Source organism: Coloeus monedula, assembly GCF_965178545.1.
Source record: "Coloeus monedula genome assembly, chromosome: 9".
Taxonomy (NCBI): Eukaryota; Metazoa; Chordata; class Aves; order Passeriformes; family Corvidae; genus Coloeus; species Coloeus monedula.
In genome coordinates, this window is record NC_138789.1 from 6,444,503 (window position 1) to 6,563,696 (window position 119,194).

A 119,194-nucleotide genomic window follows, 5' to 3' on the forward strand; every position below is an offset into this window, starting at 1 on the left:
TCGTCACTCTTTTTGTGTAGGACAGGACTACTCTGAGTCAAACCCACCATTAATTTATCTAAAAGACTTATAATCAACATTCACCCTGAAAAACTAACCCTGTTTTTTTCAGAACTGCTATTTCTGGCACGTTTGTGTTGGGTGGTTGAGAATGGTACTGTGGAAAGACAAGTGTGTATGTCACTGTGCCCAACAATTCTTATGGGTTTTATGGTGTCTTGTAAGAAGAAATCTCACTTTGGTGAGTGAAACCAGGATTACCTTTGGCTGTTGTGGCACCCTGTCAAGCACACCTCTCTGACAGGATGAAGCAGGGAGATCTGCATTATGGATAAGGCTACTTATGTATTGTGGCTGTATGGCTCCCTCCTCCACACCGCCATCCCAGGTGGCTGTTCCAGCCCCTAGACTGTGACAAATTCCCACATGTCAGCTGTGAGCTGGACTAGGGAACCAATCCCACTTAAAAGAAAAGTAAGTATATTTTTCCAAATAAGAATTATTTTCCTTGGTGAAGGTTGAGTCACCTTTGTGCTATTCTTAAAACTTGGTCAGATATTTTTCAGGAGGTTGCAGTACTTCTGGGGATGTAGGGCAGCCCATTTGTATTTGGAACATTCAGTTTCCTGACTGTGTTTCTGCATTGCAGTGTACTTATACTGCAGACACCTGGAACAAACAGCTTGGAAAGAGGAAGCCTATGAACACACTGTGTGGAGGTCAGGGCAGTCAGTAGGAAGTCACCATCCCCTTGCCAGGTCCCTTTGCAACTCAGGAGGCTTGAGGCTGTCCCACACTGAGAGCCTGAGCTACCAAAGGAGAGACTAAGGTTTTGAAGCAATGCCTGTCTCTCTTTGTCCCTTGAGGGACCCCTTGTCCCACCTCCTCTGGGATGAGACAAACATATACAGCCCCCTTCATGCAGTGGCCTGAACCTGCTCTTTTCCAACCAATAAATTTTCCTTGTAAATAGGCAGTTTATCTCTTTTTGCTCTTCTGTATTTTGTTAACTAAAGCAAAAAGCTCCTATCCTTCCCTGACTTTACCATTCCTGTGTTACCTGACAGCAATTCCTTCCATTTAGTCCCTGATGATGAGGTAATCTGTCCCCTTTAAACAGGTTAAATGAACCCAGACATAGTGACTTGCCCTGTCACACACAGAGACAAAACATGATGCTTGAATCAGTTGCTTTCTCTCTTTGCTTGCTATGATCACAGTTTAGTAGGATTCACAGTTTGTGTAGAAGCACATCCATGCTCTGTCTTCTGGCTTTCGTTTTGAGTGCCCTGGACTGTAGAACTAATAGTGGGGGAGAGACACAGAAACAAAATCACCCTGCAAGATATAAGACGGACATTCTGGATAATATCTGAGTTCCTTCGAAGTGAAAGCTGAAAAGATCAGGAAAAGTGGAATTGAATTTAAGCCACTCCTTTTTGGAGTAGATATACTTTTACCCTGGCTAAGCAATTTCCTGGTGGATTTTTTTTTCCACTTTCCAGCACCTGCTTGTTTCAGAAGGCAACACTCCAGGGATAACTGTGAGCCAGTGCCAAGATCCAGCATTTCTCACTCCCCTCTCACCCGCCTCCACCCCTTGCCACACACCCCAATATAGAATGACAGCACATTGCCACAATTTAAATGACACTGCCTCTGCCTCCTCGGAAGGACAGGTCCTCCAGAGAACACCAGCCACAAGAGCTGTCCCCTTTCACCAAAAAAAATCTTCATCATGGCCTATAAAGCAGCACATTTGGCCTTTAAGTCACGCTGGCACAAGACAGACGAAGAACTCTGTCGGCACAGCATGTCCTTTGTCTTGCATAAGGCGATCCAAAATGACTTCTTTAAGTGTTACCTTTATCTGCTGGAAAAGCTTCCTCTGGGTGAGTAGCTGGGGCAGGAGTGTCCGTGTGTGTGTGTGACTGTGCTCTGGAAAGATGGATGGTGTCAGATGGCGGAGGGCAGACACATTCCTGACGGTGAGGAGAGTAGTGGTTTTGAGAAGCCCAGCTCGAGAGACTACAATGCTCCATGAAGAGTTTGGAACTATGTCTCTCAACTCCCTCTAGTTCAGTACCCTGTTGTTTCACCTAAATACTCCACAGATTCTTAGAGGAAGGAAAGGGTAAGACTGCAAGAGTGAATGAGTAGTTTGTTTTCTGGGTGACTTTTCCTTTTTTTGCCATCATTTGAGTAAAACATGCTTTGACCTGTTTGGAACTTGGAAGGACAAATGCAAAACTAGCAGAGCTGGCAGGCCATTCTTTCTTTGGCCTGATACCTGTTTTGTTGTCATTCTGGGTGTCCTTAGCTCTGGTGTTTGTATTGTTTTGGACAAGTGAAGGTAGTGATTTGAAAGGTAGTGATTGAAATTTTTTTCAAGAGTCTTTGTTACGCAGATCCCTGCAGCAGACTGTCTAACCTACTGTTTGTTCTCTGGGAGGAAAACACTTCCAAAAAAAATTTTATAGACAAATTTCAATAACAGCCTCTGGTACAAAATGGCAAGAGGGTTTGGGTTTTTTGGAGGTTTTTGTTTGTTTTTTCTCTAAGATGTAGAAAATGTTCATTTCTTATGAAAATTTGACCCTGAATAAGAAACAAAATTTCCCAGTGGTAATAAAGCCAAAAAGTAGATTTGACTTGAGTCTGTATGTCATGTTTTAAGCAGAATTATTCAGCCTACATTCCATGTCAGAACTGTAGGAATTTTAAGATGGGAAGGATTAGTCTGTGCAATCTGTTTAAGTGAATTCTTGGGGGTTCCTTTCTAATTAAATGATCCATTTAGGCAAAAGGATTATCTTACCTGTTTGTGTGAACTGTACAGATGCCAGTGATTACTCTGCTCAAAGGGTAGAATTCATGAATCCTGTAAAGAGAAAAAACATTTCCATGACATCTTAGTATTTTTAATGTGGCTTTTTAAATGCAGCAGTATCTGCAGCTATTTAAAATGAAACATGGAAGATAAATACTCCTATCTCTAGTGGTAGGTACCTGTGAACAATGGAAAGAAAGGAAAGATGGAAAGGAAGGGAAGTCAATTACAGGTTGATGGAATCTCATGAAGTCCATGAAAATGTTATTCTTTCATTTGTTTTGAAAATAAACACAACTTACTGGAAACTGAGCAGGATTTCCTACAGTGTTAACTGTTGGTGTAAGTACCACTACATCATTTTAAGGTTAGAAGGTACCATTATGACCATCTAATTTAGAATTTCATGTAAAAATTCCAGCATTGTGCTTGTAACTTTTCTGGGTCCCAGTATGTTTTTATGAACACATAAATACATTAGTTTAAGTGTTTCAAACGGCTGAGAATCCATCAGTCACCATTCAGCTGTTTCCAGGCCTAATTGCTTCACTCATAAAACTATATTTTATTTCTTGTCTGAATTTTATTTGAATTTCCATTCCTAGCCAACAGGCTTTGTAAAATATTTCTATCAGACCAAAGGTCCCCTCTGCCAGGCTTTTCATGACCTGACTCATTAAAACTTAACTAAAGAGCTTACAAGCTTATTGCCAGCTTATCCAAATTACTTTGACTCCATGGAAGATGGACTGTGAGCCCAGTCTTCATGTGAACGTGCATCATGTCTCTTACTCCATGGTTATTGTCATGAAGTAAAAGTGGGCACGAGGACAGGTGGAGTAGTTCATATGCTGTGAATACACATCCAGGGAACTTCACATCCTGCTATGATGTCAGGGTCTGGATAGGGGGACAGTCAGGTGGGCAAAAAATGTTTGGGTGATTGGCTCAGAAAGTTGTGGTCAAACCTTGAACTCAGTGGAATCCTATGAGGATCTGTCCTGGGACCTGTCCTGTTTAGAACCATAGAATGGTTTGGGCTGGAAGGGACCTTAAAGTTCATCTGGTTTCAACTCCCCTGCCATCTTTATCAATAACCAGGAGGAGCTGAAGGACTGTTTTATCATCACATTCAGAGATTGCAGCCAACTGGCAGGACTTGCCCACAAGCTTTAAGTCAGGACTGCCATCCAGAGGCACCTAAATAGACTGGAGGAAAGGGACAGTAGGAACCTAGTGCCATTCAAGTCCACTGAAATTCAAACCCAAATGCCAGGTTGTGTACCTGGATAGGAAAAACCCTTGGCAACAACACCACAGACTGATCAGTGTCTGGCCAGGGAGTGGCCCAGCTGGTGGGGTTTTGGTAGGAAGCAGCTGAATGTCCTGGAAGCAAAGGCAGCCAACAGTATCCCAGAATGGATTAACAAAAGCATAGCTAATTGACTGAGGGAAGTGATGATCCCCTTTTCTACAGCAGTCATTAGATCATATGTGTAGAGTCTTGACTCCCAGTGCAGGAAATGACATGGAATGAGTTGGAAGCCCCCCAGTGTGGTGAGGGAAATGGAGCACATGCCCTGTGAAGACAGACAAAGGGAATGGGGCATGTTCAGCCAGAAGAGAGACCAAATATCATCCTGCTAGTACCTCCAAGAAGGTAATGAATAAGATGGAGCTAAGATCTGCACAGTTGTATGAGGCATGAGGACAAAGGCCGGTGGCCATAAATCAAAACAAAAGTAGCCCAGACTGGCTATAAGGAAAAAATCTTTTTATGTGCAGTCAAGCATTGGAACAGGTTGCTCAGGGAAGTTGCACAATTCTCCATCACTGGAGGCTTTCTAAACCCAGCTGTCTAAACCCTGATGAACCTCTCTGACATCATGTCTGTCCTTGTTTTGAGCAGCAGTTTGGACCAGAGACTTCCTTAGGTGCCTTTCAACTTTCCTGTGATCCAGTGCTCTCTGTGATGGAGAGGACAGAATATGGCAGGTCTGAACACCTCTGCATAGTGACAGTTTCCAGCTCAGTTCAGAGCAGAACAGAGCAGAAATGACCTGAACTTCTCAGGCTTCAAGACTAGAGCCAGGTATCTCTGTGTAAACAGTGTTAAAGGACTAGAGCAACACTGTGACCTAGCAGGGAAGTTGAGCATGTGCTTATCCCTACTTATGAGTAATAACACTGAAACCAAGACTCACATCGAATCTTGCAGTGCTGCCCAGGGTCAGCAAGGTCCAAAGCTTCCTTCAAACTCTGCTAACTCCACACTACCCCCACTCCACTGCTGGGTTCAGTGGTGGAGCACTTCTAGGAATGTTTACTTAGGAGCTGAGCGTATCTGGTATCACAGCCTGTTAAGAGAAACATGTCACTTTTACAGACCAGGGTAACATTTATAAATAAAAGACATGAGTAACTTTAGGCCCTGATCCAAAAATGTACTTAAATGTGTGTGAGAGCCCTTAAGCCCAGTGGACTTTAATGGAGCTACTCTGATGCTGGAAATTATGCACGTGTTTACATGGGCTGTGGGATTCGGTGCCACTGGGCTGAGATCTGCAGTGGAAAACTGAGATGATCCATCCCTGGAGACAAATACTCTTGTGTGTGAGGCACGTGGCTGTAAGTAAAATCTGCTTTGGGGGTGGGATGATGTTCATCCTCTATAAAACAGAATTTACATGGTGCTCAGACCACAGTAGAGAGGTAGATTCTACCATCCACGCAGATAACTATTTTCCAGCTGATGCACAAAGCAGATGTTGCATCTAAAAGGGAGCACTCAGCCAAACTGGAATTAGTTCAGTATCTTGCAGAAAGCAATTGGAGCCACAAAATAATGTTCACAAATAAAAACTTATAAAAATTACTTGCAACATTTATTTCTGCCAGGGAAATTTAGCTGAGGAAACCCTGCAGTCAAGAACTGTAAGTCAGTGTACATCAGGTTGGGATTGCACTAGGTCTTATGTATTAAGCGGTCCATTTCTTTAGAAATTTAGATGAGATGCACTGGAAAACAACATTTTTAACTGATCCATAAGAAAATATGAGAGAGAATGTTTTGAACTTTGCAGGGCAAAAGGCTCAGGTGGATAGTTTGTCTAGTCCACATTGGTTGGCATTCAGCCATAGATCACCACTCTGCATCGAGACTGTGTTTGCAGTGACTGAAAATTATTAATGTCCCATGACTGGAGTGACCTTTAGGGTGTCCGTTTGTGCCCTCAGCCTGCTTGAGCAGTGGGTTTGCTTCAACCATCTCTGCTTGGGGACTTGCCAGCAGATTCAGCTGAGGGACAAGTGTGCCATGAAAAAGTTTCTTCTTTACTGGAAGCACATTTCTGACCTTTAATCTTGCAAGTTACCTGCCCTAACACTGAAAACCTCATGTGTTAGACAGCTGCCTGCCCTGTGATATCTGAGGAACTTGCAGCCTGCGTCATCCTATCCTGCTTATGCCCTGCTTCACGAAGTTCATTGAAGGCAGGCTGTGTACCCATAGCAGGCCCCACAAGTATTTCATTTCCTGATGCATGAGATAGTCCCACACGGGTCATGGAAAGGGAGATGCCTCTGGCTATAGGCAGGTCCTGGATGAAGGGGAGGCACGGCTGCAACACTGACAGCCACCAAGGACATGTGGCGCTTCTCTTTTGGGGTACATTCTTGCAAGCTGGCAAACAAAAAAAGGAACAGAAACGAGCCTGCACCTTTTTCTAATTCAGATTTAGTTTGTTAAAGCCTGTCCTCTCTTGAGATGCAGAACCCTGAGGTTCTGCTGCTGGAGCCTGCATGCCAGGTACAGCTGCGAGGCAGATCAGAGGTGAGGTTGATTGGCTGTGTCTAGAAAACTGGGTTGTACATTGGGAGAGTTGGCAGTGCTGCAAATTCCTGAGAGGGAGGAGCAACACTGAGGGAGCAAGAGATGGAAATCATCCCTCTAGATCTGACACTTGTACGAGTGAGGCTATGGGTCCACAGGAGAAAACTTTGGGTACAGCGCCATTCTTTGCATTGGCCCGTGTCTTTGCGTGCCCTGGGGTGGGAGACATGCATAAAAACATCTTTGCGCAGTTTAATGCATAGAGAAGTCCCTGTGGATGCTCACCCAGAGCTGGTTTCGGATATCAGCATGTAGGGCAGAGCTCTGGGGCCCCGGATGGCCCAGGAGGAGCTGCAATCAGCTGGTGTGTGCATGCAAGTCCTGGCAGGAATTCTGCAAGCCTGATACTGGTTCTGAGCAAGAAATGTGAGAGCACACACACCAGATCTGGTATTCTGAACAGCATATCGTCCCCATGTGTTGCCTCAGGTCAGGGTTATGTTTTGAGTAGAAGGACTCTGAATATTTGTTTTTCATGCTGTCCTGGTGTGCAGACAGCCTGTAAATGCCTTTCCTTTCAATCTAGCAAAATGGGATAAATCACTGTCCCTTGAGAGGTCTGTTAAACAACCCCTGGAATCATCACTGGATTCTTATATAGAGGATCTCGCAAAGCCAACATGCAGGGATTCAGTTCTGTTCAGCAGACAGGCTGACCTCTGAAATGGAGCTAAAGGAGATGCAGAGAAGACAAGATGGTGCCACTTCTGGAGAAGGATAGAGATCCCTTACTGGAAAAATCACAGCCACTGATGGAGTCTTTTTCCCAGGCTCTGAGAGCCACCCTGACCAAACTGTGCTGCGGATTGGTTGCTGCCCCCTTCATATTAATTTCTTCAGCTAAATGGTTTCTTCTGAGTATGTGAATATAATCAGTGGAGTGTGTAAAACTCCCAGGTTTGACCCTTGCTGGGCTCAGTGCTTCTTGTGGTATAAATTTCTCAGGCATAACATAAATGTGTAATGGATTAAAGCTTTAATAGTATCCGTTCAGCAGTTGACTTAAGCAGGTGATGACAAGAAGGGCTGGTAATGCTGCTTTTGTTGGATGAGGGATATGCTGGGCATGCTGCTTATATGTAACCCAATAGCACTATTCTGTTCCGAGTGGTCCTTGGTGGTAGTTATTCCCCGTCCTATTTCCTTTGTCCCCTCCCCCCCCGCCCCCCCCGCATTAGCCTCCAAAATGTCACTCTCCTGCTGAGGATGGGCTGGCACACACTTATCATTCCCTGCTGAGCTTGCTTGCCCTCAATTAAGTACATTCCAGGCTTATATTCAGGGCCTTTGGTCTTACTGTCATCCTCTGTGTGGAGGGCATAATTCCTGTTCCCCAGCCTGCATAAGCAAGGCATGGCCTATTCAGCCCCTTCCCAGCAGCAGCTGGCAGTGCTTCCGTTGAAGTTTAAAGATGCTGTGACAAAGCACTGCCCCCTGGTCTTTCTGTGCATGCAGCTGCCAGGGAGCTCTCCCTCACTTCTGTTATGAACTCAAAAGGTGTTTGCTGCTGGATCATTTCCAGTGCCTTGAGCGCGCTGGGAACCTGCAGCAGAGAGCTGGTCTCACACTGCAAGGCAGTGCTTGCAAAGGCTTGCTCCTAGTGTGACTCTGTCCTTCCTCTTTGCTTGGCTTTCACTGTCAGGCTTGGAGTTGTGTTTTTGGTGGAGGGTCTGTCATACACACAGGAGAATGCCTGGACACTTGTATGCACACATGAGGCACTCAGGGGTGATGATTTCCAAGCAATATTTACAGCCTGCCTGAATCCAAACTTTTGAGCTGCAAAACAACTACTTTTGATATGCTGATGCACATCATGTACAGAAAAACCCAGGATGTGGAGGATAGATGTCAGTTTTTAAAGAACAGGGCAAAATAGCCCTTTATTCAGCAAAACTCACAGGTTTTAATAAAACAGCTTCAAACTACTGACTGCTGTATGTTACCAGCAATGTAGCCAAGAAATGAAAAGAAACATCCAAGCCTCTGGCACACAGGAACCTTTCAGTATATCACCCACTGATTACCTTGCCCCTTGACCTGTGACAATTTAGGACTGTCTCTTCTAAATTGTGTCCCCTCTGTGTACCCATTTAGGCTTGAGACTACCATCTGCTCCTTGGTTCAGCTTACTTGCATTGCCACAAACCATACAGTATCACTAAAAATAAACCAGAGCAAGTGCCTCATTCATCCACTCTCTTCCTGGTGCACTCTTCATGCAGCTGTCAATAGCTGGAAAGCTTATCTGGAAATCTGCACAACAGTTAGGTCAGTGATAGTAGAAATGATGACCCTGCATAGTAGTAAATGCTGCCCACAGCTTTTCCAGGAAAAATCAGACCCCTTGCTGTCCTTGGCATGCGTGTTCAACTCAAACCTGAAGTGATTTTTCACTGACATGAAAATGTAGTGTGATGATTGAAAATGACTTCTGAACCTGGAAAGCACCGAATTTGCCTGAGGGCTGGATCCCTTCAAGGTCTTGTAGGATTTAATCCAACACCTTTCGTTCCACCTTTGCTTTAGAAACAGATTTGGTGTTTTGAAGGCTCAACTGAAGTTCATAGATCTTCGTCATCGTGCCTCCAGAGCAATTAACTAAGCCAGAAATACCTGTCAGTAACAATAAAATAGTGATTTATCTGCTTGCAGTGAAACTTTACGCTCTGACAAGTCAAGTCATCAATGGGGAGATGCAGTTCTATGCCAGGGCCAAACACTTCTACCGGGACGTGCCTGCCACAGAAGAAGGAATGATGGGAGACTACATCGAGCTCTCCAACACAGATGTTGAATCCTCACGGGAATTTCTCAGGAAGTTTGTTGGGGTGAGTCATTTAATCTCATCTTCTGCAAGAAGTAGTGGATGTGTCAAAAATTATGTGCACGGTGTCCAGCCACATCTAATTTAAGTGGCACCATGTGTCACATTTGATTCGCAGTCACAGGTCACCACTGTTGTTGGGTCTATTTGTGCTCTCCCAGGTCATGCATCAGCATGAATGCACATTTTGCCTGTTCTTACATCATTACTTACCTGTTTTACTTCCTTTCATAACTCTCCAAAGCTGCAATGAGGATTGTGCAAGGAGTTCTTGTAGCTGGGTCTGGGTGAGGGATTAATTCTCAGTGCAGGACTGGGACCTTTCATGATAAAATCTTTGTTGGCTTCAGTGGCAGATTCGTCTGTGAAAATGCCTGCAGTCCATTTGGGAAACTAGATGAGACTGAATGCCCAGTTTCTGGTTTGCCTATTCATAGACATTTCTGAGAATGTTGCAACAAACCCCCCCATATCCCACACACTGGAATTATATAGAATAAGTTACACACTAGGCATAATATTTTTCCTTAAATATTCCAGTGTCACTGAACACCTTTTCAGGCAGATTACTAAAGGTCTGTAAACATCTTCAAAGGTCTGCTTTGACCTGAATTGCGAGGAGATGCCAAGTGGGATTTTAAGAGCAGTATCACTTTGGTCCTTAGGTTTCTGAAAATCCTGTTGAGTCCTAAATGCATCTTTGGAAATCTGAAAATCTTTAGAAGCGTGGTCTGATGGTTTTCTGACTGCCCTTCCCTCCTCCCAGGGAAAGAGGCCACTAAACAGCTCGATAACAGTATTAAATGTTAAAGAATCCACAAAACTACAGCAAAACAAATTTGTTAAGTTCTCCTGCTGACAAAATGACTAGTTCTATATAATGCTACCATAGATCTTTAATTTCCTTCTCAAATGTACAAATTTGGGATAGCCAGATGACCTTTTTTTAGCCTTAATGATCCACTGTGGGAAGAAAGCTCAATAGGTTAATTAGATGTTGTGGATGGAAATAAAAAAGGCACAGTTTAAATGGACTGGGTTGGAAAATGAGTGTGGCTTGACAACAGATAGAAATCATGCAGAGCAGTGAAGGCCAAGTGATGGCAAAGTTTGCTGTACCTGATAGAGGGAGACTTTGGGGCTGTGAGCCAGCAAAACACAAGTGAATGGCTGCATTTTTTAGTATCAACAGTCATTTGTATTAATGCTGATGCAAAAAAGGCTTCTCAGAGCCTCACTGTATCATGCTGTCAACAAACACAAAATGTGAAAATAAAAGAGGAGGTTCAGTAAGGAGATGAATGACATTTCTGAAAATGGCATTTTCAGAAAAAAATGAAATGCAGTCGAGGCACATTCCCTAAATTTTATTTAAGTCTTGTTTTAAGGACATTTGGGGAATTCAAGTGGTACATAAGTGTGTATTCAGGGGAAGATTTCACCCTGCCTAGACATCACATAGATGCAGTTTCCTGCAGCAGGTTTGTGTCACACTGTTACACCTTCTCCTCTCCAAGACCCAAAAAAGAAAGAAGTACAGTCTGTAAGAGAGTTTCACATGTGAAAGAGGAATCATACCCAATGCATCAGGTGTGATGACAGATACAAAATACTCCAGAGCAGAACTCCTACTCCTATAATTAGCCAGGGATAGAAAGGATACTCTGAATGGCCAAGATCAAACAAGAAAAAAAATAAAAAAGGAACACAAAGGAGTCTGCACTTTTTGCTAATTCTGATTTAGTTTGTTAAAGCCTCTCTTGAGATGCAGTCAATTGATTATGCTATTTGTGGTTTATTTTACTTTCTTATGACTGAAATTGGAATCCTGCTCAACCAGATACAAATATTTAGTGTCTTTCTGCAGCAGTGACTTTATAATAAAGCTAATGAATTGTCTTTCCAAGTTTATGGCTCTATGAATATTTTTTTTAACCAATAGGGTGATCAAGATAGAAAAAACCAATTACTCTAATATACTTTCTCTTTTTTTAAGAGAAGTTTAACAAAATTGGAAACTAGGAAAATTAGTTTCAGATCAACTGAACAATTTTTTATTGTTTCACCCTCTGAAAAACTTCTCCCTTTGTTTTCAAGAGTTCAAGTTAGCTCCAAAATAAAAAATGCTCTTTAGAAATGAAAAGTTGACAAGTTTGGTTTCTTTTTTCCTTGAAAGTTATGAAAAAAAGAAGTACTTTGACATTTTCAACATTCTTTCCCATGTTTTTTTGGCTAAAACTATTCTCTAGATTTGAAATACCAATTTCACAGAGAGTTTTATTCATCTAAAACTTTATATTCTGGCAAAACCAGTGTTCCCTAAAAAAAACCTAGTTGCCTGGTTCCACTCAAATTACTCCTCTTGAGTTAGTTTGGCTGGCATGGAAATGCCACACAGTGACATTTCCCTTACATGACTGATGTTGCATACCTTCAGGTATGGCATTTCTTAGCATGATTCTTAGCACCACTGTAAACTGAGCTACAGATTTCTTTACCATTGGAGAATTTATCTTGCCTGGGGACATGGAAGGAATTACAGAAAGGACTAAGGACTTTACTTATATTTTAGCCTGTCTCCTTCCCAGGCAAGTCAAACAGAGTTGAAAGTGCCACTGTGTTCGAGTTAAGAGGTTTTATGTGTGTGTGGGCAGAACTCAAACCAAGAGCAACATGGCTTGAGCCAACAGTGCTATGCAGACAAGCTCAAGGCTGTCTCAGGTACAGCCATGGGGAAGGGTTATCAGCAGAGCTACAGCCCTGCATATTTATGGCAGTGTGCTAATGCCTTGATGTCCACACAGACACTGTGTTTCCAAGCGCCTAATCTGGAGGTAGCAAGTAAAAAGAAAATTAAAAAAAACAAAGAAAGCATTAATTCAGGATCAGTTGTGAGCTGTAGGTGTGTAAAATAATACAGATGGAGATTATATTGACTTTATAGCTCCCTCTCTGTCCTAAATGCTTTCTCCCTTTCTTGCCCCCAACTCACCTGCATGATTGGTCACTTGCTGAATGAAAACATCTTGAAAGTGATTTTTCTCCTGTTTGGTCAGGGTGATAGAAGACATGTTGTTGAAAACATGCTCTTTTAAAATTTATTTAGAAGGAAAACCACTGTGATTTTTATCTGTTTCTTGAACTCTGATTCCTTTTTTTGTCCTGCTTAGCTTCACTGCCTTCCTGCTCTTCCAAGACCTGAAGTAGCCCCAGGAACATATCCCACAGCTCTTTTATTCCGAATGAGATTTATGAGTGCCCTATTCAGCTTTACAGAACAATCTTGGGGTGTATATGTGTCCTAAAGGACAGTGATTCTGAGTAATGGGAAGCAAATAGTCAGAGGAGCAGTCAGTCTTAAATTTTGAAGCCTGTTCTGGCTTACAGTTTTCACTTATACTGTTTTTTTAAATAAGGAGTCTGATTTTCAACTCAATTAGACTTTTGGGAAAATGTTTGCCTTCCAAAGAAAATGTTAATACTCCGTCAAAGCCCTGAGCACTTCCAAACTGAAAATATATTAGCTGAACATGGAATTATGTCAACATTTTCATTACAAATGGAGCTGTGGTGTTTCACAGGGGTTCTCAACTGACTGCCCGAAGCTCTCGCTCCTTTTCAGCCAGCGAAGTGTGGGATCGAACTTCATCTCCCATGACTGTTCCCTTTCCTTCTTCTCAATGGCACATGGAGATGTGTCATTGGAGGTCCTTGCTGTGATGTATCATGGGAGATGAATTCCCTGTTTTGAGCAAGGTCCTGTGGCGGTCGATTCTGTGAAACACAAATGTTGGAGGAGATACCTGGCTTTTTGTCGAATTCTGTTGATGGTTTTGGTAAATCATCCTGATTTTCTCACCGGCTTTCTCAAAGATTTTTAGTTAATCCCATCAGTGTAGACCTGTATGTATGTGCCAGCCAGCAATGTGGAAATCCACCTTGTAAAGATCCAAGACACAGTTCCTTCGCCTTTCCTGAACTCCTTGTTACTTCTTAGTCTGGTCCTCAGTAAAAGCCATGTGCTCCTAAGTGCAGCCTGTGGATGAGGAATGGCTCCCATTTTCCAGCTAACTACAAACAGGTAGTCTCCAGAGTCCAATAGGGTTGAAGGTTTGTGGACTCTTGCACACATCAGGAGATTAATCTTCCTGGGTATACAAATTGGGAGCAGCAGCCCTGGAGACTGGTGAGAGCCCTTGAGGGCCGTGTGCTCTTTCTACAGTTACTCCGTGTAATCAGATGCTCGGCTGGGCTATTCATAGTCATGTCATTGACAGTACTGTCCTTTGACCTTAATAATCTACTGAATTACCCACTGAAGCCAGGCCAAAAAAGTGTGAGTTACATGATTTATGCTTGGTTCATTACAAAGGGGGGGTCTCCCAATAAGCAGGAAGAGCAAGACCCTTCCTAGGCTTATTTCCTTTGAGAGCACTGAAGTTGCCGCAGGGACTTTGGCCCATAGCTTTCACTTCAACACTCAGTTCCAGGGGACAGGGAAAAGGTGTTTACATTTGCTTTTAAGATATTTGTTTAACAGATAACTTTGGCCAGGGGAGCTCCTATCCCACAGTCAGTGCATTTGTAGACTTGGAATTTCTGTTTTACAGAACAGCAGCAGGCTCTTAAGAGCCTTTTTATAGTTAGAATGGAAGCTTTAGGGGTGAAATACAGCTTTCATTATAAAGCTTCTTTTACAGCCCCTCATTATTTTCTCATAGTCACAGCCTTTGTGCCATGTTTTTTTGTGTCTGATCTCTGTCCAAAGATGACATTTATGAAGAAAAAAGGAACAGTTAAGCAAAATCTAGTCAATCATCTTTCTTGTCTCTATGCCTAAAAGAGAAATTCTGTATATGCTCCAGCCCAAACTTCTTGAGTTGTCATAAGTTACCTACCACTCCAAGATCTTTGTTCAAACACAATTTGTTTTGAGAACTGCACTTTGATCCCAGGGATTCTATGTATCTACAGAAATGCCCATGGGCACCTTGGGAGTTCTGTGCTGCAGAAGTTACTGCCTGAATGCAGTATTTGGTGTATGCTTCCTTTTTTATTAGGCCTTCACAGGGTGCAGAATGAGGCTTATCTAGCCATGTAGTTGCCTTTGAGGTGTGAATATTTGAAGTTGCAAGGACTTTACAAAGAGCTGTGGATCTTCTGAGAAAGCTAGGAGCTTGTGAAAGACTCTGTCTCTTCTTACACCAAGCAAAAACTTACTGCACAGCAGTAAATGCAGTAAGAAGTCCCAGCAGCAGCAGCCTGGGAATGTGACAGCCCAGCTCAGCTCAGACAATGGTACCCAAAGCCGTGCTGATTCTTATCAATCTTGCAACAGCCCTGTACAGATAAGGAGAGAAGACACTAGGCTGGCTGGACTAAAGGCTGTAGTGGGTAACACGGTTACTGTGATTTTTCAGGTGGTATTTTTCAGATTTCAGATGGTTTTCTTGTATCCCACAGGGGGTGGGGAAAGCTGGCACCAACCGCGCCCTGGACTGTGGCTCTGGGATAGGTCGGATCAGCAAGCACGTCCTGTTGCCGGTTTTCAAGAGTGTGGAACTGGTGGATATGATGGAGAATTTCCTGGCTGAGGTCCCAAACTACCTGCAGGGCAAGGAGGACAGAGTGGAGATGTATTACTGCAAAAGCCTCCAGGAATTCACACCAGCCCCACAAAGATACGATGTCATCTGGATTCAGTGGGTTTCAGGTTAGCTCTGTGTGATTCTTCTAGCCTGACATCTCACAGAATAGACAGCCTGTGGTCAAAGGAAGTTCTCAAATCTTTGGGACTGCTTCCTAAAACATCACAAGAGACTTCTGAGAGTTCCCCCAAGCCACATGCACAGTGGGTACAAATCAAGTTGTTTTTGTCAGGTCATGTGTTGGAGAAAAGTACCAGTTCCTGGAGAGCAGCCTGCATGCAAAGGTGCAGCTGAGGAGGAGGCTTTACATGTGGATTTTCTTGAGCAGGAATACTCTTTCTTAGTTACCAGTGGTGCAGAGAGAAACGCGGGGCTGGCCTCACTTGTGAACAATGGTTTCTGAGTCAGCTGATTATCCAGACTTGGAGGTATTTCAGGAAACAATCAGGAAAAAAGCCATAGTGGAATCGCCATTACCTGTAAATTAGATCATGTCTTATTACATGCACTGATGTTTATCAAACAGGTTGCCTTAGCTATGTCCCACAGTAGCCCCTCCTATAAGGAATATCTGCTTCTTCTCCTGCGGCCACCCCAGTGAATACCCTGCAGCATTTACAGCAACAGACTGGCAATCAGATAATGCAGGTTACGTACCTTACCAAAAAAAAAAAAAAAAAAAAAAATCTGCTGCAGTGGAAAGAAGGTTTTCTCCTAATCTGTGAACCAAAGTGTCCATGGTGCACTTTCAGAAGGCAGAAGGAATTATTTAAGAGGCGGTCTAAACAAATTGCTTTAGACCAGCATAATTTTCCTTTGTATTTTCGCTTTTCTTTAATAATGAGTCATTGCAGTAAACGTAACTCCTGCCTCAGCTTTTGAGCAAATCCAAGTCAAAATGAGGATGAATGAGCTCAGACATGTGTAAGGCTGTGTTGGTCAGATATGTGGCTCCTAATTAAGGGAACACATCCTCTTCTCAGCATAGACACAGATCTGAATCTTCTTTCTCCATCGATATCAAGGAAATAGGGAGTGATCTTAATAAGTAATCAAACTTCTACCCCATCTTGAATTTGGCTGAAATATGCTAACAAGTTCATTTGATAGAGCGAGGGCAGGACTGTCTGCTAGAGAGCAACACCATGAAGATCTCATTTTCTTAGGAAACTACACTAAAAGCCAAGAGAAAAATAAGTTCCAAATAAGGTGTTCAAAAGCTTCAGTGAATCTTACCAATGAAATCTTGATATGTCTTATGCATGCATAAGTATGTGAACCCTGGCAGTCATTTTGTAAAAAAAATAAAAGTGCAATCTTACATTTCATATAGAAATTACCATTTTCCTTCATCTTGAAAGGTATTCAGCTTTAGGTTTTGGGGATTTTTTATTTTTAGGGTTTTTTGTTAGGAGTGGTTAAAGAAACTTGACATGCTATGTCAGAATGTGGTTTTGAAATGACAACTTCCATTTCTAGAAGTTTAAATCTTCCATCAAGAAAACGAAATATTTTGAGTAGAAAATACAAATGATGATTTTTTTCCAAGTTTTTCATTCAGTTTCTGATCACCTGTCCTTGTTAATTCATGTTAGATGTTTCACACGTGGGAGTTCTCATTTTGCTCTTCTCTGAGCTCTACACCACTGTTCTTAACATAACAGAAGTCCTGATCTTCGAGAAGGAAGGATAAGAAATGGAATCTCAATAACATATTGACAAAAGTACTATTTTGAAATATAAACATACCTGCAAAAATCCCATGGGGTATGGAGTAACACAAGGAGTTTAACTGGCATTGTGGAAGGTCTAGCACTCTTTGCTGGATCTTTGATCCAGAACTCCTTTGATGGGTACATAGTGCTACACAAAGTTACAGAGATTTTTAGCAATAAAAGACAGAGGGGACTGTGATTATCTAGTTTGACCTACTCTATATCACAAGCTCTTCTATTCATTCCTCTACCCTTATGCTAAGCCTGTGGTTTGTGTTCAATTAAAACATATCTTGAGAGATTCAACCACACTTGGTTCGAGAACTTCAAGAGGTGGTAAACCCCACTGTTGGTAGTTTCCAATGGGTAATTGCTTACCCTGTTAAACAGTTGTCACTTATTCCCAATATGAATTTGTTTGGCTCCAGCTTCCTGCCACTGATTCTTATTATGACTTAAACCACCAGATTAAAGAACCCTTCAGCACCCAGTATTTTCTCCACTCTCCTCAGTGGCTTCTGTCCACATCTGTTGCTGCTACCAATATGGATCCTAAATATTGATTGGAGTTTGTATTTATTGATCTTGTTGATTTGCCCAAGATTTCATAGTTAAATCTGGCAGGACTAGAACTTCTGCAGTGAACAGGGTATGGAGACTCAGATCAAGGCACTGTTCTGACATGTACAGAGGGAGTCTGAATAGTTAATAGTGATCTATTTTCCATCTTTTCATCTGTAGGCTATCTGACAGATAAAGATCTCCTGGAGTTTCTCATCCGGTGCCAGGATGGCTTGAAGGATAATGGTGTTATCATTCTGAAGGACAATGTGGCCAGGGAGGGCTGTACCCTGGACTGTCTGGACAGCAGTGTGATCCGAGACCTGAACATCCTGCACAGCCTTATTGAAATGAGCGGACTCACCGTCCTTCGAGAGGAGAGGCAGGAGGGGTTCCCTGAGCAATGTGTCCCTGTCTGGATGCTAGCCATGCAGAAAGGCCCTGCCCATTCCTGATTGCCCAATGACACTGCAGAGACTAGACTATGGATGAACCATGGGACCGGGAAGGAGAAAAGCGCCCACTGGAATCCTCCTCACCATGCACCGGTCTAGGGCAGCAACTCCTAAAGGGTCAAGAGAGAATGGCAATGGAGCCAGCTCCTCCCAGGAATAGTCTGCTTCTAAATCCTGCCTGCTCCATCACTCTTTCCATTTTTAAAAGCTTTCCTAACCTCCTTGTCGGATCTCTCTTTCATTAAGGAGTCAATACTGGACAAAACTCATCTAATAGAAGATAATTAGGTCTGAAGTTTCTGTAGTAGTTAATTCATTTTGGAGTGTTCTGTATGAAGTGTTAACAAACGAGCCTGGTTTTTACTATGGCACTTAAATCTTCTTGGAATTCAAAAATGATCTGTCAGATCATTGAAGCAGGAAATCCAAGTAACTTCTGGAAAACTTCACCCAAATTTTGACTGTCCTCTCTACCTGTACTTTAAAATATTTGAACCAAGAATATAAGGAAAGTTTTATCTTTTTATTGGCATCAGCTATGCAGTTTGGTTTTTGTTTGTTTGCGTGTTTTGTTGGTTTTTTTTTTTTGCATTTCTGTCAATTTGGACAATAAAGCAACCTGGTTAATTTTCCATTTTTAGGAGCTACTTAATCTTCCTGATGTTTCTGCCATAGAACAATAGTGGTACATAAGGGATTTCACACTCTGGGGGAAAACTTGGCTGACAAATATCTGCATGTTTGCATTGAAATTTTGTGAAAAGCTTGCCCCACATATTACATTCTGGAAAATATTTTTTTTCAGAATGTTCACAGTGGAAACCACTTGAAAGCCTCTCTTTATTATTCATACCACTGTACATTTCTTTCTTTCCCACATTCAGAACAAGTCTGGCACCATATGCAGAGCTAATGGGATTTCACGGAGCGTTAATAGTAAGACTGTAAAAAGAACTAATACAGTATTGTATTAATTAACAACTGTGCTAAACTGCAGAGAGTGTTAGTGTAACCCAAAAGCTGTGATTTATATTCAAAGAGCAGCTGTATAAGCCTGGATTTGAAAATACTAACATGCAGCCCATCTCCTTAAGGCTCACAGAAATTATACATTAAGCTTCTTGCCCTCTTGGTTGAGGCACAGAAAGTGCTGTGGAAGGACAGAAGTTCATTTTGCAAACAAATTCAGAATTTGAAATTCTGCTTCATTCTAAATGAAGATGTAAAGGGGGAATTTTGAAATTTGTTATGAGGGAAAGCCGCACAACCACAGTTTTCCAAATTGCTTAAAATTTTTTATCTAGACAAAATCAAATGTTTCTTTTGAATTGAACTTTTAACATAATTTGCACTTAAAATGTTATTAAGGCTTGTTCAAACACCTAGAAATTAATGATAACATTAGAAACGTTCTGACTCTGTCAGAATTTTTATCACATCTTACTCCCCTGAAATGCAATTCTGGCAAAAGTCTTCAGACTTTGTAAAGAGTTGCACTATGACAAATCTCTGTGTGCTAGTGGAAAAGAGTTCTATAAAACATCCCTCACATGACTGGAGGCAGAACTGGCTGTGTCAAATATTGTCAGCTGTGTTAGATTAACTAAAAAAGAAGCCTGAAGATAACAAGATAAGGGAGCCTCTCAGCTGGGTTTTAGTACACATTGCTGTCCTTTGATAACAAATCTCCAATTTTAATTTTAATTGCATTACTCATCTTCTCTAGCAATATGTTTGCACATGTTGAGAATTACCAGTTTATGGCAGAAGGCTTTCTGCCATCAAATCTTATCCAGTAACTCTTCTGTTAATGTTCCATCGCTAATTGTAGCATTAAGGAAAACCACACTGGTGATTTGGTGAATATTCTGGCGTGTCTTGTAGCCTAGAAACCTATGGTTCCCATGACACAGATGCTTCTGGAATGTTTTGACTAATTCTTCCACTCCAATCAGCTGGTATTGGATGCAAATTGAGTATATAACATTGTCAGAAACCTTAGGTGTACACTTGCATTCAGGATTTTTTCCCAGAACTAAAGACTTCAAATTCCCTCCAAGCCACCTACATTGCTTTCATTCTACCGAGGCTGCTAAAAACTGATGTGGTGTTTGTGTGCACAGGAGTATGTGCAGATACCTGAAGGAGTCTTAGCATCATAGAATATCCTGAGTTGGAAGTGACCCACAAGAGTCGTCAAAATCCAAGTCCTGGCCCTGCACAGGACAGTCCCAAGAATCCTACCATGTGCCTGAGAGCATTGTCCAAATGTTTCTTGAACTCTGGCAGCCTTGGTTACTTGTTTTTTTCAGGAAACAGGCATCAGTCCTATAATTAGTAACACTGATTAGCAAAAAGAGAGGAATATTTATGTATTTTCCTTTACATGTTGTAGCGGGTTGAGTTCGAAACCGGGCAGAAACACCAATTAAATGTAGTGGTTTTGGTTCAAAATATTCATTACTTACTTATTTTCCTTCTGTGAGATAAGAATTAGGAGAAAAGCAAAGCAGGCACAAACCTTAAACAGTTGCAGTACAATGAAAGAGTTTTATTACTAATAGAATTAAAAGTAAAGAGACAATAACAAAACAAAATTAAAGCAAATCCCCCCCCCCCCCCAGCACTTCTCTCCTTTTACCAAGCTCACCCAAGGGATAACAGAACATGGGATGTTAGTCAGCGTTCCAGTTCTTGAAAAGTCTCTCTCTTATGCTTAAGGAAAAAAGGGTTTTTCCTTCAGTTGCACGTGGTTCCCAAACTGCCACCAACAGCAGATCCACCCGGAAACAAACAATCTGCTGTGTGTAGAACATCTCTCCCATGAAAAATCTCACAGTTCTTTCACACTGCAAAACATGGGCCATCACATGGGGTTATTCACCTTTTTAAGGATAAGTTCTTTTGGCCTGCACACAAAAGCTTTTTCTTCGCCACAAGTCTCTAGCAGCCTCTTACTACTTCTATATAGCCTGGCATAGGCATTCTTCCCAATCTTCACAGGCACACGAAGATACTCCATCCCCCCATGTTCTTCAAATGGATTAAAGAGACAAACAGTTTGTGGTATTACAGTTTCTTACCACGGCATGCAAGAAGGTTTCTTTTAAGCTGCCCGCCAGAATCGCGGCACCGCCCTCTTTTCTCCCGTCGCCATTTCCAGCTCCGTCCCACGGGACTCACTTCTCTTTCTCTCTGACTCTGAAGCCGCCATGCTGAAGGGTGTTTTTGTTCGGGCTTTACGGTGGGGAAAGCCTCGCTCCCTTTGTGCTGCTGGCTGCGTGGTGTCTTCTTCAGTTCAGCACGAAGTGTGCTGGCTGCAGACAGGAGGCTCTGCCGGCTCCCGTTGACTCCGCCGGCCCCGCGTGGAGAGGAGAGGGACCCGCCGGTCCCCAGAAGCCGCGCTGGATGGGCTTAGCTGTGAGCAGTCCATGGCTGGTTTTAGCTGCCTGTGGCTCTGAGGCAGTCCCCCCAGCCACCCAGGGTCCGTGCTGCGGTGTTGGGAAAGGGGGAAAGGGGCAGTGGCCCCGGCCCGGCCCGGCGGGGCCGGGAGGCTCGGAGCCCCCCCACCTTCCAGCAGGCGAGCTCCGACCAAAAGGGGAAGTCCCGCCTTTCTGTGCGGTTTAAATATGTAAATTGTGAGAAGCGTAATTGGTCTTAAAGACTGTCCATCAACTCAGGGTCAACCCAATACACATGTATTAAAAATTAATTTGACCTTCACCACTTTTTCTTCCAGCCAGAGGCATCTGCCATGGTACAGAATACTTGGGGACTACTGGAGATCCTTGTACAGTGGTGTCTGTGCCAGGCAGACCTGAGTGGTGTTGGTCACTACAATGGTGAGAGAATGGCATTGTGGAAACAGGGGAATAAAAAATTTTATACAAATCTAAACAGCTGCCACAGCTTACAGGGCACAATATATCAGCTGGCCATATATACACCAGGGTGGGTGCAGTTCAGTAATGAGAGACGTGTTTCCAAGATGGATATCAAATGCAAAGTGGTTCAAGATGAAAAATGGAATATAAATGATTGGTGTGGTTACCAGTAAAATACATTTTTCAATGTAAAAACGTTCTTCCTGTGTTTTGTATATCTTTCCTATCAGAATTTCCAGAATGTATATACATAAATATATAATGAAAATTGGTTCCCTTACCTATGTGAGAAGAGAGGAAAAGTAAAATCTTAATTTAGTAGAAAAACCCATATTTCATGGTTTCCACATTCCTGGAAATTAATGTTTCGTGGTTGTGTTGCTTCCACAGTAAAATAGTGAAGCTTTTCTGGTGACATAATGAACCTCAAGAGTAAAGAAACACAAGCCCTTCAGGAGCTTAAATGCATGAGATTGCTTCAGACTGAATAATATTTTGGTTTCCTCCCTTTCTGAGGCATATTTTCATTCAAGAACTCCCAGTCACCCAGTACAGGCCACCCTTAAATGTTCCTTAATTTGGGTAAGGGCCATTCTTGGCTTAGAAATTCAGGGCTATCTGCATTTTACCAATAGTATATAATAATAAGTAATCACAAATTTCAAACAGAAGATTTTGCTTAGAAATCATCTATGTATCAGTTGTTCTTTGGTGTTCAAAGACTGGATAGTCAATTCAATGGCTCTGCCTCAACTTCCATTTAAATGATTAATTTAAAGAAGTTTTTAGCTTCTTGGGTTGCAGAGGGGGTTTGAATCCCATTTGTTTGGTGCTCATTTAAGACTTGTTCCCAATCTTGATGTTACCAGAAATTTAATCCAAGATCAAGACCCCGTCTGCGTCAAGGCTCACAGAACATTGAGGGTCCTTCAAGCTCAAGTCCTCATTCACCACTAATCACAGGTGATTAGGGAAATACCCAACTTGCCCTTCAATCAGATCTTTCTCCCCAGCAACCACATCAAGTAAAGGCTTAGCCAAAGCACAGTAAATCCCATTTCTGCCATGCCTGGTGTCACTTGGTTTCCCTGTATCAGGTCCAGTGCTTCTATTCTGTGTGACTGAAGGTCAAGTATTACCTTTATTACATGAATGTGAGCCTCAAACCCTGACCGTAGCCTCCAAATGCCACTGCAGCCCAACAAAATGTAGGGGAACAATTGTTGCAGCATTCTGACAATCAATCCCTGCCATGCAGCTCCAGCAACCATCACAGCTCAAGCTGTTCATATTCCAAAGGCAATTCAGACATTGCAGATGTCCTTTCATTCCTAACTGGAAGAGAGCACCATAGTTTTGAAACATACAGCTGAATGAATGTGCTAAAACGCTTCATTTCAGAAGTACTAAAATGATATTAGATATTTTTAGTTTGACTTTCTTGTTTGGATGTTTATATAAGCTAGTTTGAACGGACATGTTATGTGAGATGACGATGTAATACATTATATAGTATTGAAATAGTTGAAGTGAAACATCAGTTTCCTACAGAATACACTAATAAAATCAGCACATTCCCAGTCCCTAAATTTAGTGAAACAAGTCAGCAATTTCCAGAGGAAACTGATTTCAAGAGGAACAGCCCTGTCAAGAAGCCTTTCCCCAAGCTCACTTTGTCCAAATCTATTCCATCCACTCAGGCATCTCAGTATGCCTGGTCTAGGAAGCAGCTACTGTAGGCTCTTTGACAGGTAAGAAGAAGAAGCTGACACCTCCAGAGCACTCTGACTACCTCCAAACTGGACTGGACTGAAATTAGAGCTTCCCCTCTCTCCAGGGGCTGTGCAGTGACAGTGCATCCTTGTTACAACCAATTCAGCATCCTCATTGTTAATGTCAAACAGGAGTGCAGTGTGTTCTGAGAAGCTGTGGCTGTCAAAAAGAAGGCATGGACTTGGATAACCAAACACCCACTGAAAATCAAAGTCGTGGAACCAGGATACTGCATTAAAGGGACAGTATAGCACTGCCTAATGCCAAGTGGCAAAAGCTTTGCCAGTTAGTCTGCCAAAGAACCCTGAGTACCTTTGTGCCATTCACTTGGTTTAATCCATGCTCTTAATCCAGGCTCCCCAGAGCATTTACAATGGCATATCAGACATAGGCCTGTCTAGAGAAACTTCACTCTTATGTGTGATTAAAACCATTTGTGCTGCATGCCATCCTTCTCTTCCTTTGATGCTTCTTCCAACTTGCCAAAAATTATTTGTTTTCTGGGGACATCACCACATCTCACTGAAATAAAACAGATTACCTTTGATTTTAAGAGGAGGTAATTCTGTTTGTCTGAGAGCAATAACAACATGCTGCATTTCAAACATGCAGGTTAATTCCTGTCTTTTCCAAAATAATGGCAAGTAGGCACCCCCAGACCACTGTACCATACAAAGCTCACATTCTCATCACCATAAATAATAATATTTGTATGACACTATACACTCCTAGGCCATGAAGAATGGGTTTTATTGTGTTCGGGAAAAGAAAACTGAGGCGCAAAAAGGTGATCTGGGCAGCATTACAGCTTTATCTAAGTGGTAGCTGTGAGTAGCACGTCTACAAACCAGGCCAGAATGTTTTGCAGGCGGCCATAAACTCATACTGGCTGTGCTGGGAACAAATTGAAACAGCACAGTTGTGTTAGCCTGCTTACTTGCCCAACCTGGAATGTTCTTCAAAGAGAGGGCTCAGGCCTCTGATTGCTCAGGAATAGTAACAGCTTCTTTTCCTTTCAAAGCATTGAAACAGCAACCAAGTTTCAAGTTTTTTGCCTGCAGCAAAAATAAAAACATAAAATTGGTGAAAAGTCTCTCTTCCCTGTATCTCTCTTCAAAGAAATGTTGGATTTGCAGGCATTTCAACCTGTTGTGGTATCTTCAGACTCCTGAGATTAAGATTTTTAGAGGCCTTTGAAAATGCACAAGTCTCGTAAATGCACTGTGGCTTAGCAGATACCCATTGGCGTCGTTGGATGCCTGTAAGTCTCTGAAGGATTGGCTTGTAGGAACCTCAGCTTCACACAAGACCACTACCATTTTCAGAATTTTCTAGGAGACCATGTTTGAAAGCCATTAAGTGCCTGTCAGTGGAGGCTGGCATCTAGAGATATTTCATTTAGAGGTCTTTCTAAAGCATTTGGCCAATTCAATCTGAGTTTAGCACTAGCATGTCTTTGCAAACCCCTCAGGGAGATGTAGGCATCTTAGGTACAAATAATCTCACTTGATTTAAGACATCTAAATACAGATATCTCATCTAAGGTGATTGTTTAGGCCCTCTTTGCAGTCAGTGGAGAAGAACAGGGACATGCAGGAGACCTGGCAGGCCTGTGCGTTCATCCCTTTCTAAACAGATGTATTAAAGATCCCAGTGATAGCAAAGTCCTTCTGAAAGCTCCATTCAACTGTGCCTCTTCACAGTGACTTGAACTGATTTGTAGGTACATTGTGCCTGATTGTTCCTTTCTCCCTCATCAAGTCAAAAATCACAGATCTAGGTTCAAAATCTTTGGATTATTCCCCTCTGTGGGCACAGACATGGTAACAGTTTTACCTATGCACACCCCTATACATAGAATATATGCAGTTTGTACTGGCCAAGGTGACCTGTGGTCCTGGGAATACGTGTGGCTTGCCAGCTTTTCACAAGGCATCTGCTGCAGTGGAACAGGGACTGCTGCGTGACCTGGATCCCCAGCCATGCAAAGTAATAGTCCAGAACTGTTTGCCAAGGGAACTGTTGCTGGATGAGCATGGGATGTCATCTGCTCAACCTGGCTCCATCCCAGGACTCCATGGCAAATCCCCTGGGTGAAAGCTGACATGTCTCACTTGTAAAACCCCCTCAGATCTGTCTCAGCCTCTTTGAATTAAGGCTGCTTGTATCTTAAGCCTCTCAGTCATGTGAGGATTTTGTAATGTGGGACACAGCATCAGCTAAATTGACCTGAGCACCTTGTGGCTCCCTTCCCCATGGGTGCACATGGTCACTGGGCACACCAGGGGGGAGGTGCTTCTCACCTGATTTGGACATCTAAGAGAAACTCATCTGGGGTTAAGGCAATTGTCAAGATTTCCCACAATTTTCATTGGGGAGTAATCAGCTCCTCCCAGAAAGCTGCTTCTCTCCTATGATGGCTGTCCCAAGGTTATCCCATATATGCAGCTGTAGAAGAAGCCCAGGGGACTGTCTTAGGTCCAGACAAGTAATTCTTAGGTGTCTAAGAGAGGTGAGGTGAATTTCAGCTCCAGTGTATGGAAATTCAGGGACCCTGCTGTGAGACTTCAGTGCATTCAAGTCTGTTCTTTCTCCCACAGATGCAAACTTGGATCTGTAGCCCCAGCTGTAAAAATCTTGCAACTCTGAAAGTCTCTCCAGAGGTCTGAAGTAAAGGCTGTTAGAAATTTCTCCATCTTGGACCTTTTAGCATTTTTCTTTTAGAAGGTATGGGCACAGAAACTCCTGAAAACTCAGTGGAGTACAAATCACACTGATATTTGGCTGGTACCTCCCTCAGATAGACATGATGAGTTTCCTTAGAGGTGCTTTTTGCACTCTGGATTGATCAGTTTACCAATGAACCAGGGCTGACCTTCTGTTGGGTCTTATTAAATAACACTCTAGTTTTCTTTATGGATCAGTATGTGAGTGCATTGCTAAATAAACAAATGACTTCTCCTAAAATTGGGGTACAATTGGCAAACTCTTAAAAATCCAACCCATAAAATAAACAGACTCCAGGAGTTACCTCTTACTCCCCCTGCTGCAGGAACTTCAAGGTAACAAGAAGTCAATAAACCCCCATCAACAAAATCCCCACCGGGATCCAGGCAACTGAGACTCTGAAGCAGCACTCATCAAGAGAAACTAAGTGATCCAGTAAAACCTTAGAGTTCCCAGAGGACCCATATTTGCCTTGATCTGAGGTAGTCCTGACCACTTACCAAGGGCAAGGAGGCTCCTGTTGGATGGTGTCTGTAGAGTCACTCTGCTTTCTGACGTGCTCCCTGCCTGTGATTAGTCTGTGTTTCACCCAGAACTGTCTGGATGCCAAGGCAGAGGGACCCTGAACAATGAGAGCTTTCTCACACCAAATCATTTCACTGCTCAGGTAGGATTCAGTCCCTGTTGCTCTGTTCTCCTCAGTCTTGTAGACCCTCAAGTTGATGTCTGATAACACCTTCAGTTTGTAACATGAAGCAATGCTGATTTCTATAGGCAGAGCAAACCTGGCCTTGGCCCTATTGCAGCTGAGATCAGGAACTAATTATCCTCTTTTTCTGGGCTCTTTCAGCACAGGCAGCTTCATCCTCCCTCCCCCAATAGACTGTAATCTCTACAGCAAGGAGAGAAATACCACTTCACAAAAGATGGCATAGAGCACCATGGAGATCCAAATCAGTTATACAATAGCCAGGACAGGTGTATGTACCAAACAGAAAGGATTTAGGAATCAGTGGATTACTTTCCACCACTGCCTTCTCAGGTAGGGAGATCTGCTTCCAGTCAGGCTTTTATAGCCTTCAGCATTTCAGCATTAGAGCAGGTTGTAATAATTAGGATCTTTTCCACCCCACTGTCAGGTGGGGAAGGACTAGGTAGCTTCATTGCATGTATGAGAAGCCCAAAAAGCAGAGTACATTCTTCTTGTCTTAATTCAGCTGTTTAGTCCAATGGGTTATTACAGCTGCCTAATAATCAGGGAAGCAAGGCCAGTTCCTTTGCAAGACTTGTCAGTACATCTGGTGCTATTGGACAAATCTGACATTAGGAATATCCTGTCTTTCACTGCTGATGAGTGGTTTGGTCTTCAGCTGGGACCAAATTCAACCAAATGGGTTTAATCTCATCTTGAGGGAAGAAGGGCCTGAGAGAGCTGTATGAGTTAGAGCAGGGAACAAACCTAGCTCTCCTTAGTCACAGCCATGTGCTCATGCCACTGAGCCATTTTCTCTTTATTTGTGTAAACCAAAGGGATTTGGGTTTCCAAGATGGTAAACAAGGATTTAATTACTTCCTCCCTTGTCCCAAATAACTTTCCCTGAAACTAACATGGTAAACAGAGCCCCTGTTCTCAAAAAAAGCCTTTCTGCTTGGTGTTGGTTTTGTAACTGATCTTCTGCTGGAAAACAAGCAGAAGATTCACATTTCTGCTAAAAACAACCCAAGGGAACCTTTTAATAATAACATTACAAGCAGTCTTATACCCTGCTCCACTGGGCCCGGTGACAAAAGAATGGATACCCACCCATGGATGGGTTTGCAATCCTGTGGAATAAAGAAGCTGTGGGGCAGCTGGCAGCACACAGCACTCGCTCCCCTCCTGCTTTGTGCCTTGTTTGGCAGTCAGAGTGGACAGAACAGCATCTATCTCCTGGCATTAGGAGTCAGAAAGAAAAAGTGGCCTCATGCCATGTGTGAATTGCAAATATGGTGGTGGGAAAGGAGGGGGATGTTTGATGTAGAAAGCCAGAGAGTTGACAGGCTGGAGTATTTTCATCCTCAAACACCCTATAGTAATAATGGCTTTCACATAATGACATTTTAGAAGATAATTATCTTGTGTTTTTAGTTAACACCATTTAAGGCTTAATTCCATGGTGAAGGTTAGAAAAGTGTTCTTTCAAAATGAAAATTCTTATATAACTCGAGAATGCAGAAGTGGATCCAACTGGCCTTTGCAGATTGTCCTTCCTTACTGTCCCATAACTGTGAGTGCACACAAGTAGCCTGATGTATCCATAGAAACACAGTGGCAGAAAACAAAGATCAAGACAAAATGGAGGAAAAGGCAGAGTCATAGATGAGAAAAACAGGACTGTGCTACTCCTTTAACCTGGAGAATAATGAGAAACTTCCTGTCTATCACATAGTCTAGGAATATGTTTGGAACTGTGCCTTCTAAATGTCTTTACTTAAGACTAGGCCTAAAAGCACAGAGTAGCTTACAGTGATTTCATACATAGGTCTCAAAGGTGCAGTGCAGAGAGAAGCAAAAGTAATCCCTACTGTGGAAGGGAAACTGATAGCCCAGAGCATCAGATCACTGAGCAGGCAAGTTGGGAATCCCTCCTGAATCAATCCTGCCTCCAGACAAAGCTGTTCCTTCCTTATGTGTTCAACAGGTAAGTTTTTCACAGACTAGGGCTGGGTTTTCTTTGACATACTATGCACCTTTGCTTCCCAAGGGAGCTGAAATGAGAGCACACAACCAGCCCTCGGCCAGGGCCTCACTGCTGTGGGAGGCAGAGCAGGGCCTGCAAGGAGAGTGTCTTGGTATGGTAGGACAGCAGCTCCAGCCAGGACAGCTGAGGTGAAAATCCTGCACAAATCCATATGAGACACCCTTGCACCTCAAGACACCCATCAGCTAATCCTCCCTTTGGCAATCTCCCCACTTCCATCAAAGGAGTTTGGATTACGACAGCTGCTGTCTTAATGAGTGTGATTCTGAGGAGGATGACTTCTCCAGGACAAAAATAGAGTACTTTACACTGCCTTGGTCACCTTGCCTCTTAAGAGAACCGGGCACTTAACAAACTGCTGCTGAGCCTCAGGAGGGAGGCGAGTCCTCACCCAGGGAGCTGTGCATGCAGAGGAGTTGGGACGGAGGGAAGCCAAGTGCCTGCCTCATGCTGCAAAGTAAACCTGACCTGAACTGGGCACAGAATGTGCATCTCCCGCCTTGCAGATTTTTAAGCAGTTTGTGAGGCCAAGGCCCTGGCCCAGGCCATTCACTGTCACACAAACCTAGTAGTGTTCTTACTTTGGTAGATGGACAGTGGCTAACTCCTATTTCCGGGCCACACTTAAGTTTGGCTGACTGTATTTTTACTTTCTGATATTCCTGCCCCACCCAACCAACCAGTTTGACCATTTGCTAATTCCCCTCATCACTTGTTCCTGTTGGTTGTGGAGTGGCTCCTCTTTCACCCTGGAGCTCACTGCATTGTGCTGCATAAATGACCTCAGGTTCTAAGCTTACCTACAGTGACATTCCCCGTTCCGGAGAAGCAAGTTTGCGAGATGGGTTCCCCCCATTCCTTTCCAACCCTTAGAAGTATAGCTGTCACAAGAAGGGTGGTGGAATGGGGTGGTCTCATGTTGCAGAGCTGATGTGCTTTGAGAGGGCTTTCCAGTTTCTCATTCCTTTTTTCCCTGTAACTATTGGAACAAACTGGCCATGCCCCTCTAATCAAAGAAATGTGAGGTTAGCAAGAGGCTCCAAAAACATTTCCTGGCAACAAGACAAAAGTAAGTCTACTGAGAAGTTTATGCAGAGGGAATATTTCTATTATATACAGTTGTGTCTTGTTCTCAGATGCCCATACCAAAGCAATTACTCTATGGGAGATGCCGACTGGCTGGAAGAACCTGTTCATTCTGGGTCTGTAATGGAGTCTGTGAGGAGCTCAGCTTCCTGGGGTGGAAGAAGGTAAGTGTGTGTGAGGAAGGGAGGCTGGGACATGTTTGTTTGGGAGGGTAACCTTTCTGGGCTGGGAGCCTATTTCTTAATTTATTTGGTGGTCCAGGAAAATTCGTCACATCACATTCTTCAGCTCCCATTTACACTGAGGTGATTACATCACCCCAGAGCCTTAGGTAGCTAACAGGGATACAGCCGTATAAAGAGCAGGCTGGCCCTCTCGTGATGGCAGCGATGTGGTTTGTCCCTAAGACAAACAAAGTTGCACAGGAAAGGTACAAGTCTGGACCCAGTCAAGGAACTGCAGATTCAAGGCCAACTCTGAACTTCGAGCCAGCTCACAGTTGGTATTTTTCATGTGTGCTTTTACCCCACTCATGAGCTCCTCACATGAGATTCACAGACACATTATGGCCTCTATGTTCCTGCAAGCACAAGGGCTGTCATTTCTGGGTTCTTGGAAGAAATGCCAGCACCAGTACCAAGGCTCTCCAAATGATAACGCCAATGGTCTGAGCAGCATTTAGGTGGTCTGGAGTTGCAAGGCATCTTGGCTTCTTTACAGCACTGTATTTTGCAAAACAAGAGCAAAGGATCAAGGTCCATAGGAGTTGGGGCAAAAACAGACACAGAGCTGTGGAAAAGTGCTGAGGACAGCGGAAAGGGAGAGCTCCAGAGTGTGGAGTTTCCATGGCAGAGAATCTGTGGCTCTCCCATCACATACTCCCTTTTTGGTGTCATCCTGTATACAAGTGGGAATACAGAACACTTAGTGTTCTTGGGTCACAAGCCTTTGCTTTGGCAAGCTTGGGATTGGACTCAGTGATCAAAGGGACGTTGGGGTATTTACTCATGGAGTCCCACAGCACCTCTGAGAGGTGTACAAGTATTTCACCCCTGATTTGCCCACAGCAGTGGTAAAGCAGTGCAGGGAATCGCCTTCCACAGCAGAAAGTGCAGCAGTGTCAGAGCCAGGCTGCCTGATGCTCAGCTCACTGTGTTCTCCTCCAGATCCTATGCTTCCTCTGTGGAATGCTGCATCTCTCATGTTTCTGGTCTATCTCTACACCAAATCTTAACTGCTGTTTAAAACTGGCATAATCGGTTTTGATAAAATGTACCTCCAAGATCTTCCAGGCAGGGATTCTGCGAGACATCCAAGATTTTGGATATCTCCAAAAGCTGAACCATTCCTCTTGCCACACAAAGCAACTGTACTTTCAGAGAGTTAATAAATCCATGCAAGCTCTTTAAAAGAAGAAATCAGGAGGATTTTTTTAGACATTTTTAGGCAAAGGTTCTTTTTTTTCCATGCAGCCTCCTTGGTAACCAGCTAAAACAAATTCCTCCAGACTGTAAACTAGAGATAATGGAGTGTGCCTTTAATCTCTGTCCGCTACAGATCAAGTTACCTCTTAGAAATTACTTATCCTGGCCAAGCAAATGAATTGGAATTGATGTTCTTAATTGTTTTCTAAATTGCTGTTCCCCACTCCCTTCCTCCCCTTCTCTGCACACAGCTGTTTTGCATCAGAGTCTAGTCTAATGGGTACTGTCACTCACACGAGGGGGTGAAGTCATGTGGTCATAAAAGAGAAAGATTGGGGGAAGAGAAGGAAATACCACCCAGTGCATTATCTGGCTGTGACACACACAAACTGAATAGAAATAATTCCTCCTAGGGGGCTAGTCCCAACAATGGACACAGTGCTGTCTTGGGCTAGAAAAATGTGGGGACTCACTGCGTTCTCTGATATTTGTTTCTCTCTCATAGAGAAGGAAGATGATTAAAGTGCTAGTTTGGGACACAGGAAACCTGAGTTGAAACTGCTGACTCTGCAGCAATCTCCTTTGTCTGGTTTTGTGCAAGTTGCTTTGTTTATGCCTTAGTGGCTGCAATTGTAATGCATAAATAATACAATTCCCTTCCATTCTCCTCGGGGCAACAGTGGTCTTTCATTAGCTGTATCTTACAAAACAGCTTAACCTGCTTGCCCTCTCCAAAATGTGCTCCAGTGTTTATAGATATTAGTCTCCATTTCACTCGGAACTTGCACTGCAGAGCCTTTGGGCTCTGGGAGCATCAGGCCAGGACTTAACACCAGAATCCCATTCCTCTCTATCCTCTAAAGTGGGCACAGATCTCAAGTCTTAAGCAGGACCCATCCCCTGAAGACATTTTGCTCCTATAAAATTCATTCTTGCATGTGAAATGTATGCAAACAAATTATTCCACCAACTTCCCTGTCCTGACGCTATGTTCTCTCCCAACCTATAAATGACCAATAATTCCAGTTTTGCTGCCAGCAGTTTTCCAGAACTCAGCTGTTCCCTTTTAGACCTTGTAGTTCCATGGACTAATGACTGTTTGCATGGACTGACAACTCTCTGCTCATCAGTCCATCCAGAGCAGAACCCAAAAGAACAGTGGTTGTCCACTTCTTACTGTCTCCCAGAAGGTCTTTCTTGACAAACAACAGTCTACCACTTACTCTTGTTACAATGTCAGATCAGTTTTCTGAGGGAGATCAGAGATTCAGAGAATTTGCTGCCCACATAAAGTCCTGAAGTGCCTGCTGGAAAAGCAGCAGACTCTTGGATACCGGCTTGTAATATCTGAGAACACTGTGTAGGATAGATCCGAGATAAAATGGCAGGAAAGGAGTTTTATACAGAATGAGTTAAAAATCATGCTAACTGCTGCTAATGGTGAGGAAACCTGACTATGTCAGGGTGAAGTTTCTTCCCCTCCTGTACAGTAAGGAAAACACAGATTTCTGAGCTGGTCACTGTGCTGGAAGGGAGGGATTTAAATGTGCAGGTGTTGGGTGTTGTGAGTGAGATTTTCAAAAGACTGAATATGAGTTAGGAGCACAGCTTCCAAGTTGTGTGAATCAGGTACACCTAATTGTCTAAGTGTAGGGTTCATTCAGCTGCCCCAGAGGTTAAGTGCCCGGTTCAAAGCCAGGAAGAAAAGCAGGCAAAAGGTGTTTAGAGCAATGCTCAGGAAGGGACTCTGACCTTCTCATCACAGCTTCCTCTTATCGCAGGAGGATTTTCATAGATGTTGGAGCTATAAGCTGAGCTCCTGTACTTTTTGCTTCTTATCACACTAGCAGTAATGAAGAATCTGCAATCTGCATTTCGTTGGAGAGGTGCCAGGAAGAAAGGATCCTGACGTGCTTTGTCTGTAGCAGCATGTGCTAATAGGAGAAAAAACTCGTTATGTCAATGGAGAGAACAGCTGTGAGCCTTAGATGGTGCTACCCTTGCTGACATGAGGTACTTGCTGACTCCTTGAATAGCTCCATTCAAATCAATATAACTGCTCTTGGAGTGAGGTTCTGCTCAGTGTTAATGAAGATGTCAGAATCTGGCCCACAGGGAATAAATGCATTGAGCAAGAAGGAGCTCTTTTATAACCTCTTTCCTAGAACGTGTTTGGAGGCCTACATTTGCAGCTGGTTCCTATCTCAAAGCCAGGCCAAACCAAGCTCCCCCTCACCAGAAGATGCAAGCATGCCCAGACTTTTGGAAGTTCAGCTCCAGATCTAAACATAGGCCTGATCCAAAGCTGATAGACTCCCACTGACCTAAACAGACACTTGGCCTGAGTCCCATTACTTGGGCCCATCTTGCCACAAAGCAATACACCACACACCAACACTACTGGCATATCTGGACTCATGTCTGTATGAATATGATCCCTTTTCTCTTTTTATCCCTCTTGCTTTAACATTTTTTTAGGGAAGGGATTGGTCTCAGGGAGGCATAAACTCCCTTCTTTTCCATCCCCGACAGAGTATCAAACTCCTCCACTGAGATTTCTCCATGGAGACATTGGGTTTTCCTGGCAGGCAGGGTTGCAAACTACTCAGCGGAATGTCTACAGCTCTGCAGCTCAAGAGGAGCCAGGAGGCTGGGCATCCCAGCCAAGGGAAATACTGCTGTCGTCCCAAGAACACTTTCATGGAGACTGAGGTGCATACTGGATTAGAGGCAGCTAAGCTGGGGTCTTGTGTTTTTTTCTTGGTTTCCTTTTCCCCCTTGAAAACCTAAAGCACGGGGAAGAGAAGTCCACAGACAAGAAATCTGGGCATCCTGGTAGATGTTGAAAAATGTGGTTTGTTAATGGATCTTTTTATTTCTGGTACTTCTGGCTTGTTCAACACATACACACACAAACACACATACAGAGAATAACTTGGCAAGCTCATGTTTTCGTGGCACAGCACCAGGAAATGGGAGTTCCCCTCCCAACAGAGAAGATCAGGGCAATGAGGCAAAGGTGGGGAATCAGACCCAGCCTGAGTCTCAGTGGAGCGCTGGCCCGGACAACTCTTACACAAATAATCTCCAGGAGCTCTGAACCCATGCTTCATTTTGGACACAGACAGTGCTGTAGAGAAAACAGACTGAAATTGCTTCTTTTTCGTGGCATCTGTAGTGTAAAAACAGTTTTCGTCCAAGACATTTGTGGTCGGAAAATCCTGACACCTCATAAATTATCTTAGAGGCGCAACAAAGCTTCAAAAAGATGAAACTCAATGCTGAGGTCAGCAGGAATTTTTTTTGCATCTTCTGCAGTGGAGGAGCGTTTTCAGTCTCAGGAAAACCACCACAAAAAGAGGCAGCAAGAAGCAAGAATATTTCTTGGCATGAGAGCCTCAGTGCTCAGGGGAGTCAGGCGTCTTCTAGTATTTATTTTTGGCCACCTTTGTGTTCACACATCATCAGAACATGATCCAAGCAACCAGGGGTACCCGATAGTGAGGTGGCTGCTGCAGTTAGGTGACACCTCCAGGTCCACCCAAACACTCAGGCTAATTACCTTTGCATAGTGCTGGGGGCTGCGCAGGTTGAGCACCTCCAGGATTGGTCTGACAACACTTTCTAGGTGAGGTGGGTGTGGGATCAGGCTGAAGTACTGCAAAACCACAGTCAGCTTCAGTGTGAGCTTGTAGAGAGCATGGAACAGTGTTGTGAGGAATGGTTTATGGTCCCTATCAGCTCATACCCACAAGAAGACAGCTGGCGTTTTTTAAAGCTGTTTTCCTATTCCTCCTGACTACAAATGCAACCCCACTGCTGGAGCTCTGCTGCCCTGCTGTGTGAGGTTGAACAGGCTGCTTAATCCCTCACACCTCCCCAAACTACAGCTAGTCTGAATGAGGATGACTGCCTGGCATCTTCCTTTGCTCTCTGCTTGGATATTTCTTCTTTGTTACACAGAGGAGAGTTTCCTTCTACCAGACAAGAACTAGGTGGAGAAAGATGACCCTGAGGGTGATGTTACACACAGCCTTTTTTGACACAAGAGCCTCTGCAGCTTAGTTACCACACGTGGTATTAGGGTGGCACCCAAATGTCCTCTGCAGCACATTAAACCCCAAGTTGCTCAAAACAGAGGAAAACTGAGGTGGTGTTTGAAAGAAGAACAGAAACCTGACATCCAGGATGGCCTGTGGTTCCCCTGCTGTGGTGTGTGGCAGGAAGGACCTAGCCAAAGCCAGGGAGTTCAGGAAAGAAGGGCTTTTTCTGCAGGGTGAAAAGTGGAAGAGATGTTTCTAAGAAGGCAGAGACCCTTGTCTCTGTCAGGAAGAAATCATCTGTCTTGTAGCAGGCCCTGTTGCTGCTCCCAACCGCTGCCATCCTTATCCATGCCTGGCCTTGCCCTGCAGTGCTCCTGGCAGGAGTCTGGAGTGCTGCAGGGTGCTGGAGCTGTGCCTGCAGCCTCCTGAGGGCTGCTTGGGAAAGGCAGTGCCCAGGCTGTGACAGCCAGCCCTCCTGCAGGGCCCTAGAGCAGGGGGAATGCTGCCAATGGAAAGCCAGTTTTGCAGACAGACCCAGTCCCTTCTGGGACACACAGTGGGGTTTTGGGTCATTCTTTATCCCCTCTACTGAGAAGTCATCAAAATGGCTCCATTTAATCTCTAGCATTGCTTTTATGCGTCTTAGTTTGGAGAGTGAAGTTACAAGGTAAGATATGAACTGCTCTCCACTTCTGTGGGTGGACAAAACTTTCAGATTTAAAACTTCTCTCCATCTGTTCAGCTCTCTGAGTCCCTTGCAGGATCTGACCTCCCTGCCCACTTAGTAAATCAACAGTTTCTAAGGCACGTATAACTGATTTTATGGCAGCAAGATGCATTTCACTAGATTTATGTTATTAAACTGGAGGGGGGAAGCCTCCTTTTATTTGGGGCAGTCCTTGAGTTTTACAGGCTTGTTTGAGTAAGTAATTATTTTGGTAATGCTGGGGCCTCCTTTATTGAATCGTAAATGCATCCTGAACAGCTCTTGGAATAACAAGCAGACCTTTCCCTGAAAGGCTAAGGATTGCCTTGATTAGCAAATCTGAACATTAGTAGTTTACTTCGTGATTAGCTTTGCTGCTGAGAACTGCCTTGGTTCATTTCTCTGGGACTACGCACAGGATTAAGAGTGTGTGTAAATGTTTGCAGGATCAGTGTCACAAATGAAAAAAACCCAACCCAAAAGCCGTTTCTTTGGAAACATCCTCTCTGACCATGTTAGGGAAAAGGATCAGATAATTGGGATCTTTATGCTGCTTATTATAAAAAATGCTTTGGAACTAGTTCAAGCACCAATCAGAAACCACATTGTTCCACTAAATCACTTTCAGATGCCATTTCAGATACAGAATACAATTACTCCTAGTTTAAAAATATAAATGTTCCCTTCATAAAACACACACACACACTCACACACTCACACACAACTATTTAAATTTCTTTTATTTTTATCTGTCTTGGCTGGAGTTCAGGCCTTCCACAGATGATCTATCAACACTTTTTGTGCCATTTCTTTCTGCCAGGCGTTGCGCAGAGCCCATGTACAGTGCAGAAGAGCTGTGACGTGGACTTTAGGGCTTTACAGTCAAAAGAGCTCTTGCACAAGCCGGGAAGCTGGAGGCCCAGGCTTGGATGTCTGTGTGCTTAAGAAATCATTTCAAAGCAAAACCTGGAACAAAAATTCTGCCTGAGTGTTGCATTAAAAACCCACTCGAGATGCCTGGAGGGGTTCCTGGCCTGTCACTTTTGGTTATTGGATAGCTATGGGTTTGGGGAAGCAAACTCTATGGGGTGGCTGCCGCCCACGTGCTCTCCTGGTTGTTGGGGGAGCGTGAGGCCCATCTGTGATAAGATCAAACTGGGAGTCTGGCCCTGCTGGTGATGGGGACCCACGTGCCGGCCCTGCTGCTCATGTGTGAGCACAGGCTCAAGGGGAGGTGGGAAAAAGCTGGAGAAGGAAAAGGCTGTTCCACTGGGGGCTGGATGGGCCAGGCACCCTCTGCTCGCTGGAGTCAGCACAGCATGAGCACTGCCCCAGCACAGCCCCCGGGTAAGACGTTTAGTGTTGGCAGCACACATATCTCCTTCCTTCTGAGCCAACACCCAGGCAACTCCAGAGGATTCCTCAGCCTCTCTGTAAGGTGTGACTCATTTCACAGGAGGCAGCATCCCTGCAGAGGTAGGGAGGGAGCCAGAATAACAGCTGACCCCAGTCTTGGGCAGGCAGTAGGAGGCTTGGCAAAGGTCCCAGTCTGCCCAGCAGCAGCCTTGAGGCAGGGTCCTGAGCCCCAGGCTCTCATGGTGTAGCCCAGAACTTTTTCACCTCTGCCAGCACACCATGTTGACTCTAGGCTGGGACTGTCTGGAACATGGGTAATGGAAATCTCTCATTGTTGTCAGGAAGTTATCCTTCGTCACTGCTGAAATCCTCTAGAGTGGTTCTGTTTTGGTGAGCCCAGCCGTGAGTCTGTGGGAGCGCAGCCCGCGCTCCTGGCAGACGGATGCTGTGTTTTCCAGGGCTTGGGGCCCCTGTGCTGTGTTCAGTCCTGCTGTGGGACAGGAAGCCCACAGACACCCGGGAGTGTTGCCCTAGAATCCAGACAAAACCCCCAGAGATGCCAGACCCCCAACAACCTGGCAAGAAGCCGTGGGAACCTGGGATCAAAACAAGGATAACAAGGCTTCGGGATGCTTGAGGATGCTGCCATTTTTCAGACACTCCATGGGCCGTCTTTTTTTTTTTAATTTTTCTGGGGCAAGCAGAGGGATTTCTCAGCATCAGAGCAACACGAGACTCTTGAGGGCTGAATTTTGGAAAAAGTATATGGAAACATTTTCATACTTTCCAAAACAAAAGATGCTAAGGGCTTTGCTACTAAGGGAAAATTCCTTCACTGGTTTTGCAGAGGCTGAGATTTCTGAGTTTCCTTAGCACTGCTCATGGCTTCTTTAGGAGGGCTTTAGTCTGACACTGAGAGGAATGGCCTTTGAACTCTGTGGTAGCTTAAATGCAATGAAATCCTGGCCCCACAGAAAGCAGTGGGCTCCCAATGACTAGCACCTGCAAGTGAGATCAGGAGCTCAGGCACAATGCCTTAGCTGACATTGCTGGAGCCTCATGGTGGAGTAAGGGATCTGCTCTGAGCCAAAATTTTGGCAGGCATGACCGAAGACCACTTTACTTCCATGTCTCCAATGGCTGGGAGGCACAGTTTGGATGGAGAACAAAGCCATTTCTGAGGAAGGGATGTTAAGACTGATGTATGAGTTGAAGAAGCATTTTAGAGCAGTCTGAGATAAATCCAAGAGAGGGGATTTTCAGAAGCACTGGCTGTTCTTCCTAACACCAGTGACTGATTTTATGGTGGGAGCAGAGTCAGGCTGATGTAAGGTAGCTGTGGAAATTGGACCATCAGTGCTCTGATTTTTAGTGTTTCTGACCAGAAAACTGGAGCTCTTGCTGAGATGTGATTACTTTTGTGATGTTTTGTTCTTACAAAAGGGTCATAGCCTTGTTCAAAGGCCAGAACCTCCCTGTAGCATCCCTAAAGAACATCCCATTGATTCAACTGGGCAATACCCTACCCAAGTAAAGAGCAGCCCACAATCCATTTCTATGAGTATTGTTTAATTATTACATATTAGTGTCATTAATAATTTTGGTTTTCAACAAGATGGTTGTGGCATTTGCTGCAACGTGCAGATTTCTATTTAAAAGAGATACTGCTGACAAATGTTTCCCAGCCCTTGTGTTAAGATGTGCTTCTTACCTCAGGGATAGAAGTTTGCTCTGCAAACAGGAAATATTTTTCACTGATGAGATGGAGAAATGTTACAGGTCCTGATATTGTGAACTAGAGAGGCATTAGTGATGGGACGAGTGGGAATGGATTGAAATTAAAAGAAAGTAGATTTATATTGGATGTTGGGAGGAAGTTCTTCACCCAGTGAATGCCTATGTCATGATTTTGGAAAAGGATGATCTTTGAGGTCCCTTCCAGCCCAAACCATTCTGTGACACTGATTTGATGATCAGGTTTGGGGTACTAGTCACTGGTAGTATGTGATTATTTAAACCTCTCAGGTTTTCTTTTTTCCAAGGTTATACTCCTTGCCCATCTGATTGCAGAAAAATTTCTAGAACAGTGGGACAATTGCATCTGAAAGCCTGACAAAACCTAGACACTCAATAAAAACATGCCACATTTCTTGGTCTATTCTCTCTTTTCCTTTCTTCTCTTCCTTTTCATGGCTGCCTCCTGATTCAATAGTGAGGCTTGGAGGCACAGAAAACTGCAGTGGGAAGAAAGCAAATATTGCTTGTTCAGATGGACTTAAGCTCTGGTATCAGAGGTGCAGCTCCAGCCTCGGATCCAAATATCATCAGCATTCAGTTTCCGTTCACTCTGACGGTCTTCTGCACAACAAAGAAAACTCCATTCACCTATTTGGAGATGTGGAAGCCCAAGTGTCAGTAATTATTAGCAGTGGCAAGACAAGTGACATGTTTCTAGGTATGTGCCTCTTCTGGGGCTCACTCCTCATTCCACAGCAACATTGAGAATGCCAGAGGAAGCAGAAGCAGCAGGAGCAGAGCTAATGGGCTCAGGATGGTGCCAGAATGCCACGGGTGAGTTTTCCTGCAAGCTGCCCATGGAGAGGGCCCGTCAGCCTGCACCAACAGAGCCATATTTCATTTACACATAAGAACCTGGGATTGTCCTGGGAGGCTGTGTAAGAAATGAGGCTCCATGGTTGGTGAGAAACCAATAACAAATACTACGTTGCCTCCTGCCAAGCGACTGGAGAGCAGAGGGAGGCCTGTGGCAGAGGAGAGCTGGGACAAGCACAGAGCAGCAAAGAATGTTTGTTAGTTCTTCCCTGTATCACTTATCAAGCATAACCAACCTTGCCACCATCAAAAGTGATTGTGACCATGGAATGAACCCATCTCCGGGACCCAATGGACATTTTTCATTAGGAAATTGTTTAAATAAGGTATGCTATTTTTTGTGCAAACATTTAAAAAGTACCTATTTTGAATATTTTTTCTGGGGAAAAGAAAAGCAAAGAAAACCCAGTCTTTCCCCAAAATGAAACACTTTTATAACATGAGAAAGTTCTGTTTCCACAGCTTTTGAATGTTCTGAACTTTCTTATTTTCCAATATGAAATGTATTTGATAAATTTTTCTCAATGTTTCAGAAAACCAGTGTCCAATTGAAACATGTACTCACATATCTGTCTATACAGTTTGATTATGAGAAGTTTATTTCTAAAATATTAACTTATCACCAATATAAAATGTTATTATCTGCTCTGGAAGAGCAAAGGAATTCAAAATTATGGAAAAAGCTCATGAGATGGAGGACCAGAAAGAAGAGGAAGGTAGATGGCAACGAAGAGGAGCAGAGGAAAAGACTTTAGGAAGGAAGCAGAGGCCATTCAGTGAAGAACCACCTAGGTTAAAAATGGAGAAAAGCAGGATAAAGCTGCTTGCAGAATAGATTCCCTGGTGCAGAGAAGTGCTGCATAGGGGGACAACTCTGGACAGTTCACAGGCCTTGATCCAAGTTCAAGAGATTGTGCAAGGATAATGATGACAAGGAAGATGGGGATGTGCTGAACTCTATTGCTCTGTTTGGATCTATCTTAAAGTTTCATGCAGCCTGCCATAAAAAGTAACAGTATTAAAGATTTTTGCAAAACCTGCGCGTCATGGGCTTCGCCTGTCCTGTGTCACTGGAGAGCATGAGCAAGACACAGAGGCCTGGGGGTCTGGTTTCCATGGGATGGTATCAGAGCTCCTGGGTTCAGGATGTGCAGGGAGGGCCCCCGAAGGAGGCAGCGCTGGTGGCTCAGGAAACCCAAGGAACACTGTTCCTGTGCACTGCAGGGAGCCTGGAGATCAGCCAGAATAGAGGCAGAGTCTAACTTGCAGCAGGACTTCTCCACAGCCACATACCAGACAAAGGAGGAGGATGAAGATGACATGCTTTACCCCCAGCACCTCTCTGTCGCTGGCAGGCAAACTTGTCCCCAAGGGCAGTCCTGCAGAGCCAGCTGCAGCCAACCCCTTCCACAAAACATGCTGGTGTGGGCTTTCAGACACTTGCAGGGGCTTTGAAAACCACCTCTTGGGTGTGCTCCTATCTTGAGTAAACAGTTCAAGGACACCAACGAGGTTCCCTGCCTCTCAGGCAGCATGAGCCAAAGTGATAAAAATTGAAATAAAACCCCCAAAACAAAGGCAGAGGAAAGAGGGAGAAAAAGCTGTGAGGCCCAAAGGGCTGAGGATGTGGGTACTGCTGGGCTTGATTGTCTTCTGTGCTGTGCAAGGAAGAATGTTCCTGGGACAACATTGCTGACTTTTTGGATTGTTACTGGTTGGGTTTTTTATAATTTTATTTTCTTCCCCCAAAGCCAACAGGCAAGTGACATAAAGCAACTGGAATTGCATTCTGAAGCTGGGAAAGTCAGAGATGATCCCTGGCTGGAAAATCCATATCTCGGTTTTCAACTCCCTGTGTTGCACAAGGCCATGGAGGCCTTCAGCTGGGTTAGGTCTGCCACATGCAGAGGGGGCGAGTGGCCAACTTCAGAGTCAGGTTCAGGTTTGGATTCTGAAACACACCCCCTTGCCAAAAGTCCAGGGTCGATCCCAGAGGCTTAGGAGGGAAGAGCCAATTCCAGCCCATCTCCTCTAACAATTCATCTGGGCATCTAATGAGGAAAGCTGTCTTCTTTGTGCTGACAGTTAAATACGCACTCAGGCTCATTCCTCCATCAAAAGTTTACATTATATCAGGTTTAAATTATTTTTGTGCTGTGGTTGCACCCTCATTTCACAAACCTTTCAGCCTATTGTGGTTTGGAACTTGGAGAACTTCTAAAGATCATGAATTAAAGCAGGAAGATGTCTTCTCACAACCTGTGACCTTGTTTCCATTATCAGCCGTGAATCCACACCATTGACTTGTCTGCAGGGACATGAGGGGCTGGAAACATCCAGGAAGGACACATAAAACAAAAGCTTTGAGCTCAAATAATCACAGCAAATCTGTGATTAATCCTTAGTTTGAAAGCTGGAGTTCTCCCCAAACTCATGGGCTGACTGGACCATCCATCAGATCATTGGAAAGGAAGCAGCTAGGATTTGATCAATATTTCAAACCAAATCAGTGAGGTTGATTAAAAGTGAACTCTGAACTCCGAGAGCTTTTTCACATCATGGATTCTCTTCAAAAGAGATTGCTCTGAGCTCCTCAGCCATGAGAAAGTGCTACAAGTCAGTCATGCCTCCTCATCCGCATGGCCTCCACAGGCACAGATTTGAAGGGCATTTCAAGGAGACGGCATGAAGTAACCCCAGATTCTGTGATTGACTCAGGTTGGTGAAAGGGGAGTAAAGGGAGTACAGTTACTGGGTAGGAAATAGGGTTCATGAAGCATGCAGGGATTTCAGACACTGGGATTTTTTGCAACATTTATTGGAACAGACAGGCTAAGAGCACTGAGGGATAAAGGATCCCAAATCAAACAGGCTAATTGGTCTCAAATGGAGTGACTAAGGAACTCTCTCCATTCCAAAATGGGTCAAATTGCATTTTAGAAGGAGATGTCTGAAATTTGAGTCGGAGGCCTGGATAGAAAAATGAATGGATGAACTCATAATTGACATGGATTCCATTATGGCTAATACCTGTGTCAGAGCTGCCACCGAATATGGCCTGCAAATCCAGTCTGGGGGAATTCCCTTTAGAGATATGACCCAGGTGAAGCAGACTATTTGCCATGAGCCTGTGAGGAACTGAGACTTTAATTGCAAACATATGGCTGGGTAGCTTTCCAGCAAGTGAAACCTGGGGGATAGAGAGAGACCTGCTCTGAAACAGATGATCCAGAAAGGCTTTCACTATCTCCGGCAATGGGTTTCTGTGCTCTCCTATCACTTTGTGCTGAACAGAAAATTGTAAAGAAAGGAAAATTATGCTGAAATATAACACTGGCAAAAGGAGCCCTGTGATTTTAGGAAGAATAGGGGTGAAATTAAGTTTCCCGTGAATTTACTGTGACATCATTCCCTGTTTTTGTCTTTTAAAAGGCAGCAGTCTGATCTTCGGCTTGTTCCTGTACTGGAGAAGATATAAGGTGGTTTGTGTCATGAACAGTTGTGCCTGGACTCAGTTCCAACGTGAGAAGATGGCCTAGAGGACAAGAGTGTCATCCACTTGTGATGGACAGCTTGAATTGCCTGTCTTGGTGTTCAGCAGGTAGGGAGAGTGCATCGTAGAAAGGATGTCAGCACCAGCTCCTGGATCTGATTGCATCAGGGACAGTAGGGAACACCTCACCCCCCACATCCAGGATCAAGATCAACAGGGTGTATGAGCACAGGCAAACTGACAAGACCAAGAGCCTGAGTTAAAAGGCAGCTCCCATGGGAGTTGGGGAAGAGTCCTGTAAGGGCTGCTTGATGATATTTCACGTTACTTCTCTTGGCAGTGTGATCCCAGCTCGCAGTAGCACCCTATCAGAGCTGGTCTGTAGAACAGGCAGCCAAACCCCAAGGGAAGGGGAGAGGCTGCAGAGTTTTCAGTACAGTCAGGGCCTGGGGAAAGCAGACTGTGTGGTTAATCTTGTCTATTGCTATCTCTTCAGACTGTCCCAAAGGTTTTCCGTGCTTCACAGAATACCTTTTAATACTAGGAACTCTGGGCGTGTTTGTGCTTTCCTCTGGGACCTGGAAGCATGACTTTATGCATAATGAGAGGCAAAGAACTATTGTCTGTGTGACTGGGAAAGTGAAGGGGAACGTGGGCTGGCATTGATCTCAAGAACAGGATGGATGAGCTCAAGGGAGTTTACTTTTCTGGAGGTGTTTTTGTTTGTCCCTGAGAGGACACAAACTTAACAAGGCAGAAGCTGCCCTGTGGTGGCTGGACAGGAAGGTAGCTGGGCCAGTCAAGTTTTGTAAGGTAGAACAGCACCTTCTGGGTCCTGGCCTGGGAGAGGCAGCTCCTTGGTGTCCCAGATGGCCAGTCCATGGGGAGCTTGGGCCTTTGCAGGGCTGGAGGATTTTGACTCCTGAGTGTTGGAGGTTCAAGTTCTGGACAAAATTGAGGAAGGCCTGTACTTGCTGTGGGAAAGGGATTTCTCCCTCCTGGAGCAGGCATCCAGGTGACATGAGCAACACCTCAAATGTCAGCTGGGAGGTTGGCTTTTGGAAGAGAACCAAAGATGAGTTTGAACAAACACAGCAACCTGTGAGTGCTGGTTTTGTGTCCATAACTGCACTTTTCCATGTGACCTAAACATTAAGGTTTGAGGAGGCAAAGATTGTAAGTAACTAACAGACAAATTGCTGCTTTGTGATGATGTTTAGCAGTTCACACAGACCAAAGCACCAATTTTTGGTCAGGATAATTTTTTTTAAGGCAGTGTCTGAGACATCTGTGGCAAAGGCTCTGGTTATGCCAAGGAGTTCCTGAGAATGAAACCAAGAAAAATTTGGTCTGCAAAAACTGAAGCATTTCCCAGTAAATATTCCCTTAACCAGTGACCACATGTCTGAAAAGGAAGATCTATGCAAAATGGGAAGGGAAGTCTCACAACAGCACTCTGTAATAAAATAACAACAGCAATGTATGCACACATGTACACACACAGTCGTTCCAGATAAATTCAAATATCCTGCACTCCAAAGTTGGTACACTTCTATTTATTTTTATCCTTATGACTATGAAATATATTTTTCCTTGGACTAACAGTTCCAGACAGAAGTGCTGTAGACAACTCTATCAGCTGCTGCTGCGGGTGAGCTCTCTACTTTGCCTGTATCAATGGATCTACTCCAGGTCTTTCCTGCCTGTAATCCTTCTTGCAAATCCCAGTCCTCTGCTCCCTCAAGTCCTGCCCTCTTTGCTTTATGCATCCCTTTCCAGGACACTGGAATGCATCTCCACTTAGATGTTCTGTTGCCAGTGATTTTAGCAGATAACATCGAGGCACACATTGGAGCAGAGCCATTGAAGCAATAGTGGGATCTGTTGGAAGGAAGGAAGTGCAGACAGGAGAGAGAAAAGAAGGCAAAAAGATAGAAGTAGAAGGAAGGAGAAGTGAAAAGCAGAAGGTGAAGAGAAAGAAAGGAGAGAAAAAGCAAGGATTCGAAAGAATGACAAATTACTCCTCTGGGCCATGTTATATGCTGCATAATTTACAGTAAAATGAAATACTGTTAATCCATAAAGGCTGTATTGTTCTCTCTTTCTCTTGGCCAGCTACTGCTGATGTAACCAGAAACTCTGTTCTGGGCTGAAGCAGTCAAGAGCCTTGCAAGAGAGCCTGGTGCCCAGACTGGAGCTGGAAGAGGGATTTGGCCTCTGCTATGAAGATTTTGAGGACTCAGGCTTAGAAGAACCCAGGGAATGTGAGGATGTTGAGCAAGCTTCAGGAGCTTTTAGTCAGTGTTTCTTCTACCAAAGCTAGTAAAAATCCATCTTTAAATCTTGTTCAGGAAGATGTCAGAGCTCTCCTGCAGAGTTAGTATGCCTAACACAGAGACTAGCTTAGTCATGACAGGATAAGGCATAGTCCTGCTAAGAGTTCATATATCCTGCAGGCTCACTCCATGAGACGTATAAATGTGGGTGGGTGTATATATATATATATATATATATATATATCTGTGTGTGTGTGTGTGTATCACTGTGCATAAGCTTATTCAGGTATCTGTTTTCTCCAGGATCCTGGCCAGCTGGAGCAGGAGAGGCTGCCAAGTCCGTCAGGTTGATGGAGCCAGCAGGCTGCTCCACCTGACTGTCTGGAAGCATTCTTTTGCTCTCTTGGGAGCTTCCCAGCACATCTCCATTTCCTCTGAAAGAAGGTTTGCCCATGGCTGCCAGCATCTGTGGCAGGTCTTCTTTCCATGGCTGGTGTGGCTGCAAAACCCAGAGACCCGTGGCCCTTCTTAGCACTGCTTTAGCCATCTCCCAGCTGCACAAGCCCTGAAAATTTCCAAAATGAAGTTCATGAAGCAAATGAGAAGACACAGGCTCTTTGCTGGTGCATAGCTGCTTTATAGGGATAGAGGGGATGATCTCATTAAGAATTCTGTATATGCCACAACCTGGTGAAAACAGTAATAAATCATGATTTTCTTTTCTTTTAAAGGAAAACTTCATTGTCAGCAACTGAGAAGATGCTGAAGAGTTCCAAGGTGCACGAGGAGGTAACAAGGGGACAGCTAAAATTTATATTATTGTTATGTTTCTATGCTAATATCAAGAATGACCCTACTGAGAAAGCAAATTCTTTGCTCATTAATCTGTTATACAGGTGCCTTGCAGGAGCAACGCAGAGACACAGAGAAGATTTTCACCACTTGATCTCAGCATGTGGCTCTCATCTGGTGCTGTGCTCCGTCTGCTCTACCTGGGACAGTGTCAGAACAAGTGGGGGTTTCAAAAGTGGTCTATATGAGGGAGAGCAAGAGAAGTTCTGTTTTCCTCACTGCCCAGACTAAACAGGTTGCTCCAATTACACCTCCCCTTCTGGGTCCTCTTTCCAAGGAGAGGTTCTTAACAAGACTTGGAAGCAGAGGCTTGCACAGCACTTGCATTGACAGTCTGCAGTTATGCCCTGCTCTTTCATTGTCCAACGGATGGTGGCGTCTCTTCCTGCTTCCGGCTTGTTTTATACCTGGAAGAGCCATCCCAAATGTGGGCACGGTAGTGAGGTGGAGCCCTGAAGTGAGAGAGGGACAGCAGAGAGATAGGAGAGGTGGAAAAAAGCACCAGCAACTCGCCCAGGATGTCCAGTGGATCCATAAGCAGGTACCATCACTGTGTATTTGTGAAACAAGCCAAGACGGGAGTATCCTCACTGATTCTGGCTGACTCAAGCAATGGGTCTCTTCTCCCTGTCCTGAAGTGTGAGGTGTTCACCCTGGCAAGGAATCCATCACTCTTTGTTCAACTCAGTGTAGCTTATCCCACAGAGAAAAGGCATGCAACGCCATGCTCTTTCTTTCTTCCTTAACACAGAGGTCCTCAAGCTATGACAAAGAACCCTGACAACCTTCTTTATGTCTTTTGGAGCACTTATACTTGTATTGTTCAACTTTGAATAGAGAGTTTTTAAAAATAGTTGGTTCTCCAGACCAACTACAGACTTTTATAACCTTGCCAGCCAACCACGGATCAAGGGTGGGAAGTGCTATTTTGGCAAAAAAGGTGCCAATTTTTTCTTATTTTCTCTCTGTTGGTTTGGGTTTTTTTTAAATATAACAAGAATTCAGATAAAGAAGAACTGCATGTATAAAGGAGGTGAGGATTAGTGAAGAAGCAAACAGGAGATTTTTTTTGCTTATGTGGAAGGGGAGAAAAAATAAGACAGCTTCTTGTGGAAATATGGAAGGTCTCCAGTGTAATGAATAATAATTTCAAATATATTTTCTGAGATCCGAACAGTATTTATAGGCAAATACTGTCTCAGAAGGTAGTGGGAAAAAGATAACAGTTTTCCTAACATTGGCTGGGAAACAAAATTTGCAGTTCTGGAAGACTTGCCATTTCCATAGGAACCAGATGAGATGAAGCAGAAAGACTTAACAGAGGTGATTAGAAAGTATTTTATACTGAAAACAAGCTTTCTAGCTGAATGACATAAATTACTTTTAAGGGAGCAAATGGCTTTCTAGCAAATTTTAAAAAACAAGTATCTGCCCTTTAGTAACTGTCTTAGAGAGCCTTGGAGAGCAACAAGCTCAGCTGTGGAGTACAACATTAGAGGAACCATGGGGATCTTTGGGGTGGCACATTCCGGTGCTGAAAATCTAGTTTATGCTACCAGAATTTTGGAAGTCCTATTAAAATTTAAATACATACAAAAAAACCCCTACATGCTTCATAAATCAAGAAAGGACCTTCACTATTTTGCACTGCTCTGAACAGAGATTGGAGGTGAGTGATGTGGGCAGAACAGTTCATCCCACTGTTTGGTGTTTGAGAATTTTAACAAGAGAAATAATTATGGGTGATATCCTGCCTAATTTAAGGTTTTGTATTTTGACAAAAAAGATCTGCCTACTTTTGTGTTTTGTTTTGGCTATTTTAGCAGTAATAATTTTGTGGTTTCTGTAGTCACCTTCCCAAAGAAGGCAGCCATCACAAACAAACGAGCTACTTCCTCTGCAGTGCTATTTCTGTTTTGGTTTATTAGGGAGCTAAAAAAAAGCTTTGATCTACCCTCCAGCTTGATATGTTATGAAATATTTTCATCAAACTCTGCCCTTAATTGAACTCATATTAATCTCAGCAAGATTAATGCAGATCTATATTCTTATGGGTTTCTGGACAGTCAGATGAGATCTTGCAGTTTGACCTCGCTGGTTTTGAGTTCAGTGGACACCACTGGAGGGGCAGAGATATTTCTATAGAGACTTCATTGCAGGACTGGGGATAAGGGCAAATGCGTTTGGCCTGAAGCACAATTAATGCATTGCCTAAAGCTTGCCAGTATGTGTTGGTCCTTCTCCCATTGAAGTTGATGGCAAAACTCCCATGGAATTCAGCAAAGTGGGGTGGAATCTATACAGAAATTATTTTTCCCAGAAGAGCTTTGCAATAACCAGTGGATTTGCAAACTCCTCACTCTGACACATTGAAATAATTTGGGACTTTAATTCCATTTTGCTTTAATTGGGCTTACCCTGCATCTGAGTCTTCCTAAGTGGGTTGCTGTGCCTAAAATATGTGCAGGCATGTTTGCACTCTCTGAGGGAACATGGAAGTTAAACTGGAAGGGGAGGTTATGTTAGCAAGGATATTTTATTTTATACTGCTTCCAAAGGCAATCCTGTTTTGTGCTCACCACTTTGCCTTGACTGCTCTGTGCCTCTCCATACCAAATTGTGCTGGGATTTGATGATAAAGCACATCCTCTTTCCAGAAGCCCTGCCAACCCCTACACCCTAACTCACTGGTGTTCTGGTACCTTAGGCACTTTCTGGTCAGAAGGCAGACTGTAAATGTGGGTACGTCCAAACCCTCTGGAGGAAGAGAAGAAATTTCTTACAGAGCTGCTGGTGTCCATTTAATTCCCAGTTCCTTTGTTTTAGTGTTTCTCAGGCAGTGCCAGCTGAGACAGCTCTTAGCTGGATACCAGCACTTGCAGGGCCTGATTTGGTTCATGTCTTCTATAAAAGTTTTCCATCTCTGACCAAGGTATTTCACATCAGGGTAAAAATGTGAGTAAATCAGAGCTGGCATCTATCCCAGACATATCAATTCCCTTAATTCCCTTCTTCCTGTGGCTGTGGGACAATCAAAATAGGGAAAGTTTCCATTGCTATACCTTTATGAAAGTACAATATGTGAACGCCGTATCCTGAGTGCATCCAGTGCATTTCCCTGCCTTGGTCGCTACCAGCTGCACAGCTTTCCCTGGCAATTATGTGAAACAGAGCACTGCAGTGGAGTCAGTCTCTTGGCAGGGCTTGGTTCCAGGGAAGATCAAAACCCCTAACGTGACAATTAGTGAAACAAGGAGAAAGAAGATGGAAGCTGTCACTCCCAGCCGGCCAACACTAACACAGTCTGAGGGCAACGGGAGGTGCCAAAGTGTCCGCTTGAAAAATTTGGAGAGCTGGGGGTGGGTCAGAAAGAAGGCTGCTCCGAGGCCAGTTTTCTTGGCAGGAAAAGCCATTTGCAGTAATGGAGGAGCAGTGGAGGCAACTCATCCTCTCTGAGGGGACATGCACTGTCTTTTCTAAGATCCAGGACAAGCTGGCATTATTTTGCATCCCTGGGGCAATGGTACTTTGCCATGGAGCTGAGCTGGGTGGAGTGCACACAGCATGGCATGGATCCAGGGGTATAAACTGATGGCACAGGAATTGCCAGGACAGGGTGGCATGAATGGACCTGTGCAGGGGAGGCAGCCAGTGCCCTTGGGTGGATAAGGGAGCTAAAGACAGAATGTGGAGTCTGCTGCAGCATGGGCTAGAAGGCAGAGCAGAGAGCCAGGCCTGCCTGTAACGAGCCTGTTTATCTCCAAAGCAGTTTTTCTCAGACCCTGATCCACGGGCCTTTGGTGGGCAATAAAACATCCAGCAGTGGCTCATGAAACAATACTAAACCCTCTCTCTCCCCTCCAGCAGCCACGGAAGCAAGCACACAAACAAAATGGGAGAAAATAAAAGCTACTATAGATTAGCTTTCAAATTTTAGTCTTTTGTTTATTTGACTTGATATATAAAAAATATACAAGTTGGTCTTCTGATTATTGTGCTTTTCTGAAAAAGGTTAATCCTTGGACTTGAGAAGTTTAAAAAATGTGGCTCTGAGGATGCTATTTTTGGAGCCAATTACAACAGCACTGAAATGTTGAAAGATTCCTTTTGTTTGTTGAAAGATTAGGCTGAAGCCCTTCAGTCTATAAAAGAATAATAAACCCTAGCAGGATAAAATCCTTCATTGCAACAAGTATACAAAAGCCACCTCACAGTGGTATGTGGCCTGGGTGGAGGCACAGGGCTGGCAGAGCTGGCACTGAGAATTACTAAAGTTATCAGTGCCCAGAAAAAAAGACTGTGATCTCTTGCTTCATTCATACATAACTTCATCCTCCACCTCCTGCCATCATCTTGGACAGCATCTGCAAAATGAGATGTGTTCACACAGTGTGTCCAGTCCCTTTTAGTATCCTTCAGTCTTGTACAATCCACTCTGAAATGAGTTGTTAGAATGGAAGGATTGGTAAATTCTTGCCTCCTGAAGTCCTGGAGAGAAAATGAACTCTATTGATCTTTTCTTCCTGGCAAGTATTGCCATCTGGGCTGATTGGGGTTTGGGACCAGGCACGTATATCCTACAACTGAGTAGAGTTTGCTGCTCAGATAATCCCACTTAGATGAGTGGTTTCTGGGTTATTTGTAAAACACCTTGAGAGTCATCACCAGGACAGAGGGTTATGTAGCTGTGCCTGCCACTGATTTCATGCACATTGACTACATATGCAGGAGAGTATGGCTGAGCTGAGGAGCTTTCCAAAGGAATGCTAGGTTTGAGGACAGTCCAGGGTGCAGAGATGAAATGGAAAAATAAACCTGCACATGAAGACCAGGCACGCCTTTGTCTCGTTTGCCTGAAAAAACACAAATTCAGCAGTGGGAATGGCAAAAAACACCTCGGGGCAAGGGGTGGGGGCTGTGTGTGACACAAACAGCAGGTGATAACGGTGTCCTGGGTTCTGGGCTGAGAGCCACTTGTCCCTGCAGTCACAAGGAACAAGAACTTCTCAACCACTGAACAAGCCTGAGGCCTGATGGCAGCTGTGGGTCATGTCCAACTATCTCAGTCACAGTGTTGCTTTTGGAAGTTCTGTCCAGCCCTTTCCCTCCCAAATGGAGTACCGATCCTGCCATCCCAGCCTGCTCTGCTGGGATGCTGCATTACCTGTCACTCTGGAGTATTAGTGGAGCCCTAACAGAGCCTGATGAAAATCACATGGTGCCTTTCACTGTTGCCTTAGCCAAGTTTCAGTGTGATTAATCACACTGTTCCTGCCTAAAGTTCCCCTCCATCACCAAGATTTTAATTCCTTTCATTTAATTTCTGGCTGGTGTGTTACATGGAGCAGCACTGTTCTCATCTGTTAAATGCCTCAGTTTCACCCCAGAAAGTGCCCCTACTCCATAGCAAGTGAGGTGATTCCCCTGTGTCTCTTATTTCTTCCCAGGACTGTGGTGAGGATTAATAAGCAGGTATTTGCAAAGCACTGTGTGATCCTCTCAGTAAAGGGTTTATACAGGGGGTGAGGTGTTGCCCTTAACAGAGGTGGTGTGTGTAACCAGGTCAGCCCAAAGCTGAATGTGCCTTTGGGGCTGTCAGCAGGCACTGTGTGTCATGAGCACAGAAAGGAGAAGCTGTCTTCATTCCCCAACCACGACCCATTTATATCTCACGTATCCCTGGCATGGAAACTTGGCTGATGGGGATGAATATCTCTCAACACCCCAGGAGGGTGACATACAGCTGGGGTCCATGGCACGTTCAGGTCTTACAAAATCAGCTGCACTGGGGGTTTGCGAGGTGAAAGGAAATCCGCCTACACTTGGGTCTGCAAATTTGTCATCAGAGTGGAAGGGTTTTGGGGCAATGGGGGAGAAAAATAAACTCTTAAGAAACTGCTTTCTACCCCAGGTAGTAATTCCAGCAGAAAGGGAAAACAAGCCTAATCAGAAAGATCCCTCAAAGCAAAAAACCTGAAGCTCCTGCTCATGTGGTGTTTCTGCCTAATGTTTGGAAGGCTGTTTTGGACAGTTGTTCTCTACTGATGTAACCATCCTCATCCATTTCTCACCAGCGGGCTGATGGTGAGCTAAGGCTAAGTGTATGATGTTTGGATGGCTGCAGTTTTGTGGACAGGTCATACTTTTATCAGGATGTAGGGGTGGTGCTCCGGGGGCAGCCAGGAGTCACATGTCTAACTCTGACCTTTCAGATTTAGAGGATTTGGGATTTCAAAGCAGTCTGATGAATCAGAACAGACTGTAACTTCCTGCCACGTCTCCTCCTGGTGCCAGCTCAGCACATGGAAACACACATACAGACGTGGAGATGCAAATCTGGGGCTGTTTGATCGACCCTCTTGAAGACTGCAAAGCACAGCCCTTCCTGGGTGACAGAGTCAATCACCTCGGCAAGGAGGGGCCATGGCCACAGAGATGCAGGATGAGTCAGACACTTTGCCAGGGCCTGGGAAATCAGAGCGGAAGGCAGGGGTTTCCAGGACTCAGATTAATTGCCGGGAGGGGGTTTTCATGGAAGAAGGAGAGGTCAGTTACACTGGATAATGCTTTGGCTTCAACTTTTCTAGGAAGCTGCAGCCCAGAAGATGTCTTTTCCCTGCCAAACAAGGGCCAGTACAATGACACCCTTCCCCCAGGACTCCACCCACTGTAATGTAATCATTGAAAAGGAAGATTATTTCTTCTGTGCCACACATTAACACTGGAGCTGCCAGAGCAGCGTTCCCGTGCTGGATCTGTGCTGCCATGGCACACTGGCAGTGCCAAGGGGGAATGCACTGCAGCCTTAGGCCTGCTCCCAGCTCCAGGAATGCAGGGGTCAGTGAACGGGGCAGTACCATGTTGGCCCCCAAAAACTGCTGTGCTGGAGACAGTATCAAAGGGTGGGAGCTGCCTCTCTGCAGCTCACATCTCTATCCCCTTAGCTCATAGTCATTGAGCTCTGCCTTTTCCGCTGTGCTCTTTCCTCCCCTGTTGCCTTCCCTGCCCTTTTTATCACTCCAGTGGGTCCAGGCTGCAGAGATCAGATGGGCAATCTGCTCAGAATTAACAGCACCCCATGGAGGCTGCAGCTCAACCCCTGGCAGAGTCAGGCTTGCAGGGCAGTGAGGTTTTTCTCTCCTATGTGACTTCCAAAGATGCAAGCCAAGCCCAGCTCCTCATAACCATCTGAGGGGTCCTGACAGAAGATAGAAGATCCACCCACAAGGACTGAAGCCTGGCAGGGGGCTCTTTGGAGAAGGCCGCTCTCCTCCTGCCTGTGGGGGATGCAGAGAGCCACGGGAGAAGGTGCCTCTCAGGCACCAGAGAATCATCACCTGGTGACACCACGTCTTTAATTTCCCCACTCTGTCCCAGCACTCTTTTTAGGGAGCTGAGAAGAGGTGAACGCCTGGGTGGCTGCTACTGTCCCCTCAAAGAGCAGCTGATCCCTATGTTTCATTTCAAAGCAAGGTCCTCTCCAGGGCACTCTGTGGGTACATGAAAATACCCTAAAGCCTTTGCAATGGCAAAGCACTACATGGCTACTGTGCAAAGCAATGAGATTCACCCCTGACAGCTGCCCCCATGGAGAGCTCCTCAAAACATTGTCAGGCTTGCACCAGTACCTCTGAGGGGAAGCAGCTGCAATTTTTCTCTCTGTGCTCAGAGGTGCCCAGGCAGCAGCCATGCAGCCCAAGTGCTGCCCATTTTGTCATGTGCCATCCATCACACTGGAGGGATGGGCAGTAATGTCATTGTGGACACCCCTGGTGTGTCACAGCCACTGGGACTCCTTCCATGCAGTTCCTTGGGACCCACTGCAGGACGGGCAAGGGTGGAAGCTGACTCCGCAGCTGCTTGTGGCAAGTGATGCTTTCATCATCAAAGCATGATCTCTGGCAGCATTTGTGGGGATTAGCAACAGATCCTGTGCTTGAACCAGCAGCTTCAAGTTCTCCCAGCTCCATTCTGTCACCTTCTTCAGCTGTGTGTGCCTGAACTGAGCTGCCGCTTCCCTGGAATGAAGCAGGATCACTGCAAGCTTCCTGGGCCCGGCCACCCAAACACACGCAGGGATGAGGACTCCATTCCCCATCTCCAAGTGGGACAAGGCAGCAGTGCGAAAGGGTTAAGCCGTGTTGTTGATTGTCACATGGTGCTGGGAATGCAAAGGGAGCGAGAGAGGCAGCAGCACATCTTGAGTGCACATGTGGCCTCTACCACAAACACTTCAAAGTGCTTCCCTCAGACTGACGGAACAGCCTGACGCCGACTGTAAATGCCCTTGACACGCAGAGTGGAAAATATCAAACGCTCTGGCGTTCCCCCCGAAACGCGGCCTGTTCTCGCTGGGGAAGGCCTTAATGAACCTGCGCGGGAGAGGAGGCGGGAGGACAGGAGGTGTTACGGGTGGTTCTCATTTAGACCATGTATGGGTACATGCCAGCCCGGGCAACTGGACTTAATCTGAGGCAAATCCAAGTGCTCAAGGACATTTTAAAAGAGGCTGGGACATCAGCTTGAGGCAGCTCCATGTCAAGATCCCACCACACCTTCCCCCTGCCTTGTTGCCTGCCCCAAATCGTGCCAGGAGGAGCAAAAGGGTTTCCAGACTGGAGGTTTGTCCTTTTCCCCAAGGAACCTCCATCTCTTCTCAACCCAGTGCTAACTCCACTCCACCAGCCCCAGCCCTGAAATGCCCTCCCTGATCAGGTGCTTTTGTGACACTGGAATCTTCCCCAGCCTTGGCACAGAGCAAATGGCAGAGGAAACCTTATGGTGGCCATGTCCCTCTTCTGGGGCTGTGAGATGGGGAAGACCTCTTTGCCTCATCTTCTCCAAGCAGAACAGGCCTCTCCTGGGACATGGTCCTGCTCTGATGGGGAGGAAAAGCCTTGAGGATTGCAAGAACAGATCTCAATCACCGGTAGCATCATGGAGTCCCTGGGGGTTGTCTGCTGTAACCTTGTCTGGGGCATCATCTGTCCCTGGTCACATTTGACTGGCCAGGACATGCAGCCCTGGTGGCTTTGGCTGCTGTGTAGGTAGGTGACATCAGCCAGCAGTGCAAGAGAGCAGGGGAATGTGTCCCAAAGCTTTGAGGCCATTTCCCTAGGATGGGGGCCGAGCAGGGACCCTGATACAGGGAGAAAGCACCACATTCTCCTTGCTTCATGGAAACCTGCGGGCAGAGGCCAAGGCTCTGCCTGTGCTGGTGGAGATGCCATGAGGTACTGAAGAGTGGCCAAGATACAATAGCTCTTGACCCTGGCCCAGCATGAGAGAGACACAAATAGTCTCTGATGGCCCCTTTTGACCATGATCGCTGCAGACTTAAGGGGAGTATGAGCACGAGTGATGGCAATGGACCAAATGTGCACAGACAGATACAAATCTTTTGCCCAGCAGAAGAGGGGACAGAAAGACAACGAGCCTGTGTGCGGTCTCCTTGGCTCCAGCACAGCACACATCACTGAGAGGCTGAGCAGGGCCGTGATGACTGTAGGCAGGGATCCATTGGTTATGACACATTTGGCATGAATGAAATTGCCTCATAAAATACTTCTCAGATCAGCAAGAACTTGAAGGATCTTGGGAGGGAATTGAAGGAGAGGAAAGTTCAGACGGTCAACAGCAAGACCCCTCCTTGCATCTTGGAAGCAAAAGCAGACGAAGAAGGAGACCACCAAGGGGCAAAAGGTGTAAAATGGAGGTAGAATGGAAGTGTTTCAGGTCATGGAGCACTGGGTCCGCTTCCTGAGGGATCATATGAGCTGGATCACCTCCATCTCTCTGGGAGAGCAACCAATTTTCTGGATAACAAACAAGGTAGAGTAATTAAGAGGGTTTTAATAGAACATCTTTGGGGAACAGTATTAAGAGGGTAAACAGAACATGTAGATGCCACCATAAACTGCTGAGTCATAGCAGCACAGATATTAAAAAGCAAATCCAGAAGCCTGCAGTAAACAATAGGAGGTGGAAATCTCCACTGATGGAAAAAAAAGGGAATGGCTTGGAATTTATGAAACCTCCTGGGAAGGTTTATACCCCAGTAAGCTCTTGGTGTCCCCTCTGCTTGGAAAGGATGCTACTGCCTTCTTTAGAGTTATTGGTTTCTTGGAAGGGCAGGAGGTGGAGTGCCCACTCTCTGATAGATCATGGGAGGAGACTTGGAGGGTGACTTGGCTCAGCTGACTATAGAACATGCTGGGGAGCTTGAGGGGGTGGTGCCTGGGATAATGGGACACAGCTCTGAGGGAATGGGCAGCAAGGGAGATTGAGTTCAGCACTGGTGACCCTCCTGGGTGCCACCAGGGCTGGCAAGGATGGCAGGGGACAGTGGGCTGGCACAGCCAGGGGCCTCCCGCACCGTCCCCACAGTGACGGAGAAAGATGGATTGATCGCTGAGTTGTGGATTGATGACTGCTGTCAGCTGGTGGCCTGCCTTGCCTGCCATGGAACGGAAGCAGACTCCATGCCCAGTCTCTTTAAAGGCTTTTTGCCTCAGGATATGATTTATTGTTAGAAAACAAAGGATGTTTAAGGAAAAAAAGCCAACACAAAATAAAACATCACAATTGATGAAAGCTGTCTTTGGTCCCCAGTGGCTTTTTCCCCTCTTGTTAGCCTGGGAGCAGAGAGGGGATACATCCCCCCACAAATGACCGTAAAGCAGCTTCTTCTGCATTTTAGGTATGCAACTCTCTAGTCCCGTGATGGGCAGGGACTCCATAACCTATTCCCAGGCTGTCTCCCTGCCAGCAAGCATGACACTATGTGCAAACACAGAAAAGCCCTGACCAGAGCTATTTATACGTGATGAGGGACCAGATTTTTAAAAGCACAGAGGTGCCCAACTCTAGCCCCTGGTTCTGGAAAAAGAACAGCTTCCCTGGGCTAAAAATAGTTAGGAGTACAATTAAGGAGTGGAAGGAATTATTTAAACAAAATTGAATGGATGATAATCAGGGAGTGTTTGAGGCTGTTTCGTGAGATGCTAAGATCAGTGCTATCCTGGAAGGCTGAACACTGTTTTGCAGAAGCCAGCCCTGCTAGGAGGGAATGTGGAAGCAGGAGTATTGTAGGTTTAACATATATATCTACGTATACATAGATAAATAGCATTATGGGCATAAATATGTGGCAGTGAAATGCATATTGATGCTAATGACAAATACAAAAGGAGGAATCTGATAGTGATGAGTAGAAATCCATGAGAATGTGGGAAGAGAAGTTAAAGGTAGGAGTGAAAAGCCTCTTGCCACTAGAGTTAGTGATAATTATTTTAATGAATCAAAAAAAGCCAAATCCTGTAATGAGATCCCAGACAATAATGGGAAAATATTCATCCTGTGTGTAGAAGAGACAAAGTTATTTGTTCAACATTTATTTTTCTCTTTGGAAAGAAGTGGGATGACACATCCATACTTCATGGAGATAATGAAATATTTTGTGTTCTAGAAGTGATGAAGCTGAATGTTAAAGAGCAGTGATTAAAGTTAGACATTCTGCAGGATCAGATAACTTGCATCAAAGGATAAAAAAATTGGCCTGAGAGCTCTCTGAACCATTAGTGTCGATTTTTAAACAAATCTGGGAACTCTGGGGAAGTTCCAGAGGACTGGGGGAAAAATCTAACACCAGGCTAATAAGGCAATAAATAAGATGGGCTATGAAAACAAGCGGTGTTTGGCAGGACGTGGATCCAGAAAGACTGATCATAAGAAAAACCTTTACGGAACACAGTCCATATGGACTCACAGTATGTTGCATAATTAACATCAATCAGCTATGGCTTGCAGAAAATAAAGACTTTTTACTGTCTGTGAGGGGGTAATGACCTTAATTTACAAGGTGGCATCATCCATGTAGGTTTTTACGTGATGCTTGGCTTCCATCAGCATGGCATCTCAAGGGAAAAAGGGAAGAAAATCATCCCTGTATGAAACCAGTGCCATTGGGATTGGTTTTACTGCCCTATAACGGAGTTGGTTAGAAATCTGGAGATGCTGTCTGGTGGGGTTGTTTTGTATGAGACCTTGCAGGACTCTGATTAATGAGAGGGCTGATCATTGCTGGAGAAGCAGGCCGGCAGTCAGGAGAGGGCTGGAGCTCTTCATGGGCAGGCAGGTCCCCAAGCTCTGTCTGTGCTCATCAGTCCTTGTGTCATGGTCCCCAGCCCCTGCAGGGGAGGGAGCTCTTGCAATGTGCCAGCATTCCCATCTGGATTTCCTCTCTCTAAGACTCTGGGGTTGCTGTACATACCCAATCTGGAGCTGGGATGCAGCCAAAGCATGCCTCTAGATCTGATATTTGGGAAGCATTCTGGGATAACCTCATCTAGGCACAGCTTGGGTCCCTTGGCCAGGAGGACTCCCCTCAACAGTGTGTGTCTTAACCCAGCTGCATGCAGCGTCTTCTGCAGCTGGAAGGTTTGGCCAGCTGGAATCATGGCAAGTCAGACCAGATCCTTGGAGCAGCCTCTTGGGCTCATGAGCTACAGGATCCATCAGCCAGAGCAAAGGTGCAAGGGCTGCGCATCCTTCCTGGGGCTGCCCCACAGCTCCAAACCAGCTGTTCCCAGTCAGAGCCACTTATCCTTCCAAGTGGTGGTAAGGATCGTCTCCGTTGCAGTGTGTGACAGTCTGTCTGTTCCCTTCAGCCAAGTTTCCACAACAGCGGTATTTACAATCAAGTGCTCACACCCAGAGACGTTGAAATGCGGAGACAAACGCTCATGGAACCTGAGATTAGTAATTCCAGCTCTGTTGTTTTCAACCTGCTATGTTTTCTTTGCATTCTGAATCTTTTTCTTGAGCGTTAAAGACCCCTCTAGACATTTCTAATCTGCATGTAATTGCCAAGCATTTATGAACTCTCATTCCTTATTCACTGTAGGAGTGGCTTGCAGTGTCTCGACTAGGTCATGGGGCACAGGTCATAGCCCCTGGTTTAAAAAAGGGAATTGCTGACCCTGCAGGGCATGGAGATGGTCAGGCTGGGAAGCAGCTCGGGTTTTACACAGTGCCTTTGAGCCTGGGGCTTTTGGCAGTCTGACATTTTAGAGATACCTCTCTATGCATGGCTGGGGCACATCTGCCCACGTTGGGAAGCAAATGCAAGGGGAAAGTTGGGTCAGAAGAAGGTGGCTAACCCAGCACAGCACCTCCCTTAGGGTGACCTCCTTCCCTCAAGGAATGGCCTGGCCCAGAGCGGTGTCATTTCTGGGGGATGGTGGCCATGACCATCTGGCTCTGCGGTGCCTTTCTGGGGTCAGCAGAACAGGAAACCAAATTCCCTTTCCTTTGGTGAGCTGTGTGCTCCATAGCTCAGGAATGTGAACCACGACATGTTTGGCTGAAAAATGACCATTCTCAGGAAGGGAACAGGTCTGTCATGGTAACGGAAGGGTACAACTCAAAGCATGACATGCAGAAATGACACCTCAGGGCTTCGAATTTGTTCCCTGTCAATGCAGAGGAAGAAAACTGACCTAGACGCTGTTGAGGTTGACAAGTCTTAAATTTAATCTGCTCTAAAGGCAAGATGTGTCCCTGTGTTCCTGTGCACTGTAAGGCTGCAGCTGTTCTACCCATTGGCTTTTCCTGCTCTCTGGCCACCTCACAACCTCTCCAGCAGAGTGGAGAAATATTCCTGTCTGTGCATTGTCAAATGTGGGCTTCAGCTAGGACCTTCTGATCTGAAACTCAGCCCCAGGGAGGGGGCTGTTGCCAGAGGATGCCATCCCTTCTAGGACCCATCTGCTCTCTGCTGCACAGGAGCCTGTCTCCAAGCACTGTGGTTTTCTTGCCTCCATTGCCCAAAGGAGGTACAGCAAAAACCCTCTGGTCTTGCTGAGCCAGGCTTTTTCAGACCCCTCCCTCAGCCTTCCGTGAGGTAGGCACATTTCTTCCCTTTTCATTTTCCTGGAGCCCCAAGCTGGGATTTTTGGGGTTGGTTTGTCTGCTGTTGCTGCTTTTGCCTTTTTCTTCCTCTTTGTTACACATCATCAGGCAATTTTAGTTTCAGACCTTGGTTCCTGCAACCAAACCTGGACTCTCAATCCAGTCAGAGCTGTGCCAGGGGGTCTGACCCCCATGATCCTGGGGCGTTATTTCTGGAGGTCTGTACAATGCTCAGGGACCTGCAAGCACAAGACCTGGCTGGTGGTACCATGGGGTCCCCCAGGTTTTGCAGGCATGAAGATTACCTGGATCATTCTCCAGCTGCAGCCACTGGAATAATGATTGGGTTTTTTAGTTTTGCCAGTGCAGCCAAAGCCTTGAAGAAGAAAAGGCCCTGCCAAGCCAGCAGAACACATCCATCATCCCAGTGAAGCAAACAAAAACCAGTTTCAGGTTAATTGATCTGTCCCAAACAAAGCGTTTTGGTTTGGCCTTCCTCACTTCCCCGTCTCCTCCTCTCTTCTCCCATTGCAACTGTTTGGATCTAGGATCTGCTGGATTCAACCCAAAGCCACAGAGGGGTCCAGTCCACTTGAGTTAGTACTTCCCTGCAGACAAAATCCATATCTGAAAACTTGCATGTGCTTTTAAGTTCAATAATTTCCCCCATCATGAATTCTCTCCATTGACCTTGGTCCAAATACTTGAGCTTGGCAGGACCTTTGTTTATTCGCATAAGATGCTCTTCTCTTTCAGCGCCGATTGTTCATCAAGGCAAGGACTATATTTAAGCTGTACCCTGTGTTTACACAGTTGGCCGATGTGTTGTTGTGAAACCGTTGATTGAGGCCTGTTGGAAGATGGGGAGCGCTTGGCACAGACGGATTTTGTGCTTCATCCATCTGCCAAACACCAACCAACCTCTGCTGTTTCACAGACTCGTGATCTGACCAACTCTGGGCACTGTCACGGGGATGGAGAAAGGCCCAGCTTCTCACTCAAGGGACACATCTTGCCAGGCCTGGAGGCAGTGCTGCTTCCCAGTAAAATGGTTGTAATAATGTTTTAGCATGGGCAAGAGAAAAAATAAAGAAAGAAAGGACCTCCCTAAAACTCGTTCAAAGGGCTGGTGGAAATGGAGTCATGGAATTTTTTTGACAAATACAAAACAAAACACAGCCTGAGGCAGAAACCCAGCATGGAAAATTGGAGCCCGTTTAAAGTCTGGCAAAACTGTAAGTGGAGAAACTTCTATTCTCTTCTATCCTGATCTTAAAAAGCTGCCTGATGTCTCTTCTCAGCTGGGAGGAGAGAGTAGGGGAATGGTGGGTACTCACCTCAGAATGCAACTGGAATGTGTTAGCATTCATCATAGGGATGATGATAAAAGAGGACTGGAGAACAGAAGAGTGTGAGATGTTCTCAGGGGTCGGAGGCATTGTGGAGGTAGCAGAAAATGAAGAAACACAAAGGCCCAGCTCTGGTTCAGCCACTGATCCCATGGTACCAAGGAAAACATCAGAATTCACCTTTCTGTCTTCCCTTCTGACTCTCCTTTGGACATGAACTATGGAAAGGACCTTCCTGTCTTCCTGGGGCTGGTTTGCAGAACTGGTGTGCAGGTGGGGCAGGAGAGGACTTCAGGCATGGCCACAGCCCTGTGAGCATCTGTGCCACCATGCAAACTTCACACCCCATCCCCCAGCACATCAAGAAGGAAGGGTGGGGGCAAAAACTGTGTAAGGGTTGTGGCAGAGGGGATCTACTTAGTAAATCCAGGAGGAAATGTAGTTTATAGCTATAGGGAGGTAGAAGGACCAAATAATTTTCCCTGCTGGGATCTCTGGGCAGTGCCATGTGCTCATAGTGAGCAGGGAGGGCTGTGAGTGTTGCAGTACAGAAACTGTGCCCCAGGCCAGGCTGGCCATGTCCTACTTTCTCCAGCTGGGACATCCCTGGCCGCTGACTCAGGCCCTAAGGGATGTGGGTCTGAGCCACTTCCCCTCAGCCATCTGGGGAGCATCCTCTCCCCACAAGTCATCCTCATGAGGCCGAAACCTGCTGCATCCTTTGCCGTCATGGACCTTGGCAGGTCTGCTTCAGGCACATCGACACATGGTATCCCTCTGCCTTCTGCCTCCACAGCTGTGTCCAGAGCTCCTGGCTTGTCCTGCATGGATTCAATCATGGCTGGACTGCTCCATCACCTTGACAAAAAGAGACAACTCTCTTGTCCCAAATCTGGGCCTGGGGGAGTCAGTCACAGGAAGAGACTGGAAAGAAACAGCAAGCCGCATGTGGCCACGGGACATCTCAACCCTTAGAGAGAAGAATCTGGGGGACCCCCAAATCTGCCTGGACTGGGGAAGGTGAGACAGCAGAGAAGGCATGGCTTCTGTGGATGGATGCACAAATAGGTCAGAAGAACTGGTAAACAGGGCAACCTGTCATTGCAGAGCACCAGAGTGAACCCAGTTGAGGCCCATATAAGACTTGGTGGATGCCTTTTCACAGAGCGTTTGGGTTTGTGTCTCATGTTCAGGTAAATCTGGATTGAAGCCAGCACATTGCTATTTGAGCTACTCCAAATGCTGCAGCATATGAGGATGAAAATCAATTATCAGTCTCCTGGCTGTTTAGGCCCTGGGAATAGAAAGCTTTTTAAGAATAAACTTAGGAGCTTTACTTGCAGTCTCACCTTTTTTAGGTTCCAGTGTTCAGCTCCACAAACGGGTTAAAAGTCCATCTACTGGAGAGCCTTTATGGACTCCCTAGATCCAGGAATGAGTTTCTGCTTCTTTTTTTTGTTTACTTAGGACATTTATTCAGCATTGTCCTGACCAGCCAGGAGGACTGGCCCAATTCTTGGTGCTTTTTTGACAAAACCATCATTTAGTCTCAGGTACCTCCTGGCTGCTGGCCACTGGGATGAAGACAGTGGAATCTGAGTGCAGACATACCAGAAGCTGTCTGTTGTACCTGGTCTGGATTGGAGGGGGACAGGCTGCCAGCTACAGCGCCTGGACAGACATGCTGTGGTTAGAGTAGTTTTGATTTTTAGATGGCAGTGGTATTAAATGTGTGTAAAGCAGACAGACTGGTGCTAAAGCACTTACTGGGAACAGTAGTACACCATGGACCACCCTTCCTGATCATATGATGTGGTTCTGTCTATAGGCAAGATATGTAAAAACAATTTAAAATTAATTTAGCTTTTAAACCTTTTAAAAACATATAAACCCCCCAACCTTTTGATATGGGATTGGGCTGCTTTTCCAAGTGGGAAAATGTTCACATCAGGATTGATTTAATTTTTTTTCCCCCTTTTAAATCATAAACAGTCCTGGTACAAGAAACAGTAGCTGTTATTGATTAAAAGTTCATTTGCCTTGTCTTTGCTGATGATTGATATTTGGTAAGGAAGGATAGAAGAAGGGAAGGGTGTTGTACTTTGGAGAGCAAAAGAAAATGTGTCACATGTTACCTGCATCTTAGAATAATGTTAGTGTTGGAAGGTACATTATCCTGAAGAATAACAGTTGTTTTAGGGTTCAGCAGCTCCTGGTGCTTTCTGCGTGTGTGCATGTGTTTGACTGTGTCAGACGTGCCCTCTTTAAAAAGCAATGTGATGCAGGAGGGGAGCAAGGCAACTGCAATCCCAAATGGGATTTTTATGGCCCATTGAAGGAAAGCAGCTCCCCACTGGATCACACCGCACTGTTTCCAGTGGCAGGCTGTAAAGGCTTCCTTTCGGGAGCGCGTGTGCCGTGCTGTCGAGTGGGCAGCAAGCGTGGGAGGTGCTCAGGAGCTGGCAGGTTTTCCTTGACACCTCAGAATTTTTATTGGGCTCCCCAAAACCCCCAAACTGCTGTGACAAGCTGGGAGTGCAGGGTACAGCTGGCGAGCAGCCCAGCCACAACCCAGGCTGAGATGGTCCCTGCAGGGATAGTGGCATTGGTTCCTCCCCCCAGGAACGGTGGGCGTGGGTGCTCCCACTGCCCTGCATGCTGCTCTGCAGGTGGTAAGTGGGTAGTCCACAGGTTTTATAAAATCTCTGACCTTCTAGAAATCTCTGGTTTCAGACAGTTTACATGGAAACCACACCAGGATGCTGGAGGTAGAAAACCCCTTCACTCTTAGGCCTTCAGAGGACTTAGACTCAATGGAGCAGGAAAGGCATTTCTCTGTCAAAACATTTTCCAGGCAAAAAGGGTTGGATTCAGAGAAGATGAAATTCTGTGAATTCATCTCCATTCCTCAAATTGTTGAATTGGGGAAGAGGGGGAAAAGGAAATGTTTTACTGAGACGTTTTCAAAGCAGAATGTTTCTGAGGTTTCCTTTCTTGGCCCAGTCTTTGGTTTCAGGACCTCCTTCAGTTTCAGTAAAAAATAAAATTCTTAAAAAAATATTTAAAACATCTGTCAAAACAGCAACTTCTCAGTAGAACCGAAATCTGCTTTTTCCAAGACTTCATAATTTGCTGAAAATATTTGTGGCAAATTTTCTTCCCAGCTCATTCCCAGTGCTAAATGCCTGTGAACTGGCAGGGCATGAGCACACCCTGATTTGCAGAGCTCCTGGGCAGCTTTTCCCAGCACTTCTCTGAAGGTGCCTCAATGTGTGAAGAAACTGAGGCAAAAAAACCCCAACCAAAAACCAACAAACAACGAATTTTCCAGTAAAGGAGCACCGGGGTTGCATCACATGTACTTTCAGACTTTTTAATGGAAATTTATTGATTATAAATAGATATGTGATTCCAAGGGAAGGTGGGACTTGTCTCCATCGGCTTGGCTTTCTTAAAAGTTAAAGACTTCATGGAGGTTTTGCTGTCTTGAGTGTTCCTGCCCACCCTGGCGTTCATGTTTAAGGGTCATGGGGTGACGTGCTGCACTCTCCCATGGCAGCAGGGAGCGGATCCCCATGGGGGATGATATTCAGGCAGATGGTTCTGTGATGATCCTGATGTGTTACCCACCTAATGCACCCATCATTGGCACTGATTTACACCTCAGCATAACGAGGATGTTTTCTGGTCCACTACCTGTGTAAGGGCAGGTTTCTTTACAGCCTCCTGATTTTACTGCTGGCTTTCCCATAAACAATGTGCCCTGCTACTATTCTCTTATCCTGGGAATGCCATCTGGCTCTTCTGAAGCAGTTACAGTGGCAGGAAGCAGGAATCCATCTGAGACACAGATCCAGAGCCAGGGTCTCTCCAAGGATCAAGTCTGCCCTCATCCCAGTGGCATTGGACAAGGGGGCAGATCCTCTGCCATTAAAATTGATTATTTACAGCAATGCAGCCATGTTCATCCATGGGAGAGAGGGCTTGGCCACATCTTTTCACAGGCCTGAACCTCTCCCAGTTTATTTAGATGATGCAAAATCCCAGCCCACAGGGGTCCAGGGTCTGGGATTTTTCAAAATAGGAGAAGTTGGACCAGAAGAGCTTGGGAAGACCCCTCCCCTCCAGCTCATTAATGACTGTGTCGATTACCATTAACCCCTTGCACGGCCTGGCATCATTCCCAGTGCCTTTCATCCCACAGCACCTCGATTGTGTCCACACTGCAGCGTCCCTCTGCATCCAGGATTGCATCCTTTGTGTCCACCTATCCAGTCACCCCCAGAGACAGAGCAAAGCAAGGATGAGAGATCCCACCTTCCACTGGGTGGGTCTCAGTCCTACAGGCAGACACGGGATCTGGGCAGGAGCGACAGGGGACAAAGTGACACAGGCGAGACACTCCCTCTGCAAGGCATCGCCCTGTCGCTGCCATGTGCCCAAGGGGCTGGCACCAAACCTGACCTGCCAGGACATCACGCCCCAGTTCCCTCCCTCTCCAAGGGATGGAGTTTCAGGCTTTGCAGCACATCCACCCTTGCCAACTCCCCTCTCCAATGCAGGCGTGCCTAATCACACATAAATACGGCAGTGGATACAGCCGTCTGTGTTGCTCCAGAGAGAGCCTTTGATCCTGGATTGAGAGCTCATGTTTCAGGTGTTTGGGCAAATCAAAAGTACAAAATAGAAACTCCAAATTGCCTTGTAATTTTTAAGAGGCAGATCAGGAAGACACTGCTTGCTGGATGGAGAACAGATGTCTCCCTGCTGGCTTCACCGCTGTCCAGAGCTGGGAAGCAGCGTGGCTCCCTTTTCTATGGGTGCCTGCAAGCAGGGATGGAGGGGGTTTGGGGAATGTGTCTCAGAGATTTATGGATCCTGTCTGGGGAGGGAGCAAGTCTTTTTCTGTCTGTTCAAGCCCCAGCTTTGGTTCAGTGCTAGCCCTGCCATCCTCCTCCTTTTCGCCTATGTTGTTTTGGGACTGGAGCCCATCGAAAACACTGCAGGCCTTTGTCCCAGGGGTGTCACCTGGGAATCAAGTCCACCTGGGGAGTAAATCAACTCCCTGTGAAGCAGGCGGGGTTAGCAGCTGGATGGTCCCTGAGCCAGGCAGCAGGTAGAGGCTGATGGAGCCACCTGAGGGATGCTATAAAAGGGAAGGGGGGGAGCTTCTACTCTCTTTTAGCTCCAGCAACAGTGGGAGCTGGGGGGGGGATGGAGTGAGGAGGGTTACAGCCAGCATCACTGGGGAGGGCAGCATATGGCTTATTTCCAGTGTCATTTTGCGGGCTTTGCCTCTCTGGAAGGGGAGACCTTATTTAGAGATGGTCTTGTTTGTAAGCTCCCTCCACCAGCCTGGGAGGATGCAGAAGGGGCATCCCATGGCAGGGGGTGTCCAGTGATGCCTTGAGGATGCAGGTATGTGAAGTGGGGGTGCTCCAATGGGGCCAGCTGGCTGTGTTGGAGGCAGAAAATGTATGGGGTGAAGTACCTGGACCCCATTACTGTTTGGTGATTGCTCCCTGTGCCAGCAGTGCTGGCACAACCTGGTGACCAGATGATGCCCCAGAGCTGAGCCAGCTGAGCCCCCTGGGGTGAGCCTGAGGCTGGTAGTCAGGCTGGATGCTCCAGGGAGCATGGTGCCTAAATCCCTTTGCTTTGGTGCCTTGGCTGGATCCCCAAACCACTTGAAAGGCACCGAGGCTGGTGCCTGAGTCAGAGGAGGAGGCAGGCGGGAGCCTGAGGTTAGGGCAGAGTCTGTGAGTCACAGCTGCTGGAGCCACTGGGGCAGCAGCCGGAGGCCAAGATCACTTTTGACAGAAAAGAGCAAAAAACTGCATTTGGCATTGAGAGTAAACCTGACCAGGGCCAGACCAAGAGGCTACTTAGGAGATGGGACAGTTGGATTTCCCCCTGAAGGCTGGTGGCCAAGGGAGGTCTTGGTACCTGGACAGTCCTGAGCTGCCTTGGTGTTGGTGTGGCAAAGGGTTTCCTTGGGCAGGTGGATGCATGGGGCCTTCTGCATCCATGGGGCTGACCCTTAACTAGGCAGGGATGTGGAGGAAGATTTTCTAGCAGTAATGGTTATTTTTTTCCTTTTGCATGAGACTCTTGGCTGTGTAATTCCCCAAGACATGAGATGCACTGAATAACCCAGCACATAGTAAAGGTGCCTGAAAGCAGGGACTGGCCTTGCCGACGCTGTGGAGGGGGTGTGGAGGTGGTCCAGGGCCAAGCAGTGAGCAAAGGTCTTCTGTGCTGGACTTGGGTTGTGGATGGGGTGAAGGCAGAAGCCAGGCCCTGGAAATGGTGTTTGCTCTGGCAGAGCTGGTGGCCATCAACACTGGGGTCCTTGGATGGCTTTTAAGGAGGTGTTGGGAAACCAGTGGTGCAGGGTTGGTCTCAGAATATCCCTAATGATATCAAGAGCGTTTCAGGGAAATTCCTAGGCTAAGCTGGAGAGGAGCACCATCAGCCTTGTCCCCTGTGTGGCACCCACTGCTTGGGGTGTTAGGGAGCTTGGGTCCATCTTGCCTGACTGTGGCTCAGTCCTCTTCATCACCCCTCTGCCTACCACCCTGCAGCCTCCCTGCCAAGAGAAGTGCTGTGCTGTCTGCAACCCCCAGAGCATGGGATGGATCTGCTCATGCTTTGGCCTTCAGCATCTGAGATTTATGCTCCAGGCAGGGAGTCTGTCACCGAAAGCACAGCTTGGCCACAGTCCCTTGGCTGGGTGCACACTGAGTGTCTCATGCCATGTCTGACTTCAAGTTGATAGGTGCCAGCTCCAGCACTGTGTTTGAGACTTCAGTGCTGTGTTCCCCTAAATCCTCCCAAGAGTGGGGAGGGGGATGTGGGATGTGATGGGGCAGCTGCTGTCAATTAGTCCTCTCTGCTAAATTGCTTTTGAGCCCGCTCCCTCCCCCTCTCCAAAAAGCAAGCTGCAAACCCCTCTGAGTTTATGATCTGTGAGTTCATGCAGCCTTCATTAATTTTATGAGTAGATTTTCCTATATCTCCTCTCATATATCCGCCCCGGGAGCAGGAGGTGGTGGTGGCGGCAGGGGAGTGTGATGTAACCTGCTCTGACACACATCGCTGCTGGGAGGGAGGGTGTGTGAGCGCCCGGCCCCGGGGTGAGCATCGCTCCTGCCTCTGCCAGTCTTCCCACCTTTTCCCACAGCTCCAGGGAAGCTTTGGGCCTCTTCATGCAGAAAGGAACACTTCTGAAGTTCCTGTGGAGGAAGAGCAGCTTGCTGCCTGAGGAGCACTGGGAAGGAGCCCTTAGTGCTGTTGGGTGAGGGACTATAGAAAACTCCATCCCTGATCCAGTCAGCATAAGGAATGGGAAAAGACCATAAATCACTCAGGAAAGCAATACAGTTGGGAACCCAAAAGGCTCCAAGTCCCAGAGCATGGATTACTGACCTAAGCCCCCTCTGAGCAGGGCCAGCTTTTGCTCAGCTGAAGGGATGTGACTTGTGCATGCTGTCCATGTGTCTTCAGAAAGACTGAGATATCACGGGAAGCTGGGATGAGGTACTGAATCTGGAGTGTCTGCTGGAGGCGATGAACTGGGAACTCGCCATGGAAGCCAAATGGGTGGTACAGATTGGTTTACATTCCTTAGAAAACCTTGAGACCCTTCCCCAGTGAGTAACAAGAAGGGGCTGGGAAAATGCCCCTTTTCTGCTTTAATTTGACCAGTGAAGGCAGGGTAGGTGCCTCTGGCATGCAGGGCGGGTTATCCCCAGAGCCCCTGGGGGCAATGGGCTGCTGGGGCAGAATGAAAGAGGGATGTAAACCATCAGAGGTCCCTATAAATTTGTGAGGTAATTGGCAGCATTGCACTTGTGATGAAATCCAAGAAGGAGCTAAGCCCTCAAACAGGGGAGAGCTTTGGGAGGAGGGTGCAAGGGAGCCTGATGGAAACCCTGGCTGTATTTCAGGCTTGGGTTCTCTTTTGCTTTCTGCTGGGGACCAGCTGCTTGTATGGGTCCAGCCCAGGTGGGACTTGTTCCCCATCCTGGAGAGCTGCAGCTGGGGATGCAGGAGTGGGGACCCCTGATGTGGGTCCTATGTCCCGAGAATTGTCTGAAGCTTTGATTTCTCAAATCACTCCATGTCTGAGGTTAATCCATCAGTAAATGCTGTTTAAAGTTTTAGGGCAGTAATTTGTTCTGGCTGAGTTGTTCCAAGAGGAACCCATGGGGCTGCCAGGAGCCTGGGGTGGGCTGGGGCTGGTTATGGGGTTGCAGCCCCAGAGCTGGGAGAAGGTGTTTGGCTTTGCTCCATGGTCTTTGCCCAGGCCAGCTCTAAGGTGGTGCAGAGCCCTCTCCATGCTGCTGGAGTCATTCTTTTTGAACAAAATCTGACCATTTTTGTTCATCTTGCCAGTGCTTTGTGTCTGCTTCCCAGTTGGCAACACTTGGGAATTTTTTTTCAACTTTCTGTTGAAAGACTTTGGGAATTTTTTTCCCCCCAGGATCAATTTTGCAGTGGAAAAATCCCATTTTTCAGCTACGTCTCCGCATGGCCTCTGACAGAGCACCCTCTCCCAAACCAACAGTAACCAGACCACAGAAATTGTTCTCAAAGAAGCAATTAAAAGGAAAGAAAAGGGCACCAACCAAGATCTTTCTATATTCTGAGAAAGCATGTGAATTTCCCTGCTTCCAATTCTTCCCAGAACATCGTAGTAATGTTACAAATTTAGTCATAAAGCTGCGGTTGAATTATAGTTATCATTGTAAAACAATAATAACTATGCAGATCCTTATTATGGTGCATTAAGTTACAATGACAGTAAATCTGTCACAATAACCATGGCAACTCTCTTAGGCACGCAGCGGGGCTCTGTGATGTTATTGATAAAATCTGCTGAACTCTGCTGTCTTACCCTCCGCAGAGCTGCAGGGCCGGTTTATTGGGGATGGTGATTAAGTGATGCAAACCATCTCTCTCTCCCCTGGCACTCATTTGTTCTCCTCGTTTGTGTGGAGCCCTGAGGACGAGGCATTAAACGCTCTGTCAAGGGGCATGGGGGAGCAGTGATAATGGGGGACCCCGGTGAGACTCGTGTTTGTAGGATGGGTCAGGCTGGAAGGAATGGGATGTGGGAAAGGGTGGGTTTGGCTTGCTGAGTGCTTTTTTGGGGATGGCTGATGTTTGGCTGGTCTGCATGGGATTTCTGGGATCGTGGTGGTGTTGGGTGGGCTCTGGGCCAGCTGCTCCCAGGGGTGGCTTTGTTGGGTAGTTGGTGCCTGTACCTGAAAGCAGAAAGTGGCAAGCAGGGGGATGCCCCCCAAACCAGCACTTCATGTGGAAGATGCTGAGCCCTCCCTCGGGCTGGAGAGGGTTAATGGCACTGGGCTGCCTGGGCCAGAGCTGGAAGTGTGCCGGAGGCAGGTCAGTGGATGGGCTGACTCAGGCTGTGGTCAGGCTTGAGCACCCAGCACAGAGACTCTCATCGTGTGGCTGCTGCTCTGACATGTTTTATGGCCTTGTGTCATCGTACTCCTGGTCCTGTCCAGCCCCACTGCTGCCAGAATAACCCACAAGAAAGGCTGTTCTCATGAATTTCCCTGACTTGTTTTGGGGCAAGGGAAGATCACACTTTTCTCAATGCCTCTTGGAGCCAAACCACAGCAGCTCCTTCCTAGTTTCCATCGATCTTATGCATGTGCAATCTTACACAAATGCACGGGGCAATGCCAGGCAGGGGCACCACTTTGCCCAGGCAGGGATGTGTGCGGAGGCATCAGTAGTTCCTGGCCCCATCTCTCTGGGCTGTGACAGCTTGGAGGACTCACCTGCAGTGTCTCCCTCTCTGTTCCATGACAAAGTGAGGCCATTTCATCCTGGAACAGGCTTTGGGTTTGTTAACCCAGTTCCCCAAGGACTGTGTGGACTGCTGCTCCTTGAGGCTTATTTCAGATGAGCACAGCACCGGCTGCAGTTGGCAGAGATGAGGGAGCCAGCAAGCTTCTGGGGTGGTGTGGACTGCCTTGATGTAGGGCAGGGGGCTCCTGAGCCCAGCTCAGCTGCATTAGCCATGTGGAGAAAGCCACGTGGCTGTGCTGGAGCTGGTGACAGGCTCAGGGACATACTGGCATGTCCTGGCTGCTGTGCCCATGGGTGACATGAGCTTCCTGAGGCTGAGAACCCACGGGTGAGGGCACACTGGGGAAAAGCCACTCTGCTTGCTGGGCTGGTTCTTGCTTCTTCACCCCCTCCTCTTCCCTGTCAGGGCTGCCGAAAATGGGCATGCTTGTCCTTTTGTCATTTTTCCATTGTAAGGTTTCATGCTGGTTTAGGAAAAAAGGCTAATAATTCATCACTCTAATAGGGTTTTTCTGGCCAAAGAAAAGCCCATTAAAGTCTTGCTAAGTATAGGAACCCAAGTTTCATTGTGAGTGTTTATATTTTCTAATTACTTGCAGATGATGCCAGTGTGTAGCTGGATATTGGACAGTAAGTGCTGGCTGCTTTTTGTGCCATTGGTTTACTGGCTACTCCATGCAAGTCTGCCATGGTTGGAGAGTCAGAGTTTATTTGGGAAGGAGGGAAGATGCTGAGAGGTGTCTTACCTGTGCAATGATCCTGCAGGATGCCTTTGGTGTTTGCTCCTCTCCAACCACCCTCTTTGCCCCAGGATGGGAGAGCCCAGGATCTGCTGCTCTCTGGGCACAGCTGCAATAGGTCAGTGAAGTTGCAGTGAAGTGAGGCACCCCCAGATCTTGCCAGGAAGACAGCTGGCCCTTCTGAGGGATGCTTATTCTTTAAAATATAGCATTTAAAAAAAAATTCCTTGAGGAAAATATTTGCAAATAGTTCTGCTGGCATTTTCAGTGCTTCAGTGATTTTATTTAAATACTATGTTGGGTGAAATGTGTCTCGGTATAACACAGCTTTCTACATCCTTATATTGGGAAATTTCCCAGCCCCATGGGAAATCCATCTTGATCCCTCTATGTATCAGCTTTTAGAATGAAGGGAATATCTGGGATGTTCTCATCCCAGCATCGTGTCTGCCTTTGCTCATGCAGGTGAGTGGATTCAAGAGGCTAGCAGAAGGTCAAGCAGAGGGAAGGGCTGGCACAGGATGGTCCAGAAGGATGGAGACAGAGTCCTATTGCTCCTGACCTGCAGCCAGTGATTATATTCCCTTCTGCCCCTCACTGTGTTTTGCTCCTAAACACCCTCTGCAAATCTTTCTTTTGACTGCTGGGATCTTTTCAATTCTGTGTAAGGACCTGTGGACAGATGTTGTTTGTTGCTGATTGGAAACTTATCAGTATAATTATGCAAGCATATGTTTTATAGGTTGCATCTTAGCACTGTTAAACATCAATCTGGTATTTACTGTGAGTTATATTAACTGTTAGTGATGACTATTGCACAAATGCTGACATAATTATTGAACAAGAGCCATTTTAAATTGCAGGCTCCCTATATGTGCCACTGTGCAATACTTCTTTGTATTACTGAACTGAGAAAAGGGACTTCAAGTATCCAGACCCCTTGATGTATTTATGTGGCTAAAGGCATGATGGATTTCATATGTTGCAAAACCTGAGCTTTCATTTAAAAATAATAACTGGGCTCTCCAGGTTGCCAGCCCTGCCCTGTGCCTTCATTCCCCCTTACCTTGATCAACAGGAAACCCCCAATGGCCAACACACCTTTCACAGACTCTGAACTCAACCTTTATTTTGTGGTTTGGGGTTTTTTTGTTTTGCCCAAGTCTGCAGATACTATCTCAAGGGCTTGCAGTTCTCATGACAGCTTTCTACTGCAAGGGCACAGAGAGATGTGCTGCAGACAGAGGGGACATTGCCACAGGGTGTGATGGCCTCATTCTGCCATCAGCATGGGACTATTGTAATGTTGGGATCATCCTTGATGTGAAATGTATGGAAGTGGGGTTGCTGTGTCACTTTCTCTGTATTGGTACCCTTGGAGCAGCTTCGATGAGATCCTGCTTTCCATTGGATCTGATGGGGAGGGGGGACAGGGAAGCTGGAAAGGTTTGGTATGTCAGGAGAGCAGACATTTGGGAGCTTGTTAAATTGGGAGAGGGGGGAAGAATATTGATTTTATAAAAAGGAGCTCTAAATGACTCAGGATGCAATAAAAGCTCCATTTCCAGCTGAGTAGATTGGGTTACACTTTGGATTGTGGAGTTCGGGGGAAAATAATGCTGTGCCTCTCATTTGGGTGTGTGTGCAGAGATGGGGCATGACCTTCTCCTGGGCTCAGGAGGCCTTGGAGGGAGATGAGATCTGGGGGTTGGAGCTGGTCTCAGGATCTCTTCTGCTCTATTTGCATGCAGGATGGCACAGCGCAGTCTCTGGTGGCTGCTTATCAAGGAATGTGCCTTTGATGATACAGGACACCTGGGAGCACTAAATAATGACTTATAATAGGCCAGATAAAAATAAAGACTCATTTTGTTCTGGCTGTGGCTCATGAGTGGAAGTTCTCCATCTCTCCAGCTCTCTGAAGGGGCTGGGAATCCTTTGCTGTCTTAGTAGTGTGAAGCCTTGGGCTGCAGGATGGGAAATGAGGAGGGGACTCAGGTCTTGTATGCTGGTGCTGTGAAGCCTTGAATCTCTGTTTTGAAAAACTTTCTCCCTTAGTGACTCTCTGAAGGGGGAAGATGGGTCTTGAGGAAGTCTCCTACACACTGTTCCGAAGTTGTTCATCAGGGACCTGTGATGGGACAGCCATTGAAGGTACCTCAGCTGTGGCTATGGCAGCTGTGTGGGGCTGCTCTGCTGGGAAGCTTGGGAAAGCTGCTTTTTCCCATGGTTTTTCTGCTTGTGGGATAGAGCAGGTGACTGAGACAAGCACCATCCAATATGTCACCTTGACCACAAGTGATGTGGAGGGTAAGGCTTTGCTGGTCTCATGCACACCTTCCCTGTGGGTCTGGCTTCTTCAGGTAGTGAGGACAACTGGCTTTGGGTGTCCTTGATCACCCAAAGGGGAAAGGGCTGCATGGAGAGGCAGCTCAGAGCAGGGAGGGGGTAATGGAGCAACCCTTGCTACCAGGGGAAGGCATTGCTTCTTCATATGGCTTGGGAAACCCTCTCAGAACAAATGAACCATAAAGGGGGAGAGGTCCAGCACAGCAGTGTCCTTACAGTGTCCTTATTGGAGCCCAGGGAAGGAGCACCCAGCTCCTGCTACCCCTAAGGTATCCCCAAAATGCATTAAAACCACAGCTTGTTTTGTGCCTGCTAGTGCTGTAAAGTCATAGTTCACTGTGCTCGTTGTGCTTCTGGTCTGCTTTCCCAGGAAAATGAGTCCTGCAAACAGCTCTCTGCCTGTTTTTCCTTTTCCACCCAATAACTCACTTCCAGATTTGACTAACCCAGCAGTAAGGCAGACGTTGTTCAGATTTGTGAGGAACAGGAGCTGATGAGCAGAGTGATGCTGGGGATGTCCCCAGGGAGGACAGGCTGATGTGGGAGCTCAGCATCCAATGCCCAGGAGCCTGTGCCTTCTTCTGATTGGGGTTTCAATCCCTGGGTGCTGCTGGGGCAGGGAAGGGATCCTGCGCTGCTCTGCCTTCTGCAAAGCACAGTCTGGGGCATCCCCACAAGCACAGGCAGGTTCTGTTTGCTCTCAAGGCAGACTTAAAGTTGGTGGATCAAGGGAACTTTACTGCCTTTAAGGAAAAGCTGCTTCCCTGCCTGCACCTTCCTCTCTGAAGAAGCATTAAGGTGCAGAGCTGCAGGGGAACAGGACCTGCTGGCTGGGCTGCAGTGTTAGGCATTGCCTGCCAGTCCCAAGGGCTTGCTGATTTAATATTTTTTACGTCTAATAGGAGCAAAGAAAGGCAAATAGCTCATGAGGAGTCCCACAGCATAAACTATTGGAATAACAGATGGAAATATTATATTTTTTGAAACATTCTTGCTGCAGAGCCGCCTCTTTGAAGTGTGTTTGAGCAGAACACACCGTGCCAAGAACAGGAGGAAAAGTTATTTGTGTCAGCAGAGCTGGGAGTTCGGGTGTCTCAGATGCTGCAGAGCCCCAGCTCACTGGACCCCTCACCCTTGCTAGGGAGGCGATGAGGGTCTGTCCACTGCAGACAAATCCAGCAGCTGTGCTCAGGTGACATGGTGAATATGGGGTTTTCCAGAGCTGTTACTGCCCGAGCATGGTGCTAATGTCCTGTGTTCGCTCACAGCACTGCCTGACTACATTTGCACTTAGACTTTTTTTCTCCCAGATGATGAATGATTTTGGGGAAGGGAGGAGGATTAAAGGTTTATGGGATTTTTCTCCAAAAAGTGGAAGAGTACAATTTTTCCTTCCACCTGATTCTCTTGTTCTCGGAATGAAAAATTCCATATTCAGTCAATTTAGGGGAAGTTCAAGAGGGAGTGTGGCACCCCCAGGGCTCTGCCTGAGGATGTGGCATTAAAGAGGAGGCTGTGAGGAAGAGATGAAGGAAATGTTGATGGAGGCAGGTTGCAAGCACCCAGCACCTCTAATGGAATGGACAGAAAGCTCTTCAACTGGGGAAGCACCCCATTGCCCAGCTCCCACCAGGGTGGCTCTGCAGGCCTGGAGGACACCCAGCACCAAGCCAGACTCAGAGCAGGGGAGCCCCATCTCCACTGGGCACTGAGGGCACAGCTAGGTGTGTACAGTTAGCAGGGAGAGGTGTAGGTTCAAAGTATGCAAGAAGGAATAAAACAAGGTCAGGCAGAGTGACAAGGCTCTCAGCTCTGTTTAAGGGGCCCCTTTGGGTGAAAAAAAACCACTGCTTTGATCTGCAGAAGCTTTTCTTGAGCCCTGACTGTGGAGGAAGGTGGCTCTTGGTGCTGGGCCAGTGGGTTTGCTCCTGAGATGCTGGTGGAGGGCTGCAGCACACCTGGGTGGTGCTGACCTCAAAGCAGGTGTCCTGGGAAAACTGTCCTAGGAATGCAGCATCCTCCTGCTGGCAGGTGTGTACTTGGTGCCTGCTGTCCTGGGCATGAACAGAAGAGTCACTGGCAGAAGAGTGGCTGTGTCCCCTGTACCTGAGAGGGAAATGGGGTCCCTGTGTGGGAGAGGGACAGGGCAGTGCCTTTTCTAGGTCGTGCTGAGTGGGGAGGATGGCTGTGCTGGGCGCAGGGAAGCCACATTGCTCTGGCTTGTCCCCAGCTCACCCTGGCCAAGCAGGACATTGGGACTCCCCAGAAAGGTTTTTCTGCCCCTGAGCAGGCAGATGTGACTGTCCTTAGAGCTGTCATGTGCTATGAGTAAGTGTAGATCTCAAAGGATGCTGTGCCTCCAAGGGATTAGCAAGAGAGGCTGCCTTTGTGCTGGTGAGTTTCCTGAGCTGGTCTGGCTGTACAACATCAGGGTGAGCATATGTGGTCCTCTCCATCATGCAGCCTCAACATGTTTTCCCTTCACAGCAGGGAGCAGCACTAGCTGCTGGGGGCCGTGCTGTGACAGCAGGCTGCACTGCCATCCCATACCTGTTTGATCTCCTGGTGCAAAGACGTGTGTGTTATGAGCTTGTGATAAAGTTCCTGTGATAAAGCAGCAAAGATGTGACAGCTCCAGACAAGCCCCTGCCCCAGCCTGGGCTCTGGGATACAGATGTTGGCCGTGCCACTGCATGCACTGCTGGTGAACAGTCCTGGCAAAACTTCACCAAGAAAAATATTTAGGACTTGCAGAGGTATTTGGAAATTTGTTTCCTTTCTGATGGGAAGTGAAGTTTGTGGTGCTGTAAGGTGCTGTATGGCTCTCCCTGAGGGGAAACAGGGTATGAGAGCTGCTTGCTGAGTCATGCCAGCATGAGCATGGCAGCCCCACATGCTGGGTCCCCCTTGTCCTTCCAGGGAGTGGAGAGAAGAGTCTGAGGAGTGTAAGCAGGTTTCCATTCCTGGCCGGGGCTATAGTGCTTGTTAGCAAAGGCTCTGCTACTTCAGCAAGGAGACTTGGTTTGGATGAGGCTGCAGAGTGTGTGCTTGCTCAGGGCCTTCCCTTTCAGCTCTGAGCAACATTCTCCCTAAGGAATGGGGAAACCGAGGCACAGGGACAACAATGTCCCTGCATTGCCAGTGGATGTAGAGCAAGGTCACCGATATCCTGCTCTTGGTCCAGTGCAGAGGAGTGGCTGGACACAGCTCTGCTCCAAAGGAGCCCTGGTCTTCCCATCTGCTCCAGCGAGCTCTCAGGCAGCCAGCGCTGGCTTTGCTTCCACCAGCCTGATGGCAGTTCCGCTCCTAATAAGTTAATCTGATGGGTTTTGTCATGAGCAAAACAAGAAATCACGTTTTTAATAATAAAAAAAGGGTCCTGCATCTTGTTAACATCTGGAGTTCAATCATTTCTGTGCTCAAAACTGTGGAATGCTTCAGCACAATATAAATCTTGCCACTTGCTGTACATGGGCTCCAGATGGGGAGGGAGTTCATGTTCACTTGTAACCCAGATGGGTGCTGGCGGCTCTGACTGGAGCCTCCACAGCGTGTGGATCCCCTGCTCCCACGCTGGATGAGAGTAGTGAACCTCCCAAAATGGGCTTGGCATGGCAGGGTTGTATCCCAGTGCCCTTCCAGAGAGGGGGAATGTCTCCCCACTGCCTAAAAGCTTGTGCCAAAGGCTTCTCAGCACCATGGAGTGATGGAGCCACAGCCAAACACCCCTAGAGGGCCAAAGCAAGTGCCAGGTTGGGCATCTCCACTGGGTAATGCACAAACCACTCCTGGGAGCCAGTGGCAGGGCTGGGGCTGTGTCTCCTGACAGCACCCAGTGCCATCAGACAGGACCATGCTGGGGTGATGGGACCCCAAGCCCCCATGGGCTTGTGTCTTCTGCGAGCATCACCACCTTGTTTTGCACCCAGATCACCAATAAATATACGAAATCCTGGAGCAGAGCTGTGGGATGCCTGGCTGTTAACCTAACATCAGGCTGAAAACAGAGCTTTTATCCTTGCTCTGCTCCTTTGCCAGGCCCTAACCAGTTCCTTCCATTTTGCACAACAACTAATTTCCTTAATAATCCCTGGAGGTAGTATTTTCTGAAAATCTGAGTGTACCCATCAAACCAGGAACATCTTTTTAATGAAAGCAAGACAATTTATTCTCTCTGGAAGTTTAATTAAAAAGACACTTAAATTGCATTTTTTGTTTAAAAACCACAATTTTTGCAGCTTGAGATCAAAACTCAATCTTTTTTTTTTCTAGTTTTTTTGACATTTCAGACAAGTCAGGCAAATTTCCACAGAAAAATTTTCTGTGCTTTAAAAAAAAAAAAAAAATCTGCCTTTGACTGAAAAATGAACTGCTATGATCTGTTTGTATGCAAATTTTTCAAGCAGATGCAGTCAGGGTATTGATGTGAGAAAGGCAGTAGTAGAGCTGCAGGTAGGAGCAGGAAATACATGCTCAGAGAGTTGGGGAAGGTCTGTGCTGCATGTGGGTTGGTTGGTGTTGTAGAGGCACAGCACTTTGGCTTTTCCATGTCTTTAGGGATTTTGGGGATGTCTAGAATGGAGACAGCACAACCAGGCTGGATGCTGTGGTAACATGAAGGCTTACAAGCACTGATACACAACCTGTGTGTCTGAATCTCTTCAGGAAAGCCACTAGGAATGTTTTTGTTGGGTTGTTGTTTTTTTTTTTTTTTAAGGCACGTGTGCACTTCAAGACCCTGCCTACAAAAAAAGTAAGCTCTTAATTTCCATGAAAAACATTGTTTGCCCAAATACCTTCTGAGGCTCTGGGTTTGCCAGCTAGTATCTAGGTCTTATCTGTTCCTTTAGACCTTTAGATACCCTTAAACTGCCTGGCTCTCAGTTCTCAGGGGCTTCAAAGGAGAGCAGGGATGTGCCTGCCGGCTTTCCTAAATAGAGATGCTTTCCTGGACAAGGGCTGGATCAGCGTTCTCAGTGTGGCTCTGATGGATGACCTACTGCTCTGACAACCCCCTTCCCCCACTTTCCATCTCTGCCTTATTTATGGGGAAATAGAGTTCAGGCATATGAAAATCATTTTGCTTTTTTATCAGTTTGGCTGGAAAACTCAATCTGCTCCAGTGCAAAGTCAGTGCTGCTCGAAGGCAGCTCTTGGTCAAGAGGACAGCGGTGAAGTGAGGGTCTCGTGGCTGGATTGCTGCAGAGAATCCCAGAATATCCTGTGTTGGATAAGGATCATCAAGTTCTACTCCCTGCTTCTCACAGAACTGCCCAAAACCACTGTGCTCCATCCTGCTGGGTGGGATCTGCTGTGTTTGTCAGGTGATCTGGAGAGAGTTTTGGGATCTACATGAGCTGAGATCACCTGTGCATTTTTAATATGTTTCCCTGTGTCAGGCTAAATCTGCAGAGGAGGATTTTGGGATCTGCTTTGAAACATGGAGCTGTTCTTAAGGAGGAGAGGTGATTATTAGAATGGATTGATGCTGGGGTGATGGTAAGGAGAGTGTGTGTCCCTGCCTCAAGTGGAGGGAGCATCTCGAGGTGCATGAGGGGCAGGTGTTGGTTGCCAACACAGCCAGACTGATATGTTAGCCTTTGAAACTCCTTTTTCCACCCAAGAAGGCTTGACTTGCCACAAAATGGATGTTTCCACATAAAATGTCAAGCCTCTTTTCAAAAAAAGCCCCAGTTTTAACTGAAAAACCCAAAAGAACAAATCGGAAATTAAAATATTTGGATTGTTAAACACTGGGTTCCCAGAAATTAAAAAAAAAAAAAAAAAATCAGGCTGAATTGTTTTGGTTTTGGTTCCCAGGTTTGTTTGGTTTTTTTTCCCTTGGGAAACTATCTACCCTTTATTTGATAGAGGAAGAAAGAGACAGGCAAAATAAATCCATGGCAATCTCTGCCAAGCTGATTTGGGGGGTAAATATTCCTTTCTGACCTTAAAATCAGAGCTCCAGTAGCCCCCAAATACTAGCAGGATGCCCACCCAGCCCCTGGGGTGGTTTTCCAGCACCCCAGGACTCCTACCAAACCCATTTAACCATCTTAGCTGGGAGAGAACGGGGAGAAGATGGATTGGAAATCATCTCCCTTGGATCAAAGCCATTTGAAGCTTAAGAAGCAGGCGTGAAAGTTTTATCTCTGGCTGCCCCAGTGTGGGTTTGTTGTTGCTGACCAGGCTGTGGCCCTTCCATGCTCTGATAACCCAGTGAGGAGGAAGGTTCCCGGCTTCTTCCTCAGCTCTTGTAACAGAGACACAAAAGGCGACTCCCTCAGTTTGCTTTTCCCCCTGTCTATGGTTGAATATCTGTAGATGTTGTTTGCTAAACAAGAGCGCCAGTGGCAGAGGAATTAGAAGAAATCCCTTCTTAATTGGAAACAGTGAGTCTGTGTATTTTTTCAGTTGTCTATTTTGGGCCTTGTAAAATTAAAGTTATTAACTGTAATGCAGCGGTTTCCAGATTCCCACAGCCCTTTACAATAGTGGGGAAATTCATCCCAGGTCACTGGGAGCCTTTAATGAATACATTAAGGCTTATTATTAAAATAAAGTACTTGCAGCTTTATGGGAGACATCTGGCAAGGCTGCTTGTCTCTCTGAAGGCTCCCTTAGTGTCCTCTCCCGGCGTGCACCACGTCAGGCCCGGCAGAGGCTTTCAGGAGCTGTTCCCCCGCACAAGGATTCCCACAGGAGGCTCTGGAGACACAGAGTGCCTTTGCTGGATGTGATGGAGAGCAGTTGAGCCAGACCTGCCCCTGTGGTGGCTCTAGTGATGTTTCTGGAGCCGAGCAGCCCGTTCGCTTGCTGCAAGTACCGGTGTGAACCCTGCTGGGATGCTCCTGCTCAGCAGAGTGGATGCACTGGGGTAAAGCTGCCTCATTCGCCAGTGGGATGTGCAGGCAGAGCTGAGCTTGGGCTAACCCCGGGCAGGGAGGAGAGTCTGGGCAGAGCCAGCTGGCGTGGGTGCAGGCGGGCCAGCTTGGAGCCAGCTGCTGGCCGGCTGTGCTCGCCCAAAGCAGGGTGCTACAACTGATAAGCAGCTTCGTATCGCATCGTGTGGCTGCACCCACACAACACTGCACAGCTACATCGTACAGCAACTCCTTGGGGTTGCACGAAAAGCTGGAAGCTAAATCCTGGGGGTTTAGGGCCAGAAAGCTGCCCGGGCTCCCTGGGCTGGCACTGTTGGGAGCAGGTACCTCGAAGCCAGGGTGTTCGCGTGCCGACGAGAGCAAAAGAGCAAAGAGCGGCTGAAAAGGGTCTGGAATGGCGTGTGATCTTATCGCTGCTTTATCTCTATCCAGCCTTGATCCCGGCAGAAAGCGGGGCCACGTGGCAGTAATTGTGTTAGGAAAACAAACTAATCTCCGAAGGGACAGAGAGCAGCTGTTGGGCTATCGGTGCTATCAGGGAAATGGATGTGGCCTGCCAGCTCGCAGCGCTGCTCCGCTGGAGCAGGGGCCAGCCAGGGGATGGAGGGGGCAGAAAGGAAAGGAAAGTAAGCTTGGGCTGCCAGGCGAGACTGAAGGAGTGTTTGTCGTGGCATTTGCCGAGAAGCTCTTTGCTTGCCAGAGTGTTTGTGAGACATGGTCTGGCAGATCAGCTGCGGGAGTGGGGAGAGCCAGGTTTAGCCCTGGCAGATCCCTCATCACCATCTGCCTGATGTCTCCTCTGTGCTCCGTGTATAGTTTAGCAGCAGGTTTGCAGAGCTTCCTCTTAATGTGTCCCCTGCAAGGATTGCTCTGTACCTCAGGCACCCCAAAACCTGCTGCCGACTGCAGCTTGCCCATCCCAGGGTTGTGCCTGCCCTCCCTTGCCACCCCACTTCCCTCTGCAGCCCAGCCTGGTGACTCCAGAAAGGGTGCAGGGGCCAGACCCCAAGAGTGTGCTGGGGAGATGGAAGAGGTTCCTGGAGATGCATGTGGAGATCAGGCTGCAGCAGGAGGAGCCTTCCTCTGCAATATTTCCCAAAATTTGCAAGGGAGAGGAAACATGCAGTGGTCAGGCTGGTTTTGAGCTGGTTATCTCTCCTGTGAAACCATCAGCAGGAAATTATTTATAATGGTCCTACAACTGTTGTGCTTGGCCCTCCTCACACCTCTCCTCTCTGCCTGGGTCTCTAGCCCAGGAGCTCAGCCATTGCCATGCAGGGAAACACGGGATCCTCCCCCAAATCCTGAGTGTGAGCATCTTTGGGATGGTGGAAGGTGGGGAGGAAAGCAAATGGCAGAGGCAGGTCAGTTCCCCAGGTTGCACATGTGCCCCTACTTCCCAAAAAGCTGAATCAGTCCCCTGGCTCTGAATAACCCCAAATTTGGGGACGGTTAAAATCTAGCTCTGAAGTGTCTGGCTCTGACCCAACATAAATGTTGTTGTTTCTGGATTATATGTTTAAGAGAAAAGAAAATCCTATCACTAAGTAATGCCAGCAAGATACACAATTGTGTCTTGAATTTAGTCTGTCCTCCATACTCTACAAAGGCTCCAGCTGAGACGGACCTGAAATATGAAAAAAGCCCAGAATTACACAGCTCCCAAAAGTGTGCCTGAAAATAAATTTTTGCCATGTTCCTCCCCAGTAGTTAATTAAGACTTCTATTAAATGCTGACAGGAGCTTGATAGTGTTATACGTTGCAGCAGGCTCTGTTAGTGGTGTTATAATTATGGCAGTAAAACAGTTTCCATTATAGTCCTTCTTTTCGTAAGCTCATAACTCCTGAAAACATTCACTTTTCACGTTTAAATTTTTGCATGCCTGGCCTTAACCAGGTGGGTTGTTTTTATGGGTTTTTTTAACTCTGAGAAAAAAATCCATGTACTCATTTTTGAGTTACGGGGGAGAAAATATGAGGTTTTTTTCAACTGGAATATAGGTGAGATAGAAAAGGTAACGACATCACTTTTCTAAAGAGATGGATAGCAAAAGCCTGTGATACCTCACGCTTGCTTTGGAAAGGGACAGGCTGGGCTTTGCAGAGTGCCTGGGGCATTTCCCATCCAAAATAAAATATCGTATCTCTGACTTAAAGGCCTTTGTGAAGCCAATGGCAGAGCCCCGAGGGAATCCACTTGTCACCCATGAGAAGTGACTTTTGGTTGCAGGTTAAAAATAGAGATTGGTAATTAATAACTCTTCCATTCTGGCAACATTTTTGAGGTACTGACAGTATTTCTCATCTCTCGTGGGGATGAGGAGTCAGTTCTGAAAAATTTTGTGAACTAGAAAACCAAAGGGTAAGATCTTTTAAGGTCAATGAAAATATTTTTCTTTGATAATTTCAAGCTTCCTGTTTTGATAGGATTTTTTTCCTGTAAGCAGCTTAATTCTGAAGAGAGAAGACCTTTTCAACTAAAGCCCTGGGATGTGAAGGAAGTGCAAAAGCCAAACATTTGGACAATTTGGACAAGGGTTTGAGTTTTTTTCCGAGTTGAAACAACTGTCCAAACCACCCTTGCCTGCAAAAACTAGAACGGGCATTTTCCCACCATTCCCCTGCCCAGGCCCATGGCACAGGGAGTTTTCCAGCTGGCCTACTGAATGGCGGACAGATGCAGGGATGGGGCAAATGGGATGGAACTGCATTGGAGCAGCTTGAACCACTGTGAGACTTCACTGGACTCTTGATTTTAATTGTGGCTCCAGGATTTTGTCCTCCTTCCCAGCCACCACCATTGTGGTCCCTCAGCAGGGACTTCAAAGGCGCAGGAGTCCCTTGAGGCACTGAAGATACAGATGAGCTTCTAGCTTTCAGCCTTCAAAAGCATTTAGGATGACTAAAAGTCTGCCTCTTGATGGGGCCTTTAACCACATGGAAAGTGGGATTTAGGCTCTTAAACTGTTTCTCTGCTTTTGAAATTTGCTTTTTTTGGGACTGGTGGTTCTTAGTTGCCCGTCAAGGAAGGACACCTGGAAGTGAGATCAGGTGGGAGTATGGCTGGAAAGCAATGCCTTTCCAGCATCATGTCCCTTGATGCACTGATGTGCAATTTTTCAGGCAGAGCCAAGAGAAAAGGTGTCCTGGAGGAGGATGTAGAGGATGAATGGAGGCACAGACCTGCCCCTGAGAGCTGGCAAATATGCTTTGGCAATGCGAATGAGTGATAAAGCAGGAGTAAATTGGCTGCCCCCAACCCTCCTGGTCTACAAAAGTGGCTCAGGGGGACATCTAGCACTAAACACAGCAGTTACACTCTTTTCCTCCTCTCTAAAATAGGGCCCTGACTGCTAAACTTGGTTGCATATTTATGTATGGCTTCACATTCCCCAGTGATGGCTGCGGGGAGTTTCCAAAGGCTGGCTGGAATTCCCGCAGCTCCTCTCCCAACCCACAGAAGAGAGGACTGGTTGGGATGTGTGCGTGGCAGAGGTGGCTCTGCAGACTGTGCTGGCTTTCCCCTGCAGCGTGCCCCTGCCTGCGGTTGTGGAGGGAGCGCTGCCTCCTCGGTGTGCTGTGCACAGCCCCTGGCTGGCCTGGCTGCTTTCTTTGGCGTGGTGGGAGCTCGCTTGGCTCTGGTGAAAAGCTGTCTTGACACTGATGTAATCGAAATCCAAATATTGCTGAGGGAAGCTTATCTGCAAACGTGCCCAGCCCTGGAGCCAGCACCCCCAGCCCAATCACGCTGCCTGAGGCAGCGCCAGCAGGGTTCTGTGGCTGGTGTGAAGTCAGCTCAAAATGATGGTGTGTAGGCACGCAGCTGAGACCTGGGGAGGAGATTAGAGCTGGAAAAAGATGCCTTGACTTTCAGACCCAAGGGTCTTTGCTGACCTGGACCCTTTGTCTTTGGGTTTTGCTCCCTGAAGCTTTCCCAGAGGGTTTTCCTGTCTAGATAGGAGGTAGCAAGAGGGATGTGTGCCTCAAGTGCTACCCAAATACCCTCTCTGGAGCAACTCCAAGGAGACCCAAAGGCACAGGCAATGGAAATCTTGGTTTAGGTAGCAGACCCAATGTATGTCCTTGCTAAAGGCTGGAGCCAAGGAGGAATGTAGGCTGCTAGGTGGGATTCAGGCCAAATGTACATACCAGAAACAAAAGAGAAAAATTCTCCATTGATTGGAGAAAAAAAACTCTTAAACACTCAAAACTGTTGCTTGTGGTGTTGAGTTGGACAAAAAATGGAAGGAGGAGAGAGGGGTCAGAAGGTAGGAAACTGCACCAATGCTGCTCCTGTTAAGGGAGAGGTTTACTCCATAGAGTGAAATTTTCAAAAGATTTGTGAACACTATAAACGCCTTTGGGTGAACAACACTGCAGGTGTGGGATGGTGGAAAGGAAGAAAGGAAAGAAGAAGGTCAAAAGGAAGAAGGTCATATGTCATGATGATTCAGTCAGGAGTTTCTGGTGTCCATGCACAGGCGGCAGTGACTCCTTGGGGATGGAGCATGGATGCTGTGACCTTTAGAGCCAAGGATTGCACCTGGCGTGTAGTTTTCAGCTAGTTCCCAACAGACCGGCTTTCTTCAAGTGTGAATCATCTTCTCCTTCATCCCTCTATGCCATCCTCTGGTGTCAGACACAACGGGATCTTGTGTCTGTAAGAAGCAGTCTGTGGCTTTTGAGCTGCTGGCAGTAGCCCGGCACTAATTTTCAGCTTCTGACCCCACACTTCCAACAAGACTGGAAGAAACTTGAATTAGTGCTGTTCTTCGTGGGTCCATGTCACTTAATCTTGGTGGACTCTGAGAGGGTTTGTCACTGGGTGCTTCCCCTGTGGCATTGGACTGGTTGTGCCTTGAGTCTGTGCTGGTGCTGCACCTCGTGGTTGGGTCCAGACTCCGTGCTCTCCCACTAACCTGCTCCCTGCACCCCAAGTGTTTTTCCAGACTGCACCAATAATCGAATGTGCAGAGTTAGCGGGGCACGGATCTGTGTCTGAGCCCCGCTTGCCTTCAGTACCCCGGGAGGGAAGAGAAGAAGTGGGGGTGGGGGGAAGGCTTTTATCCCCTTTTAAAAAGCAGGAACATGGGATGTGCATTAGGCTTTCTTCTTCAGGGAGTATTCCTGCGTTTCGCCTCTTGCAGCTGTCCCTGGACGCGCGCACCCCGCGCCCCTCCCCGCGCATTCCTGCACAAACCCCTTTTGTTCGCTGCCCTCAACCAATACACAGGCAGCAACAGCAGCCCAGATGTTCCCTATCAAACTCAGAGCCATGCCAACAAACTTTGGCACACATGAAAGTGTGCTGAGGAATGGGCCTCCGCAAATACCATTTCTTTTTTCCCCCCACCCTTCCATTCCTGTAAGTATTTTTTAAACGCTAATGGTTTCCACGCTGCGACAGCCGGCGGGGGCCTGCCGGGCCGGGCTCCGGGGGCGTCTGGCAAATTAGTGCTGCAGGTATCCCCGGCGCCTCGGCGGGGCTGTGCTAACCTTGAGCCCCTGCCCTGTGTTTTCCCCGATGGCTCTCCAAGGACGGGGCCGAGCCGGGGCTGCGTTCCCGTGGGCGATGTTGTTTGGAGGCAGTGACCCGCAGCCCAGCCAGCAGTGGGGAACACAGGCAATGCTTTGGGGGAATTTGCTGTGAATCTGTTTTCTCCCAGCACTGTCAGGACTGGCTTGTGACGACCTAGAAAAGCATAATTAAAGATGCTGTGGGGGCTGAGTGGCCCCTTTAGGCTTGGCTTTACCACAGTCCCAGTGCTTGGTAGGCGTGTGGAAGTGAGTTGGGTTTTTGGCTGAGCTGAGATGCAGTTTTTCCTCATCTCTTTCTCAATATCTTCCCTGCAGGCAATTCTTACTGCTGCCATTCATCTGTGAGCCCTGGGTCATGGTGCAGATGGGGCCACAGCACTTCCAGGAGCACTGTTGGCACCACAGGCTGACAGAGGTGACCTGGAGGACCAGGAGCTGAAGGACAGCATGGCCAGAACTCAGCTCTACAAACCAGAATTGACCTAGCTTTGGCCATGAGCAGATGGATAAGTGCACAAATGAAAACCTTCCTGCGTCCACAAGATAGAGAACTACTTATGCTGAGTAAAACACAATCTTGAGGCTGAGCACAGATGTGCTTTGATGGAAGAGCTCCCTGTTGAGCCCTGATGTGTAAATGTGGTTAAAAGTTGCTGCAGGCAGCAGCTGCCACCCCTCTCTGCTCCTGTGCAGGCTCAGCTCTGCCCCTCACTGCAGATATTTCTCCTCCCACCTCAAATGGCAGAGCCATGTCCCACCTCTCTGGCTCCGCCACTGAACTCCACAGGGTCAGTGCCACATTTGGTGATAACCACCCCAACCATGGAGAGATGGGCTTGGGCAGGAGACAGCAAATGCTTCCCCTCACTCGCTGAAGCCAGCAAAGGCCATTTTTGGCAGAAGAACAATTCTCATCTAATCTAAACAAGAGAAGTCCATTTGTTTCAGCAGCAGGGCTCTTCAAAGACAGCTTGAACTACCTTTTTTACCCCTCCACTATAATGGCAGCAATGTATTTTTTCACTCTTCTCTCACACTGTAAATACTGAAGCATTTTTGCTCAAATTTAAATGAAAAAAAAAAAATCTCATCTGGATGAAAACCAGAGCTTGCAAAGTTTCCATGGAGGGTGGTGAACCTCTCTCCCCAGCAGTGGGCTTATCTGAGATCATCTTGAGGAGTGTGCGAAGATTTCCATACTGGAAAAAGACCCTTCTCGTAGGGTTTCGCATAAGAAGGGATGGAAGGATCCATCGAACAGTGAATTTGGTTAAACAAGGAGGAGGCACTCGAGGTCCCAGGGGAGGGAGAACAGCTCCATTCCAGCCTGGAGTTGAAGAGAGATGAAGCAATGATTGCAGAGAGGTTCAGAGGAACCACCAGATGTGCACGCAATAGCCAGGGCTGGGGAAGGGGGAGAAAAGGAGTTTGCACAGTCCAAGAGCAGGAGTCAGCTCTGGCTACAAGGACGTGCTCTGATGGCAGCAACAACAGCTGCTGTAGAGGGGCCTGACTGGGTGAACTGGGCTGGGTGAGGGCAGGGGCCATTTCCAGAGACATCCTTCCTCCTAGGCTTGTGCCTCTTGCAGTGGTGACAGTGATCCTCAAAAGGCAGTGTCAGCTGCACCCTCTGTATCCTTGTCCTGGCTGTGGACCTCAGAAAATAAATGTAACCTTTGAGAAAAGGTTAAGATAAAGAGGTGGTGTAAGAAAAATGGTCCGAGCTGATGAAAGCCCCCTCTCAGGGGGGAGAGAGAAGGGGAAAAAGATGGTGGTTATTTTTCTACAAAGGATTTGTAGGTACTATTTCTAGAAAGTAGGAGAAATTGAGCTCCAGTCTCTGGTTTCCTTCATTAAGGAGGGAAGGCAGCACACTAAATTTGCCATTAAAATAGTAGTAAGAATAATAATAAGAAGAACCATAAATTATACACCTAAATTATCCTATTTAAAAATAAAATATAAAATCAAGAGGTAGTTGTGATTTCACATGTGGTCTGGTTTAAATCCTGGGAGCAAGGTGGCCCCTGAGACCCAACCTGTTGGAGTAGAGCCCTGCTGTGTTCAAAGGCAAGGGTGAACCCTTGCATTTGCTTTCACACTTGGGCTGGGGCTGCTGCGGTTTTCTCTGAGGTTTTCTGAAGCCCTGAGCAAGTTGTGGAAGATCTCTTTTCATGACCAAAGAGTCTGTGGGAAAAATCCATCAGTAGATTTGCATGGAGGGACAGTTGGAATGTGAGGCAAGTCTCTCTCCAGATGCTCGCTGAATTGTTTTGTGGCTTACACAGAAAGTCTGCAATCTTTGAGGCTTCATATAAAACCTGGAGGACAGAGGTCTTCTCTGTAAGCACAGACAGAGTCAGATTCCCCAAATGAGGCTGATTTCAGCAGTTGATCTTCATTTAACACTCCCAAGCCAGATGAAAAATTGCAGACTGAATGTGACCACGTGTACCTAGGAGGGTTTGCCAGTTGCTGGTGCACAGGTGTTGCTCCAGGCAGGATGCAGACGTGCCCTGATGTACGCTGCTAAATAATCCTGCTTTTCTGAGCTGGACAGTCCATACTGGATTCAAAGTTAATGCTGGCTTGTTCTCAAAACTCAGGATATCTGTTTGTCCTCCCCAGCTCATCTTCAGTTTCTCTGTGAGCATATTGCTACACTGAGCACGTGGACAGGGACTGCAGAGCCTTTTCTCCTGCTAGGAGAGGGGTCTGGAAACAATTACAAGCTGCTCATGCTTAATCACTCGGATAAATCTTAAATGCCTGTCTTAATATTTTGCAGGACTGAAGATGGCATCTGAATTTTTGCAGTGTGCGGGTTAACCAGCAGAGCACACAGACTTTGGCGGTTTTGTTCTATGCATGTTTTGGGGCTCTTGAGTACCCCACAGCTTCTTGAAATTCAGGTACAATTTCAAAGGAAAACTAAAATGCAACAGGGGAAAAAAAACCCTGAAGTTTGCCTGACATTTGTGCCACTTGTCAGCTCAGTCGTGTTCTTATGAACCTTTGCTGAACCTGACCATTTGTACCTTGAACTGAACAAGAAGAGAGTACTAAATGAGTTGAAAAATAAAAAATTAAGTCCCCTGTGAAAATGAAGGCAACCAAAATAACTCACAAATCTAACTCACAAATCTAGGCTAAAGTCAGTCAAAGACAAAACAAAACAACAGAAGTCTTCCTTTCCTTCCTTAAATATTGAAATGTTTCACTTCAGCATTTTCAGGCTGAAGCAGTTTGCTTTATTGAACATTATTTAGTTTGAAGCTTTCTTTTTTATTTGCATTTTCAATAGACCTAAATTTAAAAGGAAAAGGGTTGTGGTTTTTTAGCTTGACTTTTTAAAAGGATGGAATAATCTCCAAGCAAATCAGAAGATTTTGTTACTGGTCAAGCAAAATGTTTTTGGTTGACCCCAAATGAATCGAGCTTTCCTCATTATATTAAGTCTTTCCTCTTCAGTTCAGCTCCAAAACCAGAATATTCCACCACTAGAAGAAACCAGTCATCCTTGTTTTCATCTTCTTGCTGCAGCAGTCAAGGGTCTAATTTTGGTTGCTCCTGTTTCAATCAGAGCTCACTTTATTACCCTCTCGAGGTACTGCAGGCCTGTGATATCAGAGTTTGCAGCCAGGGTGTGGTACAAATCTCTCTCCAGCTATCTCGGATAGCTCACCAAAGAGCTGCTAAGCCTCCCTGGCCAGCAGCCTGCTTGTCTGCAGGCTTTATAGCTCTGGTTCAAACTCTGCCAGTGACACCAGCACCTGGAAATCCTCATTAGTACCTGGCCCTGGTAAGCCTGGGGGTGTCAGCTGGTGTGCAGTCATGGCATTGTTCAAAAACTAAAGTAAACACTCTCTTCCCACAGAAAGTGCTGCAAAAAAACCCCTCTACACAAACATTGTGAAAAGCAGCAACCAACTGATGGGGGGGACTTTCCACAGCCATGGAAAGAAGTTACCCCCTAAAGCCTTGGTGAAATCCAAGCACTGCAATCCTTTGAAAACCTCCTCACAGATCCAGCCTTGGCAAAAAGCAGTTCACTAAGAGCATCCACAAACACGTGGGGTTTTATATCTTCTTTTTGTGTGCTTGTTTTACAGAGACAAAGCATCGACATTTTGTGAACTTTATTGCAGGAAAGACACAATGTTTCATCTTAAAGACTTGCAAACTGTAGCAGGCGTTATCTGTGGGGTGGCCAGTGGCCAAGGCTGCAGGTGGAGGCAGATCATCCCCCGGAGCTCAGTGAGTGCTCAGGAGCTGGGGCGGCACAGCCCCTCCAGACATGGGTAGAGTTTGTTCAGGGTGACACTGAAGTGCTGCACACACAATTTGCCGTGCTACCTCTGAGCAGCTGTTTACAGTGCTGACGATATCTTGGCTGACCTGGGCTCCCTTCACCTCTCGTCGTGGCTGCAGTGCAGTACCAGGCAGCTTAGGGATGGTGAGGTCCTAACCCTGCACATCTGCCTGTTGCAGCTTAAGTGCTTGCAGGATGGGGAGGGGATGCAAACTAGTGCGTGTCCTGAAGTGCCTGCAGCTTGCTGGTCTCCACATTGGCTCCTTGGTCGTTCTGCCGTGTATTTCTTCTTTGTATTTGTGTTGCAGACATCTCCAGAGACCCCGAACAAGGTGGCTGTGCGCTGGACAAGGCTTCATGAAGAGTGTCTTGCTGCAAGGATACAGGAAAAGTGAGTGCTTGTTTTGCAAAAAGGTAGGTGTTGTCACACATCCTCCTTTGGCACTGAACATGTGGAGCCAAAGCAGCCTGCACTGATTCAGTGCCAGGCCTCCAGCACACAAACAGCAGCACTTCTGGGGCACTTTGTGGGAATGCAGCAGGATGGGAGCAGAGTCCCTCGCCACTCCCTGAGGGTCAGCAGCATTTCACTTGCAGAAGGGAATTGTCTCAGCCCACCAATGCGTTGGGTTGCAGAGCTGGGAGAGGTGAGAGGACAACATGCTCCTTGTATAGCTGGAAGGAGAGACATGAACGGACCAACCCATGCCAGGCTCGGCTGTCACATTGGGGCTAACTGGCACTTTATGGTAATAACGAGATTTTCACATCACATAATACTCTACTGCAAATACATATTACAAGCACTGTTGGCTCTTGAGTTTGGCAGCCATCTGTCCTGTCTTGCTCTGAAAAGACAAGAATTTCCCACACAGACTCTTGCAGAGGTGGCAGGAGCTGCATGGCTGGCTGGCACCCAAAGTGGTACAGCTGGTGGTGCAGACGTGTGTACCCATGGGGAGGGAGATGGGGCTGTGACAGCAGTGGGAAGAGGTGGGAATGGTGTGGGAAGCACCACAGTCACAGGAACAAGGCTGGGAGAGGTGTCAGGAGCTGGCCAGCCCTCAGCTGGCAGCCAGCACCCCCCATGGGATGTGGGTTGTCTCCAATGGGACAACAAAAGTGAAGCAGAAAGCAAGGTTGCAGAGCAGCCTGAATCCATGGGGGCTCTGTGGGTCCCCATTTCTGGAACCTGTGTGGGGATTCACACACCTGAAATCTCCAAAACCTGCATCTTCTGTCCCAGGGCTGCACTGACCTTGCCCAGCAGATGTTTATTGTTAAAAATATCTGGAGACTCTGTGATGGTCTTCAGTAAATTCTCTCCACATTTTGCTGCCCTGACTCCTCATCTCTAGCTTGAGTGTCGCTTTCTTCTTCACCTATCCTCCACAGGCCCTGAAAACACATTATCCTGTCTCTTTACAGCTGTGCTTTATATATTTAAAGACTATTATCATGTCTTCTTCCCCACACTTCTCTCCCATCCAGACTAAACAAGCACAGTTCATTCTCTCGAGTGTAGAACAACAATAAGTTTGTTTGATGAATACTCAATTTGTTTAGTGCAGTGGTTCTAATCACTCAAGTTATGCCAAAGATAATAAACATTTAGCAAATTTATCTTCAAATCTTTAGTTCTATCAACTGTTTTGACAGCTAGATTATAATTTTTACACAAAGGGTTAGAATGAAAGCAATTGCTTTCTAGTTTTTCTGTACAAATATTTGAATTACGACTTTTACATTAAGCAATGCAATTAAAAGCATTCTAGAACTGTCATGAAATATTAACCTTGGGGTTATAAAAAGTATTCTTTTAATGATATGTAGTATCTTTTAAAAGGAATTAGTTGCAACAATATTCCTTAAACTATATAAAAATACATATCAATAATTGCTCATTTCCACTTGTTTTACTGCTCAGCTCTGGTTTTGCCAGCCAAAATGGTAAATTTATAATCTTCAGGATATTTCTGGTAGCAATGATCTTTATTTTGTTTTACCAGCTTCTTTTTTTTTATGGTGCTTTTAATACGCCAGCTTTTAATCCTGTTTAGATTTTTTAAATACTTTAAGATGAGGAATTACTACACAATATGTTTGTCTGTATGGAAAATTTATCTTAAATACTCACAGCAAAGAAAGAAAGACTCAAAAAATGTCAGTAGGAATTTTTTTTTTTAAGAAAACATTTATATTGCATGCTGAGCTTCCTTCCAGTTCAGATTTTAGTTTTTGAAAGCTGAACTTATCTTAAGGTAAAAGCTCAGAAGTTGAAACATGAAAACGTGGGGTGGAGGCCTTAAAAGCTGAGAGTGTTGAGGCTCAGTTTCAAAGCAAACACATCACTGTAATGAGAAATGTCCTGCAAAAACAGCCTGCTCTCCCCACCCAGCTCTGCTGGTCACCAGCTCTGCACAGGATGTAGAGAGAAGCAGGTTTAGCCCTGCAATGGTGTGGAGTCCCTGTGGGACCATCTCCCCCCAGTTCGGCTGCTGACAGCCCAGAGTACCCTTGGAACGTGTGCGTCTTCCCTAGAAAATGTGTACAGATCCACAAATCAAAAGATGTTGAAAACCTTTGGTTTATTTTGTTTAAAAACCAGTAAGTCTTATGACACTTTTTTTTACTCAGTAGCTCTTTAGATACTTATCTAAAGTTTTTGGTTTCCCTATGAAATTCTTACAAACCAAAAGACTGCCTTGGTCCCAGAAATGACAGTGCTGACGTATCGCACTTACCAGGCAGTGAAGGGAACAGAAACTGAGGAGAAGGAATAATGCTGAACTTTCTAATTCGTTTTTCTCACCTTGCTCCAGAATGCAAATAATTGATTTCACAGCACAAACACTACTTCCATAGATACACTGGCATTTTTGCATCAATCCCCAAGCCAGCCCATTGCAGTACTGATGGTAACTGCAGGGTAACACTGGGATTGCATGTTTGAAGTGTTACAGGGGTTTGTATCACTACAGTTTTAAATGCAGACTACGGCAGAGTAAAACACCCAGCACCCACTGCTAACCTCCCCCAGCACTGAGGGGCTGTAACAGCCTCCTCTCATTGCACTTGGAGCCCCAGCCCGTGGTCAGGAGGAGGCTGGTGCAGAGCCTGGCACTTCCCTGGACCCGCCCAGGAAGACCCAGTTAAAGAATTGGGCGTCAGCACATGGCTGAAGTTGAAGACACACTCAGGCTGTTTTGGATCTGGGCCTGGCAGCCAGGCTAATTCCCACCTTGGTTTCTGTGTCTGGAACTTCCTGACTGAGCCTTTGGGATGTTTAACCAGTGAAAAAACCCACTGCATGCAGAGAGCAGTACTGATACAAAGCTCTGGGAAGAATGTAATCCACAGCCCCTGGAAAATGGGCAATACTTGGTTGCCTTCAGCCAGCTGCAGAGGAGTTACGGCTCTGTGCACACGTGTTTGCAGCCTCCACACCTGAAGTGCCCTCTTACGTTCCGAGATGTGCTAAGAAATTAAATTATTCATCTCAGGCTTTGAAGCCTGAGACAGTTCAGCAGAAAATCAACAAAATAAATTTTCATGGATCTCAAAAGTGATTTTAAAGGACAAATTAAATCATGAGTTATTATCTAAAGGAAAGGCTTGCTCCTTTCTCTCACAGTGATGTGGCTTATCTGGACACAATGGTTCTTCCTAAGGCAGCCTGTGTTATATCTGGTAAAAGATGGGGTAGTATTGCCAGGGGTACAGTTTGATAGATTTTTTTTCATTATAAAGAGGGCTAAACTGATCTAGGAATTTTTGGCTCTGCTATTTTTAGGAAGTTTTTTTCCCCAGGTCTCTTGATTTATATGCCGGAGTCCTTGGAAGGTCATGACAGAGTCTGAAACAGAAGCAGAAAGGAAACTCTCCTTCCCTATGCAAGGCTTTCTCTGTCTCGCATTAGGGCTCAATCCTTTATTGGGAAAATGTTGCTTTGTGTGTTACTGTGGCAGAGTGCAGAGCAGTGCAAGAATCAAATTTAAAATATACTTCTAAGTCAGGGAGACCCTCCATGGAAGATCTTATTTGGCTCCTAAAATCCCCAGAAGTTTTCAGTATGAAACCGATGCAAATTGAAGTTATGCCCTGGTACAAATTGCTTCTGTCCTGGGGTTGAAATGTCATCTGAGGTCTGACCCTGAGGTCTGACCTGGGCAGCCCAATTTGCCACCCCATGATGACATTTCCACACTGATTTGGGAAGTGAACAAGAAAAGATGTTTTTGTGATCTGTTGGTGCTGGCTGCTTCTACTCACCAGACTCCAGGGCAATTAGGGCAAGAGAAAACGGATGCAGCAGTCACGGAGGTCTCCAGGTCTGCTCATGAGAGAGCAGCTCTTGAAGCACAGAAAGATACAGGACTTAAATCCAGCCCCAGACGTTAAAGGAAGGTTTGTGTTGTTCCTGGGGATATCGTCCAAGAGATGGAAAAGGTTCCTATTTTCTCCTCATTTTACCTTGTCCAGCCTGCGCTGTAGCAGTGTTTGCCTGGAAAACACTTCATTGCTAGGTGGCAAACATTCAGTGCCATGTTCTGCTCACAGGACTTTATCAGCCAGAGAACACGGCCAGCCTCTGTTTTCTAAACCTGCTGTTGGTAAATGCTCCATGAAATGACTTCACTGTGCTGTAATTGTTCCTGGAGCAAGCTGGCCCAACGGCTGGCAATTAAACCTTGGGCTGGTGGAAACTGTTAACAGGGATTGCTGCTTTGCTCATAGCGTTGGAGTTAACAACTCCAAACTCTTTCTACTTTTTCTATAAAATGCGTGGGAGCTTTGTGCCTGGGATATCTGCAGCAATAAAGTGACTATGGTGCTTCACTTTTGTATGTAGCGCTAAAACTTGCAAGAATAAAGAACTGAGGTTCAAGATGAGATCTGGTGTTTGTATTTGGCAAAGCACATTCAGTCGATATCTGTGGGTTTGGTACAGCCCATTACTGTGATTTAGACATCAGATTTAGATTAACGATTCGTATATAATCATCCAAAAGGGAATTAGGTGCCTACACATTGTTGTAAGCCAACCCTTGTAGGGCTGGCCAACACTGTTCCATTGTAAAATTCAAGCTGACACCTGGTTCTGCCATCTGGACTCCCCAGAGTTTGAGAGCATTTGAGTCAAGGTTGGATTATGGTTCCCATTCAGATCTCTTCTGTGCTCAGTCAGGTTTCCCAGAGAAGCCAAAATCCTGTGTGAAGGGCTGCTCAGCATCCCTCTGCCCCAGGCATACCCAGGAAGGACTTCCTGGATGAGATGACCATGCTCTCCTTCTCCTCTGCTGGATCAGCATCTCTGCTTGGCACCAAGTCCTACAGCTAAGCTGCAGGTGAAAAATGGTGACACTCCTGTTCCCCCAAGGCACTCAAATCGGATCAGAAATGCTTAACGCCTGCCAGCTCAGGGCTGCTTCCCCTCCAAGTGGTATTTATGGGACGCGTTAGTCACGGGAGCTGCTGGAAGTGCGGCCGCGTGAGTCGCAGAGTCCTACACAGCCGTGGAGTTAAGGGGTTGCTCAGGGAGGCAGCAGTGCTTCGGAGCTTGACTAATCCCTTACAGATTGGAGCCGGGCAGGGACGTGGTGAGGCACTGAAAACATTCCTGTTTACTGCCCATGATGTATTATTTAAGCCTCCCCTGGGCTGCTGCAGCTAAGCCTGGGGCTCGTGCCTTTGTGCTCCCGCCGGCTCTTTCCCAGTGGGAGGTGAACTTGTCCTTAGGGCCTCTGACAGGCTTACAGCAGCCACAAGAGCTTGGGATGGACACGAAAATGTTTATTTTTGTGGATACTGAGGGATAATGCTGTAGGTTGTGGGGTCTTTTCAGTTTATACCTAAGGGTGAGAGTGAGTGTGTGTACTCTTGTGCACAATGGTCAAAGCAGATCTTAAAAAACATCAGTATGGGCAAAATAATACTTTTCCCTGATGGTCTCCAGTGCTTAAAGGGAGCTTATAGAAAAAGAGGGAGAGTGACTTTTTACACGGGCAGATTGTGATGGAGAAAGAGGGAATAGTTTTAAACTAAAGGACGAGAGATTGAGTTTAGATATTAGGAAGAAGTTCTTCCCTGTGAGGATGGTGAGGCACTGACACAGATTGCCCAGAGAAGCTGTGGATGCTCCAGCCCTGGAAATGTTGCTTTCTGCACCACAAACCAAGCCCTGTCACCCGCAGCAGCCCGGGCCAACACCTTGTCCTCCTGCCGCTGGGGATCAAAGGTTGGACACAGCTTGGAGCAACCTCGTCTAGTGGAAGATATCTCTGCCCATCACAGGGGTTTGCAACTGGTTGAACTTTAAGGTCCCTTCCAGCCCAAACCATTCAGGGATTCCCTGATTTCCTCACAGTGTTGTCACTGTAACTTACTAGACATGCTGGAGCAGGATCTCACCTACTCTTACAACTACTTAATTACGAATTATAAATTACATGGGGATACGTGTGGTATTCCTTGAAGTTTGTATGCTTTTTTCGGGAGCGGCTTCCCCTCTCCATTTAAGCCCCACTAGCCGGGACCCAGTGAGCCCTGTACGGTCACAGGATGGACTCGATGAGCTCAGAAGTCTTTTCCAGCCTAATTGGCTCTGTGATTCTTTACAGCACGAGGTTCTCAGGAGTCCCGGGATGTGCCCACAAGGGCAGCTTTCCCCGGAGCACGGGCGATTTCCGGACCCCTCAGGCCCCACACGGACCGAGCCCTCTCCCCTTGTCCCCTCAGGCCGCCATCTTGCCCGCCCCGCCCCGCCGCCGCCGCGGCGCAAGGCCCCCGGCCGGGCTGTCCGCGGCGTTCGCCTGCGGCGGTGGCGCGGCGGTGGCGGGGCAGCCGCGGGGCCTGCGCGGCGGGAGGAGGGAGCGCCATGGCCGAGGCCTGGGCCGGCTTCTCGCAGGAGGAGCTGCGGCGGCTGCGGGGACAGCGCCCAGGTACGGACTGCGCCGCGCCGGGAGCGCCCGGGGAGTGGGGACAGCGGGGCCGGGAGCGGCGCGGAGGAAGACTCTGGGCCTCGGCACCCTGTCAGCCCCCGCAGCTGCACCTGCCTCCCATCGCTTCTCAGCACCCCATCTCCGCAGCCGCTCCACCCACCGCTCTGTCCTGCTCCTCAGCCCCTCCATCCATATCTCTGTCCCTCCTCTCAGCCGTTCCACCCACATTTCTAACCCTTCCCTCAGCCCCTCCATTCACACCTCTCTCCCTCTCCCCAGCCCCTACACCCCTCTGTCCATCCCCGCATCAAACGCTTGCCCTTTCCCAGGCAGCCCCTCGGTCTCTCCCATCCAGCTGCATCTCCTCCTGCCCTCTTCATCCACCTGCAACTTCTCCCACAAACATCCCAGACTCTCCAACCCCTTGTCCTGCACCCACATCTCTGCCTGATACCCCACTCATGCTCCCAGCCTCCTCTTTGCCCTCGTTCTTCCCCATTCTAAACTTCATTACCTCAGTTTGCCCACCAGGCTGGCAGGGACCCTTCCTTAGCCCTTGATCTGCCTCTCCATGATTATCCCAAGAGTCACCTCATTCCTGCCTATGGTTTCTCTTTTAGGCCTGCAGTCCAGGCCTCTTATTCCTCCCTCTCCTCATTTAGGGATACTGGTTTCCTTGAAAATTCCTGATTCTTAGGCTAACAAAACGTTTCCAGGCTCCTGAGGTTTCCCCCACATTGCCTTCCCATGACACCTTGGCTTGGGTTTTCCTTATTTTGGTTTTTGCTTGCCCAGCACAGCTTTGTCAGAGTCTGTCTTTGATACTGAGATTTTTTTAAATCCTGTTTCTCCACTGACAGATTTGTACGAGCCCTCGGAGCCGCTGCAGCAGCAGCAGCAGCAGCCTCACCCCCAGGCTGTGACCAAGACTCGGAAGCAGTTACAAAGGGAAAAAGCCCTCAAGCAGCAATGCCAGAAGCTGGGACTGCAGGGAGAAGCAGCCCGTGTCACTCCAGAGCAGTTGCTTTCTGCACCACAACCCAAGCCCTGTCACCCGCAGCAGCCCGGGCCAACACCTTGTCCTCCTGCCGCTGGGAATCAAAGGCAAAGTGACAGCCAAGAGCAACAGGAGGGAATGACACCGGGAGAGTCTTGTAATGGCAGGGACAGTGCCCAGCCCCGCCCTGCAAAGCCCAACACCCAAGTGGAGAGAAAGAAAGTGGAATTGTTAGTAAGTCGGTAAAATCAAGGGGTGGGGTTTGTTATTCTGTATTGATTCATTGTTTCATTGTGAAGTAAACTTTTCTGTGTCTGATAGGAAGCTTTGAGAGATAAAATCATTCCCTTTTCTATGTGGCAGCATCTGTATGGAGAAGCAGCTCGTGGCTCCCCTCAAATTCTAGACTCAAAAGGATCCAGGAGGTTCTGTTTTTCAGGGATGAGCCTTGAGAGGCTGTGGCTGATGGTTGTGCTGCCTGTAATTTCCCTGCCCAGCTGCGGGCTGGGATCACCTGCCTGCAGTCCCTACACCAGGATAGCAGCACTTTGAGAAGTCATATTCCTCCAGTGGATGCAGCTCAGCAGTAGTACTGGCTGTTCATCTCATTTCTGTGGTGAGAAAAGCACAGACACTGTTTGATTCGGGAACTTTGCAGAGAATTTTTTCTCACCGTGGAAAGCAAATGACATTTAGCTGCAGCAGTCACCTCCTGATTCTGCTGGATTCATCTCAGCCTGGATGCTTGAATTTAAATCTTACTAAAAATATTTCTGTGTGTGAGGTTTTAGGAATAGGGTGATGAGGACAAATCTGAAGAGATGTGCAGAAATGTTTGTTAACAGCTGAGTTATTTGGGTATTTTTCAGTTCAGGCTCCCTGAAAGAGGGCATGAAGAACAGAGTGTGGTGAAAGCAGCAAAGCAGTTCTTTGTTTCTCCTAAATCCTGCCTGGTTGTGTTGACACAGGTTGTGCCCCCTCACCTGAGGCCTGGCCTTCCATCTTTTGGGATGGTTATATCTCTTAGGAGATGTAGCCTAGGAAATGGAATCAGTATCAGTCCTTCCCTGGTGGCAAAAGCGAATTCTTGTTCTTCCTTGTTGCTCGTTGTAATTTTAACTCTTACTAGCCTTTCATTTGTATCCATTTCATTTGTATCATTCAGCTGTATTGTAAAGCAGACCTGTGAAAGAATCTGTTTTATGGAAAAAAACATTTCCAAAAAAGAGGCTGTGTTGGCAGACTGAACAGATGGTGACTTGTAGCAGCCAGTAACAAACTTGAAACTGCTTCTACCTGATAGGGAAGCACATCCTTTAAATAAAAAATTCCATCCATTTCTGAAAAAGTGCTCCATGCAGCTTATTTGGTTATGCAGATTTTAGTTCTGATCAGCAGGTTTCATCTGGAAGTGTTTTATTGGTCTGAATGGCTTCTTGCACATGGTTCTTCTTTCCTCAGAACCAAAACGTGTTTGTTTTTCCTTCGACTTTTTTAAGAGTTTGCTCCAGAATATATGACAGTGAATATTTGTGTTAGAATATGGGGAGCAGGGAGAGAAATGAACTTTCTATTAATTTTTATGTTCTTGTCTATGAGCAGACAGGAAAAATCCCGATGGGAAATCCTCCAGCAAGAGCAGCGTCTGATAGAAGAGAAGAATAAACGCAAGAAGGCACTCCTGGCCAGAGCTATTGCTGAGAGGTGGGGGCTGAGCCTGGCGAAGGGGTTACTTTTCATCTGCAACCAGTTACATATCTTGATTTAAATTTCACTTTTTCCTCCTCTCTCTGCTCTGTGAGCAGCTGTGATGGACATTTCCATTCGATAAGTGCTGGCTAAGAAGTTGTGACTAAGCTTTTCACACTTCCAAAGCTGCAGCTCTGTGTACAGATGGAAAAGTTAATACACAACTTGAGGATTAGCTGAAGTACTTGAATTTGTTAGTGAGGTCATATTTGGAAGTTGGGGTGCTCAGATGCTCGTTCCTGTTCTGGTCCTGATTTGGTTTTGCTGGATGCAAGGGAAGTTTATGTGATTCATAACCTATGAGAAGAAACTACAGCTATTTTTGTTTAGACTTTCGGCTCACTAGCGTGTGAAAAATGTTGAGAAGATGATCAGCTTTAAGAAGGTACTGTTTTACCACTGGATGACTAGAAATTATAGAAATGTACATACTTTCACAGTTGTTAGCTCTTGCTCTTCAGGAGACCAGGCTTTAAGGCATTGTACAGTGTTGTCCACCAAGGTAGTTTAAGACTACAGGGAAGGCAAAGTTTGTAGGGAGGGATGTTGGAACAGCTGATAACACTGGATCAAGGACAGTGATGTGAAGTTTTCAGGCTTGCAGTGCTCTCCCAGGCTGGTGTTATGGTCTGCCAATCAAAGCTCTTGGGTAGCACAGGTGAACACAGCCTGTACTCTGCTAAAGATGCTAAAACACAAGCATCTTTATTCTGAGTCACTGTAGGACATCAAACATGGGTGTGGCCACCAGGCTTGGTTCTTCCTCCTGGAAGCAAAGCCTGAGGAGAGAAAAGACACTGAAGGAGTTACTTCTGTCACTCAAAGGCCTTACTCAGGCTCACAGCCATACCACAGGATGTCTGTTTTCCTCCACTTGCATCAGCTGGTCAAATGGGAGATGGTGGCACTGTCTGCACACCTAGTCTTGCTTTCAGGTACCTGCCTTGGGTGTAAAGCAGTGGCTGAGAAGCATCATTTTGCTGGTGGTGATGAATGATGGCAAAGTGATGCAGTATAAAAGCTTGTTGAAAGTCACTTATCTTCCTTGGGAATTAAATCCATCAAAGCTTGTTGCCGTTAGTAACATTTCATTTTCAGGACTTAGGAATGAACAGACCTAGTTGAAAAAGGTTACATAAGGCTTGATTGAAATCCTTTGTATTTGATGTAAAACTTTCCATTCACTTCATTGGGATTTGGCTGGGCCTTTTGGGAATAATTTTACAAAATGGAAATCAAGCTTAGGTTAGGTGACTTTTTGGCCCCTACTAACTGAGCTTCTTTGAAAGGGGATATTTGCAGGGCTAAAAGCCCTTCCCCCTCTCGCTTTCCCCCCAAGCCATTTCCTGTTTCCTTACACTGAGAACTACTTAGATACAGCAGCTTCTTGTGTGTTTCCACAGTGAAGAAACACAATCCATTTTAGGCACTTTGATTATAGTCATTACGTAATTTTGCCATAGTCCTTTAATAGTAGGCATTTTAGATCCCTGTGGATGCTAAAAAAGATCAAAAGCCCTACACCGTAAAGGAGAAACCTTCTGAATAGGTACTAAAGAAGTCAGTTGCTTTGCAAATGAAATGGGGCCCAGTATGTCAAGAAGAGAGGCTTGAAAAGGAAATTTAAAAAAAAAAATCATCTTCCTTTTGCAGATCCAAAAGAACTCAAGCTGAAACAGTGAAACTGAAAAGGATTCAGAAGGAGCTGCAGGCTCTGGATGACATGGTGTCTGCTGACATTGGAATCCTGAGGAACCGCATTGACCAGGCCAGCCTGGACTACTCCTATGCCCGGTAAGAGACACACAGGGAGGAGGGAATGGGAATAGCCCTGCCTGAGAGGAGGGAAAATGCTGTTTCCTCTCACTGAAGCACTAATGAAGTCATGTCACTGTAATAATGTGCAGTTAAAGCGGTCACAGTCTGGGGGGCTTTCAGATCTGGAAGTAAAAGTATGCTTTTTATTTCCTAATTTTTCCTTCAGAATCTGGGAACTGAAGCAGGTTTTCTGACTGGATACTGCTGTCACAAGACATAGATCCTGCTTTAAGTGTGCGGTTGTCCATAAGCCCTGCTTTATTGTTTCAAGGTTGTTTATTTCATCTCAGGGGGAAAGAGGTTTTTCTTGAAAAGTCCTGAAATGAAAATCCTGTTCAGGGAAATTTTCTTGTTAGGATGGCTCTGGTCCTGCTGGAATCAATGGGACCAATAAAGCTTAAAACATATAATCCTGCTGAAGTATTTTTGCAACTAGGACCAAAAATTGAAGGAACAGGGAAGCTTTTACCCTTCACAATGTGCCTTTAATCACTCTAGTTGTGATGAGTTCCTTAAAGGCAAGAAATTAATGGAAACACCACATTAGCTGTGGGTAAACCACAACATCAGTAGATAAACAGCAGCATGTTTGTGCAGCCGGTTCATAAAGCAGAAATGCTCACTCGCGGTTTTTGGTTCACCATTCAATGTGTTAAATGTTCATTTCTCCTTCTGACTAATGCCATACCATGACCACAGGCCAATAAACATTGTAATTAGTCTTGAAAGAAATAGGACCGGTAGCTAAAAAAATTAAGATTTCTTTGCTGTAATTATCATTTGAAATGTCTAAGATTAACTGTAGTTAGCGTAGCTGATTGCATGTGAATACAAAATTTCGTGTCCTCAAGAGAAAAAACACTTCAATGGATTTTAGGTTTCATCTGGTTTCTAAAACCATTAAATTCTCCTGAAATCTTCTTACCCAAGTTTTGTAATGATGTATCTATTTGACATGCTTACTGGCTAAAGAGCACAAGCAGCTCTTGACATTAGGAAAGCAGTATTTAATGACAATAGCAAAAGGAGATGCTGTTAGGACAAGTGGGTAAACTTCACCAAAATCTTAATGACTTTCATGAATTTAGTAAGTGTTTTCTTGAGGGAGGGATTTGGAAATGTGAGGTAGATACTTCCAGTGTTGTAGATTTTATGCATTATGAGCCAAAGCAAATTTACTTTCAGGTGGAGTCTTTTTAAGCAATTTCTTAGTACTTGCCTTTTGTTCTAGTGCTAAAACACAAAGCATTTCAGTCGGTCAAAAAGTGCAATATTAAATAGTCCTGAGCAGACACCTAATTAGCAACATTTGACAATTGCTGTGGAATAGAATTTTTGTTAATATGATGTGACTGATAGGTGTGAATTCAGCCCAAAGGTTTACCTGTGCAGATGTTTCCAGCGTAGCATTAGTTTTGCTGCTTCAGGTATCTGACCCAGAGAAATCCTGACTTTCTTGAGAGGGAAACATAAGTGGGCATCTTCTGCCCACTGCAGACATAGCCTTTTCAGCTGGGTAAAAGTCATGTGGTTACTATATAAAAGAACATATTTGGGAAGGCGTTTCTATGGCTTATTTCCTTGTGTTTCACTAAGCAAAGGACCTCTCCTATCTTTCTGTTGCTTTGTTTAAGCAGATATTGGAATCTGGTTTTATAAAAGTGCTGGATTCTTTATTCAATCACCTTACTAATACTATTTTTATGAGTGCTCTGTAGTCGTGCTTCATAAGCCTTTATGTGTTCCCTTTCCTGATGAGCAAGACTGCATCTATCTTTCTTTTAATTAGAATACAGAGGTTTACTGATGTAGTGAAAGATGCATCATTAATGTGGACACCAGCCATTAAAGTGCTAGATATTCTCTGTGTGTTAACTCAGTAAACACTTAGAATATTCCCTTTTTGCTATATTTATCATCTCAGGAAGTGCAAATCGGCAGGAGCTGAGTGTCAGGAGGATGCTTGCAATAAAGTTCTACATCTGTATTGAGGTCATGTGCTGTGTCAGTCTGTGCTGCCCCTGATTTTCTGAACATGTATATGGGTAGCCAGAAAAGTACATGATCCAAATGTCAGTGTGCTCCATCGAGCATCTGTATCTGTGGGGGGAAGGTTGGGTTAGAGAAACACCAAACTGCTCTGTGGTGTTTCAGTTCACTAAGTGGGTGTTCATTAGAAGTGTGAAAACACTGCAATTTCTGATGGGTTCTTTCTGCTGCTAGTGATGCATCTCTTCAAACAGGCAGTAAAAATGGGTGTTTGTGATTCAATCTGAGCAATTTAACTCTTGGAATGCACAACAGCAGAGCCCCAAGTGTCTGGAGAAGTTTTGATCAATTCACTCTTATTTTCTTCGCTCTTGCTAATGTGGCAGCGTGTCATTAACAGCTGGCACAATGCATTGCAGAGTACGTTGCATTCCAAGGATTCTTAAAGTCCCTGTGTCAGGTTGTGAGGTGCTGTGAGAATTAACCCTCCAGAAATGCTGCTGGTTTTGCAGGAAGCGCTATGACAAGGCCGAGTCCGAGTACGTGGCAGCCAAGCTGGACCTGCAGCACAAGACGGAGATCAAGGAGCACCTCACGGAGCACCTGTGCACCATCATCCAGCAGAACGAGCTCCGCAAGGCCAGGAAGCTGGAGGAGTTAATGCAGCAGCTGGACGTGGAGGCAGATGAGGAAAATCTGGAGCTCGAGATTGAGGTGGAGAGGATGCTGCAGCAGCAGGAGGCAGAAGCAGGGAGACAATCCAGCCAGTCACACAGCCACACTGGGACAGCCAAGGAGAACCCTGCTCCCAGTGTTGTGGGACAGGAGAGCCACCATGCCAACCATGCTGCTGCTTCTCCTGCAGTTTCTGAACAGTCTCAAAACCCCAGGACCAAATCCCTCTCCGACATGGACAGCCAAACTCAGGCAGTAAATGTGTCTTCAGGAAGCTCCCCAGCTTGTTCTGCTACCTGACTGCTGGATGCAGATAAGCCAGTGGTTATGGATGAGGTACTCTCTGCAGGCTTGTGGCTGTATGCTGTGTCTGGGCTTCAGCAGTGCCAGTAATATGCAGTTCATTTCTCTTTTCCTTTTATACTGTTTTCAAATTTTAAAGGATCTTTTCTTTCCACAAGACTCATTTGGGGTTCATCATCTATCATCATTCCGGTGTGCATTCATGTTCTACTGCCCAGCTCTTCATGGGCTTTTGTTCCTTCCTGAAACACTTGGAAGTGAACAGTAGGGTTTGTCCAAAGATTTTCAGCTTTTTGATATCACAGGTTCCTGTTCTGAGCAGTGTGCAAGAGAAAGATTTCTACAGGAGGAAACATTACACCTTGGTCTGCTTCAGAACACATTCTGACAATTGCAATAGGATGTTTGTCTTCCTTTGTATCCATAAGGGATTAGTTTCCAACGGTTTCTCCTGCTGTGAAACCCAAGTGCTTACTTTAATTGCCTTCGTAGAGGTTGCTCTTTCCTGATTTAAAGGAAATTTGCACATTGAGGCAAACTGCAAAGTCAGTTGTAATACCTCGTATTTATCACTTCACCTGTTCCTTTCAGATGATGCTGAATCATGAAGCTGTACAGTGATAACACTATTAGCTATGAAATCACAGCTGCTATGGTTTAACAAAAATGATGGGTTACAGTTTAAGACATTGCAGAATGTAGAAGTAGAAACACACAAAAGAGAGTGTTACATTTACAGTTGTTCCATTGCAGAGATTTTGTCTGTTATAGTTGCCTCAAAGTGCCAATAATTAGCCATAATTAGCCAATAAGACATCTTGTAATGAATAATCCCCACAGTATATTGGAAATGAGCCTATTTTTGTAGAACATTCAATGCATTTTCTTGCCTGAAGAGCAGGTTAGTACCCCACGAAAGTTCAGCTGATTTGCTCTATTGCTGTTGAAGGGCTTTAAAAAGCTATTCCAGGTGGAGAAAGTCTCACAAATTAAAAGAGAACATAGGAAAATCTCCCATAGACTGATTGCAGCTGCAAACCATGGAGACTGCACTCCCTGTTAACCTCTTTGTAATAGGGAAGTGTGGAAATGGTTCCTGGAATACCTGACCTGGATGTGTTGGTCTGAGTGTATGAATGAGTTGCTGAATGATGCCACTGAGTCTGTAAATGGGACACTGATTGTCTCTGGCTTTAACAGTGGAAAAACATGTCACTACATTTCAGTTTTATTCTATTAATAAATCAGTGCATCTTGTACGCAGTGTGTTTACTTTCAGTTGTGATATCTGAGACTAACGCAGGGATCCAACACTTTTTCCACAGGAGATGATAAATGGTAGAATCAGATATGTCCTTTGGCAACTTTCCGCTGTGTGAAAATAAAACCTCAGAAAAGGCTGTTCCAAAATATGGAAATGTATGAAGTAAAGACATGGCAGGATACAGCTTGGCAGGAATCTTTTCAACTAACTACCTCAGGGCAATGGTGGAAAATCTCTCCTGGTGCCTTCCATACATAGGAGAAAGTGGGATAAATATATTTCCTAGAGCAGCTGCTCATAATTTGGGCTAATTGGAGTTAAAATCTAACTCCATAGTAGTACTAGAAATACGTATGAAGCATTGCTCTGTTGTTGCTGGTACACTGCATTCCCTGTTAATTTGCTGAAAGACCTGACCTAAAAGCAGATTTGATGATATTGTGAGCAAAATTGTGACTGACTTCCTTTGCTGTGTCTGCAGTTGCAGGACACCTTGTAGCGACCTGCTGATGGATCTTGAACAGGATACCAGTTAAGTGCAGTAATAATTTAATGATACCATTGTCGTTTCCATTCTCTGCAGCTGTCCCCAGTTGTTCCTCAAGAGATTAAAAGTCCTAGAGGATAGGTCTGTTCCTCATTACAGCTGTGTTCAGCTCATTGGAGACACGCAGAAGAGCTTGTGACAGAAGAGCTGAATTGCAAATGGTATCACACAGAAATCAAACAGACACCATGTTGCATGTAATTTGTGGTTCTGTGGTAGGCTAAAATGTGATTAGAGTATTTCTACACCTTGTTGTCACAGGTAAGATTATTGTTTGAACTCTGAAAATGGCAAAAAATTCCAAGTCCAAAGATCTTTTTACAACTGCTTAAGAATATAGGTTTCCTAGAAGGGAGTCAGTTTATATGCAACAAAATTGCTAAAAGGCTGAAAAATTCTTGTGTACCATTCTCATAGTGCTGGTGCTGTTTCTGCCTGAGAGGGAAGATGCTGTTACAATCAGCAGTTTATGTTCTCTTACAAGTCCCTTGTTGAAGTTCTGGCCAGTTCTCTCTTTAACTTCTGAGCCTGCAAAGTGAAGTGGACTGGCTGGAAGCCACGTGAAACAGCTGTATGGAATAACAATAGCAGCCCAGCATTAGGCTGCTCTTGCTAGCCAGGGAGCTCATGAGTTAACTTGTTTGATCTCAGTTATGAAGCCTTTCTCTGACGTGTGATATAAACCACTACCATGGTGTCAGTTCCACTTTGGAAGTTCGCGAATGTTTTGATGGGTGCCAGTGTGCCGGTTTAACATTCCCCTTGTGCCGGAGCCAGGGAGTCCAGTCCTAATTGTAACAACATGTGCGCTGGTCAGAAATGCCAGGAGATGATTTTGGTGCAACAAAAGCCTTGGGGGTTTTTTCTTGTTTCTCCTTGAAGGAAAGAGAACTGTTGGAATTGAGGCTCTTCAAGCAAAAGCCATTTCTATCTTTGTAGTAGCTGATGTTACATTTGGCTCGGCTGTCCCAGGTGTGCACTGAGGGCAGGTGTGCCGTCCACTCCACTGGTGTGTTGTATCTCTTCAGAAGAATGGAAGAATGGAAAGTTCAGCACAGGTCAGGAATGAGTGCGCAGATTTTTAGTGAGGACCTCTCGCACAGGTAGAGGTAAAAGTCTTGAGTGTGAAGCACACTGGGGTTGAACACCCACGGCAGGGAAAATAGAGGCATGCGATGTCTGACAGTAACACTGCAGGGCTTGGCACAGGGGACTCTCCTCTGGCAACGTGGCCATTTCTGTGTTGGATCGCCAGATTACCATTATGGGAAGAACTGGGAAAACACCAGTGTACACCACTGAGAATGTCACAAAGCACAGTGTAATTGTCCATGTTGCATTTTGGCCAGGATGTCAGGATTAGCACTCCCTCCTCTTTCAAGAAATGTTTAAATGAGCACAGATGGTCATGACTCAGCCTGGAGTTCCCAAGATGTGTAGTGCATGGTGTCAAACACTTGGACAATCCCCAATCTGATTGTATATCCAGCCAGATGAAGCTGGGCTCTCAAGAGGTTTGAGTTGAGGGGAGCTTTCTGGGGAGTGACACAGGTTCTCCATCAGCCATTTTTCTTCCTAATACCTTCTGTGATGCAGTGGAGTCTTTCCTTTGGGTCTGGATCCCATCTGAACCGAATGAGGAAAAACTAGTAAGAGAGAAATGTAGAGACTGGCCTAGTGGTTGGAGGTACTGTGTTTCCTGGTCAGCTGCATTAAGAACCTGCTAGAGAGGATTGCTCATGGGAAGATAACCTCTGGGGAAGTTCTGGAGCCCAAGAAAGAGGCAGAGCAATATCTAATTCCCTCCTTTGCTGGGATTCTGTCTAATCTGTATTTTCTGTTTAGGACAGTAGGACCTAAAGATTAACTGTTCCTAACACCCTTCTGTCAAGGTTCAGGTTTGGATTAAACACCCTGTGATATGGCTTGTCCCAGCCTGAGGCCTGGAACTTTACCAGGTGCACCTTATGTGGGATCTTTGAGCTTCTGTGGGTCCCGGACCGAGTTTGGTACTTTAGTGAGGTTCTGTGTAACAGTGTCTTGGGTCCCTGTGCTCTGCTCTTACACATGCCATAGCTGTGTATAAGGGTTCATGCAGTTGCTGAGAGGTAGCTAAAATTTTTCTGCAGGCCTGATCCATCCCAGAAATCCTATATTCAGCACTTTGGTGTTATATCATGATCCCTTTTCTAATTCCATGTATATAAGCAGGTGTGGCATGTAATGGACAAAGGGTTTTGCCAGTGGCAGTGCAAACAGGGTGTAGAGATGTGGGCTGGTATTATAAAAACCACATGCTTGTTAAGTGCCCTATTTAGGCTGGTCAGCATGGTCCCATTAAAGCGAGCGTTGGCTCCTTTGATGGGGCATGAGACTGGTTTCCTTCATGGTTTCCCTGATTTATGTCCTGGCAGAGAACTTGTACATCAGTGGGGAAAGACCAAGTAATGAGAGAAGTGAGCCAAGCCTCACCCCCTGGGCATGATAGGACATCAGATCCTTCAAATCCTTGCCTTTGGCAGCCTGTTAGTTACAGCGTTTAAATCATGCCTTTTAAGGCTCAGGTAGAGACACTAAAAAGCGTGGCCTTTTCTGAATTAGGGCCTGGATTGTGTAGTTAGAGTCATTTTCTCAATTAGCTAAACATAAATCAGTCTAACGAGGCACTTGGGGGCACTGGGCAGGTTTAGTACCTTGTCTCTCCTGCCTCTGTCCTTACCACTCCCACCTGCTTGTTTGGCTGATCAGCCAGTGATTTTATTTTTCCACGCTGCCAGTGCTGAGCAGTGGGTTTTGATGTCTGAACTGGTTTTCACACCTGGCACATCAGTGCAAGAGGGGAGAACTGGGAAAAATTGCTCTTGGTCAAGTAGGTAAAACAGCTCTCACATGTGGCAGAGATTCAGCACTCCAAGCCACACCATCCTTCAGGGGCTGGGAACGGTATCCTATTGAATAGGCAGCGGTGGGTGGTGACATGAGTGCAGGAAGTCCAGCAGCAGCAGGGATGGGATATCTGGGACTGGAAAGCACATGCTGGGGCTGCAGCTCTAGAGATGGGTAATGGAACACGTGACTCTTTTCCAGGAGCCTCTTCCTTGGTTCCACTGCGTAAGGACGGTGCTGTTTTCTGGAGACTGATGGAAATTTGGGATGGGATGGGTTGCCTCGTACCCAGTTCAGCCCAGGGCTCTGGTGGAGGCTTGGGATCCATTTTCTGCAGGCAGCAAGAGAAAAGCTTGGAGATTCCTCATAGCAAAGAATGAAACCCTGAGAGATGAAAGAACCCATTTTATGACTTGTGATGCCATTGAAATGGATATAAATCATTCCAAGGGAAAGCTGCAGTGTTGGGGATATCCCTTCAGTCTCTTACGTTGTTTAGAATGTGGGAGGATGTGGCAAGATGGCAGAATGAAGGAACAGAGTCACTTCACCCAGACTGTGCATTGGCTGAAGCTGTGGCCCTCCTTCAGTCAGCTTTCAAGGGCTGGAGCTGAGTAACCAAACACCAAAAAAACCCCAAACACCAAAAAAATGCTTTGTGGGTAATAAAAGTGAAATATGAATCATAAATAAATCCCTGAATGATGGGCCTTTTTAACTTCCCCATGCAAAGTTACTTTTCTCTAGCAGTTGGTAGTACTGGTAATGTATCTGAACATGATCGACTGGTGTGATCCTCTCATGTTCAGGTTATTGGGGCTGAAGCTCACCCTTCAAATGTCTGTCTGACATTTTTCTCTGCAGTAATTGGTCTTTGTTCTGGTTTCCTGGTGTTTCCTGATTATGCAGGGCCAAATTGAGCCCCAAATCTCAGCCTGGGAGGGCATTGCTCTGAACTTGCTGTGGCTTGGGAGCCCTCAAATACTGTGATGGGTTTGTAATGGAACAGCTGCAGACAAGGACACACAGCAGGAGCAGTTCTAAATGCACAATTGCTGACCTTGTGTTGCTCCTGCATTAGTCCCTAACTGTCCTGAAGGAGACCCCAGTGAGTTATTTCACATGCACAGCTTCTTCCTTCAACAAGCCAGTAAAGGAGGTAGTAGAGCAAAGGACAGAGTCACTCCATGAGCTACAACATTAGCAATGGTGTCTGGCTGGTGATTGATACCGAGTGAGGCTGTGGCTGCTCTGCAGTCCTAAGTCCAGCAGCAACACAAATAGGAGCCCTTCAGCTGCCTACCATGTAGCTAAAGGGCAGCTGACCTTCTTGACCATTACCTCCACGTGGACCACTGTATCCCCAAGAGAACTGAAGGGATGGAGAGCTCTGGGAGTCATTCCTAGGCAGCAGGTAACAGCACATCCCTGCTGGTGTGACTCCTTCACAGGCAGGAGCTATCCTGCAGATGGTGTCTCAGCAAACCTTGCGATCTCGCTTCCTTCCTTTTTCCATGTGGGAGAGAAGCTCTTTGCACTACCACTGCCTTCGGAGGTCATGAGCCATCAGCCCATCAGCGATATCCCCCTAGAAGTGTTTGTTGACTGCATTTAAGAGTCACAAACTGGCTGTCCCTTGGATTGTTAGCTTGGGCAGCAAACTCATGGGAGAGCTGTGCTGTGAGCCTCTGCCAAAATCTCTCCTTGAGTATACTCACTGCCTTGGGCACATGAGCCAGGTGCAGTGAAACAGCTCTGCCTTTGCAGGCTTAAGTCACTTTCCCCATTCCAGTGTAGATAGACTCTGTCCCAAGGAGGGGTTAATCCAATTCAGACAGAATTTTCTTCAAAGTTTTCCAGTTTGCATCTGGAGTAGGTTTCTGAGCATCACCCCAAACCTCACATCACATCTTAAATAGTACTGTAGCTGTTTAGGTGATGACTCTGGTTGCTGATGGTGCATATTTCATTGTCTGTAGTGCTGATGGTCTCCTAGCGGTTGTGTCTCTGGCTTAGCTGTTGTGTGAGCTGCAGCTGCTCCCACGTTTTGGTGGTTTGCTTCATGGAGAAGATGATACTCTTTGGCGTGAGGATGTGCTCATGAAGAACCAGGGCCATTCCAGCATTTTCCTAACGTGCTCCACTGATCCTCCAAGAAGAACATCTTGCAGCTGTTTTAAAAAGTCATGTCTCATTCTCTGCAGGATTTTCTTCTTGCTTCCAGATCTTTTTTCCCCCATCCGCTAAAATACCAGTTGTTTTCTTTTCTTCATTCCTCAAATCAAAATATTTAGCAGTGGACTTTCTCCATGACATCCCACTGCATCCCCTAACTACTGTGGAGTGTTCATCAGCCTCACTGACATTAACCAGTTCTGCAGGAAAACAGCACTGCCAAGCAGGCAGGCTCCACTCCTGGACTTGCTCAGTGTATCTGGTACTGTCAGTGACAGTCCCCCTGTGAGGGATGATGCTTTTGCTGGCAGAACTTGAGAAGCTGTTGGAAAATACTTTCCTTGGCCTGGCAAGTTGCACTTGGGCCCTCATGGTGCTCCTTCTGGCCTCAGCATTCACAAAGCTCTATCTGTTTTTCATAGAGGGGAATCACCGTTTGCTTTTCAAGGACTAGTCAGTCTCTTCTGCCCCAGCTGCCTGCCACACTGGAGCCTTTCATTTTTCAAACCCTTCCAAGCCACCAGTTTTCTTTTCTCGTCTGTCTTTCGAAGTTTCCCTTCCTACTTCCAGCAGCTGCCGAAAAACTTCATGGACCCATCTGTCCTTCAGGCCAGGCAAATAACCAGTGCTCCTCAGAGCCACCAGGCTGAGCAGAATGTGGGTGAGCCCAGGGTGGTATTGGAAGTGCTTTGATTCACAGAATTAAAACTCAGTAGGATTAAACTCACAGCCAATTTTAGAAGCCCATGTCCCTGCTGTTCTTTCCACTTCTCACAGGCTTTGGGGTTATCCATGTTCACGACTACACCCTAAACACTTGCACTCAGAAATCTTTGCTCTCACCTACTGTGTCTGTAACCTCAGAGGTGGCTGTTTTGAGTTGGTCAGCTCTGGGGAGGTGACAAATAATAACCCATCTGGGTATTCCTGGGGAGAGCCAGAAGGAGACTTCCTGGTGGAGGCGAGGCCTGGGGAAGGCATTTGGGATGGCTGCCATCCTCAAACACATCAAAGGTGCGAATGGCTTTTATCAAGAGGCAGTAAAACTAATCCAAAGCCCACTTTAATGTATTTGCCACATATTTGAAAGGGAACTGATTTCAGAAATGCGTTCGAGAGTTTTAAAAATTCTTCTGGACCTGTGTCTTAGAGCTCTTTCCACTCTGGAAACCTGATGCTTTTGTTTCTGGGATCCCAGATGTTCTGGATTCATGACTGAGGGAAGATTGAGAACTAAAACTATTTCTAAACCTCTTCTGAAATATGGGCACAAATAGTTTGGGGTTTTTTTCCTAGCTCTAAATCTCTATTAGACTTGGGGGGAGGGGGGTTAAAACCCAGACCATGCTTACACTAAATACCACCTCCTCAGTCAGCAAGTGGAACATCTTCCCATTCAGTTGTCAAAAACTGCTCATTTCCACCTCACTAAGCCTGCAAGACACTGGCCTTTCGACCTGCTGGGGTGCTTGCCCCTAGTCTGGAGCTTTAGGCCGGTCCTGTTCTGCTGGAAGAAATCGACCTTTAGTGTTTGAAACAGGAGCAAATCCTTGGCAAGATCAGAGGAACTGTAGCCTTTCTCATTTTCTTTCTTTCTTTTTTTTTTTTTTTTTTTTTTCCTGCAGGAGAGTTTAAACATCGCTGCTTTCATTTGGAAAGGGCGAGTGACTTTCCCATGCCGTAATACCCAGCAAGTGTTGAGAGAATGTGGTTACATAAAACCATATTTTTAATACAACCGACAGACTGTCTTGAGAGCTAAGTGTTTTTTGACAGTTTTTATGCACCTGTTAATTCAAAGCTCTTAACATGTGCCAGTTAAAAAGAGCCAGGCACTAAAACATCCACCCTGTGGATGGCTGGGGCTCAGCTGCACACCAGAGCACAGGGGATCCATGCAAGGTAGAAACTTGGCTTCTCTTACAGCACCAACTGTTACAGAGCTAATTCAGCTCAGAGCTTTTGTTTCCCAGTCCTGCTTGGCCTCGAAGATTCCTGCTTCTGCTTTGGACCTGAAGAACAGCTGACATTTCTTTGGGTTTCTTCTGTTTGCTTTTCCCAGCTGCGTCAGAAAGAAAAGATGCTAAACTTTCTGTCAGGTCCATGTCCTTAAAAGAGTTGCACTGACAATACTTCCCCAGGCTCCTCTGCTAAATTTGTGCCTCCTTGTTTTCATAATGGGGTTGCTTTTTGTGATCAGGTACAGCCCAGATGGAAACCTGCTGTACAATCCTCCAGTGTGTCTGCTCAGGCATCACCTCCACATCACTCCCTGCTCAGGCAGTGTCTTCAGACCCAGCCTTGCTACCAGTAACACACAGTAAGGCTGGGAAGTTCTCCTTCTTCTCTTGTGTAAAATTTTCCTTCCTCTCCATCTCTTCAATATTACAAACTCTCAATGTAGAGATTTTCTCAGAGTCATTTTAAACCCCTCACAGACAGATCTTCCCACTCCCTTCTGCAACCTTCTCCCCACACCATATCTGCTCCCATCACAACTCCACAGTTTTGTCTGGCTCTGTACCCTGTGGGTCACTTGATGGCCTCATCCCTGTGGAGAAAAGCTTGAAAACTCAGCACCATCTGACATAAAGCTTAAAAAAACCCAGAAGGCAGGTACAACAAATACAAGAAAGCCTGAGAGTTTTAAATACTTGCAGATGCTGACACAGTAGTTTCTGTGGTAGAAATGACCAGCTGACCCTAAAATGAGTGGCCATTCATTTTTTGTGCAAGTTACTGTGCATTTGGGATGTGTTTCTGTGTAAGGAAGGGCTAGCATGCCACTGCCACTCTCCTGCTGTGGAAGTTTAGTCGAGCTTAATCAAGCCTTCAGCTGATAATTGCACTGCCTTGAGGAGATGGGGCCATGGCAGCTCTAGACCTTTCCTTTATCTCAAGGCCAAGAGGCATGAGGAGAATCTCTAGTGTTAAGCCCAAAGCTTAATAAAACAAACATCAATATTCCTTCTTGCATCTCTGCTAAGAGGCATAAATTTCCCTACAGGCTGCACTTACAAGCTGTGATTGCTTGAGATTTGGGAACTCATGATGAATAACCTGTCAGAGCAGTATTAGTGTCTCTGAATGCTGGATGTGAGCTTGAGCTGACAGGAGGGTTCTTTAAGCAGGAAACATGAGGTGAGGGCTTGTCAGGACAATAGATGGGGCTAGGATTCCCCTTCGATAACACTAATGCTGTTTATTGCAAAATCACCTGGCAGGACAAATCTGCTCCACATCAGGTGTGTGTACACTGTTGCTTTGTGTTGAATTTGCTAGAACATGGTATATAGTGTTTATATTGGCTTCACATTTTACACTGGCTGCAGGAAGACATATTATACCCCATCTGACGTAAATCCTGTTGGACCACAGTTAGTCTGTGACAATTCAGAGGACAAACTGGACTAGGCAGAGTGGTATGCACTGCATCAGTGTTTTGCTGCATGGGATCACAACAGTGATAGTCACGTCCTAGGTACCCTCAAACAAAACTTTCTGTCTCAGTACTGCTTAACTGTGCAGTAGTGTGTGATGCTTATGATGTTTCCTTGAAAAATGTGACTCTGCTTCTGCTGAAAGGTTGCATTACTGTTATTTCATACACTGCTACTTCAGCAGCTGCTGTGCGTGGACTTGACCTGTAGCCTGTGTCTTTTCAGGGTGCACCTTCCAAGCAAGATTAAGGTGTAGCGGGGGTAATCTCCTGTTCTGGAGTGACAGAACTGGAAAGAATCTCAGCACGTCCTCTAACTTATAGCCACAACCAAGTCCACCCTGTGTGTCCTTACTGGTAATTGTCTGATAGTTCCTGCATCCTGCAGTGATGGAGAATCTGTCTCTCAGCAGTGGAAGCTGAGTAGAACCCAAGGTCTAACTGGAAACTCCACTATTACACTTGAACCTGGGTCTTCTAGCCCCATTAAGTGTGTTTAAGGAGAATGGTTTTTCCTCTTCCCAAGGCACAGCCCTTTCTCTGTTACCCTTTAAAGCACTTGCACAGCAGGCACTGCAGTGAGGCAGGGAGTGAAGTATTCATGGTGGGAAGCATCCCAAACTTGCTCAGATCTGTGCTGAGATTCCAGCAGCAATTGAGCCATCTGTGACTCATCTTTGTGCTTGTGCGTCAACTCATGGAGAGATCCTCAGAGCAAGCAAGGCACCGATTCCCGATTCCCTGCATGCTCACACAGAACACAGCACCAGGTTCCTGGTGGTTTGTCCTCATGAGGGGACAGGGCTATGATGCAAGGTAAGTTCATAAGAAAAGTATGGTGGTTGTTTACTGCTCTGAAACACGCTCCATTTTCAGCTACAGGAGAATTATAAGAGTCATAATCCTTGCTGAGAGCTGAGCTACTTTTCCAAACAAATTGACTCCATTTCCATCTGATTTAAATTTGAGAGAACTGCTCGTGTCCCAAAACTGAATGATTTTATCACCTCTTCACCAGCCTCAGTATATGATGACAGATTTTTTTGATTGAACCAGAGAATAACTTTGCTGAGAGATCTCCCAGTTTTCACCCATGTGAGGAGCCCTGATGTTTCCTTAGAATCCCTTTGCTCTTTTGCTGCAAAGATGGGTTGCTCTGAGGGCAAAACAGCTCTCTAGGGATGGAGAGCAAAGGGAGGCTTCAGGACAGCCTCTAGATCAAGCTTGAAGGTAGGAGCTTCTTTCCTTAAGCTCAAAGAATTGATGTCATTTTTAATTTTTTTGAAAGTGTGTGATAACTACATGCAATTAGAAGAACTACTCATGGGGCAAAATGTTCAAACCTGATTTAGGATGCTAGAAGTTATTGTAATTGCATTGCTTAAAAATGTGCAGAGTAAAATCTAAGGGACCTTTTCTTTGTCATGCTCTTTCTTCTTCAGAGAACTTCCTGAAAAACCCTTCCTTGGGTTGGTGACTGTGCACTGTCTTGCAGCCAAAAAGCATTTGGCAGAAAGGTAAATCCAAATGCAACCTTAAATATCAGCTGGCAGCGAAGTACTTGAATGCTGCTGCAGTTCTCCCAGCTGCTGCTGACAAATTAATTTCCAGGACAGATGCAATAGCTGATCTATCCTGGACAAAGGTTTTCCTTTCCACAGCCACGTGCAGTAATGAAAACAGCAATTTCCACTGATATTTTCTGCCCAAGAATAGATCTGTTGCAGACTTCACATCCCCTTGCTTAAAGTATCTCCGAGTTCTAACTGGACAGCTTGGTTCCCTCTAACAGCAAGTGTGGCTGGTCCTAAAGATCCTGGGCTGGAATTGCTCACGGTCAGCTATAGAGGGAGCCGTGATGAGCGACTCGGATGTGAAAGGAACTTTAAGCACAATAGGAATTGCCCGGTTTCGAAGGGAATTGTGCAGCCATTGCTGCAGGGAGAGCCAAGCTGATCTGCTTCTTAGGGTTTCTGGCCAGCGTGTTCTGGGGTGAATGACGGCGACCTGGGTGGATAAGGGATGCTTTGTACAGTGGTCAGATTCAGATACCTGGGGGAGGGGAGCAGGGAATGAAGCAATTCTGATTGTTTTGAACCAAATCAAAAAAAAGGAAAAAAAAAAGAAAAATAAAATAAAATAGAAATATTGAGTCAACTTAGGACATGGTGTTTGATCCGAAACACAACGTTCCATTTTAGAGTTTAATTTAATTTTTTTCTTAAGTCAGGTTTTTCAATAAAACCTCCAAAAGGCTCATTTCAGAAACACCTACACCAACCCCTTTGCTTTGAAAACACTTTGGAATGAAATGTTTTGAAGTTTTAAAAAGAGCCTCCTGTATTAGGCTTGTCGGTTTTGTTTGGTTTTTTGGAAAAAGGTGCTTGTCAAATTCAGCCCAACTTTGTGAGTGGTTTATGTCCCTCCAAAATTAAACTCTAGTCAAAATTACTGTTCACTGCTCAAATTCACCCACTGTATCTATGGATCTGCTGAGGGCAAAATGGAGTTGTTGGAACCAGGGAGGAGAACCCAGGGTGTTTGCACAAAGGAAACTATTCAGCTCTCAGTAATCAAACCCC

General features: G+C 46.1%; 2 protein-coding genes and 1 long non-coding RNA gene across 4 annotated transcripts; all 3 read left to right on the forward strand.

Annotated features, from left to right (window-relative positions):
• The first annotated feature begins 1,671 nt into the window (after positions 1–1,671).
• On the forward strand, positions 1,672–18,545 carry NTMT2 (N-terminal Xaa-Pro-Lys N-methyltransferase 2). The gene is made up of 4 exons (XM_082287676.1): positions 1,672–1,892; positions 9,378–9,553; positions 15,013–15,262; positions 17,654–18,545. Exons 1-4 carry the CDS (start codon positions 1,739–1,741, stop codon positions 17,926–17,928), a joined length of 855 nt encoding a protein of 284 aa, XP_082143802.1. The 5' UTR covers positions 1,672–1,738; the 3' UTR covers positions 17,929–18,545.
• Positions 18,546–43,781: 25,236 nt separating this feature from the next.
• Positions 43,782–47,057, forward strand: LOC309576334. Its single transcript, XR_014226670.1, has 3 exons — positions 43,782–43,882; positions 46,782–46,839; positions 46,947–47,057. It is a non-coding gene; the product is annotated as an uncharacterized lncRNA (long non-coding RNA).
• A 51,626-nt stretch (positions 47,058–98,683) lies between these two features.
• On the forward strand, positions 98,684–107,469 carry GORAB (golgin, RAB6 interacting). 2 transcript variants are annotated; one of them, XM_082287182.1, is made up of 5 exons: positions 98,684–98,770; positions 99,631–100,009; positions 101,370–101,471; positions 103,170–103,310; positions 105,836–107,469. In XM_082287182.1, exons 1-5 carry the CDS (start codon positions 98,707–98,709, stop codon positions 106,296–106,298), a joined length of 1,149 nt encoding a protein of 382 aa, XP_082143308.1. In that variant the 5' UTR covers positions 98,684–98,706; the 3' UTR covers positions 106,299–107,469. The 2 variants fall into 2 exon arrangements, with proteins under 2 accessions (XP_082143308.1, XP_082143309.1); XM_082287183.1 differs by having other exon boundaries at positions 99,631–99,997.
• The last annotated feature ends 11,725 nt before the right edge of the window (positions 107,470–119,194 follow it).

What these genes read in the sequence shown, in the direction of transcription:
- GORAB (XM_082287182.1), top strand. Translation starts at nt 98,707, where the DNA reads ATGGCCGAGGCCTGGGCCGGCTTCTCGCAGGAGGAGCTGCGGCGGCTG. An exon ending in GCTGCGGGGACAGCGCCCAG is followed by an intron (nt 98,771 to 99,630) that starts GTACGGACTGCG and finishes CTCCACTGACAG; the next exon opens with ATTTGTACGAGCCCTCGGAG. An exon ending in CTGGACTACTCCTATGCCCG is followed by an intron (nt 103,311 to 105,835) that starts GTAAGAGACACA and finishes CTGGTTTTGCAG; the next exon opens with GAAGCGCTATGACAAGGCCG.
- NTMT2 (XM_082287676.1), top strand. Translation starts at nt 1,739, where the DNA reads ATGGCCTATAAAGCAGCACATTTGGCCTTTAAGTCACGCTGGCACAAG. An exon ending in GCTGGAAAAGCTTCCTCTGG is followed by an intron (nt 1,893 to 9,377) that starts GTGAGTAGCTGG and finishes ATCTGCTTGCAG; the next exon opens with TGAAACTTTACGCTCTGACA. An exon ending in TTCTCAGGAAGTTTGTTGGG is followed by an intron (nt 9,554 to 15,012) that starts GTGAGTCATTTA and finishes TGTATCCCACAG; the next exon opens with GGGGTGGGGAAAGCTGGCAC.